The sequence below is a fragment of the Ascaphus truei genome, chromosome 1 (assembly GCF_040206685.1).
Source record: "Ascaphus truei isolate aAscTru1 chromosome 1, aAscTru1.hap1, whole genome shotgun sequence".
NCBI classification, from domain to species: domain Eukaryota; kingdom Metazoa; phylum Chordata; class Amphibia; order Anura; family Ascaphidae; genus Ascaphus; species Ascaphus truei.
Window position 1 is genome coordinate 488,224,852 of NC_134483.1, and position 144,179 is coordinate 488,369,030.

Here is a 144,179-nt window from a genome sequence, read left to right on the forward strand (position 1 = left end):
ACAGCAGGAGGTTGCAGTAATCGAGACGTGAGAGAATGAGGGCCTGAGTCAGAGTTTTGGCAGTTGAGTAACAGAGGAAAGGGCGTATCTTTGTGATATTGCGGAGGAAAAAGCGACAAGTTTTAGAAACGTTTTGAATATGAGAGGAGAATGAGAGAGAGGAATCAAGTGTGATCCCTAGGCAGCGTGCTTGGGCTACTGGGTGAATGATCGTATTTCCAATAGCAATGTGGAAGGATGTAGTAGGGCCAGGTTTGGGAGGTAGTATAAGGAGCTCTGTTTTTGCCATGTTAAGTTTCAGTCGGCGGATGGCCATCCAGGATGATATTCCAGAGAGGCATTCAGAAACTTTGGTCTGTATAGCAGGTGTAAGGTCAGGGGTTGAAAGGTAAATTTGTGTGTCGTCAGCATAGAGGTGATATTTAAACCCAAAAGATGTGATTAGGTCACCTAGAGAGAGTGTGTAGAGAGAAAAGAGAAGGGGTCCCAGGACAGAGCCCTGGGGTACCCCCACAGAGAGATCAATAGAGGAGGAGGAGTTAGCAAAAGAGACACTGAAGGTACGATGGGAGAGGTAAGAGGAGATCCAGGATAGGCTTTGTTCCGAATACCAAGAGTATGGAGAATGTGAAGGAGAAGAGGGTGGTCCACGGTGTCGAATGCTGCAGAGAGGTCGAGTAATATGAGCAGAGTGTAATGACCTCTGTCTTTGGCAGCGTGGAGGTCGTCAGTTATTTTAGTGAGGGCTGTTTCAGTAGAGTGAGCAGTGCGGAAGCCAGATTGTAGAGGGTCTAGGACAGAATAGGTGTTGAGAAAGTGTAGCAATCGAGAGAATACAAGACGTTCAAGGAGTTTGGAGGCAAAAGGCAGGAGGGAGACAGGTCGGTAGTTAGAAGGACAGGTAGGGTCAAGCTTGTTGTTTTTGAGTAATGGTATAACGGTTGCATGCTTGAAGGATGAAGGAAAGGTACCAGAGTAGAGGGAAGAGTTAAAGATCTGTGTGAGCATAGGGATTATAGAAGGAGCAAGAGGTTTTAGGAGATGGGAGGGAATGGGATCAAGAGGGCAAGTGGTAGAGGGAGAAGAGGAGATCAGCAGTGATACATCCTCCTCCGAGATAGCAGAAAAAGAGTCAAGAAAGACAGGAGGAGAGTTGGGAAGCATTGTGGGATGGGAGGAGGTAACAGATGGGATGTTCTGCCGTATGGACTCCACCTTTTTCTTAAAAAAGTCAGCAAAGTCCTGAGGTGAGATGGAGGAAGAAGAGGAGGCAGCTGAGGGTGGTCTGAGTAGAGAGTCAAAGACAGAAAAGAGACGGCGTGGGTTAGACTTGTGTGTGTTGATTAGTGATGAAAAGTAGGTTTGTTTAGCCTGAAAGAGGGCAGAGTTGAAACAGGATAGCATAAATTTGTAGTGAATGAAGTCTGCGAGTGTATGAGATTTCCTCCAGAGGCGTTCAGAGGAACGAGTGGAGGAACGCAGCATGCATGTGTGGGAGTTTAGCCAGGGTCTGGGGTTAGAAGGGCGAGGACGACAGAGAGAAAGTGGGGCATGAAGATCAAGAGAGGAAGATAAGGCAGAGTTGTAGTTCCTGACCAGGTTGTCAGGGTCTGAAGCAGAACTGAGAGAGGAGAGGGAGGAGCGTAAAGTGGAATTAAGAGCTGGGAGGTTAATAGAGCGCAGGTTTCTGCAAAAACGAGGGCGAGATCGAGATGTAGATGGAGAGAAGCGAGAGAGAGAAAATGAGATGAGGTGATGATCAGAGAGAGGAAAAGGGGAAATGGAGAAATCAGAGAGAGAGAAGTTTTTTTAGTGAAAACCAGGTCTAAGTAGTGGCCATCCTTGTGGGTGCTGGCTGCAGTCCACTGTTGAAGGCCAAAAGAAGAGGTTAGAGAAAGAAAGCGGGAAGCCCAAGGGAGAGAGGGGTCATCAATGTGGCAATTGAAGTCCCCAAGGAGAAGAACAGGGGAATCTGAGGAGAGAAAGAAAGAGAGCCAGGATTCAAAGTGAGAGAGAAAGGCAGAAGGGGGATGAGTAGAGGAAGGTGGGCGATAGATGACCGCCACATGGACCGGGAGAGGAGAGAAGATCTGGACTGTGTGAGCCTCGAAGGAGGGAAAAGCAAGAGAGGGGGGAATAGAAACTGTTCTGTAACGGCAGAGAGAGGAGAGCAGGAGCCCCACGCCTCCACCCCTGCCACCAGGGCGTGGAGTGTGGGAGAAGGAAAGGCCACCATAGGAGAGGGCAGCTTCCAGAGCAGAGTCAGACTGAGTGAGCCAGGTCTCAGTTATAGCAAAGAGAAGCAGGGAGTGAGAGAGAAAGAAGTCATGCACAGAGAGGAACTTGTTAGAGAGGGAGCGAGCATTCCAAAGGGCACAGGAGAAAGGGAGAGAGGAGGGAGGGTGGCAGGGGATGGGTATGAGGTTGGAGGTGTTGACACCAGAAGGAGTAGAAGTTGCATGTTGAAGGCGAGGACGAGAGCAAGTAGAAATAAGGCAGGGACCAGGATTGGGAGAGATATCCCCAGAAGCAAGGAGGCGAAGCATGGATAGAAAGAGGATGTGTGAGGATGATTTGTAGGGGTGTGTTTTAGTGCAGGCGGCATAACTGTGTGGTGACAGAGGGCGCAGGTAAGAGAGGAGTTCATGTGAACTGAGAAGTGGTGAAGTAAGGAGAGATGGCGAAATATGAATAGAGTTAGAGACATGATGAGGCTGGTGGAAGGAAGTGCATAATTTGAAAATAAGTGAGGTTACAGTAAATATAAAAAGTAAAGGTGGCATCACAGCAATAGCAATGTGTTGAGATGTGCAGTGTGGGATGATAACCTCCTTTCCAGCGTAGTTCAAATGCAGGAATCAGAAGCAGTAGATTGTGTCCACTTTTTCCACTTCTTTTTGAACTTCCTTTTTAAACTTCCATACTACTTGAAAGATTTCTACTTAAAAGCATTTCTGCTTAAGAGCAAAGGCTGCAAGCAGCAATGGCTGTTGTAAGTTTACTTATATACATTTAGAAAGTCACCTGAGAAAAGACAAGAGATGAGATGAGATGAGAAGCAGATCAATGGTTCCAACTTCCTTTTTAAACTTCCATACTACTTGAAAGATTTCTACTTAAAAGCATTTCTGCTTAAGAGCAAAGGCTGCAAGCAGCAATGGCTGTTGTAAGTAGTTAGTGTCTCCTCTAAAGAGGGACACCTGTTGATATATATGCATAAGTACGGTTGCTACAGTAAAGTTATTGGTTGTTTTACATGCTGTGTGTGTGATATATATTTAAAACCAGAGACAGAACATAAAACACAGACAGAGCTCAGTTTTAGCACATCCAGTGAAACTCATACACGGTACAGTGCCTAAATATATATGTATAAATATCTATTAAGTAAAATGGTCTTTTAGTTTAACATTTTTGGCCAAAATTGTTGTAAGCCCCTGAGCCAACTGCACGGCAGACCACAATTCAGGGGTCCCTAACACTAATATAAATTCTTAATAACCTGTGTAATAACAGGAAGAATGATTTATAGTAAATCTGTCAATATTAGTTGCAAAGTTCTAAGTCTGATTGAAGCTTTTATTAACCTGTACATTACCAGGAAAAGCACTCTGTATTAGAGTTGTCACAACCATACTGCAAGCAGGCAAGTTCCCCTGAGTGGAAGATGCTATGGAGTGAGCCCTTCACCATTTAAATGAGGGAGTGGGTGAGCTACAATTAGGTAGGAGGTTGCCACCCTCCAATCAGCCAAGACTAGCTGAACAACAATTGTAAAACATACTGGACACCTAACAAGCTCCTATTGAACCCCCAAAATAACCACAACATATATAAGCATATGAGTGTCACAGAGGAGTGCTATTGCCATGCTCAGTAGCACTCTTCTGTGACACTCATATGCTTATATATATGTTGTGGTTATTTTGGGGGTTCAATAGGAGCTTGTTAGGTGTCCAGTATGTTTTACAATTGTTGTTCAGCTAGTCTTGGCTGATTGGAGGGTGGCAACCTCCTACCTAATTGTAGCTCACCCCCTCCCTCATTTAAATGGTTAAGGGCTCACTCCATAGCATCTTCCACTCAGGGGAACTTGCGTGCTTGCAGTATGGTTGGTTGTGACAACTCTAATACAGAGTGCTTTTCCTGGTAATGTACAGGTTAATAAAAGCTTCAATCAGACTTAGAACTTTGCAACTAATATTGACAGATTTACTATAAATCATTCTTCCTGTTATTACACAGGTTATTAAGAATTTATATTAGCGTTAGGGACCCCTGAATTGTGGTTTGCCGTGCAGTTGGCTCAGGGGCTTACAACAATTTTGGCCAAAAATGTTAAACTAAAAGACCATTTTACTTAATAGATATTTATACATATATATTTAGGCACTGTACCGTGTATGAGTTTCACTGGATGTGCTAAAACTGAGCTCTGTCTGTGTTTTATGTTCTGTCTCTGGTTTTAAATATATATTGCCATGCTCAGTAGCAATCCTCTGTGACACTCATATGCTTATATATATATGTTGTGGTTATTTTGGGGGTTCAATAGGAGCTTGTTAGGTGTCCAGTATTTTTGTGTGTGATATATTTATATATTGTCCTGCGACGAACCACTCCCCCCTCCGGTGGGAGCCATCGCAGGTGGAGGCGCTGCACCGAGTGCGAGGTTACTCCTATTATTTGTACGTGCCCCAGGCTCCCCGAGGCGGAGGTTTAGGCCCCCTGCGAGCCTAACAGGTAAAGCACCACACCTGGTAACATTAAGTTCCCGCACACACATACTATATACTATTGGGTGGGGGAATACCTGTTACACTAGTATAAGAGGTCAGGGGGTACTCCAGCTAGGTGATAAAGCTGAGAGGTATTTATTAAAATGTTGGTCAGGTTTAGCAGAGTGTAAGGTGAATTGCAACATATGCTTGTGCATTGTACCAAGCTGCTGCCACTCTGTCTCACTCAGAGGCCTGGACTTGTAAGGCTAGGGGTGCGAGAGCCATTTGTTCAGGATGGCTCAGTAGTGGCCACATCCTCAGATCAAGGGACCTGATTCACACCTCAAGCTGGGTAGACAGGCCAGAGACCTGTCACCACTGTGGCCGGAATGGAACAGAGGGCAGAAGGACCATATGTCACCTACCCCTGTGGACAGTCAGAGGTTTAAGAAACCCTGTTTAGTAATCTCAGATTGGTTGCTAGGGAAATCTCTTAGGTTCCTGATAGGGAGAGGGACTTTTTGAGAGGTTTTAAAAACCCTTACGCAGCTCAAATCTGGCAGTTCTTTAAGTCCTCCGAGAGCTCTCTAAGCCTCTCTAAAGTGGTTTTAAAGTGTTTCCAGCGAGAAATAGGCAGGGCTCTGCTTCAGCACAGTCTGCCTGGAATCTTTGCAGTTACAAGACTATCGGGGGTAAACGTCTGGATGTGAAGTCCCTGTTCATAGGAAAGAATAGGTTAGTTACCCCAGTCCCAAGTAAGAGTTGTTTTCTCTGTATCTTGTGTAACAATGTGTGTTTGCCTATTTTAAGGGAATAAATCACAATTTATTTAATCAACTCGTTTACTCAATGAAATGATCCTGGTTATAAAGGTGTAATTACCTGGTCTCCCGTGACAATAGCAGCCTGATTCAAAGTCCTCCATACTGATGGACTGCACGCTGCTCTGCTCTCGTGCTACGGCTATAAAAATTACCTAATAATATATTGCAGCACATGCTGGACTCTGTTCTTTGTGAACTTCATTAGGATAATTACGGGCTTTATATATACTGCTTTAATACAGTCTATTACTCCAGCTGCCTACCTTATTAGATCTAATATATTATTAGTCTCCTGAACACCTACCAAAAATCTATGGAAGATCACAGCCTGTGCAGGACCAATTACTGCTTATATCTTCCACGGATGATCTCTACACTAGAAGTCTACCTATTTTTTTAACACTGCTTACCTGTACTATACAGATTTATCCTTCCACGTGATCCAAAGGGTGATAATATCTATGCCTCCGGATCAGAGGACAGAGACCCTATCTTCTTTACACTGTTCCTAATAGAGCGGAGATTTATCTGTAGCCACATGTGGGCTTGATCCACAATATACCAGGAGTGGGCTTGATCCACAATACTAGTGGTTAATATTTTGAGTCAAAATTATCTATACTGTTATATTTTTGGTGTTTATACATCAATGAACACCATACCCAAGACACTTTTTTACTTTAGCCCTTGGATTTTGTACACCGTTTTTATCTAGTTTGCTTTACTGTATATATTCAATCACCGTCGAGTTTTTGTTCTCTAATTTAACAATATTTTAACTTTGTGTATTAAAAGTTAATTTTTATATTCCTAAAAGTAATCCAATGTTACATCTGAGTGCAACATACAGAGACTTTCCCTTCTTGTGACAATCTCTCATACTTATCCTGTTTATGCACCTTTTGTATATTATAGTCCCATACACTAGATGAGTAAGGAGCTTTTCTCTTACTTTATTCTCAACTAGTAATAATAAGATCAAGTAGCTGATTAATTAATAAATACAAATATTGTAAATAGGTAATTCAATAAAATCCACCAATAACAGTATAAAACCAAGCCTCAGCTCAGGGCGCTCTATAACCTATGTGGTAAGTACAGTAGGAAGTGCAAGTGTACAATAATAATTAATACTACATATCACATGCATACAAAATGTACATATATAAATAAAAACCATAGAGTGTAAAGTCCAATCCTAAGGGTGCTCCTATCTTCAAAACAGGAGGCAACCCAAGCGTTCTACAGTGGCACTAAGTAAAGATAAAAAAGAAGAGCGCAAACCTCATAGTATATTATTATTTCCTTTACTTGCAAAATATCTGTGCATTAAGAGCAATGAACAGATATGCTGTTGGGGTCTCTGTAGTCCAGGAACTGTTAGGCAGGGATTCTCTCAATCTTGATGGCGCGTCCTAGACCGAGATGCAGGAGAATCCAGTGGAGCCTGTGGTGCTTACTCCAGCTCAGACACACCCCTTGCTCGTTCTTGTGACAGACGTCTGGGTTACGATAACGTAGTGAGGTGGTGGCGCATCTCTCACGTGGTGTGGAAGCACCGGGACAGCAGAGAGGTTGCTACCGGACGGACCAGTCTGGTGGATGCGCCATCAAGATTGAGAGAATCCCTGCCTCACAGTTCCTGGACTAGCATTTCTGTTCATTGCTCTTAATGCACAGATATTTTTTAAGTGCATTTTTATTCTTTGTGCCAAGTAAAGGAAATAATACTATACTATGAGGTGTGCGCTTCTCTCCTTTTTTTATCTTTATTCTCAACTAGGCCTGATCTTTGAAGCTCACATTATCCAGCTTTTTTCTCCTCTCCCTGTCCAAGTTATGGTCATCTATCGCCCCCCTTCCTACCTGTACTCATCCCCCTTCTGTCTTTCTCTCTCACTTAGAATCCTTGCTCTCCTTTCTCTCCGACTTCCCTGTTCTCCTTAGGGACTTTAACTGCCATATTGATCACCCCTCTCTCCCTTGGGCTTCCTGCTTTACCTCTTCTTTTGGCCTTCAACAGTGGACTGCAGCCAGCACCCACAAGAATGGCCACTACCTAGACCTGGTTTTCACTAAAAACTTTTCTCTATCTGATTTCTCCATTTTTCCTTTTTCTGACCATCATCTTATCTCCTCTCTCTCACTTCTCCACCTCCATCTACCCCTCATTTCTGCAGAGTCCTCTATTAACCTACTGCACCGACACACTTTATTCGAGCAAATACCCGGTATGTACCTGGCAGATACCTGGAATGCGCCGCTCCTCACCTCTGACAAGCTCCGTTGCGTTTGCCTTCCCAGCCTGGGTTCATGCCTGGCTGACGGGCGGCTGATCTGTTAAATGATAATGATTAGGATTTAATAGGCTGCAATGCTTCGCGTGTCTACCAGATGGCATAAATTCATGAATTGTAATGCAGTATATATATATATACTGTGCAGTATTGCAGCCAGCGGGAATAAAATGCTTCAATCCCTGCCTGGAAAATACCTCAATGCACTCGGGCAGAAAACAGTCACAAACCTTAATACACCCGGGTATACCCGAATTCGTGGGACTAGCCGAGCTCAAATAAAGTGTGTCGCCAGTGTACCAGCTCTTGATTCCACTTTTCACTCCTCCCTCTCCTCTGCTCCAGACCCTGACAACCTGGTCAGGAAATACAACTTTGCCCTATCCACTTCTCTTGATCTACATGCCCCACTTTCTCTCTGCCGTTCTCACCCTTCTAGCCCCAGACCCTGGATACATTTCCACATGTGCATGCTGCATTCCTGCACTTGTTCCTCTGAAGGAAATCTCACACTCTCGCCGACTTCCTTCACTACAAATTTATGCAATCCTGTTTCAACTCTGCCCGCTCTCAGGCGCTAAACAAATCTAATCAACACACACGTTTAACCCACACCAACTCTTCTCTGTCTTTGACTCCATACTCAGACCATCCTCTGCTGCCTGTTTTTCTTCCTCCATCTCTCCTTAGGACTTTGCCGACTATTTCAAGGAAAAGGTGGAATCCATACATCAGGACATCCCCTTTGTATCCTCCTCTAAACCTACATCTCTTCCTAACTATCCTCCTGCATTCCTCAACTCCTTTTTAGCGGTCGCAGAGGAATATGTATCGTTGCTGATCTCTTCTCCCTCTACCACCTGCCCTTCCTGCCCATCCCCTTAAACCTCTTGCTCCTACTATAATCCCTACGCTCACACACATTTTGTAACTCCTCCCTTTACTCTAGTACCTTTCCCTCCTCCTTCAAACATGCATCAGTCATACCATTACTCAAAAACAGCAAGGTTGACCCTACCTGTCTTTCTAACTATCAACCTGTCTCCTTTCTGCCTTTTGTCTCTAAACTCCTTGAACATCTTTTATTCTCACTTGCTCCATTTTCTTACCACCTATTCTCTCCTAGACCCTATACTATCTATCTTCCGCACTGCTCACTCCACTGAAACATGCCTCGCTAAAATAACTAATGACCTCCATGCTGCCAAAGTAAAAGTCATTACACTCTGCTCATATTACTTGACCTCTCTACAGCATTTGATACTGTGGACCATACTCTTCTCCTTCACATTCTCCATACTCTTGGCATTCATAACAAAGCTCTATCCTGGATCTCCTCTTCCATCGTACTTTCAGTGTCTCTTTTGCGAACACTTCCTCCATCGATCTCTCTGTGGGGGTACCCCAGGGCTGTACTGGGATCTCTCCTCTTTTCTCTTTACACTCTCTCTAGCTGATCTAATCACATCTCTTGGGTTCAAATATCACCTCTATGCCAATGACACAAATGTACTTTTGAACCCCTGACCTTACACCTGCTGTACAGATGAAAGTTTCTGAATGTCTTTCCTCTATATCATCCTGGATGGACCTCCGCCGACTTAAACTTAACATGTCAAAAATGGAGCTCCTCCTATTTCATCCCAAACCTGGCCCAACATTACTACATTACTGTTGGAAGTACTATTATACACCCAGTAGTGCAAGCACGCTGCCTAAGGGTCACACTCGACTCCTCTCTCACATTCAAAAGGTAGCTAAAACCTGTTGTTTTTTTCCTCCGGAAGATTACAAAGATTCACCCTTTGAGTGTGTAAGAAACCCCATATCAGTATGAAGTCCTTTTTTTTAGTGTCAGACCATTAACATTGAGTTCAAATGTTGCCAGTTTGAGTACATTTAAACATTTCTGAGGATTTTTATTTTTTTGATCATTTATGGAATGATCTGGCTGCGAGATGTGGTGTCTCACTGAATCTCCCTTCTTCGTGGTGTAGGTTCATTCTGGTATGAAGTTTCTGGCTGGTTTCACCACTGTAGCCTTTTTGGTCACGTGCTACAGTGAATCATATACAGTATACCACATTCCTGGATGTTGAGCAGTATAGTCATTTAACATTGAATGTTCTGTTTGTGAAGGTCTGTGGGATCCTGGCATATGTTTGTAAAGTTTGCAGCATATTATGTCCCATGGTCTTGTGCCATTCCCAGTGTCCATGAGTTTGTTATGAAGTTTTCTGTTGACTAATTTCTGTGCGAGGTTTGGTTGCCATGCAACATCACATACTGCAAACTTTGCAAACATATTTTGGGGATTTTCTAAATTTGCGGATTTTCAGAAGTAGAAAACTGGAAGATTCGCTTTATCTTATGAAATCATATCTTTTTGTTTTGTAATGATACCCGAATAAACTTGATCTAAAATCTGAATACATTTTTGAAAAATTATTAGTGGTATCATCCCTCATTTTCTGGTAACGGTCAGTGTAACAAAATAGGCCGATATCTTATCGATATTAAGATGTGTCCAAAATCACAATCCCTTTTTAGCTGCGTGTATAATTATGTTAGTTTTCCATCAATTCTTTAACGCAGCGGTGCTCAAACAGGGGGGACGCGAGATTGTCTGCAGGGATGCGGGGTTTACAGAGGCCCAACGCGCTTAAATTAAGTGCTGGGGAAGCGGCGAAGGCCTCTGTAAATCCTCACTTACCTTGCTCCTGGAGACGCGTCGCCATAGCAAACGCAGCATCAAATGATACCAAGTAAAGAGGGGGGGCGGAGGGGAACAGCCGGCTGGGGGCGCAGGGGAAAAAAAAGTATTGCTCTCCAATGCTCTAACAGACTCGTTTTATTTTTTCATAAAATTCCTTCTATTTTTCCATTGGCTTCAGTCTCGTTTTTTTTTTAAAGATCTTCCACCAAGAAGAAAGGTATCAATAAGACCTCCTTTGATGTACAGTGTATTGGATAAAAAGTGAACGTGTTTATGTACATATCTTCTTTGCATGTTATTTTGAGAAGTGTTCCTAAAAATCTGACCATCTTGTTGGGTTCAAGTTTGTTTTCTATAGTTCTTTTTGTTTTTCGATGACATCTCACATACTTGTGCAAAACAATATTGGAATAACATTTATTTAAGCCATTGATTTGGGGAAGGGGAATGACTGGCCTTAACTTACTCTACCAGTATTGTCTTCACATTGAATTGCAATATGACATGGGATACGTCAAAGTCTTTTAAATAAAAGATAGAGGCTCACAATGAACTACAATTGTTCAAGAACCAGCTTAGTTGCTATAAAGTTATGATAATGGGAAAATTAAATACATCATACAAAGTAAATGTCCAACCCAGCGTGTTCCCCTTTACAACTTGATATTTTGTAATTAGTCTTGAACAATGGAGACTGGTGTCAAAACTCATTTCAGGAATATACTTTCAAAATAGTTACCAACCGTTGATAAAAGGAATATAATACACTTATGTGGAAATAAAGTGTTAACAAAATTTAATATGTCAAATTGTCAAGGTAAGAAATATATACACAAATAAACATACACGATTAGACAAAATTGTTTAAAATGTTACCTTACTACCACGGTTTATATGGAGAAAGAGTGCAGCTAGATATTCAAGACTAGACATGGCTCTTATTATGCAGTGATATTTATTGCAAGTTGTTAAGAAATGTATTAGTCATTCTGTCCTACTTGGCTGTGCTTTATGGAATATACGGTTAGACGGGGTTACGAACAAGTACAAGTAAAAACACTCTTAAAATGTTTTGCATTTCACTTTTTATTTTATTTATTGAAACTGCCCATATTGCAGGATATTCGTCTTTCTTGATGAAAATGGAGCCGAGCAGATTTTCTAAGAAAAAATGATGGTAAAAAGTTGCTGAAATCACTATTTTATTGCTAAGAAACCAGGTGCACAGTTGTACAACATAACCCTTTAAGGACTGAAAATAAAAAACTGGCTTTATTACAAAAAAGAAAAAAAAAAGCACAAACTAATAGTAGGAATCCCTAAAACATCCGATTTCATTAATAACGTCTAGAACAGGGGTAGCCAACTCCAGGATATCCCCGCTTCCGCACAAGTGGCTCAGTCACTGATTGAGACACCTGTGCTGAAGCAGGGATATCCTGAAAACCTGACCTGCTGGTAGCTCTTGAGGACTGGAGTTTGCCACCCCTGGTCTAGAAATACCAACCCATTCTGTATGTATGACAGGAGAACAAACTGCAAGAGATTGATTCAGTTCTTAAAGGGTTACCCAGCAACCCAATTAATATACCTAACAAAGCTGCCACTCAATCCCACATAGCAGTGCTTAAAACAAAGTTAACCCCTGGAACAAAAAGGCATGTACATTTGTTCAATAGTTGACATATACACAGCTGCATTCAAAAGAAAGTCAATAACTGGGATAACATTTTTTTTCTTTAAACCTGTTTTTCCTCAACAAAAATCTTTGCGGAGTTATTTGGTATGAACAGTTTGTCCTAGATCAGGTTTGCAGTATACACTTACATGAATTGATTATTTGGGATATGTTCTTTTAAAATGACTGTATATTATAGCCCCACTCTGGGCTAATAAACTGTGAAGTTTAATTAGTGTCTCTAGTATATAGGGACAGATATCGGGGTTCTTCTCCTAAAAAAACAACAACAAAAAAACAGGAAACTCCAGCAGCGGTGTAAACAAAAAAAAAACAAGTGTTAAAATACAATAAAGCAAATATAACTTGTCCATGTAACTTTCTCCTCTTACATACAGTTCGAAAAAACAGATTTAATTTGATGACAAAGTTTAACCTTCACATACGCAACACAGAAAAGACCGCACATTTTTATAGTAAACTATTGAAGTAGACCATCCAGACGAGTTTAACATTGTTCTCATACGGACATTTGCAAAGACAATGTTTAGAAAAAGAGTACTGTATTACATTTGATGGACAGAGTGAGAATGACCGCAATGATCCAAAGTGTAACGTTGGCAGACACGACATTAATTACATGTTGAATTCTTGTAGTGTAGGAGCCAAAAAATAAGGTACATTGAAGAAATAGATCTGCTGGTGAAACGAGACAATGTTTGTGATATGAATAGCGTGCCTCACAAGAGATGAAGCAGTATTTTTGAACGCAATTGGTACCCTATAAAACTAGTTTGACCCTCTGAGCCTAAGTGGTAAATGAGGTGGGACCTCCAGCACCAGAGAGTACAATTGTTTCACTGGCCACATGTATATCCTTAAATGATAACATACTTTGGTAATTGTGATAATTCTGTTGCCACAAAACAAAATTTATGAGCACGGTGTGGAGTTTCAGAACAGTGAAACGGCACGGTCAAGACGCTAAGATATTCGGACAACCTACTGACATCACATAAATCACTGATGTTACACGCACGTTTTAGAGACAGACTGACACAAGGTAACAGATTGCGAGTAAATTCCAGTAAACAATTTACAGCAAGGAAAAACCAAGAGATAAGGCCACAATGAATTCTGTTCTTGGTCACTGACACAGATGAGGCAAGGCAGCTTGTTTCTAGAGCTAAAAACTGCTTCTGTTTTTATACAAATGGTATATAAAAATACAAGACATTAGAAAGGCAAAAAGCAAAACCAAAAACACCTTTTTGGCGGGAGTTGGGGGGGAGAAAGTTTCAGTTTTCCCAATTTTTTTTCTTCTGATTTTTCTTTTACCATGATTTTTTTTGTTGTTCTTTTCACAGTAGTAGGCAAGTGATAGGATAGTGTCTTGGCTGGGATACACAGAAATAGCATATCAATTAGAAACAGACAAGGAAAGATGAAACAGTGATTCAGTTAATAAGTGTATGTTATTATTATTATTATTTTTAAAACCACTTTCACAATGCTCAGAAAAATAATACATTCTCCTCAAGCTGTGAAAACATTTGATGGTGATATTGTCTGCTGGTTAATGGTTCAAAAGGAGAAAACCTGGAAGGCACATGATGCTATGCGGGTTAGCAATACAGTATTTCAGGCTCAGATTCACATGAACTGAACTACCTTTTTAAAAAAAAAAAAGCTTCTTGTGATTAGAACGGGGAAAGGGAAGAGAGGGATATGAAAAGGAATTAAAAACCACTCAACAAAAACTGTTGGCATTGAGATATGGCATTGGTGCAGTCATTAACTGCCTCATCTGAGAAAGAGAGACATGCAGGAAAAGGCAAATTGTGAAATAATGTCAGGCTCAGAATGATAGGTCTGAAACTCACTCAGACTTGACCGGACTAGTCTACGGTATCTCAGCACGGTCACTGAAAAGGTATTAAACCCGTTTTCTACTTTCGTTACATGCCATTCTCCTCGGGTCATTTTCTTTCCAGAATGTTGTATTATCTTACAGTTATCGGTCATCATAAATGTCACTGCAATTAAGCACCATTTCTAAGAGCTACTCCAAGCTTTCTGGGATAGATATCTGCACAACAGAAGTATGCTTTCCTTTCAGGATTACACCATTTTTTCTACTTGGTCTCACCAGCTGAAAGGTGTACCACAAAAAGCATGCTTCTGTTCTGTTTCACGCAAAGAAGCAACGCCACCTGCTGTGCCACTTACGAGTATATCGTTGGGTGGAGAGCTCCTTTGAAAGCTATGAGATCCATGATATTCTGAGCCCCTCTATGTACCTGGTAGGCAAAACATGGTCAAAAACTGTATAAAAAAAAAAAGTAATGAGCCAAACTATTAAGAAGTATAGCGCTGGTTGATGTATTGAGGGTGTAATAGCAACACAGTATATCCTTCCCAAACGATTAACATATTAGTATGTCATTCTCTACAAAAGATCTGCTGGTTCACCAACCTAAAACTGGGCAGGCAGGTGGCAGTGCTGTTTAATGTAACTTCTCCCACAATAAGCATATAATTTCATTCATTTTAAACCCTGTGCCAATAAGGCAGAAAAACTGTGACAAAACAAGTCATTGGGAACAATTCACCTTAGAATTAAAAAAAAGTAATAAAAACACTTAACTTACACTTAATACAAGTTATGTACAAGATTAAAAAACCTGAACAGAACCCAAAATTCTAAAATTATGATTTTTGACAAAAAAAAAAAAAAAAAAGAATTAAATAAAATATCCATATTTGTCGCCAACATGGAGTAGCAAGATATGAACGTGATTGTTTAAATGCCATGTATATTTGCATGTATGTTTTTCAGGTATATGAGGACCACGAGTAGTCTCTATAAATACATTAACTTCTTCATTGTAAGGAGCCTGCCAATCATTGCTGGCTTCTGTCAGTGAAGATGTCAAAAAATAAGAAGAACACATATATAAAACTACATAACTCAAAACCAGACGAGGACTGAAAACAGAGCACTATTAACATACATTGTCTGTATTGCAGGCAAGGTAGAGGCATATTTTTTAAACATTTTTTCTTTTTAAAGCTTTTGCACAGGCTTCATATAAATGAATCTTAAAAAAAAATATGCTGGCCTTTAAAAGGTTCTACTTGCTGAAATTAATATTAGTTTATTTAAAAAAAACAAAAAAAAGAGCGAACAGTTCCAGCCATTGACTGACACACACGGATTTTAAGCAAAAGGTGGCACTGTGTGCTAATTTGCATGTCATTTCCCAGAATCCCTTACTACAGTGGAAGCACTGTATGATGGGTGATAATGGTGAAAGGTGGGGTTGCAGACCTGTAAGACATGCAAATGAGCACATAGTAATATTTTCATTTGCTATATATATATATATATATAATATATATATATATATATATATATATATATATTTATATATATATATATATATATATATACACACACACACACACACACACACACACACAGTCAAATTACATCACAGGTGGGATAGAATACTGGCACAACACTCGGATAAAATTCATTTAGCATGTCCAAAATGCACGCAGGACTAAAACACCAGGCCTATGTGCATTTTGGAGATCATACATTACATTTTTTTGCTATATCTGAGTGCTGTAGCGGTATTATAGATGACTTGTGATCTAATTTGACCATTCCTCGTCTCCTTTACCGTGCACCACGATATATAATTATTTTTAACCTGGAAGAGTACGGTAATTAGATTATACAAGTACGTTTCAGGCTTTTAACCTGGACATACTTCAGAGCAAAAGCTCAGAGGAAAACGAAAACTAAACTATTTGGTAACAAAAGTGTACTTATATGTTGTGATACAAAAAGGTAGGATGAAAAATGTACCTCTTACTAAAGCTTATACAAGTTCCTTGGTCCGTAAAAACTAAGTTATGTTCATGCTTTCTAGATTGCAGATTCTAGATTGAAGGTTTTACCCAAGCCACATTTCTATTTCTTGCCAATTTTTTTAAAATAAAAACACAGCTAAAAATAGTTTTTTTTTTTTCAGTGGAGTTTGTACATTTACATGTTTTTTTTTTTTTTTAATTATATTATTGTGGCTTCTACTTTTTGCCCAGCACCTGCAGGTCACAAGGTTCAGGTAATATGAACTAGAATGGAGAAATGTTTTTCCATGAAAGCACAAAATAAAAAAATAAAAAACAGAATGTTCGTCTTCCATGTCCTTGCATGTGCAACTTAAAGTCAGCTAGCGTCCGAGCACAAGAGTCAGTGGTTAGGACACTACTGCTGCCGTTGATGATGTGACATTGGTTGCATTTGTGCTGACGTTTGTGTAACTTCCCTCGCTGTTTGTGTTGGATTCATTGGAGGCCAGGATGCTGGCGTTGGCTCGTAGGATCGCTCCCGCTGCGCTACAATGTGGCCGAGGTCCAGGCTCTGGCGTGTATGTGAACGTAAGGCTGGTCGAGTAGATTATGCCGTCATTACGGACCAACGTAACTGGCACCTGGACTGGCTGCCGGACCCATCTCCAGCCCTCTCGGAAAGCGGAAATATCGGGGACGACACACAACATGCTCTCTGCACACCTGAGAGGGAATTAAAAAGAAAAGCATACAATGGGTTTTTATTTGATCACTGGTCATTCCGTGCATCAAACGGTTACGTTTCTATAATAACAACAGAACTGCATTGTAAATACATGATATAAATAAGGAGGCGTAAGGTTGTTTAAGTACACATCTCCTCAATAGACATGTACATTTCTCTTCAATAGAATGTGGACACTGTCAAAACTGAAGCCAGAGCCTGGTGACTTGGCGTTTTTTTTAAGTATATTTTCAAAGGATGATATCTATGGACATGAACAGAATATGGTTCTGAATTGCAGGTGCCTCCTCTTCAGTTTCTACAAGTGAGAACCAGGGTGAGGTTATTTCTTGAGGTAATGATGGACAGGAGCGTACAAAACCCATAAGGAGAGCACAGTGAACCCGGGTCGCAAATTTGTAACATGATTGTCGGAGTGATTCTGAGCGATATTTTATGAAGTATTACTTCTTTAAAGCAAAATAGACTTAGCAGTTTCTTTTTTTTTTTTGTCCCGGAGCAACCTGCCAGGCTCTGGAAAAAAACGTTTTTTTTTTTTTAATGTGTTTTGTTTTTTTATAGAAAGATTGGATGTATACGTTTGTTAAAAAGTAGTCCAGCTATTAACATTAGGAAGTCAAAAGGCGTGAACTTTGTGCATGTCTTAATCTCCGGGATTGATCATTACTTAGAAAATTGATGAGGACATCTACACAAAGAGCAAGTCATCACAAGCACCAAATCAATTGGCAAGACAATACCAGTTTACACGTAGAACTGTACCTGTACATGGTCTCCGCTTCCACATCCCCAAACCAGACACGCAAATTTGGAGTGAAGTTCTGTCCTGTAAGCTCCAACATTGCTACATCCCCTCCACCATTCAGCTGCAAAATATGTTGAAAAACAATCATAAAGCCACACTGTTTTATAATACATGTGTAGCACTAAGAGTTCCAATCTTCTACTGTACACCAGAAGAAAAAAGTTTTTCTAAAATAAATATTGCAAATGAAAATATCACATTCAGATGTCTCAAGCAGGTCTGCTTTTCACCATTAGTCCCCCAAGCATACAGCACTTCCACTGCAGCTGGGAATTCTGGGAAATGACATGCAAATGAGCAGTGTCATCTTTTGCTTCAAATCCATTTTGACATGGACCCCTACAAGCTTGTGCCTCTAACATATCAGTGCTTACTAGGGTAAAGGTGAATTCCTTTTTTGCCATTACGAGATTTAAAAAAAACCCAATAAAAATGTAAGCACCACATACTGTACTTAACTTTAGGGAATAGTGATGTAAAAATATTTAGTGTGCAAACTGTTGGAAATAGCTGCCAACTGACATTGTAGGAAATACCAACATTGTAATTGGTGATGTTACTGTGTTAGTATGAGCTATTAATTTACCCTAAAATTTCTTTAAAATGTTGAATATTGTTAGGCAGTTAAGCTTTTTACACTTGGGCTTTCAGGGCTAAATGTGCAAGTCTGTGACACCCATCTTAAAGCAGCAATATCCCCAGGTTTGTTCTTTTTTTTTACAGAAGCAAGGGATCCCATGTAGGCGAGTCATACTAATCCTAGGTTGGGACGCCCCCTGGCTGCCGGGGTTATCCAATATCATGTCCTGATGACATTGCGGTTTCCTATTGGCCCATGAGAGTGAAGCTTGTATGGGAGCCATATTGATTCCCCCCCCCAAAAAGGGGACCAGAAACACCAGGACATAAAAAGTGAATGTTGCAGAAATTGGGGAAAAAGTGGGATTCAGCTCCAAGAGACCCCTCCCCAGTGCTGCTTCTATAATAAAACACTCACAAAACATTAAAATGCTGGTAACATATATAATTCTAGAACTACATATTTTTATTATGATGTAAAAGCATATGTATACAAATAAGGATCCATGGGAGTATGTGTCTTTTCGGGTGTTTGATCGGATTACTGATTAATGACTGAGTGAGAGATTTGGCAGTAATTGTGTTGTGAGGGAAAGTCTCACATACACGGTCTGTTACACCTATAGTAAAGAGATATCCCTCTGTGCAGCAAGGCTTATGATTGTACTCCAAACATTGTCAGACACTGCTACCCCCCTGCAGCTGTGTCCTTGTAACAGTTCCTGTAGCTCACCAAGAACGCTCTCCCAGACGGGAGTCTCAAAGATTACACCTGCGCCTATATTTCTCGAGATGAATGTGAAATTATTTGTTCTTTTATTTTGTATCAGTTTATTTTGTGCTTTGAACATGTATGTTATTTTGCTTCATTACATTTTGAATTCATAAATAAAAAATATTTTTGTATATAAACAATTTAAGATGACCAATATGATTTAGTCCTTAATCAAATATCTTGTTTTGTAAAATTTTTATTGTGTAAAAAAAAAAAAAAAAAAAAATATCAAACAAAAAACAAAACATAAAAGTGCAGAGTATTATACATAGTTCTAATGTTTTCCCTTTATTGTTAACTCAATATGTTAAGTGGAAGTGAACCATTACATCGATACTGGAGACCCACACATCCTGCTGAAGGTTTTTTGCAGAACTCTCCTTTACAGTCCTAATGATACCAACTTGGGAGCTAGTTTTCATCCAACAGATAATGAGTTCGGATGTACAGTATATGTCAATGCTGTACCAATACAAACCCAACATGGGAAATCCATTGTAATAATATGAGAGGGAAATAAAATGTTGTTACAAGTAAATGATGTAAAGACATCAATAATGCTTTGCAGGAGCAGATATGAACTATACACCCCAATGCAGCAGCCAGAAAGTAAACTGAGCAGAAAGTTAAAATGAGTATGAACCATATCTAGCACTTTGCAGTTTTATTTATGCCAGGAAGCAAATATACTTTACCTGGAGGCTTTCTACAACAGGCACAGGAGTCACTGGCGCGTGGACTGGTCCCATGCCTTCATAAAATGTGTATTCTGCTTTATCTGTGCTAATGATTGTCCAAGAGGCGCCGTCATTAATCATCTCTTTATTTGGTTCTTTGGGGCATGGAGTGGCCTTAAACACAGAAAAGCATGTGAACAAAACATATTCAGACGTTACACCACAACAGGAGAAAATGAAAGATACATTCAAAATCATTATTTCACATAAATGCTGCCAAGTGAATTTACACACAAAATCGTCAAATTATGATAGGGATTTTAAGTCAATTGCCCCCCCCCCCCCCCCAAAGTATTACATATTTCAGGTATTCGAATGTTGTGGACAGGATGCTGCACTGACATACATGAGCCCTGCGCTTTACAGGCCCAGCAACAGTTCACATGATCCAAATAACAATAATTGAACGGGCCACCTATCTATACAAAGTAAGGCTGCGAATATAGCGCGTGCGCGTGACGTCACGCACAAAACATGCCCTAGGCTGGAGGCGATACGCGGCTGGTCTGCCCACACGACATGGCCGTGACATGAAGAAAAAATCCGATCCGAATGGTATTTTCAAAATTTGCGCGTGCGGTCGCTGTGCACACTCGCACTATGAGTGGCCTCATTCAGGAACACACGTGTACCGTACTTAGTTGGCTGACAGTGCAAAGTTTTACAGGTGTACAATTATTTAACCAATTCATTACTATCCCATGTCTTCACATACTAGGGCAGGGGTGGCCAACTCCAATCCTCAAGGGCCACCAACAGTTCAGGTTATTAGGACATCCCTGCTTCAGCACAGGTGGCTAAATCAGTGGCTCAGCCAACGAAAAGTAGTAGGAGGCTGACCTAGTAATCAGCGATAAGAAACAGAAAGCGGCGAGCAATAGATAAATTCCCCAAATCTTTAACCCCGAAAGGCTATGAAGTTATTTCTGCGGCTTTGTTTTCTAATGTGGCCATGGCAGTGCCTGGCTGGGAAAGCAACTCACTTGAAACTGGATGATTCTTTCCTGAGAAAGGCACAAGTACATTCTTTCTGTATCCTTAAGGTAGAATGCACACTTATGGAGCTGGGACACTGGATCATCTGCATCTAGTAAGGCCGTCTGTTTATCCACCTTTCGAATAATCTACAACAAAATTAAGCAGAATCGATACAACACGGGTAACGAAATAATATTCTATTAAAAATGTTGCAGACATGCAGAGTTTTAAAAGAGTCCATTGAACATCAGGATACATTACCACAGCTTGTTCTGCAAAATAATGGGTTTAAGGAAACTTGCCTTTTAGCATCATGAAATAATTGCAGGTCTCTTATACTTTTGAACTTTTTGAAAATCACTTCGACAAATAATATTAATCAATTTCATTCATATAGTGCATTTCTCCCAATAGGGCTCAAAGTGCTTCACAATTCATTTAAACTGGTCTCATCAGCTGCTAAGTTGCAGCAGGAGATCAATGGGACAGTTGGTTCACCACATGCTGTTGGCAATTACAAGAGCTCCAAAGATTAATTTAAAGTGAATTTTGCAAGTATGGGAATAGTCTTATTCACTCCTACAGTACATCTCCGGGCCCACTGACCCTAGGACACGGCTACACATTTGATCTCTTAATCCCTCGTAACCTGAGTTTGCTGCCATACTGCTGCATATATAGAAGAAAAATAATAATGTTACCAATTCCCTATGGTACAGTTCCAAAGTGCGGGGAAATAGTTTCAGGCGAAGAGAATCCTGCTTGTGCAGCCAACACAAAGTAGGCAAATTCTTCAAAATGTAGGTCCCCTCTAGGAGAGAGGTAAAAAGTGCGTCTCTACTCAAGTTCACACTGCAATTCATTCAGGAACAACGTTTCAGGTCCCCTATGGACCTTTCCTCAGGTGATGAAACGTTGTTCCTCCTCTGTTCTTGGCTGTCACAATAAATGAAGTTTATCATGAACTTGTGAGTAGTGATGTACTTTGTACCTCTGTCCTAGAGGAGACCAATTCCCTATGTACATTATGCACCAGGATTTTTGCTTAGTTCACGGAAATAATGCAAACTGGGACAAATAATGCACTGCATAGTCACGCCATAAAATAAGTTGCTAAGGGTTTTCAAATGTAGAAAGGAAACTGTACAGTACCAGTCTTGGTAGTGCCATGCCCGTTACTGAACACACAAGTTTAACGGTCTGTCCATAGTGAATGTAGCCATCGCGCACTGTGAATTCTTCGCCCTCTGACTCTTCATCATCCACTATAAAAAAAATAATGTAATTAAAATGGTTCTTATCCAAAGAATTTAAAATATTATACTCATAGCACATTATGAGCCTCAAGCAACATTTGGTAAAATGTCATTTATAAAAATGCAGATTGAACTGAACATATATTGGTTAACAAGGAATACATGAAATACAGCTCCATACAATGCCTACTTACATAGATGAATGAAAAATGCTCCCCATTGTTGCGAACTGGCGTGAAAGTTTCCACCTTCTACGTGCAAATATCTTGTACTAACAGTCTGCGATCGCAGCCGGTTAAATAGTGCCACTTTTGTCCCTGATGCAATACATACTGAAAGAGAAAGGGGTTTTTTGTTGTTTTTTTAATGTGTAAATTTCTTTTGCAAAAAAAAAAAAAAATGTTTCAACTGAAATGCGAATACATTGTAAGTCACATCAAACGGTCATTTTATTATGGGCTTTGTATCTTAGCATGGACAGTTGTAATATTGTTCCCGTTTTACTAAAAGCTCTTACAGGTGCTGCTCCCTGTGCATGTTACTTTTGAAAGATTTCTCACTTTGATGTACACAGACATATTATGTCCCTGCTACCCAGTAATTGAAACGATTTATTTTTTGCCTAAAAAGAAAAAATCCCCAAACCTAAATTGATTGCTAAATCCACTCTGTCTTCCTGACATTAGGCGGTTTCAAAGAACTTTATCTAAGAAGATTAAGGTAACATGAAGTATGAATGTATGTATGCATATCTTTATTTATATAGCACCATTTATGTACATAGCGCTTCACAGCAGTAATACTCATGACATAATGATATAACACAATGTGAATAAGCGCTTCAGACATGACAGTAACAATAGGAAAGATAGTCCCTGCCCTGAGGAGCTTACAATCTAAGTGGTAAGTGGGAGAACTTACAGAGACAGTAGGAGGGTGTTAAGGTAAGTGCGTCTGCAGGGGGTCAAGGTCAGTGCATCCGAGATGTATAATATCAGCCAGCGATGCTACCCATGAAGAATGAGAACAGCAGGAGTTTCCATGTGAACCCAAATGCAGACTTTTGGCCTTTTTTTATTTTTTAAGTCAGGGGAAACAAACCCACGGTTGGTAGTTTATTTTAACGAGCGTCACATTTAGCTCACTTTCAAGATAGGTATTTTTTGGGCAGATTTGCCTTTTTTGGTAGTGGAATGCAGCCAGAACACGCAGAACTTTCCTAACAGTTCAAAGCCGCTGTCCCAATGAACATCTGCTTGGAGTGCCCATAGAAGCGATGAGTGGTGAATGGTGATCAAACATGTATGCTCTATTTTCTTTTTTTTTTTAACCTCAAATGTCCAGAGTGTTTACTTAAGTGTCCATAATAGCTGCATCCATATAGAAAATTCAGGCGAGATAAGGACCTAGTGGTGTCCACCTGACAACCACATTAATTGGTCACTATATTATACTTCCCACATAATGAATGAATGAATGCATAACAGGCACTGGTTTAGGTAAATATTACAGGGCTATTGTCCATTAACCTGCCAGTGAAAAACTGAAATAAACATTTGCAAAACACAAATGGAAACAATGTAAATAAGCATTAAGCAATGAAAATGAATATTAGTAACAAGCAAAACAATAACCAATATAATTATCCAAATAAATAATAAAACAATATAATTAAGGACTATATTATATATAATTATTGCTAGAGCAAATGCACATTGATAGAACCACCTGTGGTACAGTGAAACCCTATCTTACACACAAACATAGGGTAAACGTTAACATTTGATGATACAAAGTCTTGGATGAAAACCCAGGACAATTTATCTAACAAAAAGTATAGTGTAAAAGTGTCATTTGCATGTCATTTCCCAGAATCTCTTGCTGCAGTGGAAGCGCTGTATGCTGGGTGATAATGGTGAAAGGCAGGGTTGCAGTACTGCCTAAGGCTGAGGCCCAGTACCTCCGCTGCACACGCGCCCGCGAGACTGGAGGCGCATGCAGCCGATTCCCCGGTCTGCAGTGAGCTGCAGGAAGAGAGACCGGGGGGGGAGGGGGCTCCATGTAACAATGGATATTCAGACAAAAGGTGACACAATCTGTGCTCATTTGTATGTCATTTCCCAGAATCCCTTGCTGCAGTGGAAGCGCTGTATGCTGGGTGATAATGGTGAAAGGCAGGGTTGCAGTACTGCCTAAGGCTGGGGCCCCAGTACCTCCGCTGCACACGCGCCCGCGAGACTGGAGGCGCGTGCAGCTGATTCCCCGATCTGCAGTGAGCTGCAGGAAGAGAGACCGGTGGGGGGGGGGGGGGGTGTATATCATCATCATATACATTATTTATATTTATATGTACACTGCACTCAACATTCAAACGGACACATATTGTAAGCCTAACTCACGCAACACCTTTTTACGAGCTACTGCCACCCCAAAACCCTCATTAGGGGTATACCTAAGGGACAACTAATGTGTTTACGTCGCAATTGTTCCACTGAACAAGATTACAACCTTCAGGTTAAAGATCTCTATGACAGATTTTTTAAAACGAGGTTACAATCAAAATGATCTTATTAGATCTATCCAGGAGGTCTCAACTATGGATAGAGGTGAATTATTGAAGCGGTCTCCTAAGAAGTCACTGCTTAATGAATCACCTTTAGTCATAACTTCATATAGTGCTCAAGCGGAGCAAATTAAGTTTATCTTAAGAAAGCATTGGCCAGTACTCTCTTTGGATCCAGTCCTTAAGCCCATTGTATCCTCAGGTCCCAATGTTGTCTTTAGGAGAGCCAGAACAGTGGCCAATTCCTTAACCCATGTCTTTTTAGGTGAGAGGTTGATATTAGATCCAATCTCCCTAAGGGGTCACACAAGTGTAATAATTGTAAAGTCTGCACTAGAATGAACTCCACTACTACATTAAGTTCCATAGTAACCAGAGCAGTCCATAAAGTTACTAGATTCATTAACTGTAATTCTTCTCATTATTTACCTAATCACCTTTGGCTGCCAATATGTGGGTCAGACCACCAGGTGTTTAAAGATCAGGATGATGGAACATCTTAGACTTATAACAAAGGGGGATCTTATTAATTCGGTCCATAAGCATTTTTCTGGTTGCTCAAGAGATGGTATAGAGAATTTAAGTTTCAGGGTATAGACTCTGTTCCACCGTTACCCAGGGAGGGTAATAGAACTAAAATGTTGGATAGACATGAGGCTTTCTGGCTCTTCACGTCGAGGACCAGAATGCCCCATGGGATGAATATAGACTGGGATCTCAACCATGTCAGTTGATACCACTAACCAATCGGAGGAGCGCTACGTCAGTGCGACCCATTTTTAGGACGCTTGATGATGACGTCTTTCCTATTGGTTAGTGGCACAAATGTATTCTCTTTAAAACGCTTGCATTTTTACTGTGTGCTCACAACTTTATAAAGTCCCACTGGACGGAACGCGTAGGTGCGTTTCTACACTGCCATTGTGAGCTGCTTCAGCAATAAATAATTTTTCTGCAATCTGGAGTTGCCCTGGAATATTTATTCTTCTTGGATTTTGGCTGTGCTCCTGCTTTCTACTACACTTATGGAGTGCCCATAGGACTGCATGGAGTGCCCATAGGACTGCAGATTGACCTCACTCGGAAGAGGACAAAAAAAATTACAATCGTAGTATGATATATAATGAGCTAGGAGGAAGTCACCCAATAATTATATGAAATAAGCTAACATTTTGTACCATTCTGTAGCAAACAGATGTTCATATGTTTATGAAAATTGCGGATTCTCATTGGCTAAAGTGCACTGGTGTTGTGAACCACTCAGAATGTAGACACAACACATCTCTGACACCAGATATCCTTAAAATCTATTACAAACATTATACGGACTGATTTCGTTTTTGATTATCAGGAATGATAGCGATAATGAAATGGAACAGGAAAAGTCTGACGATTTAATGGATTTTGCTCAATATTCCTAACTAAAGCCAATGCTCTGATGCTGCAGCAGAAATCAATTACCCTGCCACAAAGGCCCGCTTCAGTGACATCATCCGTTAATGAAATGTAAACATTTGATACTTACAGTCTGCATTTTTCAGTGACTGTTTCTTTTTTGATGGCTTGGAGATGACCTTGATCCGTTTGCTTAGAAACACACCAATGTCGTCACTATTGCCATAGAACATTTTTACTGATAACATGAAGTGCTTTCTCTTGTCGGAGTCGGATATGTACAATGTTTTGGCAGTGCAATAGTTCTGTGGAAAGAGATACATTTGTCATCCATAGATGGACATGCAACTTGTACTGTATATGCTATAGTTAAACATCTGCATGTTCGATTCCCGGTATGAAGGTTTTCTTTCACAAAAGCAATTTATAGGCATTTTTATGTATTCTAATAATTCACATTAATTTGGGTACCAAAATCCCATACCTGGAACCTGAAAACCAAAAGCTTGGCTTGTTAGTGTGTCTGTGTCGATATTATGCAATATCAAGTAGGCCCTTCTAACAGAGTGGGATAAAGCATTTGGGAGATTTTCAAGTTTCTAACAAAGTGCAGAAACAAATAAACGATACTTTTTTTCACCAGACACTATTTTATTTATTTAAAATTTTCTCTAATGCGCTACTCGCCAAGAAACGCGGTACTAGAGCCCGTGTAGGAACTTTGGGAAGACGCCCATCCCATACCTACAAGCCAGCAGCTCTTACCGCAAGGTGATGGTTTAGTAAAACAGGTGGTGTATTAAGTGAATACAGATGTAGTAATAGCTACTTTGTGTTACATTAACCCCTTATTTCTCGCATTGAACATTAGTTTGCAATAAGCTTTCTACACATGGTACTTTTCATAAAGTCTAAATAAAGAAAAAAAGGAAATAAAGAGTTTATGTGAAAATACTCAGGACAACTGGTCCTCGTTTATCCGACGGAATGCGTCCCGCAAACCGCCGTCTGATAACGGACCGTCGGATTGCGGGTCCATGTTAATCCACGGCGGTGAGCGTTGGATAAGCGGCTCCGACATCGGACAATGCGTCCAGCGGACTGCATTATGCGCGTCGAATAAAGCATTCGACAGAAAGCGGACCGTTGGAAACAGAAAACACTTTACACAATGTACAGGTGAACCTCTATTTGTAGCAAAATTTTTTTTACACCAATGAACAAGATGCATATCTTTATTAATATAGCGCCATTAATGTACATAGCGCTTCACAGCAGTAATACACGTGACATAACAATACAAATAACACAACGGGAATAAGCGAGATGGAACCAATTCTTGAATGCACCTAAAATCAATACATTTTCAGCGGTGAGCATTCTGCCAACTTAAATGTACAGAGGTCAGATATTTGGGCACATGTCTGGCCTCCTCACTGGGACTAGATCTGAGCTGTGGAGTAGCGACTGAAAGAGGAAGAAGCTTCTCCCACAGCCTTATTTGGTGGCCCAGGCAAAGTGTAATCAAAGTTTGCATCGTGACTAATTCCAGTGACTGTTTAAGGGGTCTCATCTGTGGGACTTTTTTCACCCAAATACTATAAATATTTCTCATTAACATTCATAAAGTTAGACTTGGGAAGGGTTTCATTTACTCTGGCCATTCCCTTTGTCTGATGTCATGGTGTGTTCAAAAAATGTTTGTACCGCCAGAGCACCCCCTCCCCACTTCCCCTTTATTGGTTCTCTGGTGAGGACAGGGTGGGATAAGGGTAACGAAAACACTTGATTGACAAACACTTCCCTATTCAAAGGCCCCTAAGAAATTCAACTGATCGACTATGCAGAATTGCACCTTCGTGTGCTTTATTTGAGGTGGCCTGTTCTAGAACTATAAGTACAGTAGATAGTGTTAGGAATACAGTGTATATCTCACCTTTCCTTCTAAGTTCAGTTGCTGCATTTCTTGGTCGCTGTTGCCGATGCCAATAAATGCACAGGGCTGGGACTCCTGTTCTGAGCAGCCATCGCGCTCCATCTGTTCTTTCTTTTTCTTCCATCCACTACCCATGAGATACACACAGGGAGGAGGACAAAAGAACCTGGAAGACCAAGCAATGTCTAGTAAACAGAAGGGACCAGCTAGTTACTAAAGTGTACAGCATGCGTGGAGGCAAAAGTAGGATGTCAGAGCCTCTTTAATCTGTATACTACAGGGGTGGGCCCCCAACAGGCCAGGTTTTCAGTATATCCCTGTCTGGAGTTGCCCACCTCTGGTATAGAACGGTTATGATGTTGAAATGCAGTATGATACTGTACAGCAGTGATTTTCATCCGGGGTTACGCGCGCACCACTCTGGGTTCCACGGCCGCTTGGGGGGGGAGGGTGAGGAGCTGGGACAACTTTCCCAGATGTCCCAGGCCCGGCAGCCCCCCACGTAGCAGTGACCCGGCGGCGCCCGAGCTCAGCAACAGCAGCAGCTGCCCAGTCACTGCTACCCTTCCTCTCACTGCCTGCTCCTGTCAAAGCAGGAAGTCGGGTAAACTTCAGGCTGCAAGGAGGGAGAGGAAAGGTCAGGTAAGAGCACGGGCTCTCAGTGGCAGCATCTCCCTTAAAGTATGTGTGAGTGAGGAAGAGTGTAAGTGTGTGTGTAAGTGAGAAGGGGGGAGTGTGTGTGTGTGTGTATAGAAGAGAGAGTGGGAGAGGGAGCGTAAGGGTGAGTGTGTGACAGGGGAGAGACGGGGGGCGAGGGTTAGGGTTCCCCAGAATTTCAAACTAATCCTGGGGTTCCTTAACCAAAAAAAGGGTTGAAAACCACTGTTGTACAGCACGTGATTAATGCAAGCGATACACACCATGACACTGCAGAAGAGCTTGCAGCATTATTCTGTAAATCATGTAATCCAAAAAAACTAAAGCAAGATTCCCAAGCACTCAATAATAAAACACCTTTATGAAGGGTTAGGGCAGGCACCCATAGTGTTCAAATAGCAGTTACCCATATTATGCATGAACAAAAAAACTACGGTTCTGCATAAAACATTTTTTTCTGCAACTTCCCCAGTACCTGAATATGCCAGATGGACATTCTTCATAAGGCCACATTAAATATCACATTATGCACATATGGGGAACGGAGGTGTCTTCTATTTTAATTTATTTTATTTGTAAATAAGAATTGGATAATCTTGATTTGTTCTCCAGATTACGGTTTCTAAAGTTAGTACATAAGCAGCTTTTCTACGTGCTCCAAAATTTTCCATAGAAAATGATGTAATTTAGAGTACTTTTCTTGTGATTTGGTAATCCTTATGGCTAGTATTAGATGTATACATGGTTGCAATGATTTGGCATGACTGGCAGTCTACAAATGTTTTCAGAGGAGACAGATCACAACAAAGCTATACTTGTACTGAGAAAACAAACAGTCACATTTGTCTCTTGACGCTGAATGTTAGGGCTGTTATACAGTGCCGGGCGCGTGGAATTTTAGTTGGCTGACGTCAGTCAGCCTTTCTATAATGGCGCGGCGCGCGCTCACGGCAGAGAGCGGGGAGCCGACAGACAGCGGCGAAGACGGGGGAAATCATCTTTCACGCCGCTACTGGCGCTGAATGTATGTGTGTGTGTATATATATGTATGCATGTGTATGTACTTGTGTGTGTATTTGTGTGTCTATTAACATTTGAATGATCACGTGATAAAGTCACACGAACATTCACAGAAGTACATTTGGGGTGCACATCACAATAAACATTTTTAATTTTAACATTGCTATAGTGAAAACCACTTTTTCACCTTGGTTTTCACTATAGCAATGTTAAAATTTAAAATGTTTATTGTGATGTGCACCCCAAATGTACTTCTGTGAATGTTCGTGTGACTTTATCACGTGATCATTCACATGTTAATAGTATTGACTTCAGTACATAGGTAGCACTCACTTAGTGTTATTTAACACTTGTCAATTGTACTAAACTATTAGTGAGCAGTGTGCAATACTTTGTGTTGTATTTGTGTGTCTACACAAATGTAATAAATATATTATTTTTACCAATGTTTTTTTAAAAATTAATAATAAATTACACACACGCACGCACGCACGCACGCACACACGCGCACACGCTACCTTCACAGCTCTCACAGTATACATACAAAAAGCATGCGGCACGTGCATGCGCGTTCGCATAGGCACGTGCGGCCGCACACAGTATAGAACGGGCCTTATTAGAAACCGAACATGTTAAGTTGCTTTGAGGGTTAATCATTGGTTATTGTGTTCTCGGTCTTCTTGTGTTGAGCTGTATTTTGTCATCACATAGTAGTTATGCCAAGGTGGAACGTACCCCACTACATGATTGTAATGCCAACCTGTGCTCAGTACCTAATATTTACAACCATGAAAATGTTAACAAATGAGGATAGATTGATGCTTACAATAGTATTAAGCGCGCTGCATGATGTCTTGCTACGAGAGTGGGCATTTGCTGTCCTTTTGAATAAATCTCTCTTTTTTTAGACACTATGGAGTGTGCACTTTTCCCTTCTGTGTGTGTATATGGGTGTGTGTGTATATGGGTGTGTGTGTGTATATGTATATGTGTGTGTCTGTGTGTGTCTGTGTGTGTGTGTATATATATATATATATATATATATATATATATATATATATATATATATATATATATATATATATATATATATATATATATATATATATATATATATATATATATATATATATATATATATATATATATATATATATATATATATATATATATATATATATATATATATATATATATATATATATATATATATATATATATATATATATATATATATATATATATATATATATATATATATATATATATATATATATATACAGTGCTCGACAAACCCGGTCGCCAAGATCGGAAATTGGCTCGTGGCCAGTAACATTTCCCCTGCACTGCAAAAAAAAATAAAAAATCCCCTGCTCGGAAAAAATAAATAAAAAAATTCCTCTAGCTGATTGGCTGTGACGCGGGATGGAGCTGCCAGGACTTAAAACTGCCCTTACTTCTCTGCACGGGGGGGAGGTGTGTGCGTGCGTCTGCTCCTCCTCCTTTATACTGAATATCCTCCTGTATAATTGTGTCAGCTCCTGCACTGATCCGGTCATGGAGGATTTTGGACAGATGTGGAGGTGGGTGGAATGAAATGCAATTTAAATACACTGTTTCTCCTTCCCCCACTGCTCCCGCTGCCCGCGCGGGCTGCAAGGTAATGGCGCGGGTGTTTTTCCTTCCCCCCCCCCTCTCCCGCTGCCCGCGCGGGCTGGAAGGTAACGGCGCTGGTGATTTTCCTTCCGCTGCCCGCGCGGGCTGGAAGGTAACGGCGCTGGTGATTTTCCTTCCCCCCCCTCTCCCACTGCCCGCGCGGGCTGGAAGGTAATGGCGCTGGTGATTTTCCTTCCCCCCCTCTCCCGCTGCCCGCGCGGGCTGGAAGGTAATGGCGCTGGTGATTTTCCTTCCCCCACTGCTCCCGCTGCCCGCGCGGTCTGGAAGGTAATGGCGCTGGTGATTTTCCTTCCCCCACTGCTCCCGCTGCCCGCGCGGTCTGGAAGGTAATGGCGCTGGTGATTTTCCTTCCCCCCCCTCTCCCGCTGCCCGCGCGGTCTGGAAGGTAATGGCGCTGGTGATTTTCCTTCCCCCACTGCTCCCGCTGCCCGCGCGGTCTGGAAGGTAATGGCGCTGGTGATTTTCCTTCCCCCACTGCTCCCGCTGCCCGCGCGGGCTTGAAGGTAATGGCGCTGGTGATTTTCCTTCCCCCGCTGCCCGCGCGGGTCGGGAGGTAGTAGTGCGTGTGTTTCTCCTCCCCGCTCCTGCTGCCCACACGGGTCGGGAGATACTGTAGTTGCGGGGGTGTTTCTCCCCTCCCTCCTGTGTGTGTTCCCCCCCTGTGTGTGTGTGTGAGAACGTGTATATGCAGGACACCAGAGGTACCCCCCCAGTTTGTCACCCCTCCACCCAGTCACCCATCCCACCAGTCACCCATCCCACCAGTCACACAGTCACCCATCCCACCAGTCAACCAGTCACCCATCCCACCAGTCACCCAGTCATTAATCCCACCCAGTCACCCAGTCAGTAATCCCACCCAGTCACCAATCCCACCCAGTCAGTAACCCAGTCAGTAACTCCCCCCACAGTCACCCATCCCACTCCCCACCCAGTCACCCATCCCACCCCCCACCCAGTCAGTAATCCCACCCCTCACCCCCCACCCAGTCACCCAGTCAGTAATCCCACCCAGTCAGTAATCCCACCCAGTCACCCAGTCAGTAATCCCACCCAGTCACCCAGTCAGTAATCCCACCCAGTCACCCAGTCAGTAATCCCACCCAGTCACCCAGTCAGTAATCCCACCTAACACCCAGTCAGTAATCCCACCCAGTCACCCAGTCAGTAATCCCACCCAGTCACCCAGTCAGTAATCCTACCCCACCCAGTCACCCAGTCAGTAATCCCACCCAACACCCAGTCAATAATCCCACCCAGTCACCCAGTCAGTAATCCCACCCAGTCACCCAGTCAGTAATCCCACCCAGTCACCCAGTCAGTAATCCCACCCCCACCCAGTCACCCAGTCAGTAATCCCACCCCCACCCAGTCACCCAGTCAGTAATCCCACCCAGTCACCCAGTCAGTAATCCCACCCAGTCAGTAATGTCACCCAGTCAGTAATCCCACCCAGTCAGTAATGTCACCCAGTCAGTAATCCCACCCAGTCACCCAGTCAGTAATCCCACCCAGTCACCCAGTCAGTAATCCCACCCAGTCACCCAGTCAGTAATCCCACCCAGTCACCCAGTCAGTAATACCACCCAGTCAGTAATACCACCCAGTCACCCAGTCAGTAATACCACCCAGTCAGTAATACCACCCAGTCAGTAATACCACCCAGTCAGTAATCCCACACAGTCAGTAATACCACCCAGTCACCCAGTCAGTAATCCCACCAAGTCACACAGTCAGTAATCCCACCCAATCAGTAATCCCAAGCAGTCACACAGTCAGTAATACCACCCAGTCACACAGTCCGTAATACCACCCAGTCACACAGTCAGTAATACCACCCCGCAGTCAGTCACCTCCACGTCAATCAATCACCCCCTCTCTGTCTCTCTCCTTCTCCCTCCCCCTCTCTGTCTCTCCCCCTCTCCCCCTCTCCGTCTCTCCCCCTCTCCGTCTCTCCCCCTCTCTGCCTGTGTCTTTCTCCCTCTCTGCCAGTGTCTCTCTCCCTGTCTGTGTCTCTCTCCCTCTCTGTCTGTGTCTCTCTCCCTCTCTGCCTGTGTCTATCTCCCTCTGTCTCTCTCCCTCTCTCCCTCCCTGTCCCTCTCTCTCCCTCCCTGTCCCTCTCCCTCCCTGTCCCTCTCCCTCCCTGTCCCTCTGTCTCTGTTCCTCTGTGTCTCTGTGTCTCTCTGTCCCTCTCTCCCTGTCCCTCTCTCTCTGTCCCTCTGTCCCTCTCTCTCTGTCCCTCTGTCCCTCTCTCTCTGTCCCTCTGTCCCTCTCTCTCTGTCCCTCTGTCCCTCTCTCTCTGTCCCTCTGTCCCTCTCTCTCTGTCCCTCTGTCCCTCTCTCTCTGTCCCTCTGTCCCTCTCTCTCTGTCCCTCTGTCCCTCTCTCTCCCTCTCCCAGACTCTGGATCTGGATATATTATTTACCTTATACTGCTTTCTTCCAGATCTGATTCAAGTGTCACACGGAAGACATCGGAATCCCCCCTAACCCAGAAAACAGGTAGGGAACACATCCCCTCCAATGTATAACATTGCGGGAATGCGGGTACCTGGACATTTAGGGACTGCGGATCAGGTAAGATCCCAGGCAGGATTGCTGCTTTAGATATTGTGAAGAGGGGGCATCCAGACACTGGTTAATGGGTGCAGGAAACTAGTCACACACACACGTAACAAGGACTAATTGTAGTAAAGTATAAATTTACTACAATAAATATAAACTTATGTCAAAAACGAATGTTGTTCTTACTAGAAATTTATTACATTTCTTTTTTTTTTAAAACGGGGTTGGGGCGTGGCTATGGGCGGGACTGGGGGCGGGGCTAGGTGGCGAGTAGATTTTTTGGTTTGGCGAGTAGATTTTTGGGTGATTTGTCAAGCACTGTATATATATATATATATATATATATATATATAGTCAGGTATGGAGATTAGCACTCACGGTTTTGTTGCAGGAGGCAGATGCTTGTCCCATAGAGAGTATGTAGACATATGGAGACCAGGGGATCCTGATAGCCAAAAAGAGACAGCACACTGCAGGTATGGTATCAAAAAAGTGTATTCAGTAACACAAGGCCGCCAACGTTTCGGTCCTCCCAACGGGACCTTTCTCAGGGCAGTGCACTCTCTTTTTGGCTATCAGGATCCCCTGGTATATATATATATATATATGTGTCTGTGTGTGTGTCTGTGTGTGTGTCTGTGTGTGTGTCTGTGCGTGTGTCTGTGCGTGTGTCTGTGCGTGTGTCTGTGCGTGTGTCTGTGCGTGTGTCTGCGCGTGTCTGCGCGTGTCTGCGCGTGTCTGCGCGTGTCTGCGCGTGTCTGCGCGTGTCTGCTGTGTGTGCGTGTCTGCTGTGTGTGCGTGTCTGCTGTGTGTGCGTGTCTGCTGTGTGTGCGTGTCTGCTGTGTGCGCGTGTCTGCGTGAGTGCGCGTGTCTGCGTGCGTGCGCGTGTCTGCGTGCGTGCGCGTGTCTGCGTGCGTGCGCGTGTCTGCGTGCGTGCGCGTGTCTGCGTGCGTGCGCGTGTCTGCGTGCGTCTGCGTGCGTCTGCGTGCGTGCGCGCGTCTGCGTGCGTGCGCGTGCCTGCACGCGTGCCCGTGTCTGCACGCGTGCCCGTGTCTGCACGCGTGCCCGTGTCTGCACGCGTGTCCGTGTCTGCACGCGTGTCCGTGTCTGCACGCGTGTCCGTGTCTGCACGCGTGTCCGTGTCTGCACGCGTGTCCGTGTCTGTATGTGTCTGTATGTGTGTCTGTGTCTGTATGTGTCTGTATGTGTGTCTGTGTCTGTATGTGTATCTGTGTGTGTATCTGTGTGTGTGTATCTGTGTGTGTGTATCTGTGTGTGTGTGTGCGCGCATACATACACAATTGCCGGATAATTTTTGTCCCTGACAGTAACACACATTAGGAAGAAAAATATTATCCTAATTATTAATTCTATTTGTACAAGTACAAAGATAAAAATTACGCTCACTTCTCACTTGAAAACAAATAAACCACTGCCACTAGATGGCGAAATTGTTTAGAAAATGCGGTCTATGGGGTTTAGCACTTAGTCATTTAGAAATTCTGTCACACTTATAATTACAGACCCCCGCTGATAGGAAATGAAAACGATTTAAACAAACACAAAAGTGAATATCTATATGATTATATCTAAATTGGAGACACAAAGAAGGCTTAATCTAGAATGTTTGATTATGTGATCAAAGCAGCAAACATCAAGCACACGGCAAAATTGGAGATTTACGCTTTTCAGCAGTAAAATAAAATCTATTCACTCAAATAAAATATTGATGTCATTATTTCAACAGATCTCAATTCTTACGTTTTAATTCAATCTGCTTTTTTTTCTGGGTGGCAAAAATGGCTGCCGTTTCTTTTTCCAGGAATTAATGGTTTTGCTGTGAAATGACTTCACACGCAGCATGTGACTTCTAAAAATACATTAAAGGAAATATTCTGCACTATTTTAAGTGAAACTTTGCTTTCGTCTCTTCGGCGTTACTGACCCTTAACTGACCTGTTAACCGTGCACAGCCATTATTAGGAAATCAGCCGTTTTCAAAAGAACCGATACACCATAGTGAGCCATTCTGGCAAGAGAAACTACAGCAGCCATTCTTTTCTACCGCACAATTAAATAGCTTTTAAAAAAAAGTTGCAGCGGTGTCAATACCTCATGGGGGCTACAAGAGTAAATGGTTTTGAGTGTAACCAGTTTATTTTAATTTGCACTTAAAAATATGAAAAGAAAATCAGGGGGCGCATGCGTGGCGCTGAGCAACATGGCTGCCTGAGAAGCAAGCTCCGCCAGTGCCATTATAAAACAGAAATAAAACCTGGAAAAAAGCTCAGTAAAAGCCATAAAAAGGAGAGGTGCATTAACGCTCAGAGAAGCCTCCGAAACGATATAAAAAAAGACCCCACAGTCTAAGATGGCTGATTTCTTTCACTATATCACATATTACTATAGCAAACGTATATGCGCCAAACAAAAATAGCTTTCTTTTTTGAGGATTTTTGTTTTTAACCCTAAGCCGTGTAAGCAGAGGAAGAGTGATTCTGGTGGAGATTTCAACGTGGCCCTTGATGCCTCCATTGATAAGACGCCCCTGAGAGCCTACATCCCAACATTATCGAAAACATGACAGCACGACCCTACTTAGGTGCCTACAAAATGTAAACCTCGTGGACATATGGAGAGAAGTACACCCACAGACACAAGACTATATATTCTATTCAGGGACACAAGTCATTCACAAATCGATTTTATTTTCACGGAAGCATCTACAGTCCCCAAAACATATGCAAAAATACATGAAATATCCTGGTCTGAACGTGCCTCAGTAGAGAGATTACAATTGACAATTGAACTTCATACAATAAACACTTTTCCTGAAGGATAATTAAATTGTTACTTAAAATTCCCGAAATCCTATCAGAGGTAGGCTTGGAGCCAACACATTTCTTTCAGAACAACCAAAGTAGCTTCCCCTGCCTGACCGCAATTTGGAAAGCCCATAAGACTGTCATGAGAGGAAAATTGCATCCTATAGAAAACGGATCAGAGCAGAGAGAATCAAACAACTCAAAAAGGCTCTAGTAGAGGCTGAGCAGGAACATTAACACACACTAAATGCTACCACTCTCAAAAACGAACAAACCTCCGTGGCGAGTTGAATCTGTTTAACCTCAGAGGCTGAAAAGTCCCTAATCTGGACTAAAATAAAGTTTTTAGAAAAGGCTAACAAAGCCGACTCTACTGGCAGCCATATAACCAAGCTAAATCTATAAGACATAAATCTAGCACTCTCACTTCAAATCTAGTTCTATCAATACTATACTCAACTATACGACGGCAAGAACACTGGGCCACCAAACAACATCCAGAGTCCCTACTAAAGTACTTATTGGCCCTAGGCCCCCCTAGGCTTAAAGAGCACAATAACGCTTCTCTTAATAAACCAATCTCAGGTGTGGAGATCGCCTGAGATTGAGCAATAGAGCAACAGACATCATAGCCCACTCAAAAAACATAGCATACCCATGATGATTCTAGCTCTTGGTGCATAAAAAGCATCCAACAGAATTGACTGGGCCTACAGGAGATCTTGGTGGCATTTGGTATTAGCGGCACATTTCTCTCAGCAATATAACAATATACAACTCCAAGAATAACATGCCTCAAAATGGCATCGGACACAATCAACATCAGAGGCGGTACGAGGCAGAGCTGTCCACTCGCCTCCCCTCTTGTTTGCGCTGTCATTGGAGCCACTGGCAGACAGAATTAGCGCTAACACAAATATTAGTGGGATCAACATAGAGAATTCTGTATACAAACTATCTTTGCGGATTACATCCTCCTAGCTATATCCAGGCCCTTGATATCCCTGCGCTCCATAACCAAAGAACTAGGAACATTTAACACATTTTCAGGGTTCAAAACAAAAAATAATAAATTAGAAGCGCTAAATGTTAAACTCTCACCCTACCAAGCTTATTGCACTTAATTTAGATTATAAATGGAAACCACATAACATCAGATACCTAGGGGTAAACATAACAGATTTATGAGACTTTATACAAGGCAAATTATTGGGGAAATAATTCAAACAATAGAGAGACCTGAACAGTTGGTCAAACTTCAAGATTTCCAGGGTTGGCAGGATCCAGTCCATCAAAATGAATATACTCCCATGTCTTTTGTAACTATTTCAGACTCTCCCTATACCCCTAGTGACTAAAGACTTAATCGACCCCCAAAGAAAAATCACCAGCTTTGTATGGTCAGAAAAAAAGACGCAGAGTTAAAAAAAAAAAACAGACTATGACACGAACGTCTACCCCAGCCGTATTTATTTTCGAATTACGGAGCGGCACAAGTAAGTCATGTGGTCAATCGGCATTAGTACACAGACCTTAGATGATGGGTGCAGCTAGAATCTGACCTAATAAGCCCATTAAGCACTCAAACCATACTAAGGCTACTGCTATCTGCATGAAAGTAACGTGTAGGCATACTCCCAACTATAAACACCTTCCCAGAAATGTTGGGAGCCACACGGCCTTATTAAAGGCTTCGCACACTCTGATTCTCCAATGACATCATTATACAACAATTCTGAATTTACCCCTGAATTGTCGAGATCCGAATCCCAACACTGGCATGCAGCTGGAGAGATCCATTTGAGAGACTTGGGGATTAGGGGTGGATTTAGGTCAATGGAAACAATTTTCCCAGATAAAACAAAAATCGGGATAGGAGAAGCATTTCGCTTTATGCAGCTAAGAGGGTTCTTTTAGCATAAAGAAACCCAGAGTTTCTCTAACCCTAGTTGAAAACGTATTCCTGGAAACAGGAAACCAAAGGTTTAATCTCAACACTCTACGATACACTTGCTAGCACCATTATGAATACCAACCCTACATTTATCAAACAATGGCAACAAGATCTTGGATCTGTGCTAGAAATGGACGAACGGGAGGACATATTTGAGGTGAGGGCTAAAAGTTAAATTTGCACCACAATAAAAGAAAAGAAAATGCTTATAAAGACTTATATCGTTGGTACTATACTCCAATCAGACTGTCAAAAATATCCCCCGGCACATCTTACATCCACTATGCAGTAGTAAATGGTGTAGTAATCAGGGCACTTATCTCCATATGTGGTGGGAATGCCCCCAAAGTGAAACGAATATGGATCCAGAGAATGACTTCCCAATCATGCGTCCTTGACCCATGGATGTTTTTATTGAATAGACCCTTCAGAGATGCTCAACAGAAGTGAGAATAAGCGTGTAGCGCAAATAGCCACGGACGCCAGATCGCGTGATTGCGTCTCATTGGGTGAAACAAACCGTTCCATCCTGTCTCAGACCAGAGACAAAATAAGGTTTGGGTGCCAGATGAGTAATCTTATCAGTCTGGTCAATGATAATTACTATAAATACAAGCAGCCTTGGCTTAATTTTTATAGAGACACAGGAAGACCACCCCTAATTACATATTAATCCTATAAATCAAGCAAAAACAAAACCACAACAAATAAAGGCGTAAACAAAGAGAAATTCTTAGAAGCTTTATCCGCACCATAACATATGTAGCGAAATGTCTAACACTAAAAAACAATGGAACTCGAAGCTCACAGGGAGACTCTAAAGAATATCTTATATACAGGCATACCCCGCTTTAACATACGCAATGGGACCGGAGCATGTATGTAAAGTGAAAATGTACTTAAAGTGAAGCACTACTTTTTTTCCACTTTACGATGCATGTACTGTACTGCAATCGTCATATATGTGCATAACTGATGTAAATAAGGCATTTGTAACCAAAATAAATACAATAGGCTTTATTCAAATAAAATGAATGGGAGCAAGCAAATAGGTGAGAGGCGCGCACGCAGGTCAGTACTGTATAGCAGCTCTCTCCTTCTCGCAGTCTCTCTCTCCTTCTCGCAGTCTCTCTCTCCTTCTCGCAGTCTCTCTCTCCTTCTCGCAGTCTCTCTCTCCTTCTCGCAGTCTCTCTCTCCTTCTCGCAGTCTCTCTCTCCTTCTCGCAGTCTCTCTCTCCTTCTCGCAGTCTCTCTCTCCTTCTCGCAGTCTCTCTCTCCTTCTCGCAGTCTCTCTCTCCTTCTCGCAGTCTCTCTCTCCTTCTCGCAGTCTCTCTCTCCTTCTCGCAGTCTCTCTCTCCTTCTCGCAGTCTCTCTCTCCTTCTCGCAGTCTCTCTCTCCTTCTCGCAGTCTCTCTCTCCTTCTCGCAGTCTCTCTCTCCTTCTCGCAGTCTCTCTCTCCTTCTCGCAGTCTCTCTCTCCTTCTCGCAGTCTCTCTCTCCTTCTCGCAGTCTCTCTCTCCTTCTCGCAGTCTCTCTCTCCTTCTCGCAGTCTCTCTCTCCTTCTCGCAGTCTCTGTCTCCTTCTCGCAGTCTCTGTCTCCTTCTCGCAGTCTCTGTCTCCTTCTCGCAGTCTCTCTCTCCTTCTCGCAGTCTCTCTCTCCTTCTCGCAGTCTCTCTCTCCTTCTCGCAGTCTCTCTCTCCTTCTCGCAGTCTCTCTCTCCTTCTCGCAGTCTCTCTCTCCTTCTCGCAGTCTCTCTCTCCTTCTCGCAGTCTCTCTCTCCTTCTCGCAGTCTCTCTCTCCTTCTCGCAGTCTCTCTCTCCTTCTCGCAGTCTCTCTCTCCTTCTCGCAGTCTCTCTCTCCTTCTCGCAGTCTCTCTCTCCTTCTCGCAGTCTCTCTCTCCTTCTCGCAGTCTCTCTCTCCTTCTCGCAGTCTCTCTCTCCTTCTCGCAGTCTCTCTCTCCTTCTCGCAGTCTCTCTCTCCTTCTCGCAGTCTCTCTCTCCTTCTCGCAGTCTCTCTCTCTCACTCAGTCAGTCTCTCAGTCAGTCTCTCTCTCTCACACTCTCTCTCACTCAGTCACACACTCACTCACTCAGTCACACACTCACTCGCTCAGTCACACACTCACTCACTCAGTCACACACTCACTCACTCAGTCACACACTCACTCACTCAGTCACACACTCACTCACTCAGTCACACACTCACTCACTCAGTCACACACTCACTCACTCAGTCACACACTCACTCACTCAGTCACACACTCACTCACTCAGTCACACACTCACTCACTCAGTCACACACTCACTCAGTCACACACTCACTCACTCAGTCACACACTCACTCACTCAGTCACACACTCACTCACTCAGTCACACACTCACTCACTCAGTCACACACTCACACACACTGTCACTCAGTCACACACACACACATTGTCACTCAGTCACACACACATACATTGTCACTCAGTCACACACACACACACACACACACACACACACACACACACACACACACACACACAGTCACACACAGTCACACACACACACACACACACACACACACACACACACACACACATACATTGTCACTCAGTCACACACACATACATTGTCACTCAGTCACACACACATACATTGTCACTCAGTCACACACAGATACATTGTCACTCAGTCACACACACATACATTGTCACTCAGTCACACACACACACACACACACACACACACACACACACACACACACACACACACACAGTCACTCACTCAGTCACACACACATACATTGTCACTCAGTCACACACACATACATTGTCACTCAGTCACACACAGATACATTGTCAGTCAGTCACACACACACACACACACACACACACACACACACACACACACACACACACACACACAGTCACACACACACACACACACACAGTCACACACACACACAGTCACACACAGTCACACACAGTCACACACAGTCACACACTGTCACACACTGTCACACACTGTCACTCAGTCACACACACTGTCACTCAGTCACACACACTGTCACTCAGTCACACACACTGTCACTCAGTCACACACACTGTCACTCAGTCACACACACTGTCACTCAGTCACACACACTGTCACTCAGTCACACACACTGTCACTCAGTCACACACACTGTCACTCAGACACACACACTGTCACTCAGACACACACACTGTCACTCAGACACACACACACACACACACACACACACACACACAAGCAAGCAAGCAAGCAAAGATTGCAGCAGACGATCTTCTCCTCCCCCTCACAGCAGACAGGAGCGAGCTCTGAGGAGGGAGGAGGGGGGAGGAGCGGGGGATCGGAGGAAGCAGAATCACGGGCTGCAGTAAGTGCGGGCAGAATTGCTGGTTAAGCTGCAGATTTATGGAGCTTGGGTGCAGGAGGAACGGAGACAGATGGGAGGGGGAACAGAGACAGATGGGAGGGGGAACAGAGACAGATCGGAGGGCAGAGGGAACAGGGAGATAGAGCATGAAGGAGGTTGCAGGAGTGTTGAGGTGCGCACACCGCCCCCTGGTGTCCGTACTCGCGAAGCACGCGTACGTACACAGGGGGTAAGGTGCAAAAAAAAAAAATGTACGTACTAGTGAGTGTACGTAAAGCGAGTGTATGTAAAACGGGGTATGCCTGTAATGGAAAGCAATTTTATCACGCAGTATAACTCTGTACATCCAGTCCTCGCTTACCTGACGGAATGCGTCCCGCAAACCGCCGTCGGATAACAAACCATCGGATTGAGGGGCCATGTTAATCCGGGGCTGTGAGCGTTGGATAAGCGGTTCTGACGTCAGATAACGCATCCTGCATTATGCAGCGTCGGATAAGGCGTTCAACAGAAAGCGGACCGTCAGATACCAAGGACCGTCTGTACTGCAATTTGTAGTCCAAATACCAGGGCTATTTCTGCTCCCCAGGCTTCTACATTCTGTACCCCCCACCCCCCCCACAATTATATTTTCTGCAGCCCTTTCAACTTTTGAAAAACAAATACAACTGGCTGGAATATAAAATTTAAAAAAATCTGAATTTTTTTTACTGGAGATTTGGGGGTATTTTTACGATAAACTGGGAATGAGTGACCCAGGAGGGGGTGGGGGTGAGAAAGGGGCCCTCGTTACAGAAAAATAGGCGTATCATTGTGGGTGGTGCTTCAAAAGGAAGTAAAAAAAAACCCAAATAAAAGCGAGAGTTCTTAGTATATGAAGCATTCAATTCCCAACAGTGTTGGATGGTAGGTGGTACTGATAAAGAAATATATCTTTATTACTATACTGGGGTAAAATAAAGTCTCAAATGAATGCCTACAATTGAATAATGCGTTGAATAATAAAAATGAGTTACCCTATAGATCTCAGCCAAAGTAGACACTGCTTAGGGTAATAAGCAGCAGTGCATCTATTGTTACATAGGACACTAGGACACGAAGCTCACCGGAGAAAGTGTGTCCTGGCTGTGTCTTATCAAACCACTAAACCAGCGTCAGCAGTATTGTTACAGTAGCACTTAAAGGAACAGTAGTTCCTATATCAGATGCAGGCACTCCGGTACATTGAGTTGTCTTGCTCCTGTGTCCAAATCACTGCTTAGATTAATAAAATGAAAGTAAATCTATTATTAAGCAGGTTGCTAATAATAAGTGTGTGGATGTAAATAAATGACATAATACTGTTATGAATAAAAGCAGAATTACTCTATATAGCAGAGCACCAGTGTTAATTAACATCAGTGACTTCGCAATTGTGTCGAATTATCTGCAAGAAAAATGGAAAATAAAGTCTACAATGTGCAGATACATTGCGTCATCAAAATAATATATTTTTATTTCATGTGTAATTTAATTTAGATATTTTAATATCACTTTTTTAAAAAAAGTTTCAGAGCTAGAGAACTATAATTCATTAAATGATATTTCCTAAATCTCAGTCCAGATTACATTAAACACTATTCCTTACTGTACACTAAAGGGGAGTTTGTTAAATCAAACTGATATTTTACACGGAACAGTTAACCTGACATTTAAATTCTACAAATCGCAGCATAGATCAGACAAATTAACAAATAGAGGCTTTAGTTGCATATGTTCTGAGTAGTTTAGACAGCACTACAAGATTATACAATAGTATAGTCCCTAGCACTCAAAAAGCACATGAAAACACAAAGATGTTGTTATGTCAGATATAATTAGAAATAGAGTAGTGTATACAAATTACTATCTCTCTACACACAAATATCTATGTACAGAACTCACAACTGGGTATATAGTGCAATAATAACCCTGTTCTATCCGGAAAGGTGGAGAGGAAAAAAATACTTATCCACTGGTAAATCATGAGCGGAGGAATTGCTAAAAAAGCATATCCAAAGATATGGAAAGTATTAGCAGGATTACCAAGAAAGTGTTTAACATTGAAGTAGGATTATTAAAACAATCCGGACAAGTGAATAACCGAGATTCAAACTGCTCTCCACTGAGCACATCGCTGCTAGATGCACATGAAACCAATGTCCAGTAACCCGAGTCGATTAGGTGGGCAGAATATCAAATGTTAGTTGTACAATAATAGCAAAGGAAGGGGAGCGACTGAGAATGTTTAACAAGGGGAAAGAACTACATTAGAAGGGAAAGAGGTGGCATGGAGGCGTTGGGGAGAGCAGATGTGTATATAGCTGGGTCAAGGATTAGGAAATATATCCCTAGCAGGGAGGACTATTTAATGTGGTAGTTCTGATTGATCAACAGGTAATTCAATGGTCCGAAGGATGCAGTGAGAAAAAAAATCCACATCAACAAAAATATAGGAGGGGGGGAGAGGGAGAGAGGGAGAAGGTGAATAGAGGATTTGTGGGGGTGCTTTATATTTTAGGGTGTAGAAGTTGTTGGGAAAGAGGTGTGTAAATAGTGGTGCAGTGTATGGGCACATGCATAGGTGGAGGAGAGGAGTAATGAAGAAATGTGGATAGGAGGGGAGTGGGGAAGTTGGTGAGAAGAGAAAAGTTTACAAAAGGAGTGAGAAAACAGCAAATAGGGAGGGCATAATGAGATGCAGGGAGAGCGGTAGGAGAAGAGAATTCCCAGGTACAGTATTGAAGGGTAAGAGTAGGAGTTGAAAGAGAAGGAGTATAAATCAGGCCTGGCAGGGCAGCACTTTAGATTAAGTAGCAGCTTAGGAGCAGAGTCTATAAATGTGTACAAATTGTCAGAGCATTAGAAAGCCAAGCTATCACCGTTGCAGGGTTGTTGATGAAGTGCAGTCAAGTTCTTCTTGTGTTCTTCACCGCCAAGTCCACTTCAATATTAACTCCACAGACACTTCATATGGGACACTTAAGATATTACACAGCCAATATAGACTGACTTAAATACTCTAAACACATTCACTTGACTAATAATTAAGGGAGGGGGTTGCCTATTCCAGGGGGGCGCAAATTTTTTTCCCCGTGCCCCCCCCTCACTGGTATCGGACGTCACATGACCTTGCAGCATTGCCATGGCGACGTGTGTGGAGCCAAGGTAAGTAAAGGTTTACAGAGCCCCTGCAGCCCCGCCTGCACTTAATTTAAGTGCCTTTGGGAAGCGCGCGGGGCCTCTGTACACCGTGCGCCTCCCAGTTTGCTCACCGCTGGCCTATTCAACTCCCAACAAACCAAGGAGTTGTTAATTAGATATAAGTTCTGTTGCAACTGGGGTTAAATTGATAGAAGAATTCAACAGACATACCAATCACTCAAAATCTCTCACTGAGCAAGTGGGGCAAATTTGGCGTAAAGCACATCGATACATTGGCGCAAATTCTATTAATTCCTCTTGCGCAAATTCTATTAATTCCAATTCGCATGACCATTAATACAAATGCCTGAAAATGTTTTGGTTGTCTTGCAGCAGTTCCCTTCCCTCCACCTTTTCTAACAAATACCGTTTTCTGTTTGCAAGTGCACTAGTTTGTGCAAAACCTCAAACACTTTATTAAGAGATACACCGCTACAGGATGTGGTAGCTTGTAAGGTAAAGGTCAAAAAAGGTCTGTGAAACATCAAAGTCATCAATACCTCTGGGCTAATCTGCAGCCACAATCTGACAAATAACAGATATTCTAATGGTGGGCATTTCAAACTGGTGCAGCTAGTGGCACATTTCTTACCATGTCATTTTTTATTTTTTTTTAAATAAAGCATTGGATTTGTTGGCTATCCACATTTTAATAGATGCCCATCAGAATACTCCGATATGATACAAGCATCAACTTTTTCGATCAGCGCTTGCTTTGTTAATGCTGTGTTTTAACAAGATTATTATGCTTTCTAAAGTAATTCTCAACCTTGCTGACAATTAATGTGCAGACAACACTTTGCATTTGTACAGCACAAACCATTTTGCTGCCCAAGACATTCGAAACGTTCTTTTTTCACAGTGCTTCTATATAGTGTAATGCTTTACAAAAGATTCAGACATTGGAGACTGCTTTTTCACTGTGTTGGTAATACATTTGTGCAAAACAAATGTTGCCTGCATAGCATTGTTCATACTGCAGTATTTACTGGCATTGGTAGAGATATTAAATAACATGTTGAATGTATTTAAATTCTCTTTTGCATGTAGTACTGGGCAATAAAGGTTATATTGTGTTAGAACTATTTGGATAACATGTAGATATAACAAACCAATGGAAGAATTAGGATGTACTCTCACTTGGTCTTTTTCCACCCTGATCACATTTTCATAGTGAAAAGACTCAGTTTCCAACTACTGTCAATGTTAATGTCAATAAAAAGTAATCACTCCAAAAATCGCCTCCCCGTATGAGTTTTATAAAAAAGGGTTTTCTAGTCCTAATCAATTGCACTGACCAAACTGTACACAATGTAGGCACAGGTACACACCATAGAGTTTATACTAATGTATAATCATGGTATCATCATGCCTATCAAACCGTGCTACATGGACTGATCACGAGCGCCACGTCTTGCGCAAGTGGTGGGGGTCCCACTTCTGTTGCGATCAGGCTGACAGCTCTATAGGAGCGGTTATTCCGACCATCCCCATGAAAATAAACATTTGTACCACAACAGAACAGGTCCGTTTTTGGGGCTTCTGGCGTTTCAGGGCCCATGGCGTACCAGGCACATAACAAGGGTCCGCTAACAGTTCATCACATACTAATCACAAGCACGACACCTTAAAGATTGTATACAAAACAGAAAATGCAGGAAAAGTTAGATTTGGACATACCTTTTCTCATTGCCATAGGATTTCTGTGCAACTTTAGCATGGAGGATGAGCACGGTCTGATCGCCCCTCTCTTTTAAATAATTCCGCATCGCTTCCCTAAAGCAAATGGGGAAAAAAGGAAGGTCAACCATTTAAACCTGAATTGTATAAGGGAGCTGCTAGAAGAATAATACCAGTTACCTGAAAGTCTGAATAATACAGCAATTGTAGAATTATATTTAAATAGCACTGCCACCTCACGCTGTGTTATTTATTGAAGAACACAATCTGTCCCCAAACCGAATCCATAGTATCTAAGGCACAGAGACTCCGTGAGATACCGTGAGAGTCTCACACACTTTATAGACAAGTGTCCTCAAGGAGAAGAACCGACTAGGGCCAAATTGAACTAATGGCAGTGGTGGGTGGGTTGCCATTTTTCATAAAAAAACATACGTATTCTACTGCTATATGAATGTCAACTTTGCTTTCCAAACTATCTTTCCCCTCCCCTTAATAAAAAAATGGTGATATTTTACAGAGAGTTCATCATGCTTGGGAATGCATAAAAATGCGACATCTACGCCAGAATTACACAAAATGATGCAACTCTCCCTAGAATTCTGCACAAATGCCGTATATATTGGGTTATGTGACCTCAGGTAACATGGCCCTAATTCTACGGGTGTCTTTAAATCTGCTTAGTAACATTTTTCACCAACATATATTGGTAATATTTTGCCTGGCTTGAGAACATCAGTGGAATCACACGTCTCTAATATGCGCTTTTTACAATCAATTTTAACATGTTTCCATGGTAACCAAATGCGAGACTTTTCAATCTTTATCTAATTTAATTACGGCGCCTCCAGGTCATTTGACAAACAATTGTTTTTATTTTGTTCTTTCTGAAGTATAATGTAATAATTATACAATTAATAGTAGATCACAGTGCCTGATCAAGATGAATGACATCAGATACAGACAAAATAAATACATCATTTTTCAGAAGTCAGCTTTTTTGTAGCTACTACGTGATAGGATCTGGAACTCCCCACTCCAGGGGCCCCGTGATGGGATCTGGAACTCCCCACTCCAGGGGCCCCGTGATGGGATCTGGCACGCCCCACTCCAGGGGCCCCGTGATGAGATCTGGCACGCCCCACTCCAGGGGCCCCGTGATGGGATCTGGAACTCCCCACTCCAGGGGCCCCGTGATGGGATCTGGAACTCCCCACTCCAGGGGCCCCGTGATGGGATCTGGAACTCCCCACTCCAGGGGCCCCGTGATGGGATCTGGCACGCCCCACTCCAGGGGCCCCGTGATGGGATCTGGCACGCCCCACTCCAGGGGCCCCGTGATGGGATTTGGCACGCCCCACTCCAGGGGCCCCGTGATGGGATCTGGCATTCCCCACTCCAGGGGCCCCGTGATGTGATCTGGCATTCCCCACTCCAGGGGCCCTGTGATGGGATCTGGCATTCCACACTCCAGGGGCCCCGTGATGGGATCTGGCATTCCACACTTCAGGGGCCCCGTGATGGGATCTGGCATTCCACACTCCAGGGGCCCCGTGATGGGATCTGGCATTCCACACTCCAGGGGCCCCGTGATGCGATCTGGCATTCCACACTCCAGGGGCCCCGTGATGGGATCTGGCATTCCACACTCCAGGGGCCCCGTGATGGGATCTGGCATTCCACACTCCAGGGGCCCCGTGACGCAGTGGCTATGGGATGGGATCCGGCACTCCACACTCGAGGGGCCCGTGATGGGATCTCACACTCCAGGGGCCCGTGATGGGATCTGACACTCCCGGGGCCCGTGATGGGATCTGACACTCCCGGGGCCCATGATGGGATCTGACACTCCCGGGGCCCGTGATGGGATCTGAGACTCCCGGGGCCCGTGATGGGATCTGACACTCCAGGGGCCCGTGATGGGATCTGACACTCCAGGGGCCCTTGATGGGATCTGACACTCCAGGGGCCCTTGATGGGATCTGACACTCCAGGGGGCCCGTGACGCAGCGGCTACGTGAATTTTCCTGCTCATTTTTCTCGGGGAGATCGAGTTCTGTGCTCCTGTGAATGTATCAGTGGGACGGGAGGACTCTGCCCCTTTCCAGCATCAATGACAGAGTGGGGTTAAAATGCAGCAATCCCCCACACCCCAGTGCTGTCTAAAGGTTACCATGGTAACCTCAACGGCTGGAGATTGATAAAAGCAAACGCTTTAACATAGGGGATTGCCACTTTAATAAAAACCCGCTGACCATCAAGTCCCAGTTCTCCCAGATCAGTCGCTGCCACCGTTGGAAAGAAAATATTTCTATTTAATAGTTATTTTCTAGCATCTGAGATATATTCAGCTCTTCCATGCCAGTAGCCCAATAATGCACTGCAACAGGTCACTGGCCCCCTGGGCACTCTAGGAGTTAACTGTGGTTAAAGGATACACGCTAATTGTGTTCAGTAGATATGATCTGCACAGCATTTCCGTGGTTTGTGCCACCACCACCTGCCGCTGAATCACAGAAGAGATGTCCAATTCCGGGCGCAACATTGCATCTCTTCTTGAGAGTGCCTTGTGGTTTGGACGGTTTCTGGCTTTGTTAACAGGTCTTGTCACATCAACTACCACAAGAATACCTGGTGATTCAGTCATACAGTGCCTTGGTGTTGCTTGCAGCACTTGTTGACATTACACGTTGTGCTATTCTTCCTCCCTTTGTAGAGGCATCTAAAATGGATTTGCATCTGTTTGCGCAGGTTTGTCCTTGTTTGGTATATAACTCTGTTTATGTCATTTACATATCTCTGTACCCCCTTGTACCGCACTGCGGAATAGGTATTTATTATGTAATCAATGTGTCACTGTTGGGCTTCAGTCATGTTATATAGGGTTAAAAGAACAGCAAACACAAAAAAAAAAAAAACCTGTTCGTTTTTTCCTCAACCCACCTGCTGTTAAACTGCAGATTAAATCTGTGGCTGTGGATATGCAATTGAGCACATTTTAGCTTCCATTCTGTTTTATACAGTTTTCTCTAGTGAGGGTATATGCCTTGCTATGCACTTTAAAAGAGGATATTGTTATGTTTAAACATTTCTTTTGGCCTCATTATAGGCATAAAAACATTGATATGATTTGTGATTTAATGCCACGTAAAAGCTGGGTTTATGGGACAATTCTGTATTTCCAAATATTTGCCACAGAGTCAACGATTTTGTTTTTAACGCATTCCTTGGGTTTTAGTATGAATATACTACATGTATATCAAACTGAATTAAGCTAATATACCAAGCCCAGGTTTAGAAGATACTTTGACAATGTTTAGTCCTATAGATTAATTTTTTCTGTATAATGAAAATTGTTTAAAAAAAAAAAACATACAAAGTGCAGCACCGCCAACCTAACCCGGTGCCATGAGATTTGACTCCAGTCCTGGTTCTCCAAGTCCCCATTGCAAGACTAATGAGAAGAATGCACTGGAGTTAGAGAACATGGACCCCATCATCTCATGACGGCATGAAGCAGTGTCCATAATTTACCTGTACTACATGAATTAATGTCTCTGTTCATGAATGCAAGATGCACAATTTGAATTAATAACTTTTTTTCATGAATGCCCATACATACGTTTGCCAATTTTGTTTTGCTACCAAATCAGCTCATTGAGGTGCTAAGGGGCTTTATTAAACATACTATTTTTCGTGAGCAAAGTAGGAAACTGTTTAAAGGAAAACAACTCAAAGCTTGCTTACCTTGTGAGACGTTTGGGTTGAGGCCGCTCCCCAAACTTCCTGTGAACACACAAAAATTAGACATATGAAAGGAAAAAACACAAAAACAAATCAGCAATTTTGCCATCTACTGAAAATTAAGAGTTACAAAAAAGCTTGTGTTTTTCTGTGCTATTGCATTTCAATTAAGGGGCGGGCGGCTTTATTTTAGCAATTTGAACATTTTATCGCATTAACCCTTTCCTAAACAAAGGGAAAAGTGACGGTTTAAAGCAGCCGTCCAAGCTAACTCCCTCCCCCCCCCCCCCCATAATATTTGCATCTATACAATCACACAATGATTAGCTAAGTTGCTAAGATCGATCTATTCTCCTGTGATTGATCAGTGAGATTCAGCTCAGGGGTTCACTAAATGGCTGTCAGTGCAGCAGAAGAGGACCAAAGATGCAAAGTTCTGTTGGGAAACTCATATCACTAGATACAATTGGTGCACTGCTAGAGAGAGAGCATGGCTCAAAAAGGGGTGTTTCAGAAGAGGAAGGGGATGTGACTTTGTAAATGATTGCTACAGAAACAAAAAATGCTTGTTACATTATAATATATAAAAAAATTAATTCAGAGGTTTTTTTTTTAATGCTACAGTACAAGTATTTTCTCATAGTACAGAACTGATTTAAAAAAAAAAAAACACACGTAGGATATTGCTTGGTCTGCAGCTTTAAGTGCCTCAAATGTCAAAAATAACCATTTTCAACATACAGTACTTGTGAACATAAATGCCTTCTACATTGTGTCCAGCACATTTATGGGAGATTATGTCCACTCAAAATGTGCCAGGTGAAAAGAGAAAAAGCTAAAATTATAGGCACAAGATGGGGAAGCAAGAAACACTACAACAAAGACTCGTGTGGTGCAAAACATGTTGCATTATGACACAGCAATCCAAAAAAGCAATCACAACAGGCAAACACTAAGAGAGGCACAGGATATTTATCACATGGGCCACACGGCCCATGGGCAAGAACAGAGAAAGTAGCACACCAAACTAATACAAACCCCATGTCATGTGGACAAGAGCATTTTGTTAGCTACATTTTAAGTGGCTTTTAGTCAACTGTTCTACTAGTATTCTCGATTAGGACCAAGCATCCCTCATTAAACACTTTTTGGTGAATTCTAGTTTTGAGTTAAATGGTACAATTTTACTAGTTATATACAGGCAGTCCTCGGTATCAGACGTTCCGCTTACCGACCGACGCATTATCCGACGCCGCACAATGCAGTCTTCGAACGCATTGTCCGACGCAGAATTTGCGTATCTGTCTGTCACGGCTGCCGATTAACATTATACGCGTTCCATGGGATTACCGAGAACCCGCTGTAGTAATCTAACTGTGCGAACATACGATGCTACACATTGCACCTTGAAGCAAATGTGAATAAACTCAGTGTGTGTGTCTCAACGACTCAGCCACCGATTCAGCCACCTATGCTGAAGCACGGATATCCTTAAAACCTGACCTGTTGGTGGCCCTTGAGGACTGGAGTTGGCCACCCCAGTCTAGAGTGCTTTTTAACCCCTTCCGTGGGACACCCCTGGCAGATTTTCAAAACCAATGGGATCTCCTGAGGACAGTGTTGAGAAGCATTGGGCCGAGGTAAAAGTCAGTTCAAGTGAACTTTACAGAAAATTATAACCGCATTCAGAATGCAGAAAACAATATTAGGAAAAGACTGAATAACCAGAACAAAGGGCACAATCATCTTTCACCAGCGGGGAATTTTGCACACAAATTAGCATATATGTAATGTAGTACAATAGGATTAATTTCTCCACTGAGAGGGTATTCACCACAAAGCACAGAGATGGTAATAACATTTAAGTATCAAGGGCAGAAATTTACAGAAACACATTAATACACTATACAGGGAGTGTAAATACCTTAACATCTCATACCCTACAGTTTCAGTTTCTCCATGAAACCCCCAACCGCCCTTTATCAGGCCAAAACAGGAAATGGACAGCTGCATGTTTGTATCTGTCACCATCTAATGTCTATCTTTGACTTCAACCATATTTCTTGAGCTTATCTCACTTAACCATCTCATCTAACACCTTAAGCTTTTGCCCCTCCAATAATAACACTTCCATTTGAAACCCACTGCTATCATGCAGCACTTATCACCTGAGATCAGACTCCAAAAGACTGTTAATGGTCCCAAGGCTCAACAAAGTATCCGGCCGTTCCTCCTTCTCTTACCGTGCACCCCAAAACTGGAACACCCTACCAGAGACTCTCACATCCACCACCAGTTTAAGTTCTTTCAAATCTAAGGCTGTCTCACATTTTAATCTGGTCTGTAACTGTTTCATACGCCCATAATATATATTTTCTTTAACTGTGCATGAAATGTCTTGTATATAATGTATACCCTGTTAATTTATGTAACTGTATTTGTAACCATGTAATATTTGTCTTAACTCTGTGCCCAGGACATACTTGAAAACGAGAGGTAACTCTCAATGTATTACTTCCTGGTAAAATATTTTATAAATAAATAAATAAATCTTCTCAGTCAGCCCATTTCCTTGGTCTTGTCGCTATTATGACAGCAAAGATAAGCTGAAGTAAAGATACTCACACAGATGCACAATTTTACAGGAGTGTGGTTGAGATTCTTCACTAGTTGTGTCAGTGACAATGCTATAACTAACCAACAAACATCTTAGACACTTTCTGTACCTCCGAAGAGATGTGTGTGCGGATTTAACACCAAAGTGGGCCACCTCTCGTCCTCAAGGGCCACAAACAGGTCAGGTTTTCAGGATATCCATACTTCGTTGACTGAGCCACTGATTGAGCCACCTGTGCTGAAGCAGGTTTATTCTAAAAACCTGACCTGGTTTAACAGGTTAACTTTAAACCACTTACTAATTTTGTCTTTAGGACATTAACTTAAGGCATTGGACATAGTGCAGGCGTGCGCACGACAGAGCGCAAGGAGTCGCGCGCGCCTGTCGCCTGAGCGATCTGTGGACTAAGATGTGCTCGCACGGGGAGGTGTGGCCGTGACGTCACCAGGTTGGTTCACCCTCATTGGCTTAACCACGCACATGATGCCATTGTGCGAAAAAACAAAATTTGTCTCTTCAAAATCCTGCCGCGTCTCCTTGCGCGCACTATGGCCAGCCTGAAAGAGCCACTGTATTTTGTCCGCGCCGTGCGCTATGGCCCCAGCCTAATATACCAATCTGAATGCCATAGCAGGTGATGGGCCTCATTGTAATGTTGCAATTTACAACTATGCACACTGCAGTCCCTCCTGTAGGTCCTGATTGGGCTAACGATAGTGAAACATTTATTGAGTTATTAGATGACTGATGTACAAGTATTTTAGTCATTTCTCAAAGTTTGTCCTGACCATGCTTGTAAACATTGCAATCTGTTGGATGCAACACACTGACCATCACTAACTATCCTCTGAAGTCACCTTCCCCCTTCAGCTAGGAAGATGTAACTTCCATGCATGTAATAAATAAGTAGGTTCCAGGGAGTGATCTCCCATAAATAAAATGGTGTAATCAAATGACAAATCACACCCCTCACACCTTTCATTCAAAGTCTGAAAACAAAGTAACAAGTACAGACTTTTATGGACCTTTTAAAAATACTAATTTTAGTCAACCCAAGGTGACAACCACTTCTTAATCGTTTAAACATAGAGGGTGTTCATTTTGGTCGCATAACGCACTGCACCCTTAACAAGCAGGGAGAAGGGACAGCTAACATCTCGTATTGGAAATAGAATAGTTTAAGCTTTTTTTTTTTGTTTTAGCTCAAAGCGCAATTATCAGGAGATCAGGTTCCCTTTTGGGCAACTATTGCGAAGTGACACGATCATGTCACTGTCCCAGGTATTAACAAAAAGTTTTATTTGAGTCAAACATTAAAAGAGACGCTTCAGAAAAACATCCCCCGCATTTGCAGGATATTTGGAGAAGCAAGTTTAAATACCAATGATTACCCAAGTTTTCAATTATTTTATCATTATAAAATGTCTGACGTAGCCGGAGACTATGGTGGGTGGGTGTATTGTATGTACAGTGGTGCGAAACAATTTGTGAGCCTGAATGATAATTACGGAAATTCCATAGTTTTCCCCTGATAACCTGATTGAATCAAAACCAGTCTTTTCGTTAATATCCAATAGGGTTTACGTTAACCAATTCCATGTATTTTGAAACAAAATTATGTATGAATTAGACAAACAAACAAGTAATTAAGATTCAGGGTGTGTGAAAAAGTAAGAATGTGACGAAGGATTGGTTGAACAGCAAACCCAGGAAGAAGCACTTATCAACTCACCGGGTAAGTATAAAAATAAAAAACATACATACATACACATAATAAACATGTTAAAAAACAAAGGACATATTAAGGACAAAACAGGGGAATTCTCCTGTATTGTCCTTAGTATGTCCTTTGTTTAACATGTAGTCCAATACAGTTTTGTATTTTTATACTTACCCGGTGAGTTGATCAGTGCTTCTTCCTGGGTTTGCTGTTCAACCAATCCTTCGTCACATTCTTGCATCTTACCTTCCGATTGGAGTGACGCTCGGCAGCTCTGCAGGCTTCGGTATACAGGATTTCCATTATCCGGTTACAGGGAGACGGCGTTTCACTACGAGCAGCTCCACGCTTAATTGTGACATCAGAGCGACGGACAAAGAACTTTCAAATAGATCGGGGCTCCAGAGGTAATTCACTTCTCCTCTGCAGTGCATACCCCCACCAGTTCATCTACATTACGGTTTTTCAAAAGCTGTTGGTCTTAATCTCCAGTATTAACCGTTGGACTTGTTCCGAATCACTCACTACACCTGCACTCAACAGCTGCTGAATATACCCAGACTTTACAAATATACACTGTGGAAACACACTACGGGACCATCTGAAGTTCAAGCATTTTTTGTGCTATTTCTTTTGACCTATAAGTAGTTGAATTTTGTTTGTTTGTGAAAAAATGTGAACCCCGGATTTTATCAGCTAAATTAATTAAAGATGATAATTATACATCGGGTGTTTAAATAATTAGATACATCTTCAGGTGTCAGTATGGGAGGCCGCACCCTATATAAAGATCAGAAACTTTGTGCGTTTGGTTTTCATCATATAGGTGTGTGGAAACACGTCATGCCACAATAAAAAGAAATATCTGAGGACCTCATAAAAGCAGTTATTGATTCTCAGCAGTCGAGAAAGGGTTACAAAACCATTTCTAAGGATTTGGGGCACCGCCAATCCACTGTCACTCTATCCAGGAGTGGTCGTCCTACCAAAATCTCTTCAAGAACAAACCGTCAAGTCATCCAGCATGTCACAAAGAACCCCAGAGTAACATCCAAGGATCTGCAGGCCACGATCGCCCTGGATAAAAGGAGTGCTCATGACTCAACTATCAGAAAAAGACTGAACAAGAATGGTGTTCATAGAAGGATAGCCAGGAGGAAACCACTGCTCTCGAAAAATAACATTGCTGCCCATCTGAAGTTTGCCGAAGAGCACATAGATGATCAACAAGACTTCTCGAACAATGTTGTAGAACTTTTTGGCCTCAATAAGAAACGTTATGTTTGGCAAAAAACAAAACTGCGTTATAACAGAAAAACCTCATCCAAACCGTCAATCATGGTGGTGGGAAAGTGATTGTTTGGGGCTGTTTTGCATGAATGTATGTATACACACATTGCTCTACTTTATAATCATATGATCTCTGGGCTCACTTAACTGGACTGGTTTCTACCAAAATATATTCCTCATAAGTATCTACAAAATGTTCTTGAGTTGGCAGAAAATCAAACAAACTGCTGCACAAACCGGTCCCTGTCCTATTAGAACCTGGTCCCTGGTCTGTACCAATCAGCCCCCCTTCCATCAGAGTGCTACTCTTCCAACACTTGCACATGAGATTTCCATGCATCCATTGTGCCACCTGGTAAATGTGGTGTTCAATCTCCTCGCCACAGCCTGATGACTAGATTTATACCTGCGTTATTTATTTGTGTGAATGTATTCTACCCTATTTAATTTGCTACAGGCACACAACAAAAACATGAGGCTTGTAGACACCTTTCTATTCTACAATAATATGCATCATTCACAAAACGTTGCGCACAAGTAAAACTTTGTGACTTAGTCTTAAACACACTCCTTTTTGTTTACAACAAGAGCCTTATACTCCGCTCCCAGGTATAAAATGAGGGATTGCTCACTAGACTACATGACTTCAGTAATCACTCACGGCCATTACATTGAATGCCTATGAACAAATCACTAAAGGCCACCGTACCGGCAATACGTCCCAAGACCAAAGTGAACCAATGACCGTGACATGTTTAAAGGGCCATTAATGTCTCTTTTTTTACCCATTGCTCTAAAAAGCGGTCATATGATCGCGATGTGCGAATGGAGCTGTGGCATGGTACCTCCAGAGCACAAAGGGTTAAATAAAGCTAATTGGACTGTTACTTTATTTACCTTTAAATAATATACCCCATTGACCACATACAGGACACAGATGCTCTGAACCATACCACTCTTTAAACACGTTTCAACCAAACACAAAATCAGAGGAAGCCTTTCACTGGTACGTCCAAAGTTGACCATCATGTTGCACATTATCTTTCTTCAGCATCTATTTCAGGGGTGAGCAAACTTTTTATGCCGAGCCCCTCTATTTTATCCATGACATTTCTCGGGCCCCCCCTGCATGATGTAATCAAAATCACATGAAAAAAAAAACCTTTATTAAACGGTATACAATGTAAATACAAATATGTCTAAGGCCGCGCATATAGTGCCTGCGACGGAGACGCGTGACGTCACCCGTCGCCGCTAGCAAAAGTTGTATTTCGCTTTGTGGCGGCGCGGGTGACCAGGCCATTGATTGGTTCAGGGGCTGTCACATGCGGCGACAGCCCCTGAAAAATCAAATATTGCCGGCTTCAAAAAATCACGTTGCCCCGTCGCACTTACTATAAGAGCACACGGCGGCGACAATGCATTTGTTTTCAGGCGACGTCGCGTCGCCGGCACTATAAGCGCAGTCTAAATACTTGCGTACTTCAACAGCGCGCTCTGGCAAAATTAGGCTGCGTCCACGCGGCCGCTGAAAGCGGTGACATCACCAACTCTCCAAGCATGAGCACAGGGTGTCCTGCATCATTTTGCAAGCACGAGCGGGGAAGTGTTACACTTTTTTTTAAAATTATTTTTGTACATTCATAGTATGATTGATATAGTGGCAGCCTACCCTCTCACTTGCAGAGGATCACAGCGAAGCAGGTTGCCAGCGGAGGAGAGCAGGAACACAGCGCTATTGTAGGGCAGACACCGTAAGGAGGGGCGTTTGAATCACAGCGCTCGCGCGTGCTCCTCCCCCGTACCTCCGAATCACGTGGCCGCTACCTGCACTATCCTTTTTTTGGCCGCCAGCACGCACACATCTTCTTGGCCGCCTTCACACATCTTTTTCGCATCCAGGTTTTGCCGCACGCGCCCCCCAGTTTCTGCAGACAACATACACACACTCAACCCACACACACACAGACACACACACACACACACAACCCCCCCCTCCACACACACACTCAACCCCCCCCCACACACACTCAACCCCCCCACCCACCCACACACACATTCAACCCCCCCCCCCACACACACACACACACACACACACACACTCAACCCCGCCCCACCCCACACATACTCAACCCCCCCACACACACTCAACCCCCACACCACACACACACTCAACCCCCCCCCCACACACACACACACATACTCAACCCCCCCCCACCCCACACACACTCAACCCCCCCACCCCACACACACTCAACCCCCCCACCCCCCACACACACACTCACCCCACTCACACTCCCCCCCCTCCCCACACACACTCCCCCCCTCCCCACACACACTCACCCCCCCTCCCCATACACCCTCAAACACACCCCCACACACCCTCAAACACCCCCCACACACCCTCAAACACCCCCCCCACACACACACACACTCAACCCCCCCCCCACCCTACACACACTCAACCCCCCACCCCACACACACTCAACCCCCCACCCCCCACACACAGACTCACCCCCTCACACACAAACTCACCCCCCCCCACACACACACTCACCCCCCACACACACTCACCCCCCCACACACACACTCACCCCCCCTCCCCACACACACTCCCCCCCCTCCCCACACACACTCCCCCCCTCCCCACACACCCTCAAACACACCCCCACACACTCAAACACACACTGGGTGGGGGGAGGGAGTAACTAAGCCTGCTCAGGTCCCCCCATGTGCTGATAAAAACAGGCGGCTAACAGACAGGAGGAGGAGGGCTTGTCTGTGTGCAGGGACGGCCCCGCAGCAAGGCCCCGCCCCCTCTGCAAGACAGAGCAGAGAATCAGCAGCCTCAGCACGGAGCTTCTGGCCGCCCGTGCACAGCCCCCAGGTTTCCCTGCACACAACCTGCGCCCCCCCTAAACAATCATGCGCCCCCCAGTTTGCGCACCGCTGATCTATTTAATCTACAGCAAGTATCTCTTTAGTTGCTCAAAAGCTTCATTATACTATTTGCACTTGCACAAAATATCAATTTGTTTCCCCTTACAACGTTTGAAGCACGTTGGTTCCCCCAAAGGCATTTACCACTTAGGCTTGGTCCCCGCTGGCTACGGGGACAAGAGCCATCCCTCAATGGGGCCGGGCGGCCAGTTTTTCAGGCAGACATAAAAATTGTGAGTAGAACTAGCGACGGAGCGCTAGGCCACCCCCCCCCCCCCCCAGGCGGTTCAGCCAATGAGGGCAAACCTGCCGGGTGACATCTTGGCCGCGCCCCCGTCTTTTCCCCTGCAGCTCACTGCAGACCGGGGAACTCGGCTGCATGCACCGCCAGCCTGGCAGCCAAGCGTGCAGTGCAGACAGCGGGGCCGTAGCCTTACCCATGTATATTGTACAGCAGAGTCTGGAGGGGGGGGGGGGCGGTTACAGAGGTCCGGCACTCTTCCCCAAAGCATTTTAATTAAATGCCGTGGGAGCGCACGGAAGGCCTCTGTAACTCACTTACCTGGTCTCCGGCGGTTTCTGGCAACCCCTCGCCATGGCACCGCGGCGTCATCTCACATGACGTCATGATGTCAGAAGACGCCGGAGAAGAGGTAAGGGGGGGGTAGGGCGCGAGCACTGGGGGAGAACAGACAGGGGGGCACATAATGAAACGTTTGCTCACCCCAGATTAACCTATGGGTGGTCAACCGAGTTGAATTACTAGCTAAACCAGATAACAGCAAAATGAAACATTGATAATAAAAACATTCACATTTTAGACATTTTTTTAGTGACAAGAGAAGAAAACTTGAAATGCTATTAAATGTATAAAAAAAATGAATTTCAAATGTTTCAGTGTGACTTCAGAACTATCATTTTAAGTAACAGTTTCTCAATATTAGGATTTATTTTTGAGGTTGATAACAGAAGCAGACGCCGCCCACATGAGCGTCTGTCAATACAGATCTGTGCTTATATTTAACAAAGTGCATTGCCGAAAACGTCTGCTCACAAAACAAATTTGGGGAACAACTTGAATGTCATTTTAAAACCATTATTTAAATTGGTTTGATTTATTTGGTGTTTTTAATAGTTAAAGTTCTTGGAATTTTCTTTTTCAAAATATATGTTAATATTCATAAGTTTCCAGTCATGTTTTTCTAATTAAGGATTTCGTACTGTTCCTTTCATTAATCAATGGTTTCTTTTTGAGTCGCTCATCACGGGGGGCCTTTCCCTGATCTAACGGATACATGTATCTCTAGCAAACCTTTACTCGACTAGAGGAGCCAGTTTCGCAATGCGAGTGACTGCGGTCTTATAGCCTAGGAGCAAATATTGGCCGAGCGCTCAATGCGGTGCAATCCCATAAAACACATTCCTGTGCCGGAATACCATGGTATCAACTGGCTGCGGGTCGTCTTACGGAATAGCACCGCTTAGTAAATATAGCCCTTTATCTTCAACGAATAACCTTAAAGTAGCTCAAGCTCAGAGTGGATTGCTTTCCGAAATCAAGTTTGTGTGGCACCAAAACACACTGGAATCTAACCCACTATATTATATAATAGATTCAATGCCAATATTTTGCATTACTGGCAGTTGGGAATGCAACTGTAATTATTAATGGAATCCAATGTATTTTGGGGGGGGGGGGGGGTCATTGTTTAAACAGATTACAGTTGTGAAACTCGGATATATGTCTAGGCATACTTGGTATTTAGGTTATATTGCGGTTTTACTTGTGGCATCAATATGGCAAAAGGTTTATTTGTACCCTTGTTGTTCTTAGGGTACATATGCATCAAGCTTCATAAAATTAGAGGACTGTATATTCGGTCAGCATCTAAAGTGTTTCACAAAGGTTCACCGCTGCTGGGGTGCCTCTAACAAGGAAAGTACAACCCATTCATTGAGAGAATGGCTACATTGAAGAAAATGCAAACCTGCTCTTTGCCAATAGGAAAAAAAAAGGAAGCATTTCTCAATGTTATTTTTATCTTCTCGCTATTTTGTACAAGGATTTCCTTTCCAGCTAAAAGTCATGTGCGTCTTGCAGGGTCCATCATTTAGAAAACGTTTGCTTTCCTTTTGCACTGTAAATTATAAAACAAATAGTCTACAGCTATATAAAACACAAAACATGGGTAATTCCCATCTATATCCAACATATGGGAAGCAGTAGTTACACTTTACGTTGCCACATGCATAGATCGTTCAGCATCAAATGCGAGAGAGTAAGGGAGTGTTTACCAGTCAAGTTTTAATTAGATTGCCATTAACAGTACAGTACGACGAGAAGCAAAGGAAGATAAAGTTGTTGTTTCTTAGAGGGGGAGATGGACAGAATTAGAAAAATATCATCCGTTTCAACTGTGAAAACGTTAAAAGTGGGATCAGTACAGATTTCAGGTGCAGCTCTTACACATATTCCCTAAAAGGCTCGTCAAATGAATGCTGGGAGTAACTATCCATCACCGAGTTACTGTCAATGTAAAATTGGAAGCAGAACAGCTCTAGGTGAAGGTAAATTTGCTGAAAGAGGGGAATGCAGAAACGTGCACGGTGATTGCTCACAGCATGATCACAGTGTATAGCAGTTACATGCTAGACAAAAACACAAACATTTTATTACATGTACAGTACTTTGTATTAAAGGCAAACGGAACATGTCCAGTACCCTTCAACAGTGGATAAAAGACTAGAAACACACCAAAACCTGTGATCTTTGCAATACGTGCTGGCAGTGACCTCCTTGACAGATGAGTGCAGTAACTTATCACATGTGCACAAATAAGTCCTATTTAAAACAGGCAGACGTGCAAAATGTAGTGAGACGAGGTAGACTACAAACAGTCGTCAGTTTTGAATTCTACATACTTTGCAGACACTGCCACTAGGACATGCAATAAAGAGAAGGAAATAACGGTCTCTGAAAAGGGTTAACAAACATTGTAGTAAGAGACTTTCCTACCTGAAACCATTTCTCACCAAGCTTTGCAGCCTCCAGTCCATTACAACTAGCTGGCAGTCCTGCCTCCAACTAAATTGTGAAGGTCAGATTTCAAATGAGATTTTGCAGCATTTGTGAAGCAAGACATCTAACCACATATTGTAGGTGGATGCATTTCCTCTTTACTGAGAACCCAGGCTACTAAATAGACAAGAAGGAGAGATGAAAGCAAACAGGTCAAAAACTGTAGATTTGGAAAGGGATGAGGAGACATCAGTTTGCACTTGGGGTTTGGCAATAATAACAGTTGTCACGATAATGATCTTAAGAAAGTGATCATAATGATATTTATTGTGATCAAGATCTATAGAAATGGGGGGGGGAAACATTCATTCACTTTTTGAATTCATATTTAAAAATACATAATTTGGAAGGTATTTACTTTTATTTTTATTAGTTACGGGTGTTTTTAAATGACATTATATTTAAAAATATATAAAACATCCTTCTGCCTATAAAAACACAACAAATAGCGCGCATAGAGACAATCAATAAAAATATCGGTGCTTTATGTAAAAAAATAGACACGTTAAAAACTTGCATATGTGATAGTAAATGATCCACCCCACATGGGGATATACAAGCACAGCCGGAACCTCTAGTAGAAAAAGGTGTTCAAATGTCCCAATAGAATGCTGTCCCGAAAGAGAGTCCTAGTTCTTTGGCAAAACTGCACCTCGTATGCAGTAGCTGTGCTGCCGGTGTGAACGTTCTCGTGGGTGGGGGATGACGCCACAGAGTCTGCCGTATTCATGGAACGTGATGACCAAGACGTTCCATGATATGTCAGACGCTGTGATGACAGACGCCTGACATCATCCCCCCACCCACGAGGACGTTAACAGTGGCAGCACAGCTACTGCATAACGAGGTGCAGTTTTGCTAAATAAGAACTAGAACTCTTTTCGGGATACTATTCTTTTGGGACATTTAAACACCTTTTTCCTGTAGAGGTTCCGGCTGTGCTCGTATATCCCCATTTGGGGTGGATCATTTACGATCGTATACAGGGCTCGATAAATGCACTCGATTGGGGCGAGTGCATTTTTCCCGCTGTCGAGCGGTACCTTTGGCGGGGTGCGGCGTCTCCCACCATTCTCCTGCAACTTCGAAAGTCTCCCCTGCAGCTCGTGTGAAAATGGCTGCGCGGCGTCAAATGTCACCACGTTGCCATGACAGCGGGATGCTGCAGGATGCTACGCGAGGTCACGAGATCACGGGGTGGCACGTTGCCATGACAACTGTACACAGCGTGACGTCTTGACGTCACGTAGCGTCCCGATGTCATGGCAAAGCGGCGGCAGCCATTTTCACACGAGCTGCAGGGGAGACACTCAAAATTGCAGGAGAATGGTGGGAGTCGGCGCATCACGCCGCCGCAGGTAACACTCGCAAGCGGGTAAAGTTAGGGCGTGGGGTGAGCGTTTTGGGGGGGCAAGTTTTTTTTTTGTTTTATGAATTTGTCGAGCCCATACCATATATGTAAGTTTTTAGCTTGTTTATTTTTTGTTACATAAAGCACCGATATTTGTATTGATTGCGTCTCTCTATACGCTCTGTTTTCTGTGTTTTGGCTGCTGTCGTTGACTCTGTTGATGACGGGAGAATATTGAGCAGCAGGAGGACACACATTTCTTGCAATATCCGAAGTCTTTGGGCCCAGCGCGCACCTGTTTCTTTCATCCTCCTGCCTATCGCTGTACAATCAGAGATGGTGGAAGGGATTAAGAGGAAGGGGACAGATAGATACCCTGGGGAAGGAGGGGGCTGTTCTAATTGAGGGGTGCATGAATCTCCCTTTACATTGGCAGATACACCTTCTATGAGGTTGCTGCATCAAACTGCACATCATCAACTGTCCCTAAAATGTCAATGACTCCCGTGTGGGACTGACTGTAGTAATACAATCTTTTTTTAAATAGACATTACTTTTATTGAGATATTGAAATCATATTGGTATTTTCCCAACTATACTCTATACCATCTTGACCTAGTGGCAGATTTGTAGGAGTGGACAAATCATGTCACAGCCGGATAGCAGCACCTCTTGCACGAGTGTTTATTTCATTATCTAGACCAGTGGTTCCCAACCTTCTTCACATTGTGCACTCATTTCTAGAAGATATTTGTTCCGCAAAGCCCCAATTCATTTGCCTATTCAGACTATTGCTAACAAAACAGTTTGACTGATTCCAGGCAGTATATTGTCCAGAATTTATGGGGGGAACACAAGCTTAATAAAGCCCCTAACTGCACCTCAGTGTGTGCACAGCCCAGGTGGTATAGCTGTCAATCACTGTAGTAGCATCCAAAGTCACGCCCCACAATGCCTTGCTGATGTGGATTCAAAGCATTGTGGGGAGCAATTTGTTAAGCTCCTGCTGTAGGTGACAGCTTTACCACCCTACAAGGGCTCAGGAACCCATTATACAGCCTGGGATTCGCCATTACAGATTGTTTTGGCGAACTCTTTGGAGACCCCTCCCGAACCCCTTGTCGCGAATCACTTGTCTAGACATAAGGAAAGAAAGGAATCTTTTAGAGAAGATGAATGTTTATCTGTGGATCTCGGTGACAATGTTTAACCAAGTAATAATTTAAAGTAACACCCACGGCGGCGGTAATGCTTCACAGGCTGGTGGTTATGGTTTCCATTTGAAGCGGACCAAATGCTTCTCTTGAACTGAAATCAAATAGCATCTGAGGAGTATACTAGTGCGGCCACACAACATGTGCACTGCAATATCTGAAGAACTATAATGCTGAAAAGGTAGAATTGTATTTTTGTTTGACAGAAATGTCTAAGATATTTTTTTAGCAGGCAATTCAGCTGTTTAATGCAGTATACAGTGAGAATGGCAATGGCAGCTGCCCCCACACTATTGCCAAATGTAACACTATATTAAGCGGATAAACAAATATTTGCAGTACAAGGTGGGCACAGGAAACAAATTGTAAACGACAAACAGTACAGTATGATATCTAACATCCTAATTAAAGTGCCTATACAGGGTTCACTGCTTTATACTTTTATTGCAAAGCAGGCTTAATAAAATTAGTGTTTGTCTTCACGGTGCTTTTAAAGTACACTTTGGTGATGACGCGAGTTTATGCTGGATGTGCTCCCCGGACTATAACTGACCGTCTGAAAACCTGCTGTAAGAATAAGAGGGTTTTAAAGAGCCACTGAAGGTCCCATGGCAATTAATGATGGAGCTAGTCAAGGTATGAATGTACATGTGCAAACATCTTGAATAATAAAGAGCTTGTACAAAACATCCATGCAGAACCATCTGTATGAGAGTGGTCCAAAATGGTCCAAAATGGAAAATACACTATTTTTTTTTTTTTTTTACTGTATGTCAAGACTGCGGTTTGCTGTATGGCCAAAAGCTGCACACTAGTGTTTCTAGCAAATAAAAAGGGAGTAAATCCCCATATTTGCTTATGTCCCAGTTTCTATGGACTAGTCACCCAATGACGCCCGGCTACGACGTCAGTGCATGTTTATCAGAGACAAATAAGGGGTCTTGACTACCAGCCCAACAATAGAACGGACATAGAATACACAAAAATGAAAACGGACGCCCTTGAACAGACAACGAGCAAACACTTATCGGGCCGCTGCATGCCACCAATCCTGTGCAATCGGCACAATAAAGACAATAAATCAATGAAGAAAAGGGATGGCAACTGTTGCTTAACTGTCTTTTAATCAAAGATGCCACTCCTTATCTTGAAAAACACAGCATTACGCAGTCTTCTCCTGTTTGTGAAATAAGGAAATTGGACAAGGAAAGGCAAGAACATGATCGCAGAATAAATCTCGGGCGGGCCTGATAGATTTGAGACAACAATGACTGTAGGAGATGCCGTGTTTACTTAGTTGGAAAGGAAGGCCAGGTAATAAGTGTGTTTGGGCCCGATTCCTCCCGAGGAAAGTCCCGATCCAGTACAGTGACCCAGACGATGAGCAAATGATTCTGTCATTTGTACAGTATGTGCCCTTTCCCATCAGCCCACAGAGAAGTGGAAGTGATGTGCCTGGGTTTGTATATGCATGATACTCGGGGAGTTATTTTTCTCTTCCTCCTACACAGACTGATAAATTATGCCGGGGTTTGCAAAGAAAGTTTCAGGTCCCTTTATTGCAAACCTGCTTGCGATGCTGCTATTTGACCAGCCAGTGTCTCTGTAAGTGCAGCGAAACCATAGTTGCTCCAAGTACATTCAACCAAGGCCCCGCTCACACCGCACACTACACGCCGTGCGCGATCATCACAGATGCCTGGCGGCCAATGGCAGCGTTCAGTCTTGAAACTACTCTTGGCTGCAAAGTGCGGCGTCGACGCTGCTGCCTTCGCGGGAGTCTTTTCAATCTGTGATCTCCGGCTGCAGCAGCGTGACGTAAATTTCAGCAGCCAATCAATGCCCAGACGTTTTACATTGATTGGCTGCTGAAATTGACCCGAGACTCGGCAGCTCCCTGCTCAAGCCCAGTGTGTAATGGAAGATGACAGGCTCATTAGACACACAAGCTCATAGAGACACACACACACGATTTATGCTTTTCTTTTATGTTTTATAGGTAATGATAAACCAGTACATTTTCAATTACCCTTCTAGAATTGTTCAAACACGTTTGTGATTTTCTGTGACATTCAGTCCTACAATGCATCGCAAAGCCACCCTGCACCCGTGACACAACCCACCCCCCCCCTGCGCCCGTCACACAGCTCACCCGCCCCTGCGCCTGTGACACAGCCCCCACCGCGCCCGTGACACAGCCCCCTCCTGCGCCCGTGACACAGCCCTCCCCCCCCCCTGGCGCCCGTGACAGAGCCCACACTCCCTGCGCCCGTGACACAGCCCCCCACCCCCTCCCCCCCCCGCTCTCACACACTTCCTGGATGTCGGATCATTCCGTCTGCTGGGGATGATCACACATCGCCCAGCAGACGGAGGCATGCGAGCACAGCGTCGCAAAGCCCCCTGTGTGAACGCGGCCTAAAGCAGCAGGGTTAATCTCCGAGGTCAGAGTTTAAGAGACAGGTTGCCATTCATAATCCTGGTATCTCGAGCTGTTGGCATGTAAACAGCTAACCTGGAATATCTATAACATTGCTCTTCAACTAGGTATCCAAAGGGGCTGGATTGGGAAACAAAAAGTACGAAAAGTAGTGCCACAAAAACAATGTCATTTAAAATATAATTTACAAAAGAAAAATATTATTCTTACATCTTGCAAACATCTGCAACATATATATTTATATTTACCACGCTCAGTATAAAAAAAATGGTACCTACCTGCAATGAAATTAGCAAAAGCTGATAGTCCAAAGGCCACTCCAAGACACAGATCCAAGATCGCTCCTCCACAGCCCCATATATTTCTAACCAATCCAATCACAACACAAGCAGGGTAGCAGCATAGAGGATATCTCAGCACACTCCCACATACCTGCCACCTAAATAAATTGAACCCCATCCATGCCACAGGGGACAGTAACGCATTGCAGGACCCTCCTACACCGAAAAAGCTACTAGCTGTATCACAAAATAAATGCATAGGGAACAAATGCTGCTGTAAGAAGCTACAAAAGACTTAATATTAATTAATATTTATACTGTATGCTAGGGAAATGAAAACATCTCGCAGTGTACCTTTTTGAGGTGCTAGCTGACCTCCAGATCTTCCCAAAAACTAGCACACCATAGAATGGTTTGGTTTTTAAACTAGAACATGTAAAAGCTTAAACTGGCTGAACCTGTCCTTGGAACCACTAAACATGGGACACCTCAGCCAAATTATTTTTCTACAAACCAAGCAATAGATAAACCTGGGTAGACTGGATCTGTGGTAGTGACCTGAACCCAGTTATATCTCTAATCTCCCAACATAATGAACCACAGGAAGTGCAACTGTCTGTTCATATCTGTGGCCAGTAAATATGCTGGTCAAGCAACGCCAACTGGCTGCCAACTGGCCAATTGTCCTCCTGATTTTCTCTTTCAGGACGGAGAGTGAAGTTTGACAGGTTTTCCTTCTCCTGGCAAAGACAAAACGGAGTAACAAAATGCTATGCCATACACAGGTGATATTAGGGATGCAAATAGGAAGAGATACACTTATTTTATCGCAACACAAGGAGGGTACGATTGCACTTAAGAAAATAAGTTTATATACTGTGCTGGAAAACGATTACTTTAGAGATATACGCATATCTATATCATAGAGATATTGTCGATACGCATATATATATACACACACACACACACACACACACACCTATAAGAAAAAGCCACTGGAAACAATAGCAGTAAATGGCTGATGAAAAGCATTTCTGTTTAGGATTACTAATCACTGGCGGTTACAGCAAGTGCCACTTTCAAATCAATTTGTTAAATAGCTGTGCTGAGAAGTCATCTGTGCTGAGAAGTCCTATGTGATGTATAACAGATCAAGTCAAACAAATTCTTACATTATATTCTTAATTGCATGTCCATGCTCAACATCCATTGTGTCTACGTTTTATCTGGCACAGTCTGATGTTTAGTGATCCGTGTGTATTATACAGGCAAATGATGGATACAGCAAATTTGCATTATATTAGTAAGAATTCAGCCTAGAGACTGCTATGCATAGTGTCACAATAAAGGCAAAATACATTGTATCTGGAGTAATATTTGATGTACAGGGACAGACCCTTCCAGTACTAAAGGAGAGCCGCTTTATCACAACCTAGTTGTGAGCAGCATTGTTCTTTTATAGTTGTGAGCAGCATTGCTCTTTTATAGTTGTGAGCAGCATTGCTCTTTTATAGTTGTGAGCAGCATTGCTCTTTTATAGTTGTGAGCAGCATTGCTCTTTTATAGTTGTGAGCAGCATTGTTCTTTTATAGTTGTGAGCAGCATTGCTCTTTTATAGTTGTGAGCAGCATTGTTCTTTTATAGTTGTGAGCAGCATTGCTCTTTTATAGTTGTGAGCAGCATTGTTCTTTTATAGTTGTGAGCAGCATTGCTCTTTTATAGTTGTGAGCAGCATTGCTTTTATAGTTGTGAGCAGCATTGCTCTTTTATAGTTGTGAGCAGCATTGCTCTTTTATAGTTGTGAGCAGCATTGTTCTTTTATAGTTGTGAGCAGTATTGCTCTTGTATAGTTGTGAGCAGCATTGTTCTTTTATAGTTGTGAGCAGCATTGTTCTTTTATAGTTGTGAGCAGCATTGTTCTTTTATAGTTGTGAGCAGCATTGTTCTTTTATAGTTGTGAGCAGCATTGTTCTTTTATAGTTGTGAGCAGCATTGTTCTTTTATAGTTGTGAGCAGCATTGCTCTTTTATACATATTTAAGTCTGCAGCCAAACTTAACAATACACAAAATTGGACTTCAAATACATTTTCCTAGAAACGTTGCCTCACGTACCTTTCCTTCTTTGTCAGTACTCTTACTTTTAGTTCACTTGCTTAGGACCACGCTTAAAGCAGTAATCCCCCTATCTAATCTATAATTCATATTAATTTTAACAGCATTGGGGGGAACAGGAGAGCTGAATGTTTCCCCCCAGCTGTCCGGCCCAGCTTCCGGAGATACTTACCGGTGAAGTTACGGTATTACTTCCCAATTTCTCCTCGGAATTTAAATTGCTGGCCAATAGGAAGCCACAACAAATGGCTATCAGCTTCAAGACCCCAATTTTGATGGCCATTTTTTTCCCCGCTGGACGGAGATTAATAAAAAAATAAATATGCCAACTTCACTGGTATCACAGGAAGCAGGGGGTTATCAAAAGCTGAAAACAATACGGATTAGCTACGGAAGAAAATTAAAGAGCATCTGGGATTGCCACGTTCATTCACAGCTACAAAACAGAGCCGCCAATAAAATTAAACATTTTGTTAACAATTTAACAATCTAATTGTTTTTCTTAAACTAATCTAACTGTGCTAAAAAACAAATATTTTGCGGTGTTGGCTTCATTTGAAATAAGTTACAAATTGTATTTGTTAGTGGTCTCTGAACGAGGTAGAGTATTTTCTTTATCCTGTCCTTAGAGAGCCAATAAAGATAAGGGAAGGGGAGGAAGAGAGGGGACAGCAGACAAAAGGGAGCAGCCAGAGGAAATCAAGTCCTCCCAAGTCTCAGCTCATCGCGTTTACAAAACAACTTTTAAAAAAAAGGATTTCAAAATACTTATAGGTGTCCGATTGTAGTCAAAAAGCCAATCGCATATATGTAACGCCTTCAACATGTCACTGCCATTAGGAGGGATAAACATAATAATAATAATATATATATTAGAAAAAGAAGAGGAAAAGCGCCTGATCCTTGTGTAAAATCCAATAACAAAGTTTTAATATCATTAACACGACAAATGCACACTCACACTTTGTCAATGCAAATTAAGCATTGTATGGGTAAGCCCACGTGCCAACGTGTAGCCTGATCGCCGACTACTTAGGGACGTTCTATACAGCATGCGGGCCTATGCGAAAGCACGTGCACGTGCCGCATGCTGTTCGTGTATATACTGTGTGAGTATACTGTGTTTATGTGTGTTTGTGTGTGTCTATGCGTATATGGGTATATGGGTGTGCGTGCGTGTTTATGTGCAATTTATTAAAAAAAAAAATAACCATTAATAACATTTTTACTTTTACCACACTTGTGTAGAGACACACACACACACACACACACACACACACACACACACACACACACACACACACACACACACACACACACACACACACACACACACACACACACACACACACACACACACACACACACACACACACACAACTGTATGCTCATCTGCATGTCTTAGGCAGGTCTGCAACCCCGCCTTTCCCCATTATCACCCAGCATACAGCACTACCACTGCAGCAAGGGATTCTGGGAAATGACATGCAAATGAGCACACAATATCATGCTCATTTGCATATTTGCTTTCCTGTAGAGGGTTTTTGTCACTTTTTTTACTCACCATAACTTAACTCAGTATTATGTTTTATATATATATATATATATATATATATATTGAATGTATAATATTAGACAGCGCCTGTGATAGTGACCAGCCACACAGCAGTCTCCCAGTAAACAACCAAATATATATATATAAATAAATAAAAAGAAAAAACATTTATTGGATTGTGCAGCCAATGTTTTATGAAAAATGGACGTTGAAACTTCTACCTTCTGTTCCCTAATCTTGATATATATCTTGTGTGCATGTGCCCCTCTTCCCCAGCTGATTCTGACAGAGAGGAGAAGTGCATACATGTGTTTTATCATTGGGATTTAGGACACAAAGACAAAAATCAGGTGACATAGCCACACCAGCCATCCTTGATCTGCATGACTCATAGCCAAGCTACCCAACTGGTAGGCTACCAGGGCACTTATCTGGATCATGGCATAGATGTGAGAAAGTAGGAGCAAAGAAAATCTATATAATGTACTAAAAAGAGGTACAGTACAAGGTAAGAGAAGACTGGATTGATGCAAAAACAAGGGAGCTCAAAAAAAGCCAAAGCAACTATTATAGACTGATATCCCTGTGAGTTTTCCATAGCAAACATAAATACAAGCAGTCCTCAGTGACACAACTGGTAAAAATATTTGATATGGGCAGGAGGCAGAAAAACCTAATGGCAATCTGCTGCCAGGCAATTTGTCCCATCCACAATGAAGGGATTGAATTAGTTGAATCTGGGATGAAAAAACACTTGACTCTCCTGTTTCCACCAAAACAAAAAATGAATAAAAGAAAGATGTGGTTGAACCCAATTATGTACATTGCATGAATTAGGAGCTAGCAGACAGGTCACGATCTCTACTGACCACTATCACAAAATGTATCTAGTTACTATAGTGAAACCCCCACACACAGTTATTTATGTGAAAAGGGGCTGACTAGGAAAGACAAGAGGACACACACAGACACACACACAGACACACACACTAATTATGATGCCATAAGTAGCCAAGTTACATTGTACTACTGACTAGTATCTAACATGTATTTATCATCCTTTCACTAACAGATGTATATTGAACAAGAATACAAATACTTCAGGAAAGTCTCCGCTTGCAGTTACTGACGTTCTTTCATCACATTACAGGGAACAGTAATTTGGTGCTTTATCTGCCTTAACGAAATTACGGTTGTCAAATAACCCAAAGACACTTTCCACCAGCATTATGACCTGGACAAGAATCATCAGGCTGAAGGCGTTATTAACAATTTCAATTCCGCGCAAGACTACAAATATCTGTACACCCAAAACAAAAAAATAGGTATCACTACTTCTGTGTTTAGAAAAGCAATGGCGGACTGATAAATATACATAATGCACTTAAAACGTACATTTCTCTTCATTAACATGTGAAGTAAAATGTTCTGTTATTTGTTATGGTTATATCTCTGCTTCCCTTCTATTCTTTCCAGGTTTTAATCTTCTAAGTGCTGGCAGGAGGAATTCAACAGCTTCTCTGACCTTATTTATAGAGGTTACGTAGCAAGATACAAAAAGGATGGGAAGGTTATTCTAGGTTCTCCAGAACAACAAAGTAATCTCAGTCAAGAAGTGGATACAGAGCAATATCTAAGTTTTAAAAGCCATGGGGCTGGCACTTCGCAAATGGAATAATTTGCCGAGGTTAGGTCTTAAAAATACTGTGGAGCCCCCTATCCATAATATTATTTTACCTTTGCTCACTGTTTGAGGACACACTCCGGGGATTAAAATAAAAAAACTCATGTATATAATTCAGTCTTTGGCATACCTCTACATCCTGTCAATATATATCAAATTCAATTGTTAACCCCAATCGTAATATTTTTCTGCCCTGCAATAGGCTTATTTAAATTGCAAGTCAATCCAAGCAAAGTTATATTAAAAAAAAAAAAATGATCCAAAACAATAGTTCTGGAAATGTTCTTCACGATTTCATTTGACTTTAGCAGTAGCAAAAACGAAGGATTGTATATATGTATATATAAGTTAAAAGCGGTTTATATAACCTACCATAGAGATAAATCTGACAGCCTGCCAAGAACGGTTATTGGTGATTTCTTGCAGGTTGTTCTACCTTTTAGGGGACCAACAGGTGAGTTCTTGAAAGCTCATTACACTGTAAAGGGCTTTGGAAGCCTATCCGGTCACTTATACACGTGTTTACTTGAACAAGAATCTGTGGGCACTGCAAAATCCATTGCATCATCCTCTATGCATCTAATAAATATTGAAATATTATTTAGCATGCCCGGAGATCTTCATTCTTACTTTGCAATAACAATCACCTGAATATCTTTTTTACATATCTGTAAAGCGTAAGTAAATGATGATTTGTTCACCAATCTACTGCTAGAGGGGCCTAAAACACCCTGCAAAGAAAACATGTCTTCTAGGTTCTAAAGAGTAGGAAAGTTTTAAAAGCTGAGCCCCCCTCCCAACAAAAATACTTCTGTGCCTTTGCAGTATTTACAGTTGTTGGCTCCAGTCACAACTCCCTCCCGGGAATGGGACATTTGGTTGCAGCCGTTTTACCGCAGACAGACCCTCTGCCGCAGCCGATTTGCCGCTGGAATCCCCGCTGCTGGCCACTTCTAAGGTACGTTTTATACTGGTAAATAGGGGATTAATGTAAGGTTTTTAGCAGTTAGGGTAAGGGATTCATTTAAGGGTTTTAGCGGTTAGGGTAGCGGGTTAATTTAAGGGTTCTAGCAGTTAGGGTATGGCGTTTTAGGGCAAGGTCTTAGGGTAGGGGGTTTTCTTACCTTAGTAGCCGGCGGCGGTGGAAGCTTCCGGCGGCAGTGTTAGTTCAGCCAAGTACCAGTGGCCATTTGGTCCCGGCAAAAACGGCTGTGACCAAATGTCCTAGACCGCCCACTCCCGTACCACCAAACCTCCTCCAAAGCATAGATTCACGAAAAGGACAAAGAGCTTCCCACTTTACTACCACACATAAAATAAGTAATGGCGAGTAAAAAAGTGACAAAAAACCTCCACCGTACAGTGTACAGAAAATACAAATATCACTTGTGAGCACATTCACATGTCTGCGACAGGTCTGCAACCCTGCTTTGCACCATCATCTCTTGGTATACAGTGCTTGCACTGCAGCTAGGGATTCTGGGAAATGACATGCAAATGATCACACAGTATCACCTGCTTCTTAACCATTTAAACATGGACCCCTATCTTAACCCCGTCTTACAAAGCTTTTCAGCACAGCCTGGGTTAAAGACGTGCACAGCCAGGAAACCTACTCAAAGAGAGCAGTTTCAACCTTTTGGGTCTCATCAGCCCCTCGCTGGTTATACTGGCTTTACTACAACATGTATTTCTTTACTCCAGGATTTGAGCACTCATTCTAAACCAAAGTGAACAGAGATCATCTGGGTATAAAGTAGAAGACTTGATTACTAAAGCAACATGGCAAATATTCACACACAAAGGGTTTGCAGCCACTGGTTTCTGTGCAATAAATCAAATGTTGTGTTACTCATCAAGGAAGTCTGATATATTTCACTGTTATTTTTTTAATGCAAATAATGTCTTTGATCAGCCTCCATAAGTCTGGTTTCAGATGCCACCCATCACGTATTAATGAGCAGCGTGTCTATTTGTGACAGGCATGCAAACACTGTACTTGACACAGGAGGATGCTCTTGACGTTTTTTCTCTCTCTTGTATGTCAGGTTATTAAAGGGGACAGTCTTGCCAAGGGAGAAAGTGAGTTAAGGACAGTAGCGTGTTCAATAGGTTCAATGTAGCTGAACATTTCCATGGTAAACCAATGTTCTGCCGAGTTAGTACAATCTTTACCCAACGTCTGCTGGTCCGTCCTCAAAGCTCTGTATGAAACCATCATTATTCAAACAGATAAACATAAGAAGCTGATGCTTGAACCCAGTGTTCCTAGAGAAATTCAAAGCAAATTAGTAAAAATTTACTTTAAGTGTGATTGAATCTTTCTAAAGGAGCCAGTTAAACCCAGGGGTGGACAAAAATAAAAAAATACTTTAGGTGCCCACGCCTCAGCTGTGTGTCAGTGTGCATCTGTGACAGACACACATCGCTCCTCCCCCATGGTCTGAAATGAGAGGAAGGGTGGGCAGAGTTCTGGAGCGCTCCACCTCACTCACTTCCCCACCACTCGCCTTGCTTCCCCCCCCCTCCCCCCACAGACGTCACATTAACCGGCGCAGTGCTGACTGACCGGTCAGTTACTGCTGCAGCAGGTAACAGTGCGCCCTATCCTGCTTTGCACACGCAGAGTATGCTGGGTAGCCCCAGGACAGGCGCCACATTTTAGGACCCCGGGATTTTACCATCCCTTGTTTAAATTGGGGTGATTTTTACCCGCTACATTGAACTACCCCATTAAGTCTTACTACACAGAATTGTACATGCCAGGTTCTTTCTAGCCGCATACAGGCATGCGATAAGATCTTCAGGACAGGGCCCCCCTTTGCCTTATGTTGTCATTTACCGGTCGCGCTCATCTCCATTATGGGTACTGTGTTTACCGTGTATTGTAATTTTGTAAAGCGCTGCGTAAACTGTGGCGCCACATAAATAAAATGAAACATAAAATGCCCTGGAAACTATTTTTATACCTTGACAATATGGACACGGTGACCTTCCCCACATCACAGAGCAGGCCCAGAGAGTCTCACCTCAGAGCAGTTCTCTAACTCCTCGAGCAACCACTTCTAGTCTCTCTCCAATAATCTGCAGTTTAAATGCCTAAGGCCATGCCTATAGTGCCGTTGTTAGCGACACGGCGAGTGACATCACCCGTCGCCACCGGCGAAAGTTATGTTTCACCGGGCGGCGGGGTCGCGGGATTACCGCAATTTGATATGTTCAAGGGACGTCACGTGACGGCCCTTGAAAAATCAAATTTTGCCGGCTTCAGATCTTCGCGAAGGCGCAGTAGCGTGCACTATAAGCGCACGCGGCGGTGGCAATGTATGTTTTCGGGCGACGGCGCGTCGCCGGCACTATAAGCGCGGCCTAAAACTAGGACTCTAAAACAGAATTAATAAATAATCCATCTATTCAAAACCAGGGGAGTGCAGCAAAAATATGACCGGATAGAAGATGCTTAGGATGAGAAAATAAGCAGTTTTAAATAAATGAAAACAAAAAAAGAATAACGCTCTCCTCTGCCATTTACCAGGTTATATAGTCGGATAAATCACTTGGCTGAATAAATCTATGGAAAAAGTTAAAAAAAAAACAGAAATACTGGCAGCAGATGCTGGAAAACTATATTTCCTTACTTATCTGCACAAAACGTGTGTATTAACACCGGCGGTCTGATCCACTGCAAGTTGTTTTCAAGAAGCATTCCCCTAGCCTCTTTGCAATTGGAAAGGCCCGTCGCCCTGACGGCCTCTAAGGTACAAGAGGGGTTAACTTCACTACACTGTGCAAATATCATTTAGATCTTTATAAACCCTCATCTCCCTCCAAACTCTATTTATAGCTACATTTATATTGTATGGCAGTCTTGTTCTTCAAGCATAAACCTGTTTTTTTAACCATTTGAGTGTCGGAAGGAGCCCATTGCGACCGCTCCTTGGGAGGGATCACATGATGGCGACCTCACTAGCGACACGAACGTTAGAGGAGCAATCTCCACAGCGACGCAGAACGCGATCTCCCCTACATAATGAGCTGAGCCCATGGATGTAGCTACGTGGTCATGGGGCACCAGGAATGCTGGACCTCAGGACTTTGTAGCTACAAACATGGGACAACCAAGGGGTTAGACAAAAAAAAAAAACAGACTATGGTGTTAATATGTTTCTTTGTTTGGCTACCAATTCCATGGCGCCTGGTAATTTATCCCTGGGACCAAGTTGTACTGGAATTAACAGCTCAGGAGTGGAAAGAGAGTCAAATGCACCGAAACCAGCGCTCAGGAGAGCGACACTGACATGATCAAATACACAACAACAACATTTGCATTGAGTACTGTAAATTGCTGTTGATTAAACTTATGTTGAGTGAGAATGTTGAGTGAGTCAATGCAAGCAACGTGTAAAGGCTTAAATAACACACCAGTGACCCATAAATATATAGGTTTTTGCTACACGGTGTTTTGATGGTGGACAAAATCAGCACTTCCGACCGGCTCGCTTTTGAAAATCTTTTAGCTTACCTGAACCGAGGGCTCCCCCGGAGCTCATTAGTGGTCCCACAACATCTAGGGACCCCATAGTCCATGAGCGAGGGCCTGACTTTCCACAGGGCGCACTGGTGGACACAAAATGGCTGCGAGGTGAGGGCTCTCTCCAGCAGCCAAAAGAAAGTCTGTGACTTGAACAGGAAATTACATCATAGCTTTCTATTGCTGACCATAACTGTAGTTTGTGGTGAATATTTGTAGTTTGTGTCAAAACCAGCAGACAAAAAAAAAAAATACAAATATCTCGACAATGGTGATGTGTGGGGGGGAGGGGGGCTGCGGATTAGCTCCGGTTCAGGTAGACTTGGGGGCGGGACTGCTCCTTTAAAATGTTACCTAATCCCTTTCATGAGAGGATTATCTGTCTGTAAATAAGTTGTCAGTTCTGTGTGTGTATAGTAATTATGTTATCTTTAGTTAAACCGTTAAACGTATAGCAAAATAAATATCTGACTGTATAAACTACACAGGACCCTAAGAAAATAAAAATATATTTTTCAAAGGGAAGGAAAAATATCAATACAAAACAGCTTGGGAGTAATCAAACGTCCTTAGAAATATTTATTACATGGGACCCTTCACGTATTCGATGGGAATCTGAAATTCTCCAATGGATGATCCCTCTAAAGCCAAGAGTCACAAAACGGATCCAAAGCTTGCTTTGTAATGTACAATTAGGGTGAGCAATCAACACCATAAATCTAGCACAATCCTTGTTTGGGGGACACCAGAACTTAACAATACTATGCAGCTGTGTTCTAGACGTGCCAGACATCGCTTGCTTTATGATTCGGAAAGTAAAACCTATTTTAGGAAGAATGGATGGGCTCGATCATTAACAGTATGTACTAAGCCCCAAGGGGAACAGCGAGCTGAAATGGTTCCCAGCTTTGTGGAGCAGGCAGCTAAAAGAGCAGGAGGGGGAAGAAATTATATTTCAACTCAAGTTGAACTTGGAGGGCACTGTAGCTTTAGTACATAAGATTCCTTCCACAATAAAGGGAAAGCACTTTTGCATGCAGCAACTACTCCATCCTGTCCTGTTATGCCATGAAGGCTTTCTACTCTCGTAGTGTGTGAGTGTGTATGCAATCTATATTTTTTGATACTGGGAAAAATCTTGAGCAAAGTCACTTGGAGAATTGTGGCTCAGGTTTCAGAGGACCCAACGGGATCCAATAATGGTTATTGGGGGGGGGGGGGGGAAGTTGCTGCTTAAAGTAACTAACTAAGACACCAAATAAACACCATCACCCTCTTTGTGTTGTCTCATTTCTATTTCATTTCCAAGCTGAAGTAGGTGTTCAGTGCTCACACAGCAAATCTGGTTGCCATACTACAAAAAGCATATAACTAGAAAAAGGCAAGAAACCCCAAGTTGGCAACAGGAAAGTGTCGTAGTTATGGGGAAAAAATATATCTAAATGAGTATTGTTCACTTGAGAGTGCAATATGTGCATGAGGAGAGATATGATGCAATAATACAAAGTACTCACAAGCATAGAGATAGTGGCACACCGCTATTTATATTAAAAAAAAAAGGTTAATAAATGATTCCCTCACTGGTGCTCATCCTCCGTCCATCCTGGCGTCTCAAAGCTGGATCCAGAGTAATGTGAAATGATTGTAATGGAGGTAGCACACAGGATCATTATACAAAGCTCCTGTGTGCTTCCTCCATTACAATCATTTCCCAGAACTCACCAGCTAGGAAGTGCAATTCAAGGGAATTTACATGTCTTAGAGGTATGCAAAACCTCTGCATTGTCAAGTCCTACAGGCATTAAACTGCAGCTAAGGATTCTGGGTAAAGAGCAAAACAACCTTGCCTTGATCATACCGTCCATTCCACTGCAATTGCACAGCAAAGCAACTTGTTCGCATCCACCATCTCCCACATCCTGCTTCACCCCACTGCCACATCATACAGCGATGTAAACCCTGCTTCACCCCACTGCCACATCATACAGCGATGTAAACCCTGCTTCACCCCACTGCCACATCATACAGCGATGTAAACCCTGCTTCACCCCACTGCCACATCATACAGCGATGTAAACCCTGCTTCACCCCACTGCCACATCATACAGCGATGTAAACGCCAACAAGGTGTTAACTTACTGAAAATAAACTTTTACCTGGTGCAAAAGAATCTACTTTTGACAGCAGAGACAGACATCGTGGGTGCATAGTAGGATATTGGATACTACCTTTTAAAGTAAAGAGAACAAATGCTTACATAGAACTGGGTAAGGTAGATTATTGATTTTACTGCTAAATGCCAGAGTAAATGTAATTATTTTTTACCACTATTTTTAAATATACCTTCATACCGCATGATCAGAATACACTGAACTTCATTGCTATGTCTAATAATAAAATGCAACAAAAACCTAAATACCTACATACTGTGTGTACACACACACACACACACACACACACACACACACACACACACACACACACACACACACACACAGTTAACTCCCCGTCCCTGTCTGGCACCACACTGAGGATCACTTAGCCTCTGCAAACAGTACAACTGTCTTGTATTAATGACTGTGGATGAGAAGGGATTTGACTAGTGTACGGCAAAGTCCTCAGTGTTTACGGGCTGCCTCACCATTTCAGAAGTTGTTAGTAGTTTTAAGCAGCCATCCTGCATTCATTTTTTTGTAGAGTTCACTTCTGGTCTGGGGACCCCCTGCTTCCCGAGATACTGACCGTATGGGGTGATGGTATCTCTCTGCAGATTTAAATGTCGTACCGGCAACCCCTACGGAGGTATCTCGGTAAGCGGGGGGTCCACGGAGGGGAAATTAATGCAGTTCAGCTGCTTCAAACCTATAACTCTGGAGAAAAAAATAAAATAAAGGAGAGCAGGATTGCCTATTAAAGAAATAAATACATTTGCTGACAGAGGTCACTTTTTGGCCTCATCATTAGGGCTCATTTATCATTTTGCTTTCTCCACTAATGATAAAGTGGCTCAATCTTAGACATTGCAGATACAAGTTGAAGATCAGGAAGAGCTCTGTATGACCTTTTGGGAGCATAACTGCTACTATAGTCCTACAGAAGCATGCAACACGCAGGTCACATTACTCAACAGAGGCTAAAGGAATGAAAAGCAGCAGCGCTTGAAAAAAGCTGGCACAATGTATAGTGAAATCTGCCATCATAACATTCATCAATCCCAGTGTGGCCTTATGCTCGCAAAGCACGCACACACAAAGATGTGTTGTGAACCACTATCTGGACCAGGGGTGGGTAACTCCAGTCCTCAAGGGCCACCAAACAGGTCAGGGTTTCAGGATATCCCTGCTTCAGCGCAGGTGGCTCAGATAAAGACAGAGTCACTGATTGAGCCACCTGTGCTGGAGCAGGGATATCCTGAAACTCCGATCTGTTGTCCACCCTTGGTTCGGACAATTCTTTTAGTATTCATCTAGTAAGTGAACATCGTTGACAAATAATAACGTTCCCCTGATGTAGACACTACAAACACCATAAAGCTACTACTAAGCAAATACACAGTCTAAATCTAACCTAGTGACAAATGGGAGAATCCTGCCCCACAACAGAGGTTTCCTTATTGGTGTTACAGGGGGGCGGTATTAAACACAAAACGGAAAGCGGTGGAAAGAGCACGGGATACCTAATAAAAGTATAAATAAAAGACCATTACAAAACAAAACAACTCAGGTTCTTGCTAGTAAACACTCTTCCATATCCCCAATAGGGAAGCTATTACCATGCCCAAACCCACCTTAGCAAACTTGATACCCTCTACAATTCAATATGCAGTTTTGTCCTCCAATGCAACAACAACAACACACATCACTGCGAAATGCTCAAAGAACTAGATTGATCATCACTCGAGTCTAGGCGCAAAGTTCACCTTTCCTGTCTTGCCTTCAAATACTTTCTGGGCAAACTACCCATCTATCTGAACAAGCGCCTCACCCCTACCACATGCAGCACTTATCATCTGAGATCTGACTCCAAAAGACTGTCCATGGTCCCAAGGTTCAACGAAGTATCCGTCCGCTCCTCCTTTTCTTACTGTGCCCCCCAAAACTGGAACAACTTACCGGAGACTCTCACATCCACCCCCAGTTTAAGTTCTTTCAGAACTAAAGCCGTCTCACATTTTAATCTGGTCTGTAACTGTTACATAGGCCTATAATATATTTGATCTCTAACTGTGCATGCAATGTCTTGTATATAATGTATAACCTTGCTCACTTATTGTAACTATGTATTTGTAAACATATATTTATCATCATAACTCGGTGTCCAGGACATATTGGAAAACAAGAGGTAACTTCCTGGGAAAACATTTTTAGAAATAAATAAAATGTGGCTGCTGAATAAAGTGACATACTTTTAGGTATATCTTTATTTATATAGCACCCACAATGTACTCAGCGCTTAACAAATGAGACAATACAGTACAGTAACATAAGTGCAACAAACACGATCAGACAACAGGAATGGAAATCCCTGCCCCGGACAGCATACAACCCAAATGGTATGTTGTTAGGAGACTTACAGAGGGGATAAGTGTAGTAGACGGCAGTGCTTGGCTACAATGGTTGCTAGGAGCGACTGTGGGTGTGGGACAATAACCATGAGTCTAGGTTATTGAAATGCTTCATTTAGGAGGTTACGATTCCAAGGTGGGGAGAGAAGGTGCTCTTGGTATTCACACATCAATAAATACAAATATGGCAGATCTGTGATTCTGAAATACAGGCTTCAGTTTTGGGGTGGAAAGAGATGTACGAAAAAAATATTGATCTTTCAACAAGACAAGCCGAGCCGGCGGGTTTTTTGGCGAATTATATATTTTTTATATATAGTGTTGAAGCAGGGGGTCTCCGGAGCTGAACCGAAGCAGGGGGTCTCCGGAGCTGAACCCGTGTTACTTTCAGCTCAGGGGACCCAGTGCTTCCGGGTGATACTTGTCGCTCTCTTCGGCTACCAAGGTTCACGATATGTCTTCTGTTCAAAGATTTCACACTCTGCGGACCAATAGGAAGCCGTGACGTCATCGATGTGGCTTCCTATTGGCCCATGTGACGCGGGAGCTTTCAACTTTAAAGCCCTGCTTGCTGAGCTACAGCAGCTAGCTGCACCTACTTCAGGAGGTAAGTATCTCCAGAAGCAGGGGGTCCACGGAGATTAAATGAATGGGGTTCAGCCTCTGAGACCTACTGTTTCAATTATATATTAAACAAAAAAAACACGTCAAAGAAATTTGCCAGCTTGGATTGCTCCTTTAAGCATGTACCCAATTTAAGCATGTACCCAACCTGTGGCAGGGAGAGTAGTCATCATGTTTGGTGTAGAATTCCAAGCACTGTACATAAAACAAAAAGCCCCCACACATACACCAAAACACATTTATTCTGGTAGCAGTCTTCATGTACCTCAGAAGCGGGTAACGCAGAGTTCCTTTTATATGCCATCACCAAGTGTGTGTGTGTGGGGGCGGGGGGGGGTCACGACTAGAAATGAAACCAAGAAATAAAAAAGAGAATATTTTTAGCATTTAAGAAAGGCGTAGCATAACCTCTTCAGAGATGGGACGGATTACAAGGCACGAGTTTAAAATGCTTTTCCTGTAACCAATTCTGTGATCCTTGAAATAGGTCCTTAACTTCTATACTTAAATAGGATTTTTTTTTTTAACTTCCAAAAACAATGGAGCCAAGTTGAATTGGCGTTTTCTGTATACATACGCTGTAATTAAGTGTTAATAGCTTGCGGGTGTGTGTGGGTTTTATTTTAATTTTTTAAGAAAGACGCAGATCTGTCTTGGGCTTCCCTCTGTGAATATAAACATATTGGAATGTGTAGAGGTATTAAGTACTTACATACAAGCTTCTACACCATTACACTACTACTATATACTAAATTAAAAAAAATTAAAAAGCTCTTGGATTTCAACACAGCATATAAATCTAAAAAATATATTTGGTGGTTAGAATGACAATTTTATCCTTTTTTTAAGCTTTTTCTAAAAAGTAGAGATCTTAGTTAAAAAGTATACATTTCACCGTGTACCAATTTCGCTCTTTTTTTTAAATGCAAGTAATTAACCAGGGAACACCGCCACTATTTTCAATAGCCGTTTTAGAATGATGCGTTTCACAGATCTGCAAGTGTACGGGAAACTAGGCCCTACTCCTTTAATTATCCGACAGCTGGTATTCAAATAAAACGGGTAGCAGAATAAAAAACATGGAGTGACCAGTGGCAGGTTGTAAAACGGTTAACCACGATATAAAATGTTTTTACAGCAAGATTTCTCCAGAGCAGAATTTTATAACAAGTATGTAATCAGCATGACATATCCAAATATAAAGGCAATTTGTATTCAAAATGTTTTGGCCGCAGGCCTATGTAATGTTACAACCGCATTGAAAAGGGACTAAAAGTGAGAGTGAGTGATGCTTTCAATTAAAAAGAAATGCAATACAATCAGTGTCTTTTCATAGCGTTCTGGGAAACCATGTTTTGTGCACGAGTTGCAAGCGGTTGCTAGATAATAATCCCCATGATGCTCTGTTGGGAGAGTAATGGGACGCGCTTCTAAACTTAGACCATTGAACTCGTATGTGCTGAAAAGTTAGTTTTTGTAGATAGTCAATACATATTAAGGTGCCAAAAACAAACAGCGCAGCAGAGAACCATGGTGAGAACCAAGCAAGTGGCCAGAGCAGGGCAGGGCTATTGATCATCCCATATCTAGAGTTACTGATAAACTGAAAGCTGCATTCACTCTCACAAACACCAGGTTTAAAAAAAAAAAAAAAACAGTACCACTTTTATAAGTTTATCCTACCTTATCACTCAATCTCCAACTATTTACCCTCTTCGTATATTGCCCAGTCTTCAATTTTGTTTACGGCACATTTTCCAGAAAACAGAAATATTGTATGTATGTATCTTTATGTATATAGCGCTTCACAGCAGTAATACACGTGGCATAATAATGGGTATAACACATAATGGGAATAAGTGCTTCCGGCATAAACATGACATTTAGGAAAAGGAGTCCCTGCCCCGAAGAGCTTACAATCTAATTGGTAAGTAGGAAGAACATATAGAGACAGTAGGAAGGTGTTCAGGTAAGTGCGTCTGCAAGGGGCCACGGTCGATGTACAGTATCAGCCACGGAGCTACTCATATACTTCATTAAGGAGGTGGGTTTTAAGATCAGTCTTAAAAGTGGAGAGAGTGGGTGCTAGAGAGAAAACATCCTTGAACAGAACGCAAGAGTCGGGATGGTGTATAGCGAGAAATTAGGGTTGAGATGCAAGAAGGAGAATTAAGTGTGTGATCCAGGATTTGATAGGAAGCCAGGAGAGTGATTTCAGCAGGGGAGACACTGAGACAGATTTAGTAGAGTGATTCTGGCAGCAGCATTAAGGATAGGATTGTAGGGGAGACAGGTGAGAGGCAGGAAGGCTGGACAGCAGGAGCTTGCAGTAGTCGAGATGGGAGAGAATGAGGGCCCGTGTAAGAGTTTTAGTAGTAAGCAACAAAGGAAAGGGTGTATCTTTGTAATATTACAGAGGAAAAAAACAACAGGTTTTAGCTACATTTGGAATGAGAGAGGAGAATGTGAGAGAGGAGTCGAGTGTGATCCCTAGCAGCGTGCATGTGTTACTGGGTGTATGATATTGCTGCCAACAGTAACGTAGAAGGGGGCAGTAGGGCCAGGTTTTGCTCGTCAAATTATTGGCTATTCTAACAAATTGTGGCTTAAAAAGGTGAAAGGCATTTAAAAAGGTTTCTGAACCCGAAAGAATACAGCAAAATAGTCTTAAAAATTATTCAGTACCGTTTCATTTCTCTGTAGAAATCGATAAATCCATAAGGCAATACAAACAGTACTTTCTGTAACTATAAATGGCAACCTTTTATCCGTAATCAAAACCTAAAAATGATCTGCAATAATTTCAGGAGATCCACTTTAGGCTGAGCTTATACTCCGTGCTATTGTGCTCGCGGGCAAAATCAAATTGCAGACTCGCTATGAGGCTGCCCCTATTGCTCGCGCGCGCACACGACGGAGCGCGATGGCGGGACTGCGTTTTCAAAAGACAAGGATATTTTTACTTTTGTCGCGGCGGCCGAGCGATGGCCATGTCACAGCTAGAGCCGCGCTGCACGGGATGCGCTAGAGCTTCGCTGCACGGGATGCGCTCGCACTCTCGCAAGCAAGAGGAGTGTATAATCCCAGCCTTAAACTGCATCAAAAAGTTTACTAAAAAAATAAATAATAAAAGTAAAAAAAGGTGACATTAAGAAAATTTGGGTATTTCAAAAATAAAACAGCATCGACAAAATGTCAATTTACACAACACATTAACTAGACCAGCGATGGCCAACTCCAGTGCAGTCTTCGACAGCCACCTGTGCTGAAGCAGGGATATCCTGAAAACCTGACCTGTTGGCTCTTGAGAACTGGAGTTGGCCACCCCTGAGACCAGGGGGGTGTGAGATTTTTTTGAGGGGGCATGGCGGTTACAGAGGCCCCACGCTCCTCAGCGCGAGGCCTTGGTAACTCACTTACCTGAATTTAGCCGGCATCACCATGGCAATGTGGCGTCAAATGACACCACCGTGGTCATTTGACACCGGATTAAAAGGTAAGGGGGGGCGCGTCACTGGGGGAGAGCAGGCATGGGGCGCAGTGCAGAAAGTTTACACGCCCCTGGTCTACACAATAAGTGAGGCTACAGAGATGCAGGACCCTCTTACAGGTGTTTGACGTAATGATACAATGACAGCCCTCATCCAAAATGACACCTTGTACACCATTCATTTGATCCACAATTTCTACTTGGAGCAGTTGAATGTGCAAAAGTGGCCAAATCACAAATACCACAAAAAGATACAACTTGCTTTTATCAGGGGCTAGTTAAAGGCTCATATGTTACCGAGTGAGGTTTAGACCACCACAAATTGTTTTTACTTCTCAGGCTTTTACAATGAACTGCTAATGCAGTCAAAAAAGGGCAATAAAGGTCATTTTATAGGGAACAAACACATAAGCAATGCTCTGTGGGATCATTTAGCCCTTTACATAGCAGGCGCTGCTTACCTCCAAACTTGGAGATATGACACAAGCTAGACAGTTTTACCCCACGCCTCATATAGCCAATGAATGCAATTAAGCAGAACCTCATTTGGCAGAAGTGTGCCGAGGACTGGGTTTGGGAACCACTGTCCTAGAGGAGGACACCCTGGCCTTCAGTTAAATAGGCTGCCTGCTCCTTCACTGATCCGGAGACAACACCAACATGCTCTATGTGCTCATCACACCAGCTAAACAAACTTGACCCCCCCCAAAACATTACACCTTGGCAGAGGCAGGTGTGCCTGTGGGAACAGTTATACCTTTACGATCTGTGTGTCAAATCTCACATGCCTGAACCGCAAAACGACCATTGTTTTTGAAACCGCTCTTTTGGCTGCAGGCCCTTCTTTAATTAAAAAAAACACATATTAACCTCTCACTTGCTGGAGGGATTAATTGCTGCAGGCAGATGTCAAAGTGACTACGAAAAAGTAGTGGTCTGTGCCCAACTTCAATAACATCATGTATTTGTCAAATATTGGGGATAAAGCGATCTGAATCATATATTAGAAGTATATCAAAAAATGTCTACCCGCACTCAAAGAAGATATATGCAGAATTGGTTAAAAAGTAATGATTTTACTTAATAATTTTACTGATATCAAAAGATACACAATATATAAACAGGTATAAAATGGTATGATGCAGTACACAGAAGTCAGAATAACCAGAACTCAGTGCAAAAAAACAAAACAGGGAAGACAAACATACAATTAACAAAAAATAAATAAAAAGTGGGGGAAAAAAAAGGAAAAATGCAAAAATGCAAAAACAAAATGCACAAAGCAGTCCAAAGTATACGTTTCAGGCTACCAGCCATCACTGCATGACTTCAGAATCCGAAACCTTAGGAATTAGCAGCATAAACCTGAGCTCCAGAAGGGACTTTTTTTAAAACCTTTTGATGGTCTTTGTCAACATAACTCAATGCTGAGGACATATTTGAAAACGAGATGTAACTCAATGTTTACTTCCTGGTAAAACATTTGATAAATAAATAAATTGACGGTCGGAATGAGGTTCTTCTGTTCAAATGCAGTTTTGTTTTTTGCCAAATATAACGTTTCTCAGTGAGGCGAAAAAGTTCTGCCTTTGACCAATCTGTCCAGAGAACCCGTTGTTTCAGAAGTCTTGTGGATCATCTATGTGCTTTTGGCCGAACTTCCAACGGTAGCAATGTTCTTTTTAGAGAGCAGTGGCTATCCTTCCATGAACACCGTTCTTGATCACTCTTTTTCTGATAGTTGAGTCATGAACACTGACATTAACCAAGGTGAGAGTGGCCTGCAGATCGCTGGATGTTATTTCTGGGTTCTTTGTCACTTCCTGGGTGATTTACCGGTTTGTTCTTGGAAAGAATTGAGTAGGGCGGCTGCTCCTGAGTAGCGACTGTGGTCTTGAACTTTCTCCATTTGTCTGACAGTGGATTGGTGGAGCCCCAAGTCCTTAGAAATAGTGTTGTATACCTTTCTAGACTGGTGAGTATCAATAACCGCTTTTCTGAGTTCCTCAGATATTTCTTTTGATCGTGGCATGACGTGTTTCCACACACCTGTATTGTGAAGACCAAACTCAATGTTTCTGATCCTTATATAGGGTGGGGTCTCCCAAAGTCAGCCCTGAACTAATTATTGTACCACCTGATTCTAATTATCCCCTATAATTTAGCTGATAAAGTGAGTGGAACAGTGGCTTTTTCACATACAGACTCAAATTACTCCGTTTGTCTAATACATACATCATTTTGTTTTACGAGACATGGAATTGGCTAATATTAACCGTATAGAATATTTAAGTAAAGACTGGTTTGATTCAAGAAGGTTATCATGGAAAAACGATGGAATTTACGGTTCACACACGTGTGCGTGCATGTGTATTCATTTAGATTGTGTTAAGTGTCTTAGAAATGCTAATATAATAAATACGTGATCTATCTATATAAATGACACAAACAAGAAGTAGCTCTATTAAGTGTAATTTAGTTGCAAAAGGAGTGCATACGTTCACTATGATAATTGCAGTGAAAGCAACTAAATCATAAGAGCAAAAACATAAAATGCCTTCAGAAATTGCTTACCGGTCAATTAATCTATTACGAGCACTTGTGGATAAGTAGTGTTGGTAGAACATATATACGGATACCCATAAACATTATTTCAATGGGTCAGCAGACGTTCTTGTGCAATGTACCACCAACGTCTCAATTCTTCTTTGTGGAGATTGCTTCCAGCTGGTAATATGTCAATTCCTTCACATGCTTACCCCTTGGCTCTCTGGGTTTTTATGACCCCAAATGTGTGTCACTGAAACGTTAGTAGCATACTGTAGTGACAGAGCTCCCCAACTCATGATCCTTTCTGCAGCCTGTTAAAAACACATCGCATCACACCCCCGTCACAAATGAAATGCATGTAAAACTAAAGTGATACTTGGACTTCACAGAACCGCACTGTGTCGCTGAATCTCACAGCCCCAGCAGTATTGCTGCATCTGATATTGCTACAGTAGCTTTTGAACACTGGTGGGGTTTGGGTACCATCAGATATTTAAAGTATGAGGAGCCACGCTGGTGACAGGGCGGTAAGAAACCTCCTACATTGCACAAAGTGTTGCTGGTATTACACAAGATGCATCAACAACCTAAGAAAGGCCTTAGTTTTCCTTTGAGACGTGAAACCTATCAGGCTCACCCAGGTAAGAGCTTGGACACAAGATAGGAGCTGTGTGTGGAAAATTGATAATGTCAACACTGCTCCTACAAGCGCTATTTATCCACGTTTATTCCAAGCACTTCAAACATTTTGCTTATATAAATAGACACCTGTTAAACCAATGATGGCCTCGCTGCCATTCTCCCTTATATAGGGCACTGCCTGAATTATTATTACTTAGCAAATTCGTTCTTTCTAAATTAGCCGAAAAATACACAGGTAGACGTCGCTGAAAACTAACCTGTGTAAGAATTTTTGCTCAGAAATTACATGTGTTTACTGTTGTTAAGGAAGCAATCCATGGCGTTTTGTTTTTCATTTCTTAATACAGGAATGAAGCAGGGGGTCTCCGGAGCTGTTAATTTCAGCCCTGGGGACCCCCTGCTTCCAGAGATACTTGGCTCAGAGGGGGGGGTGCCAGTATCTCTCTGCCCATTTAAAGCCCACGGCTACATGGGCCAATAGGAAGCTGCACTGGGTGACGTTATGGCTTCCGATTGGCCCACAAGCTTTGAAAAATGGCAATAATGTGAACCCTAGAGTAGCTACCGGCACCCACTATGTAGGGAAGTATCTCAGGAACTTAAGGAGGTTCAGCTCTAGAGACCCCCTGCTTCAATCCTGTATAAAAAAAGGGTGTGTGCTGAGCACGTGCATTTTAAGTGAAACTTGTTTGTTTTTCGTCACAGAAATTGTATTTGTAATGATGTTTGTAATTCCATGAAAGATTTGAGAGTAGAATTTATTTTATTTGTGTTGAAATTTCCATACAAATCACTTGGAATACATTATACAATTGACTTATGATAACTAAAGTAAGATACATATATTTTCGATTGAAAAGTATCTAAATGCAGTTACTCTCAAAAGTCTTTAATTTAATGTAAATCAGAAAAATCAAAAACACAATTTCAGTGACAAAACGCAAAGAAGTTTGATTTAGAACGTGTGTGCTCGGCATGCACCCCGTTTTATTTATTTTTTATAATCATTACAGTTACTATATATCAGAAATTAGTCAACAGAAAACGCCATAACGAACTTAAAGACACTGATAATGGCACAAGACCGTGCACCAAAATACGATGCAAATTCTGCAAACATATATGCCAAGATCCCACAGCCAGTTACAACCATGGAACACTCAATGTTAAAGGATCATACTGCTGCACAAACAGGAATGTTGTATATACGATTCCGCTATATCGGAATAGGTTGCGTCACTGCTGATCTCCTCTTCTCCCTCTACCACCTGCCTTCTTGACCCTATTCCCTCCCATTTCTTAAAACCTCTTGCTCTTGCTATAATCCCTACGCTCACACACATTTTTTACTCCTCCCTCTACTCTGGTACCTTTCCCTCCTCCTTCAAAACATGCATCAGTCATGCCATTACTCAAAAACAGCAAGGTTGACCCTACCTGTCTTTCTAATTATCGACCTGTCTCCCTCCTGCCTTTTGCCTCTAAACTCCTTGAACATCTTGTATTGTCTCGCTTGCTCCATTTTCTCAACACCTATTCCCTCCTAGACCCTCTACAATCTGACTTCCGCACTGCTCACTCCACTGAAACAGCCCTCACTAAAAATAACTAATGACCTCCATGCTGCCACAGACAGAGGTCATTACACTCAGTTCATATTACTCGACCTCTGTAGCACCTGACACCGTGGACCACCCTCATCTCCTTCACATTCTCCATACTCTTGGTATTCGTAACAAAGCTCTATCGTGGACCTACCTCTCCCATCGTGCTCAGTGTCTCTTTTGCCAACGCCTCCTCCATCGACCTCTATGGGGGTAGCCCCAGGGCTGTCCTGGAACCTCTTCTCTTTTCTCTGTACACACTTTCTCTAGGTGACCTAATCACATCTCTTGGGTTTAAATATCACCTCTATGCTGACGACACACAAATTTACTTTTCAACACATGACCTTACACCTGCTGTACAGACCAAAGTTTCAGAATGCCTCTCTGCGATATCATCCTGGATGGCCCTCCGCCGACTTAAACTTAACATGGCAAAAACAGAGCTCCTCATACTTCCTCCCAAACCGGACCCTACTACCTCCTTCCATATTACTGTTGGAAGTAATATTCACCCAGTAGCCCAAGCACGCTGACTAGGGGTCACACTCTACTCCTCTCTCATATTTTCCCCCACATTTAAAACTTATCTAAACCTGTCGCTTTTTTGTCCGCAATATTACAAAGATACGCCCTTTCTTCTGTTACTCAACTGCTAAAACTTTGACTCAGGTCTTCATTCTCTCCCGTCCCGATTACTGTAACCTCCTGCTGTCTGGCCTTCCTGCCTCTCACCTATCTCCCCCACAATCTATCCTAAACGCTGCTGCCAGAATCACTCTACTCTTTCCTAAATCTCTCACAGCGTCTCCCCTGCTGAAATCACTCTCCTGGCTTCCCATCAAATCACGCATCTCGCACTCAATTCTCCTCCTCACTTTTAAAGCTTTACACTCTTCTGACCCTTGTTACATTTTAGCCCTAATTTCTTGTTATGCACCATCCCGACTCTTGCGTTCTGCTAAAGGATGTCTTCTCTCTACCCCCTTTGTATCTAAAGCCCTCTGCCGCCTTAAACCTCTCACTGTTCATTCTGATAGACACACAAACCTAATTGTGACAAAGAGCCGACAAGGCAAAAGGGAGGAGAGTGGCGGGCAGCCGGAACACCTCTTTCACTCAAAATGCTGGCTTCTAAGTATGTTATATTTTTGCCTTCCCTTGGCAGATGCATCTCATCTATAGTTGAGGGCTTACTACATGTATGTGCCTGATTCTATGGTCAGTAAACATTTGCATGTATATATTATTTATGGTTATTAACAGAATTACAGCAAGGTAGTGTGTTTATGTTTTCACAATTAATCTGGATGCCAAAGTACTCTGTTTATTTAAACAGATATACATGCAAACCTTGTATTTAAACATAGCAAAGTATATTGGTCATAATCAAATAATAGTTCTGCTTTCTCTTCGAGCAGGTTTTTTTGTACTTTGTGCCTTGTATCCTTTTTAGTCGGGGGGGCCACGTTTTCTACTGTAGCACTCAATTTAGGAAACCTATCTACAAATGCTTTTTCCATGAGAAAGTGCGAAAGCCAAACAAACCTATCTCGGATTCTGAAATTGGTAATAAAAACACAGGAGTCAAGGTGTAACAAAGAAGCTCTCACTTTATAACAACTCTAATATATGTTGGCAAGTTGGACTGTACCTTTATTGCTCCTGGGGAATAGCCCAGCTGATGAACTTTCATTGTGTTGTATCTGGTCATAGTAAATGTGTTCATGATAATGGACAAAGGAAATTGTGACACTGCACTTGGAGAGTGGTGGGAACTTGCCATCATCTGTTTTTTGTTCTCAAAAACATTAGATGTTTTTTCAAGAAATCCCTTTACCTTTCAATTAATATCGGAACTACCTTCAAACTGTTTTGCCAACCAAAATACCCTGCGCATGCAGGAGGGATAAACACGTGTGATCTGCTTGAAAGCCGGTTTCAGAAGAAAAAAATGTTCAATATTATTTTCTCAACTTGTTGTAAATGGTTTGAAAGTACAGTTGGACATTTTGCTTTAAAATGTATAGCTCAAGCTGGCGGCAGTATTTCACTTGTCTTGTTGCTATGTAAGTGGTTCAGCTTTTCACGTCTAAGTGCCAGTCCCTCTTATTAAAATGAAGATAGTTTTTGTGTTGCAATAAACTCAGAGCAGTCGTCTGCATTGGCCTCTTCCCTGTTTTAATGCTGTCTAATAATTACATGTTTTTTGGCCTTTTCCATTTATATCTCCAAACATCATCATGACAAATACCACTGAATGTACTGTATGGAAAACTTGTGTTAACACTGTCAGTGCCAAGAGCCAACTGGGACAGGAGTGTCGTTAACAAATACTTGAGTATTGTGATAAGGATCAGAAATGCACGTACGCACATACAATGTATATTTATCTAAAAATGTGATATATTTATATAAAAGATAGTTATATAGATATCAATATATAATGCTTGTGATTCAGTTATAACTGCTGTGCTCACACACAAGTTAGAGGACATCAGCAGTCCTGTAAGGCCATGTGGCTGTTATGGGAAAAACAAGTGCAAATCCCCAGAGATGGGGGGAGCGAGCGCAGGACCAATTATGAGATGCCTGGTGATTTCTTCCACACTCATGCAGGTAAGATACAGCAGCCACGCACCACAACCTGTTACCGCTCAAGAGCAGCATTAGGACAGGACAGGAAATAACAGGCCACAAAGAGGGGAGTAGAAACATCTAAGCAAGGAATGATCGGAGAGACAAATATCACTCTCCCGTGTGACATAACTCATAAACAATCAAATATGCAGCTGGTGTCGTGCCCATGTGAAAAGACCAACAAAATGCAAAACAGCAAAGACATTGGTACATAAACATTTCTGTACGCACAGACACAGACGTAGTGTGTGACATCATTCCCCCACAGAACATCTCAGGATAACTCGGATCATCGCAGTTTGCAAAGGATTCAATGTTACTGCAGAATATCGCCTCGGAGAAAAATGATCCTGCAACCACTCTATGCACAGATTCAATTATAAATATGTCCACACGAAAAACATTTCCTCTTTTTACCATGGATTGTGTGTACACATACATACATACGCATTTTGGGTGCCAAACTCAGGACCACTAGTAACAAAGACTAAAGGGCAGGAAAAAACATTGCGGCACCAAAATGAAATTGTAAGCGCCATGATGGATTTATTTGATGGAATGTTTTGGTTCTCACAATGTGCATATTTCTACCCTATTTCTTGGTGCCTTTTTGGAACAAATTTTGTATTCTCTCGCTTTTGACCGGTTGCACGTCAGGAGAACATTTAGATGAGGAGGAAGACTACGAATGAAAGACGATATGTATGCATTGGGCTGTGTGGTAAAGTTAGAGGAAGCTCCAACACAATCCCTGATCCAATCAAAATATTCTCAGACAGAAAAGGTGCAATAATCCTCACAAAGAAATTAGGGACCACTGGATGTTGGGCTCAGTTATTGTGTGGAACATGGATACTGCCTGCAAGCAACAATTGCTTAGCCAAGCGCGTCTACACACTTTCCAATCTGCTGCAAAACCGCACACTGTATTAGAACCTTGACTGCCTTCCAAATGTATTACATTAACGGAGAAGCTTCTACACTATAATGTGCATACAGGATTTATGTAGAGTACTGATATGAAGATCCGCTTTAATACAAAGCAGATGCAGTGCTTTGAGCACCCATTATACAGGTGGGAACTGCGAAGTAGTTCACTGTTCTTTTATATTTATCTCCAAAAGGTTAGTCAGTTGGAGGCTTCACTGAACCTTTTCAAGACCAAGGCGAGAGTTGCTTAATGCAGCCAGTGCACAGTGATCTTAAGCAATCACCCACATGTATAAAGATGAGAACTACTGACCCACAATGCCTTGCACTAAAGCTATAGAAAGAGACCTGAAAGTAAAGAACAGAGATGCACACAAGGAGGTACAAGGGAAAGACAGACATACAGATATAGGTCCATAAAGGAGGGGGAAGCATAATGGTAACATTCAGTTACATAGTAGATGAGGTTGAAAAAGACATACGTCCATCAAGTTCAACCTATGCTACATTTAGACAACAGATACTTTATCCTATATCTATACCTACTTATTGATTCAGAGGGAGGCAAACAAAAAACCCTAGTGTCATATCATCCAATTATATCTCATAAGGGGAAAAATAAATTCCTTCCTGACTCCAAGAATTGGCAATCGGATTAATCCCTGGATCAACATCCTTCCCATGTTTACTTATTTGGTATATCCTTGTATACCTTTCCCATCTAAAAAGATGTCCAACCTTTTTTTGAACAAATCTATTGTATCTGCCATCACAGTCTCCATGGGTAATGAATTCCCCATTTTAATTGCCCTTACTGTAAAGAACCCTTTCCTTTGTTGCTGGTGAAATTTCCTTTCCTCCAACCTTAAGGGATGGCCCCGAGTCCTTTGTACTGTCCTTGGGATAGTTATTTTGAAAGTTCCTTGAACTGTCCCAGATTATATTTGTATATAGTTATCATATCCCCTCTTAGACGCCTCTTTTCTAATGTAAATAAATCTAATTTAGTTAGCTTCTCCTCATAAATTAGATTGTCCATCCCCTTTATTAATTTGGTGTCTTCTCTGCACTCTCTCTAGTCCCATAATGTATTTTCTAAGGAGTGGCGCCCAAAATATTCAAGGTGTGGTCTTACTAATGCTTTATAAAGGGGCATAATGATGTTTACTTCCCTTCCATCCATTGCCAGTTTAATGTTAGGTAAGATCGTGTTTGCCTTTGCAGCTTGATCCGATGCTGAGCTACTTTCCCACAAGAGAAATATGCAACCTTGTGTGATGGTGTTTGTTTTATCAGCATTGGGTATTGAAACGATCAGTTGAGTTACAACGTATGCATTGATTAGAGCAGCGGTGCGCAAACTGGGGGCGCAAAATTATTCAAGGGGGGTGCGGGCGTTTGCAGGGGTCCCGCGCTCTTCCCCCAAGCATTTAAATGAATGCCGGGGGATCGCGTGAGGCCTCTGCAACCAACTTACCTTCTCTTCGGAGACACGTCAAATGACGCCGAGGGGTCATGTGACGTCACGTTGGCATGGCATGTGACCCCACAATATCATTTGACGTCGGGAGCCAGAGAGGAGGTAAGGGAGGGAGGGCGCGAGCAGGAAGGGAAGCAGAAGGGGGGGCGCGAGCAGGAAAGATTGCGCAGCGCTGGATTAGAGCAAGCACAAGCCATCTCTTATTGCAGGGGAGCGCAATCTTTTCCCCCTGTGTTCCTCTGCCGGCTGTACCCCACTCCTCGCGCCCCCCACCCCCCTGCTTACCTTGACTCAGACGCCCTGGCGTCACAATGCCATGGCAATGTGATATCACCACTCGACGTTGCCATGGCGACGCGTCACAAGGAGCCGCCTGAATCAAGGTAAGGCCATTAATTTAAATGCCTTCTGGAAACGCGCGGGGCCTCTGTAAACCCCGCGCCCCCCGCAGCAAGTCTCACGCCCCCACTTTGAGCACCGCTGCCTTAGTGCTACCAGTCAGTGTATTCCGCATGTGACTAGTGCTCTTTCTTGTGGCATTTATTCAAATGGTAAAGAAAAATCCTACCCATGAAGTTTGCAAATGGTAGCGAACAGTCAGGCAAGTGTGATAGATAGGAGCGAGTTGGGAAAAATAACCGTAAGGTGAGAGAAGAAAAGTAGAAGCAGAGAGATTAGATGAGAGGAATAAACAGGGGAAATAGAAAGTGATGGGCAAGGAGTGTATCCCAGGAAATCACAGGGGTCACGGTGACCACTGTTCCCAGAGCATCACAAACATAGATGAAGGTTCCTAGATGTCTCACACACGATCCTAGAGGGATACACACACAGACGAGGGACCCCAGAGTATGGTACATATACACACACACACACACACACACACACACACACAGACGAGGGACCCCAGAGTCTTGTACATATACACACACACATACACACACACACACACACACACACACACAAGGAATCCCAGAGTCTAGTACACACACACACACACACACACACACACACGAGGGATCCCAGAGGGTCACACACACTACACAAGGAATCCCAGAGGGACACAAACACACACACACACACCACACAAGGAATCCCAGAGGGACACACACACACACACCACACAAGGAATCCCAGAGGGACACACACACACACCACACAAGGAATCCCAGAGGGACACACACACCACACAAGGAATCCCAGAGGGACACACACACCACACAAGGAATCCCAGAGGGACCCACACACACACCACACAAGGAATCCCAGAGGGACCCACACACACACCACACAAGGAATCCCAGAGGGACCCACACACACACCACACAAGGAATCCCAGAGGGACCCACACACACACACCACACAAGGAATCCCAGAGGGACCCACACACAAGGAATCCCAGAGGGACCCACACACCACACACACACAAGGAATCCCAGAGGATCACACACACACACAAGGAATCCCAGAGGGTCACACACACACACACACACACACGGAATCCCAGAGGGTCACACACACACACACACACACGGAATCCCAGAGGGTCACACACACACACGGAATCCCAGAGGGTCACACACACACATACACACACGGAATCCCAGAGGGTCACACACACAAACACACACAAGGAATCCCAGAGGGTCTCACACACACACACACACCACACAAGAAATCCCAGAGGGTCACACACACACCACACACGGAATCCCAGAGGGTCACACACACACCACACAAGGAATCCCAGAGGGTCCCAGACACACACACACACCACACAAGGAATCCCAGAGTGTCACACAAACACGGAATCCCAGAGGGTCACACACACACACACACACACACACACACACACAAGGAATCCCAGAGGGCAACACACACACACCACACAAGGAATCCCAGAGGGTGTCACACACACACACAAACACAAGGAATCCCAGAGGGTGTCACACACACACACAAACACAAGGAATCCCAGAGGGTCACACACACACACACAAGGAATCCCAGAGGGTCACACACACAAGGAATCCCAGAGGGTCACACACACACACACACACACCACACAAGGAATCCCAGAGGGTCACACACACACACACACCACACCACACAAGGAATCCCAGAGGGTCACACACACACACACGGGATCCCAGAGGGTCACACAAAGACGAGGGATCCCAGAGGGTCACACAAAGACGAGGGATCCCAGAGGGTCACACAAAGACGAGGGATCCCAGACGGTCACACAAAGACGAGGGATCCCAGGGGGTCACACACACACACACACACACACACACACAAAGACAATGGATCACAGAGGGAGTCTCTCCCACACAGAGGGAGTCTCTCCCACACAGAGGGAGTCTCTCCCACACAGAGGGAGTCTCTCCCACACAGAGGGAGTCTCTCCTACACAACGGATCCCAGAGGGTCATACACACACACACACAAAGACAAGGGATCCCAGAGAGTCTCTCTCACACAGAGGGAGTCTCTCTCACACAGAGGGAGTCTCTCTCACACAGAGGGAGTCTCTCTCACACAGAGGGAGTCTCTCTCACACAGAGGGAGTCTCTCTCACACAGAGGGAGTCTCTCTCACACAGAGGGAGTCTCTCTCACACAGAGGGAGTCTCTCTCACACAGAGGAGGGGTCCCAGAGGGGGTCACACAAACACACACACAATCCCAGAGGGATATAGATATATATACACACAAACAGCACGAGAGCGCAGGGCTCAGCTAAAGAGCCAGACAGAGAGAAGGAGCCAGACAGAGAGAAGGAGCCGGGCACACTGCCCGCCACTCCCACCCGCACCGAGTCAGGGTAACCCCCAAACACCAAACCCCTGCGCCTCGCCCCCTCCTCCCCTCACAGCAGCCGTGAGTCCCACACTTACCCTGTCACAACAGGCGCCATCTTCCACAAACTCTCGCCAAAACTCCAAACCTCGCGAGAGAGCGCTGGGAACAGGACCCCGCCCACCCGCTCCTAAAGCCACGCCCACCCGCTCACAAAGCCACGACCATCAACAAGACCTATTCCCGCCCACCTCTGAGTTATGAGCGTGAGACAGTCTGTGTGATTTTATATATATATATATATATATATATATATATATATATATATATATATATATATATATATATATATATATATATATATATATATATATATATATATATATATATATATATATATATATATATATATATATATATATATATATATATATATATATATATCACTGTGTATTATACATCTGTGTGATTATACATATTTGTGTGATTATATATTGTGTATATATATTATTTTTTTGGTATATATAGTATAACATCACTGTCATACATCTGTTTGTGCTACATATGGGATAGTAAAATGTGTGATGTGTACGTGTGTGTGTGTGTTGTATGATATATAAAAATACTGTAGACATCCACATATATAATAGGAGAGTGTGTGTACATGTGAAATATAAACATGACACTGTGACTGTGTATTATGGCACCAGATCGGCTCGACCAGGGCACCACACACTTCATTGTGGTACACGATATATTCCGGATTCACTAGACCCACAGCCACACAGACTGGATAATAAGGGTTATAGAGGAGCAGAGAATAAGCAGAGGATAAGGTGTGTAAGGGCATGGTGCTGGCAGAGTATGAGCAGTGCAGGAGTGGGCAGGCAGGCATACAGTGCAGCCTGCAGGAAGCAGAGGATAAGGTGTGTAAGGGCATGGTGCTGGCAGAGTATGAGCAGTGCAGGAGTGGGCAGGTATACAGTGCAGCCTGCAGGAAGCAGAGGATAAGGTGTGTAAGGGCATGGTGCTGGCAGAGTATGAGCAGTGCAGGAGTGGGCAGGCATACAGTGCAGCCTCCAGGAAGCAGAGGATAAGGTGTGTAAGGGCATGGTGCTGGCAGAGTATGAGCAGTGCAGGAGTGGGCAGGTATACAGTGCAGCCTGCAGGAAGCAGAGGATAAGATGTGTAAGGGCATGGTGCTGGCAGAGTATGAGCAGTGCAGGAGTGGGCAGGTATACAGTGCAGCCTGCAGGAAGCAGAGGATAAGGTGTGTAAGGGCATGGTGCTGGCAGAGTATGAGCAGTGCAGGAGTGGGCAGGCAGGCACAGTGCAGCCTGCAGGAAGCAGAGGATAAGGTGTGTAAGGGCATGGTGCTGGCAGAGTATGAGCAGTGCAGGAGTGGGCAGGTATACAGTGCAGCCTGCAGGAAGCAGAGGATAAGGTGTGTAAGGGCATGGTGCTGGCAGCGTATGAGCAGTGCAGGAGTGGGCAGGCATACAGTGCAGCCTGCAGGAAGCAGAGGATAAGGTGTGTAAGGGCATGGTGCTGGCAGAGTATGAGCAGTGGGCAGGCATACAGAGCAGCCTGCAGGAAGCAGAGGATAAGGTCTGTAAGGGCATGGTGCTGGCAGAGTATGAGCAGTGCAGGAGTGGGCAGGCAGGCACAGTGCAGCCTGCAGGAAGCAGAGGATAAGGTGTGTAAGGGCATGGTGCTGGCAGAGTATGAGCAGTGGGCAGGCATACAGAGCAGCCTGCAGGAAGCAGAGGATAAGGTGTGTAAGGGCATGGTGCTGGCAGCGTATGAGCAGTGCAGGAGTGGGCAGGCATACAGTGCAGCCTGCAGGAAGCAGAGGATAAGGTGTGTAAGGGCATGGTGCTGGCAGAGTATGAGCAGTGGGCAGGCATACAGAGCAGCCTGCAGGAAGCAGAGGATAAGGTCTGTAAGGGCATGGTGCTGGCAGCGTATGAGCAGTGGGCAGGCATACAGTGCAGCCTGCAGGAAGCAGAGGATAAGGTGTGTAAGGGCATGGTGCTGGCAGGCACAGTGCAGCCTGCAGGAAGCTCTCCAGAGTTGGAGGGAGGGTGGAGGGGGAGCTGCAGGATTCTCTGTCTCACCCTCTCAGACACAACAGGCGTGGGAACTTTGTGAAGTCTCGCGAGAACTGCTGCACGGGTCACACTACAGGGGGAGTCTCGCGTGACTAGGCTCAGACAATGAGGCTTGTTCTTAATGGAGAGGGGTAGGAAGAGGCGACAGGGAGATAGTGATCTTCTCATCTCTCACCGAGATGTAATATGTTTACTCCTAGTGTTTGCCTATTGTTATTTGTCCCTATTTTTATTTTATTCAATAACATTTTTTATTTTTTTTAAACTTAAATCATTGATGAACACACAATCCCAGAAAGCTCCAACCCCAGAACCCACCACATCATATATATCTATCTGCAGGCCATATCCCTAAGGGTGGGAAAACTGCGAGACTTGTCCCAATCTTCAAAAGTGGGGACAAAAACATTGTAACCAAAAGAGAGACCATACCACTCAGCCTAAGGCCTGGGACATGGTGATATGAAGAGCGCTGGGCAGCGCTGACGCTCATGCTCTCCTGCTCAAGCAGGAGATTTTTCGTGTCCCTGCATGGGCGTCAGCGAGCGCGCTTGTGTGCTGGGTGGGAGGCGGGGCTTGGGCGCCACGTCACGGCACCGACGTCACGGACTGCCATTGGCTTCAATGGCGAGAAAAGTAAAATTGATCTGTCGGCTGAAATTCCACACGCCTCCGGAAGCGCCGTCTAAAGCCGCGCTAATAGGGATAATGTTTCCCCTCAGCGCGCCTCAGCACGGTCTTTTTGACCATGTCCGAAGCCTAAGGCTGAGTCCATAGATACTGCAGCCGTGCGGAGGCGCGCTGAGGCTGAGGGAAAGCGAGTGCTTTCCCTGGCCGTAGTTCGAGAGCCGTCAGGGGGCGGGCCAGTGACGTCACGGAGTTGGTACGCCCTCATTGGGCGAACTGCTCACGTGACCGGCCCTGCGCTCCCGTGAGCGCGAAAAACAAAAAAATTGTATAAGACCTACGCCTCCGCACGCCTGCGGGCGCGTGCGCGAGCCGCTCTCATTGCGGCTGCAGGGGCTCACTGACAATCGTCAGCGTGCCTCAGCATGGGCGCTGACCCTAGACTCAGCTAATGCTGCGTCGCCCCTAGCGCTGAGCGGGCAGCACTTGGCGAGGTGACTTGCATATATATATATATATATATATATATATGTATATATATATATATATATATATATATATATATATATATATATATATATATGAAAGTACCCACTCACGTGATATGCGCGGGCACACACTCACCGGAGCATAGGTAAACAAATTTTTGTAACTTTCTAGCGTGCTCAGCTTTCCTGCTGCGTCCCCCCCGCACGAGCGCTTGTGAAAATTTTAAGGACACCCGGTGCTCATGCTTGGAAAGCTCCCCGGTGCTCATGCTTGGAAAGCTCTCCAAGCATGAGCGCGCTCAGCGCCAGCGGGGACAAAGCCTTATACTAATTACAATTACTGAATAGTAACAGGGTGCTACAGGGAAAACTAAAGCTTATTGATAAGGTGGGTCCCAAGAGAACCCGAAAAAGTTCCTATATCTAACCCTCGCTGTGGCAGAATAGTAGGTGAGTAATTACTCCATGGGGTATAGATATCCCCAACAAAATGGTGAGGCTAACCATCAGCTGACATATAAAACATATGTCCACATATGACTAAAAGTAAAAAAAATAATAAAGTTTTAATAAACATATGAAAATAACTCATGAACATATAATGTGTGGTGTACTAAAATCCTCATGGGAAGTGGGCGTCACCTATAAGATAGTTGGCATACATAACATGTAACCAAATATGTAGTCCCCTACAGGGCCGCCAACAGGGGGGCACAAAGGGTACTGGTGTCCCGGGCCCCGTGAGTCAGGGGCCCCCTGCTCGGCCGGGCGCCAGTTAATTAAATTTCTAAAAAAAATGGCGGCGATTCCTGTGGTCCCAGCGCGCATGCGCTGGCCAAGCAGGCAGCCTGTGGGCCCGCAAGCCCCCTCCCCCCAGCCCTTCTCGCCCCCCCTGCCGCCCACCATCCGCGCCCCCGAGCCCCCCTCCCGCCCGTGGCAGCTGCTGGGGATATCGGGGGCAGGTGAGGGAAGCGTCTGGCTGCAAGAAAGCAGCACCCACCGGTAAAGGTAAGTCAACCAACATTGCCACCCAGTCACCCACCCAGTCACTCACTCATCTACTCACCCAGTCACTCACCCAGTCACTCACTAACCCAGTCACTCAGCCACTCATCCACCCACGCTGTCACCCAGTCACTCACTCATCCACTCACCCAGTCACTCACTCATCCACTCACTCATCCAGTCACTCAGCCACCCACTCAGCCACTCACCCACCCACGCTGTCACGCAGTCACCCATCTTTTTTTGAAATTATAAAAATTATCAGGTTGCATTGTAATGTTTTTTTCTGTATCACAATAAGAAAACAGTTAAGTAAAAGTTGCACGCTAAAAAATATTTTTTCGTGTTAGGTGTGCTATGGGTTCGGGGGGACGGGTGCGCTATGGGGGCGGGGGGAAGGCCCTGCTCCTTTCATTTGTCCCGGGCCCAATGCATTGGGATTTTTTTTATATGTATTTGGGTGGGTTTTATATGTATTGTTTTTTTAATGTGTATTGTGTGCATTTATATATGTATGTGTATTTATATATGTATGTATGGGGCGTTATATGTATTGGTTTTTTTTCATATGTATTGGGTAGGTGGGTTTTTTGTATGTATTTGGGGGTTGTAAGTTTTTTGCATTGGGGTGGGAAGTTTTTTGGTATAGCTTGTGTGGTAATTGTGTGAGGGGGGAAGGAATGAGTGAGCGTGGGGGAATTGTGTGAGGGGGGAAGGAATGAGTGAGTGTGGGGTAATTGTGTGAGGGGGGAAGGAATGAGTGAGCGTGGGGTAATTGTGTGAGTGTGAAGGAATGAGTGAGCCTGGGGTAATTATGTGAGGGGGGAAGGAATGAGTGAGCGTGGGGGAATTGTGTGAGGGGGAAGGAATGAGTGAGCGTGGGGGAATTGTGTGAGGGGGGAAGGAATGAGTGAGCGTGGGGGAATTGTGTGAGGGGGGAAGGAATGAGTGAGCGTGGGGGAATTGTGTGAGGGGGGAAGGAATGAGTGAGCCTGGGGTAATTGTGTGAGGGGGAAGGAATGAGTGAGCCTGGGGTAATTGTGTGAGGGGGAAGGAATGAGTGAGCCTGGGGTAATTGTGTGAGGGGGAAGGAATGAGGGAGCCTGGGGTAATTGTGTGAGGGGGGAAGGAATGAGTGAGCCTGGGGTAATTGTGTGAGGGGGAAGGAATGAGTGAGCCTGGGGGAATTGTATGAGGGGGGAAGGAATGAGTGAGCGTGGGGGAATTGTGTGAGGGGGGAAGGAATGAGTGAGCCTGGGAGAATTGTGTGAGGGGGGAAGGAATGAGTGAGCCTGGGGGAATTGTGTGAGGGGGGAAGGAATGAGTGAGCGTGGGGGAATTGTGTGAGGGGGAAGGAATGAGTGAGCGTGGGGGAATTGTGTGAGGGGGGAAGGAATGAGTGAGCGTGGGGGAATTGTGTGAGGGGGGAAGGAATGAGTGAGCGTGGGGTAATTGTGTGAGGGGGGAAGGAATGAGTGAGCGTGGGGTAATTGTGTGAGGGGGAAGGAATGAGTGAGCCTGGGGTAATTGTGTGAGGGGGGAAGGAATGAGTGAGCCTGGGGGAATTGTGTGAGGGGGAAGGAATGAGTGAGCGTGGGGGAATTGTGTGAGGGGGGAAGGAATGAGTGAGCGTGGGGTAATTGTGTGAGGGGGGAAGGAATGAGTGAGCGTGGGGTAATTGTGTGAGGGGGAAGGAATGAGTGAGCGTGGGGGAATTGTGTGAGGGGGAAGGAATGAGTGAGCGTGGGGGAATTGTGTGAGGGGGAAGGAATGAGTGAGCGTGGGGTAATTGTGTGAGGGGGAAGGAATGAGTGAGCATGGGGTAATTGTGTGTGGGGGAAGGAATGAGTGAGCGTGGGGGAATTGTGTGAGGGGGGAAGGAATGAGTGAGCCTGGGGTAATTGTGTGAGGGGGAAGGAATGAGTGAGCCTGGGGTAATTGTGTGAGGGGGAAGGAATGAGTGAGCCTGGGGTAATTGTGTGAGGGGGAAGGAATGAGTGAGCCTGGGGTAATTGTGTGAGGGGGGAAGGAATGAGTGAGCCTGGGGGAATTGTGTGAAGGGGAAGGAATGAGTGAGCGTGGGGTAATTGTGTGAGGGGGGAAGGAATGAGTGAGCCTGGGGTAATTGTGTGAGGGGGAAGGAATGAGTGAGCGTGGGGGAATTGTGTGAGGGGGAAGGAATGAGTGAGCCTGGGGTAATTGTGTGAGGGGGGAAGGAATGAGTGAGCGTGGTGGAATTGTGTGAGGGGGGAAGGAATGAGTGAGCGTGGGGGAATTGTGTGAGGGGGAAGGAATGAGTGAGCGTGGGGGAATTGTGTGAGGGGGGAAGGAATGAGTGAGCCTGGGGGAATTGTGTGAGGGGGGAAGGAATGAGTGAGCGTGGGGGAATTGTGTGAGGGGGAAGGAATGAGTGAGCGTGGGGGAATTGTGTGAGGGGGGAAGGAATGAGTGAGCGTGGGGGAATTGTGTGAGGGGGAAGGAATGAGTGAGCCTGGGGTAATTGTGTGAGGGGGAAGGAATGAGTGAGCGTGGGGGAATTGTGTGAGGGGGAAGGAATGAGTGAGCGTGGGGGAATTGTGTGAGGGGGAAGGAATGAGTGAGCCTGGGGGAATTGTGTGAGGGGGGAAGGAATGAGTGAGCCTGGGGTTATTGTGTGAGGGGGAAGGAATGAGTGAGCCTGGGGCAATTGTGTGAGGGGGGAAGGAATGAGTGAGCGTGGGGGAATTGTGTGAGGGGGAAGGAATGAGTGAGCGTGGGGGAATTGTGTGAGGGGGAAGGAATGAGTGAGCGTGGGGGAATTGTGTGAGGGGGAAGGAATGAGTGAGCATGGGGTAATTGTGTGTGGGGGAAGGAATGAGTGAGCGTGGGGGAATTGTGTGAGGGGGGAAGGAATGAGTGAGCCTGGGGTAATTGTGTGAGGGGGAAGGAATGAGTGAGCCTGGGGTAATTGTGTGAGGGGGAAGGAATGAGTGAGCCTGGGGTAATTGTGTGAGGGGGAAGGAATGAGTGAGCCTGGGGTAATTGTGTGAGGGGGGAAGGAATGAGTGAGCCTGGGGGAATTGTGTGAAGGGGAAGGAATGAGTGAGCGTGGGGTAATTGTGTGAGGGGGGAAGGAATGAGTGAGCCTGGGGTAATTGTGTGAGGGGGAAGGAATGAGTGAGCGTGGGGGAATTGTGTGAGGGGGAAGGAATGAGTGAGCCTGGGGTAATTGTGTGAGGGGGGAAGGAATGAGTGAGCGTGGTGGAATTGTGTGAGGGGGGAAGGAATGAGTGAGCGTGGGGGAATTGTGTGAGGGGGAAGGAATGAGTGAGCGTGGGGGAATTGTGTGAGGGGGGAAGGAATGAGTGAGCCTGGGGGAATTGTGTGAGGGGGGAAGGAATGAGTGAGCGTGGGGGAATTGTGTGAGGGGGAAGGAATGAGTGAGCGTGGGGGAATTGTGTGAGGGGGAAGGAATGAGTGAGCCTGGGGTAATTGTGTGAGGGGGGAAGGAATGAGTGAGCGTGGGGGAATTGTGTGAGGGGGAAGGAATGAGTGAGCCTGGGGTAATTGTGTGAGGGGGAAGGAATGAGTGAGCGTGGGGGAATTGTGTGAGGGGGAAGGAATGAGTGAGCGTGGGGGAATTGTGTGAGGGGGGAAGGAATGAGTGAGCCTGGGGGAATTGTGTGAGGGGGGAAGGAATGAGTGAGCGTGGGGGAATTGTGTGAGGGGGAAGGAATGAGTGAGCGTGAGGGAATTGTGTAAGGGGGAAGGAATGAGTGAGCCTGGGGGAATTGTGTGAGGGGGGAAGGAATGAGTGAGCCTGGGGTTATTGTGTGAGGGGGAAGGAATGAGTGAGCCTGGGGCAATTGTGTGAGGGGGGAAGGAATGAGTGAGCGTGGGGGAATTGTGTGAGGGGGAAGGAATGAGTGAGCGTGGGGGAATTGTGTGAGGGGGACGGAATGAGTGAGCGTGGGGGAATTGTGTGAGGGGGAAGGAATGAGTGAGCATGGGGTAATTGTGTGAGGGGGGAAGGAATGAGTGAGCGTGGGGGAATTGTGTGAGGGGGGAAGGAATGAGTGAGCCTGGGGTAATTGTGTGAGGGGGAAGGAATGAGTGAGCCTGGGGTAATTGTGTGAGGGGGAAGGAATGAGTGAGCCTGGGGTAATTGTGTGAGGGGGAAGGAATGAGTGAGCCTGGGGTAATTGTGTGAGGGGGGAAGGAATGAGTGAGCCTGGGGGAATTGTGTGAAGGGGAAGGAATGAGTGAGCGTGGGGTAATTGTGTGAGGGGGGAAGGAATGAGTGAGCCTGGGGTAATTGTGTGAGGGGGAAGGAATGAGTGAGCGTGGGGGAATTGTGTGAGGGGGAAGGAATGAGTGAGCCTGGGGTAATTGTGTGAGGGGGGAAGGAATGAGTGAGCATGGTGGAATTGTGTGAGGGGGGAAGGAATGAGTGAGCGTGGGGGAATTGTGTGAGGGGGAAGGAATGAGTGAGCGTGGGGGAATTGTGTGAGGGGGGAAGGAATGAGTGAGCCTGGGGGAATTGTGTGAGGGGGGAAGGAATGAGTGAGCGTGGGGGAATTGTGTGAGGGGGAAGGAATGAGTGAGCGTGGGGGAATTGTGTGAGGGGGAAGGAATGAGTGAGCCTGGGGTAATTGTGTGAGGGGGGAAGGAATGAGTGAGCGTGGGGGAATTGTGTGAGGGGGAAGGAATGAGTGAGCCTGGGGTAATTGTGTGAGGGGGAAGGAATGAGTGAGCGTGGGGGAATTGTGTGAGGGGGAAGGAATGAGTGAGCGTGGGGGAATTGTGTGAGGGGGAAGGAATGAGTGAGCGTGGGGGAATTGTGTGAGGGGGGAAGGAATGAGTGAGCCTGGGGTTATTGTGTGAGGGGGAAGGAATGAGTGAGCCTGGGGCAATTGTGTGAGGGGGAAGGAATGAGTGAGCCTGGGGTAATTGTGTGAGGGGGAAGGAATGAGTGAGCCTGGGGCAATTGTGTGAGGGGGAAGGAATGAGTGAGCCTGGGGTAATTGTGTGAGGGGGAAGGAATGAGTGAGCCTGGGGGAATTGTGTGAGGGGGAAGGAATGAGTGAGCCTGGGGTAATTGTGTGAGGGGGGAAGGAATGAGTGAGCGTGGGGGAATTGTGTGAGGGGGAAGGAATGAGTGAGCCTGGGGGAATTGTGTGAGGGGGAAGGAATGAGTGAGCCTGGGGTAATTGTGTGAGGGGGGAAGGAATGAGTGAGCCTGGGGGAATTGTGTGAGGGGGGAAGGAATGAGTGAGCCTGGGGGAATTGTGTGAGGGGGGAAGGAATGAGTGAGCGTGGGGGAATTGTGTGAGGGGGAAGGAATGAGTGAGCCTGGGGTAATTGTGTGAGGGGGGAAGGAATGAGTGAGCGTGGGGGAATTGTGTGAGGGGGAAGGAATGAGTGAGCCTGGGGTAATTGTGTGAGGGGGGAAGGAATGAGTGAGCCTGGGGGAATTGTGTGAGGGGGGAAGGAATGAGTGAGCATGGGGGAATTGTGTGAGGGGGAAGGAATGAGTGAGCCTGGGGTAATTGTGTGAGGGGGAAGGAATGAGTGAGCGTGGGGGAATTGTGTGAGGGGGAAGGAATGAGTGAGCCTTGGGGTATTGTGTGAGGGGGGAAGGAATGAGTGAGCCTGGGGGAATTGTGTGAGGGGGGAAGGAATGAGTGAGCGTGGGGGAATTGTGTGAGGGGGAAGGAATGAGTGAGCCTGGGGTAATTGTGTGAGGGGGGAAGGAATGAGTGAGCCTGGGGTAATTGTGTGAGGGGGGAAGGAATGAGTGAGCCTGGGGGAATTGTGTGAGGGGGGAAGGAATGAGTGAGCGTGGGGGAATTGTGTGAGGGGGAAGGAATGAGTGAGCGTGGGGGAATTGTGTGAGGGGGAAGGAATGAGTGAGCGTGGGGGAATTGTGTGAGGGGGGAAGGAATGAGTGAGCCTGGGGTAATTGTGTGAGGGGGGAAGGAATGAGTGAGCGTGGGGGAATTGTGTGAGGGGGGAAGGAATGAGTGAGCCTGGGGTAATTGTGTGAGGGGGAAGGAATGAGTGAGCCTGGGGTAATTGTGTGAGGGGGAAGGAATGAGTGAGCCTGGGGTAATTGTGTGAGGGGGAAGGAATGAGTGAGCCTGGGGTAATTGTGTGAGGGGGGAAGGAATGAGTGAGCCTGGGGGAATTGTGTGAGGGGGAAGGAATGAGTGAGCGTGGGGTAATTGTGTGAGGGGGGAAGGAATGAGTGAGCCTGGGGTAATTGTGTGAGGGGGAAGGAATGAGTGAGCGTGGGGGAATTGTGTGAGGGGGAAGGAATGAGTGAGCCTGGGGTAATTGTGTGAGGGGGGAAGGAATGAGTGAGCGTGGTGGAATTGTGTGAGGGGGGAAGGAATGAGTGAGCGTGGGGGAATTGTGTGAGGGGGAAGGAATGAGTGAGCGTGGGGGAATTGTGTGAGGGGGAAGGAATGAGTGAGCCTGGGGTAATTGTGTGAGGGGGGAAGGAATGAGTGAGCGTGGGGGAATTGTGTGAGTGGGAAGGAATGAGTGAGCGTGGGGGAATTGTGTGAGGGGGAAGGAATGAGTGAGCCTGGGGTAATTGTGTGAGGGGGGAAGGAATGAGTGTGCGTGGGGGAATTGTGTGAGGGGGAAGGAATGAGTGAGCCTGGGGTAATTGTGTGAGGGGGAAGGAATGAGTGAGCGTGGGGGAATTGTGTGAGGGGGAAGGAATGAGTGAGCGTGGGGGAATTGTGTGAGGGGGAAGGAATGAGTGAGCCTGGGGGAATTGTGTGAGGGGGGAAGGAATGAGTGAGCCTGGGGTTATTGTGTGAGGGGGAAGGAATGAGTGAGCCTGGGGCAATTGTGTGAGGGGGAAGGAATGAGTGAGCCTGGGGTAATTGTGTGAGGGGGAAGGAATGAGTGAGCCTGGGGGAATTGTGTGAGGGGGAAGGAATGAGTGAGCCTGGGGGAATTGTGTGAGGGGGGAAGGAATGAGTGAGCGGGTGGGAATTGTGTGAGGAGGAAGGAATGAGTGAGCCTGGGGGAATTGTGTGAGGGGGAAGGAATGAGTGAGCCTGGGGTAATTGTGTGAGGGGGGAAGGAATGAGTGAGCCTGGGGGAATTGTGTGAGGGGGGAAGGAATGAGTGAGCCTGGGGGAATTGTGTGAGGGGGGAAGGAATGAGTGAGCGTGGGGGAATTGTGTGAGGGGGAAGGAATGAGTGAGCCTGGGGTAATTGTGTGAGGGGGGAAGGAATGAGTGAGCGTGGGGGAATTGTGTGAGGGGGAAGGAATGAGTGAGCCTGGGGTAATTGTGTGAGGGGGGAAGGAATGAGTGAGCCTGGGGTAATTGTGTGAGGGGGGAAGGAATGAGTGAGCCTGGGGGAATTGTGTGAGGGGGGAAGGAATGAGTGAGCATGGGGGAATTGTGTGAGGGGGAAGGAATGAGTGAGCCTGGGGTAATTGTGTGAGGGGGAAGGAATGAGTGAGCGTGGGGGAATTGTGTGAGGGGGAAGGAATGAGTGAGCCTTGGGGTATTGTGTGAGGGGGGAAGGAATGAGTGAGCCTGGGGGAATTGTGTGAGGGGGGAAGGAATGAGTGAGCGTGGGGGAATTGTGTGAGGGGGAAGGAATGAGTGAGCCTGGGGGAATTGTGTGAGGGGGAAGGAATGAGTGAGCCTGGGGTAATTGTGTGAGGGGGGAAGGAATGAGTGAGCCTGGGGGAATTGTGTGAGGGGGGAAGGAATGAGTGAGCCTGGGGGAATTGTGTGAGGGGGGAAGGAATGAGTGAGCGTGGGGGAATTGTGTGAGGGGGAAGGAATGAGTGAGCCTGGGGTAATTGTGTGAGGGGGGAAGGAATGAGTGAGCGTGGGGGAATTGTGTGAGGGGGAAGGAATGAGTGAGCCTGGGGTAATTGTGTGAGGGGGGAAGGAATGAGTGAGCCTGGGGGAATTGTGTGAGGGGGGAAGGAATGAGTGAGCATGGGGGAATTGTGTGAGGGGGAAGGAATGAGTGAGCATGGGGTAATTGTGTGTGGGGGAAGGAATGAGTGAGCGTGGGGGAATTGTGTGAGGGGGAAGGAATGAGTGAGCATGGGGTAATTGTGTGTGGGGGAAGGAATGAGTGAGCGTGGGGGAATTGTGTGAGGGGGGAAGGAATGAGTGAGCCTGGGGTAATTGTGTGAGGGGGAAGGAATGAGTGAGCCTGGGGTAATTGTGTGAGGGGGAAGGAATGAGTGAGCCTGGGGTAATTGTGTGAGGGGGAAGGAATGAGTGAGCCTGGGGTAATTGTGTGAGGGGGGAAGGAATGAGTGAGCCTGGGGGAATTGTGTGAAGGGGAAGGAATGAGTGAGCGTGGGGTAATTGTGTGAGGGGGGAAGGAATGAGTGAGCCTGGGGTAATTGTGTGAGGGGGAAGGAATGAGTGAGCGTGGGGGAATTGTGTGAGGGGGAAGGAATGAGTGAGCCTGGGGTAATTGTGTGAGGGGGGAAGGAATGAGTGAGCGTGGTGGAATTGTGTGAGGGGGGAAGGAATGAGTGAGCGTGGGGGAATTGTGTGAGGGGGAAGGAATGAGTGAGCGTGGGGGAATTGTGTGAGGGGGGAAGGAATGAGTGAGCCTGGGGGAATTGTGTGAGGGGGGAAGGAATGAGTGAGCGTGGGGGAATTGTGTGAGGGGGAAGGAATGAGTGAGCGTGGGGGAATTGTGTGAGGGGGAAGGAATGAGTGAGCCTGGGGTAATTGTGTGAGGGGGGAAGGAATGAGTGAGCGTGGGGGAATTGTGTGAGGGGGAAGGAATGAGTGAGCCTGGGGTAATTGTGTGAGGGGGAAGGAATGAGTGAGCGTGGGGGAATTGTGTGAGGGGGAAGGAATGAGTGAGCGTGGGGGAATTGTGTGAGGGGGGAAGGAATGAGTGAGCCTGGGGGAATTGTGTGAGGGGGGAAGGAATGAGTGAGCGTGGGGGAATTGTGTGAGGGGGAAGGAATGAGTGAGCGTGAGGGAATTGTGTAAGGGGGAAGGAATGAGTGAGCCTGGGGGAATTGTGTGAGGGGGGAAGGAATGAGTGAGCCTGGGGTTATTGTGTGAGGGGGAAGGAATGAGTGAGCCTGGGGCAATTGTGTGAGGGGGGAAGGAATGAGTGAGCGTGGGGGAATTGTGTGAGGGGGAAGGAATGAGTGAGCGTGGGGGAATTGTGTGAGGGGGACGGAATGAGTGAGCGTGGGGGAATTGTGTGAGGGGGAAGGAATGAGTGAGCATGGGGTAATTGTGTGAGGGGGGAAGGAATGAGTGAGCGTGGGGGAATTGTGTGAGGGGGGAAGGAATGAGTGAGCCTGGGGTAATTGTGTGAGGGGGAAGGAATGAGTGAGCCTGGGGTAATTGTGTGAGGGGGAAGGAATGAGTGAGCCTGGGGTAATTGTGTGAGGGGGAAGGAATGAGTGAGCCTGGGGTAATTGTGTGAGGGGGGAAGGAATGAGTGAGCCTGGGGGAATTGTGTGAAGGGGAAGGAATGAGTGAGCGTGGGGTAATTGTGTGAGGGGGGAAGGAATGAGTGAGCCTGGGGTAATTGTGTGAGGGGGAAGGAATGAGTGAGCGTGGGGGAATTGTGTGAGGGGGAAGGAATGAGTGAGCCTGGGGTAATTGTGTGAGGGGGGAAGGAATGAGTGAGCATGGTGGAATTGTGTGAGGGGGGAAGGAATGAGTGAGCGTGGGGGAATTGTGTGAGGGGGAAGGAATGAGTGAGCGTGGGGGAATTGTGTGAGGGGGGAAGGAATGAGTGAGCCTGGGGGAATTGTGTGAGGGGGGAAGGAATGAGTGAGCGTGGGGGAATTGTGTGAGGGGGAAGGAATGAGTGAGCGTGGGGGAATTGTGTGAGGGGGAAGGAATGAGTGAGCCTGGGGTAATTGTGTGAGGGGGGAAGGAATGAGTGAGCGTGGGGGAATTGTGTGAGGGGGAAGGAATGAGTGAGCCTGGGGTAATTGTGTGAGGGGGAAGGAATGAGTGAGCGTGGGGGAATTGTGTGAGGGGGAAGGAATGAGTGAGCGTGGGGGAATTGTGTGAGGGGGAAGGAATGAGTGAGCGTGGGGGAATTGTGTGAGGGGGGAAGGAATGAGTGAGCCTGGGGTTATTGTGTGAGGGGGAAGGAATGAGTGAGCCTGGGGCAATTGTGTGAGGGGGAAGGAATGAGTGAGCCTGGGGTAATTGTGTGAGGGGGAAGGAATGAGTGAGCCTGGGGCAATTGTGTGAGGGGGAAGGAATGAGTGAGCCTGGGGTAATTGTGTGAGGGGGAAGGAATGAGTGAGCCTGGGGGAATTGTGTGAGGGGGAAGGAATGAGTGAGCCTGGGGTAATTGTGTGAGGGGGGAAGGAATGAGTGAGCGTGGGGGAATTGTGTGAGGGGGAAGGAATGAGTGAGCCTGGGGGAATTGTGTGAGGGGGAAGGAATGAGTGAGCCTGGGGTAATTGTGTGAGGGGGGAAGGAATGAGTGAGCCTGGGGGAATTGTGTGAGGGGGGAAGGAATGAGTGAGCCTGGGGGAATTGTGTGAGGGGGGAAGGAATGAGTGAGCGTGGGGGAATTGTGTGAGGGGGAAGGAATGAGTGAGCCTGGGGTAATTGTGTGAGGGGGGAAGGAATGAGTGAGCGTGGGGGAATTGTGTGAGGGGGAAGGAATGAGTGAGCCTGGGGTAATTGTGTGAGGGGGGAAGGAATGAGTGAGCCTGGGGGAATTGTGTGAGGGGGGAAGGAATGAGTGAGCATGGGGGAATTGTGTGAGGGGGAAGGAATGAGTGAGCCTGGGGTAATTGTGTGAGGGGGAAGGAATGAGTGAGCGTGGGGGAATTGTGTGAGGGGGAAGGAATGAGTGAGCCTTGGGGTATTGTGTGAGGGGGGAAGGAATGAGTGAGCCTGGGGGAATTGTGTGAGGGGGGAAGGAATGAGTGAGCGTGGGGGAATTGTGTGAGGGGGAAGGAATGAGTGAGCCTGGGGTAATTGTGTGAGGGGGGAAGGAATGAGTGAGCCTGGGGTAATTGTGTGAGGGGGGAAGGAATGAGTGAGCCTGGGGGAATTGTGTGAGGGGGGAAGGAATGAGTGAGCGTGGGGGAATTGTGTGAGGGGGAAGGAATGAGTGAGCGTGGGGGAATTGTGTGAGGGGGAAGGAATGAGTGAGCGTGGGGGAATTGTGTGAGGGGGGAAGGAATGAGTGAGCCTGGGGTAATTGTGTGAGGGGGGAAGGAATGAGTGAGCGTGGGGGAATTGTGTGAGGGGGGAAGGAATGAGTGAGCCTGGGGTAATTGTGTGAGGGGGAAGGAATGAGTGAGCCTGGGGTAATTGTGTGAGGGGGAAGGAATGAGTGAGCCTGGGGTAATTGTGTGAGGGGGAAGGAATGAGTGAGCCTGGGGTAATTGTGTGAGGGGGGAAGGAATGAGTGAGCCTGGGGGAATTGTGTGAGGGGGAAGGAATGAGTGAGCGTGGGGTAATTGTGTGAGGGGGGAAGGAATGAGTGAGCCTGGGGTAATTGTGTGAGGGGGAAGGAATGAGTGAGCGTGGGGGAATTGTGTGAGGGGGAAGGAATGAGTGAGCCTGGGGTAATTGTGTGAGGGGGGAAGGAATGAGTGAGCGTGGTGGAATTGTGTGAGGGGGGAAGGAATGAGTGAGCGTGGGGGAATTGTGTGAGGGGGAAGGAATGAGTGAGCGTGGGGGAATTGTGTGAGGGGGAAGGAATGAGTGAGCCTGGGGTAATTGTGTGAGGGGGGAAGGAATGAGTGAGCGTGGGGGAATTGTGTGAGTGGGAAGGAATGAGTGAGCGTGGGGGAATTGTGTGAGGGGGAAGGAATGAGTGAGCCTGGGGTAATTGTGTGAGGGGGGAAGGAATGAGTGTGCGTGGGGGAATTGTGTGAGGGGGAAGGAATGAGTGAGCCTGGGGTAATTGTGTGAGGGGGAAGGAATGAGTGAGCGTGGGGGAATTGTGTGAGGGGGAAGGAATGAGTGAGCGTGGGGGAATTGTGTGAGGGGGAAGGAATGAGTGAGCCTGGGGGAATTGTGTGAGGGGGGAAGGAATGAGTGAGCCTGGGGTTATTGTGTGAGGGGGAAGGAATGAGTGAGCCTGGGGCAATTGTGTGAGGGGGAAGGAATGAGTGAGCCTGGGGTAATTGTGTGAGGGGGAAGGAATGAGTGAGCCTGGGGGAATTGTGTGAGGGGGAAGGAATGAGTGAGCCTGGGGGAATTGTGTGAGGGGGGAAGGAATGAGTGAGCGGGTGGGAATTGTGTGAGGAGGAAGGAATGAGTGAGCCTGGGGGAATTGTGTGAGGGGGAAGGAATGAGTGAGCCTGGGGTAATTGTGTGAGGGGGGAAGGAATGAGTGAGCCTGGGGGAATTGTGTGAGGGGGGAAGGAATGAGTGAGCCTGGGGGAATTGTGTGAGGGGGGAAGGAATGAGTGAGCGTGGGGGAATTGTGTGAGGGGGAAGGAATGAGTGAGCCTGGGGTAATTGTGTGAGGGGGGAAGGAATGAGTGAGCGTGGGGGAATTGTGTGAGGGGGAAGGAATGAGTGAGCCTGGGGTAATTGTGTGAGGGGGGAAGGAATGAGTGAGCCTGGGGGAATTGTGTGAGGGGGGAAGGAATGAGTGAGCATGGGGGAATTGTGTGAGGGGGAAGGAATGAGTGAGCCTGGGGTAATTGTGTGAGGGGGAAGGAATGAGTGAGCGTGGGGGAATTGTGTGAGGGGGAAGGAATGAGTGAGCCTTGGGGTATTGTGTGAGGGGGGAAGGAATGAGTGAGCCTGGGGGAATTGTGTGAGGGGGGAAGGAATGAGTGAGCGTGGGGGAATTGTGTGAGGGGGAAGGAATGAGTGAGCCTGGGGGAATTGTGTGAGGGGGAAGGAATGAGTGAGCCTGGGGTAATTGTGTGAGGGGGGAAGGAATGAGTGAGCCTGGGGGAATTGTGTGAGGGGGGAAGGAATGAGTGAGCCTGGGGGAATTGTGTGAGGGGGGAAGGAATGAGTGAGCGTGGGGGAATTGTGTGAGGGGGAAGGAATGAGTGAGCCTGGGGTAATTGTGTGAGGGGGGAAGGAATGAGTGAGCGTGGGGGAATTGTGTGAGGGGGAAGGAATGAGTGAGCCTGGGGTAATTGTGTGAGGGGGGAAGGAATGAGTGAGCCTGGGGGAATTGTGTGAGGGGGGAAGGAATGAGTGAGCATGGGGGAATTGTGTGAGGGGGAAGGAATGAGTGAGCCTGGGGTAATTGTGTGAGGGGGAAGGAATGAGTGAGCGTGGGGGAATTGTGTGAGGGGGAAGGAATGAGTGAGCCTTGGGGTATTGTGTGAGGGGGGAAGGAATGAGTGAGCCTGGGGGAATTGTGTGAGGGGGGAAGGAATGAGTGAGCGTGGGGGAATTGTGTGAGGGGGAAGGAATGAGTGAGCCTGGGGTAATTGTGTGAGGGGGGAAGGAATGAGTGAGCCTGGGGTAATTGTGTGAGGGGGGAAGGAATGAGTGAGCCTGGGGGAATTGTGTGAGGGAGGAAGGAATGAGTGAGCGTGGGGGAATTGTGTGAGGGGGAAGGAATGAGTGAGCGTGGGGGAATTGTGTGAGGGGGAAGGAATGAGTGAGCGTGGGGGAATTGTGTGAGGGGGGAAGGAATGAGTGAGCCTGGGGTAATTGTGTGAGGGGGGAAGGAATGAGTGAGCGTGGGGGAATTGTGTGAGGGGGGAAGGAATGAGTGAGCCTGGGGTAATTGTGTGAGGGGGAAGGAATGAGTGAGCCTGGGGTAATTGTGTGAGGGGGAAGGAATGAGTGAGCCTGGGGTAATTGTGTGAGGGGGAAGGAATGAGTGAGCCTGGGGTAATTGTGTGAGGGGGGAAGGAATGAGTGAGCCTGGGGGAATTGTGTGAGGGGGAAGGAATGAGTGAGCGTGGGGTAATTGTGTGAGGGGGGAAGGAATGAGTGAGCCTGGGGTAATTGTGTGAGGGGGGAAGGAATGAGTGAGCGTGGTGGAATTGTGTGAGGGGGGAAGGAATGAGTGAGCGTGGGGGAATTGTGTGAGGGGGAAGGAATGAGTGAGCGTGGGGGAATTGTGTGAGGGGGAAGGAATGAGTGAGCCTGGGGTAATTGTGTGAGGGGGGAAGGAATGAGTGAGCGTGGTGGAATTGTGTGAGGGGGAAGGAATGAGTGAGCCTGGGGTAATTGTGTGAGGGGGGAAGGAATGAGTGAGCGTGGTGGAATTGTGTGAGGGGGGAAGGAATGAGTGAGCGTGGGGGAATTGTGTGAGGGGGAAGGAATGAGTGAGCGTGGGGGAATTGTGTGAGGGGGAAGGAATGAGTGAGCCTGGGGTAATTGTGTGAGGGGGGAAGGAATGAGTGAGCGTGGGGGAATTGTGTGAGTGGGAAGGAATGAGTGAGCGTGGGGGAATTGTGTGAGGGGGAAGGAATGAGTGAGCCTGGGGTAATTGTGTGAGGGGGGAAGGAATGAGTGTGCGTGGGGGAATTGTGTGAGGGGGAAGGAATGAGTGAGCCTGGGGTAATTGTGTGAGGGGGAAGGAATGAGTGAGCGTGGGGGAATTGTGTGAGGGAGAAGGAATGAGTGAGCGTGGGGGAATTGTGTGAGGGGGAAGGAATGAGTGAGCCTGGGGGAATTGTGTGAGGGGGGAAGGAATGAGTGAGCCTGGGGTTATTGTGTGAGGGGGAAGGAATGAGTGAGCCTGGGGCAATTGTGTGAGGGGGAAGGAATGAGTGAGCCTGGGGTAATTGTGTGAGGGGGAAGGAATGAGTGAGCCTGGGGGAATTGTGTGAGGGGGAAGGAATGAGTGAGCCTGGGGGAATTGTGTGAGGGGGGAAGGAATGAGTGAGCGGGTGGGAATTGTGTGAGGAGGAAGGAATGAGTGAGCCTGGGGGAATTGTGTGAGGGGGAAGGAATGAGTGAGCCTGGGGTAATTGTGTGAGGGGGGAAGGAATGAGTGAGCCTGGGGGAATTGTGTGAGGGGGGAAGGAATGAGTGAGCCTGGGGGAATTGTGTGAGGGGGGAAGGAATGAGTGAGCGTGGGGGAATTGTGTGAGGGGGAAGGAATGAGTGAGCCTGGGGTAATTGTGTGAGGGGGGAAGGAATGAGTGAGCGTGGGGGAATTGTGTGAGGGGGAAGGAATGAGTGAGCCTGGGGTAATTGTGTGAGGGGGGAAGGAATGAGTGAGCCTGGGGGAATTGTGTGAGGGGGGAAGGAATGAGTGAGCATGGGGGAATTGTGTGAGGGGGAAGGAATGAGTGAGCCTGGGGTAATTGTGTGAGGGGGAAGGAATGAGTGAGCGTGGGGGAATTGTGTGAGGGGGAAGGAATGAGTGAGCCTTGGGTATTGTGTGAGGGGGGAAGGAATGAGTGAGCCTGGGGGTATTGTGTGAGGGGGAAGGAATGAGTGAGCCTGGGGTAATTGTGTGAGGGGGGAAGGAATGAGTGAGCCTGGGGGTATTGTGTGAGGGGGAAGGAATGAGTGAGCCTGGGGTAATTGTGTGAGGGGGGAAGGAATGAGTGAGCGTGTGGGAATTGTGTGAGGGGGGAAGGAATGAGTGAGTGTGGGGGAATTGTGTGAGGGGGAAGGAATGAGTGAGCCTGGGGTAATTGTGTGAGGGGGGAAGGAATGAGTGAGCCTGGGGGAATTGTGTGAGGGGGAAGGAATGAGTGAGCCTGGGGTAATTGTGTGAGGGGGGAAGGAATGAGTGAGCGTGGGGGAATTGTGTGAGGGGGGAAGGAATGAGTGAGCGTGGGGGAATTGTCTGAGGGGGAAGGAATGATTGAGCGTGGGGGAATTGTGTGAGGGGGAAGGAATGAGTGAGCCTGGGGTAATTGTGTGAGGGGGGAAGGAATGAGTGAGCGTGGGGGAATTGTGTGAGGGGGAAGGAATGAGTGAGCGTGGGGGAATTGTGTGAGAGGGAAGGAATGAGTGAGCCTGGGGTAATTGTGTGAGGGGGGAAGGAATGAGTGAGCGTGGGGGAATTGTGTGAGGGGGAAGGAATGAGTGAGCCTGGGGTAATTGTGTGTGGGGGAAGGAATGAGTGAGCGTGGGGGAATTGTGTGAGGGGGAAGGAATGAGTGAGCGTGGGGGAATTGTGTGAGGGGGAAGGATTGAGTGAGCCTGGGGGAATTGTGTGAGGGGGGAAGGAATGAGTGAGCCTGGGGTTATTGTGTGAGGGGGAAGGAATGAGTGAGCCTGGGGCAATTGTGTGAGGGGGAAGGAATGAGTGAGCCTGGGGTAATTGTGTGAGGGGGAAGGAATGAGTGAGCCTGGGGGAATTGTGTGAGGGGGAAGGAATGAGTGAGCCTGGGGTAATTGTGTGAGGGGGAAGGAATGAGTGAGCGTGGGGGAATTGTGTGAGGGGGAAGGAATGAGTGAGCCTGGGGTAATTGTGTGACGGGGGAAGGAATGAGTGAGCGTGGGGGAATTGTGTGAGGGGGAAGGAATGAGTGAGCGTGGGGGAATTGTGTGAGGGGGAAGGAATGAGTGAGCCTGGGGTAATTGTGTGAGGGGGGAAGGAATGAGTGAGCGTGGGGGAATTGTGTGAGGGGGAAGGAATGAGTGAGCCTGGGGTAATTGTGTGAGGGGGAAGGAATGAGTGAGCGTGGGGGAATTGTGTGAGGGGGAAGGAATGAGTGAGCGTGGGGGAATTGTGTGAGGGGGAAGGAATGAGTGAGCCTGGGGGAATTGTGAGGGGGAAGGAATGAGTGAGCCTGGGGTTATTGTGTGAGGGGGAAGGAATGAGTGAGCCTGGGGCAATTGTGTGAGGGGGAAGGAATGAGTGAGCCTGGGGTAATTGTGTGAGGGGGAAGGAATGAGTGAGCCTGGGGTAATTGTGTGAGGGGGGAAGGAATGAGTGAGCCTGGGGGTATTGTGTGAGGGGGAAGGAATGAGTGAGCCTGGGGTAATTGTGTGAGGGGGGAAGGAATGAGTGAGCCTGGGGGAATTGTGTGAGGGGGAAGGAATGAGTGAGCCTGGGGTAATTGTGTGAGGGGGAAGGAATGAGTGAGCCTGGGGTAATTGTGTGAGGGGGGAGGAATGAGTGAGCCTGGGGTAATTGTGTGAGGGGGGAAGGAATGAGTGAGCCTGGGGGTATTGTGTGAGGGGGAAGGAATGAGTGAGCCTGGGGTAATTGTGTGAGGGGGGAAGGAATGAGTGAGCCTGGGGGTATTGTGTGAGGGGGAAGGAATGAGTGAGCCTGGGGTAATTGTGTGAGGGGGGAAGGAATGAGTGAGCGTGTGGGAATTGTGTGAGGGGGGAAGGAATGAGTGAGTGTGGGGGAATTGTGTGAGGGGGAAGGAATGAGTGAGCCTGGGGTAATTGTGTGAGGGGGGAAGGAATGAGTGAGCCTGGGGGAATTGTGTGAGGGGGAAGGAATGAGTGAGCCTGGGGTAATTGTGTGAGGGGGGAAGGAAAGAGTGAGCCTGGGGGAATTGTGTGAGGGGGAAGGAATGAGTGAGCCTGGGGTAATTGTGTGAGGGGGAAGGAATGAGTGAGCCTGTAGGTATTGTGTGAGGGGGAAGGAATGAGTGAGCCTGGGGTAATTGTGTGAGGGGGGAAGGAATGAGTGAGCCTGGGGTAATTGTGTGAGGGGGAAGGAATGAGTGAGCCTGGGGGAATTGTGTGAGGGGGGAAGGAATGAGTGACCCTGGGGTAATTGTGTGAGGGGGAAGGAATGAGTGAGCCTGGGGTAATTGTGTGAGGGGGGAAGGAATGAGTGAGCCTGGGGTAATTGTGTGAGGGGGGAAGGAATGAGTGAGCCTGGGGTAATTGTGTGAGGGGGGAAGGAATGAGTGAGCCTGGGGTAATTGTGTGAGGGGGAAGGAATGAGTGAGCCTGGGGTTATTGTGTGAGGGGGGAAGGAATGAGTGAGCCTTGGGGGAATTGTGTGAGGGGGAAGGAATGAGTGAGCCTGGGGGAATTGTGTGTGGGGGAAGGAATGAGTGAGCCTGGGGTAATTGTGTGAGGGGGGAAGGAATGAGTGAGCCTGGGGGAATTGTGTGAGGGGGAAGGAATGAGTGAGCCTGGGGTAATTGTGTGAGGGGGGAAGGAATGAGTGAGCCTGGGGTAATTGTGTGAGGGGGAAGGAATGAGTGAGCCTGGGGGAATTGTGTGAAGGGGGAAGGAATGAGTGAGCCTGGGGGAATTGTGTGAGGGGGGAAGGAATGAGTGAGCCTGGGGGAATTGTGTGAGGGGGAAGGAATGAGTGAGCCTGGGGGAATTGTGTGAGGGGGGCAGGAATGAGTGAGCGTGGGGGAATTGTGTGAGGGGGGAAGGAATGAGTGAGCCTGGGGGAATTGTGTGAGGGGGGAAGGAATGAGTGAGCGTGGGGGAATTGTGTGAGGGGGGAAGGAATGAGTGAGCGTGGGGGAATTGTGTGAGGGGGAAGGAATGAGTGAGCCTGGGGTAATTGTGTGAGGGGGGAAGGAATGAGTGAGCATGGGGGAATTGTGTGAGGGGGAAGGAATGAGTGAGCCTTGGGGTATTGTGTGAGGGGGGAAGGAATGAGTGAGCCTGGGGGAATTGTGTGAGGGGGGAAGGAATGAGTGAGCGTGGGGGAATTGTGTGAGGGGGAAGGAATGAGTGAGCCTGGGGTAATTGTGTGAGGGGGGAAGGAATGAGTGAGCCTGGGGTAATTGTGTGAGGGGGGATGGAATGAGTGAGCCTGGGGTAATTGTGTGAGGGGGAAGGAATGAGTGAGCCTGGGGGAATTGTGTGAGGGGGAAGGAATGAGTTAGTCTGGGGTAATTGTGTGAGGGGGGAAGGAATGAGTGAGCCTGGGGGAATTGTGTGAGGGGGGAAGGAATGAGTGAGCCTGGGGGAATTGTGTGAGGGGGAAGGAATGAGTGAGCGTGGGGGAATTGTGTGAGGGGGAAGGAATGAGTGAGCGTGGGGGAATTGTGTGAGGGGGAAGGAATGAGTGAGCCTGGGGTAATTGTGTGAGGGGGGAAGGAATGAGTGAGCATGGGGGAATTGTGTGAGGGGGAAGGAATGAGTGAGCCTTGGGGTATTGTGTGAGGGGGGAAGGAATGAGTGAGCCTGGGGGAATTGTGTGAGGGGGGAAGGAATGAGTGAGCGTGGGGGAATTGTGTGAGGGGGAAGGAATGAGTGAGCCTGGGATAATTGTGTGAGGGGGGAAGGAATGAGTGAGCCTGGGGGAATTGTGTGAGGGGGGAAGGAATGAGTGAGCGTGGGGGAATTGTGTGAGGGGGAAGGAATGAGTGAGCCTGGGGTAATTGTGTGAGGGGGGAAGGAATGAGTGAGCCTGGGGTAATTGTGTGAGGGGGGAAGGAATGAGTGAGCCTGGGGTAATTGTGTGAGGGGGAAGGAATGAGTGAGCCTGGGGTAATTGTGTGAGGGGGGAAGGAATGAGTGAGCCTGGGGGTATTGTGTGAGGGGGAAGGAATGAGTGAGCCTGGGGTAATTGTGTGAGGGGGGAAGGAATGAGTGAGCCTGGGGGTATTGTGTGAGTGGGAAGGAATGAGTGAGCCTGGGGTAATTGTGTGAGGGGGGAAGGAATGAGTGAGCGTGTGGGAATTGTGTGAGGGGGGAAGGAATGAGTGAGTGTGGGGCAATTGTGTGAGGGGGAAGGAATGAGTGAGCCTAGGGTAATTGTGTGAGGGGGGAAGGAATGAGTGAGCCTGGGGGAATTGTGTGAGGGGGAAGGAATGAGTGAGCCTGGGGTAATTGTGTGAGGGGGGAAGGAATGAGTGAGCCTGTAGGTATTGTGTGAGGGGGAAGGAATGAGTGAGCCTGGGGTAATTGTGTGAGGGGGAAGGAATGAGTGAGCCTGTAGGTATTGTGTGAGGGGGAAGGAATGAGTGAGCCTGGGGTAATTGTGTGAGGGGGGAAGGAATGAGTGAGCCTGGGGTAATTGTGTGAGGGGGAAGGAATGAGTGAGCGTGGGGTAATTGTGTGAGGGGGAAGGAATGAGTGAGCCTGGGGGAATTGTGTGAGGGGGGAAGGAATGAGTGAGCCTGGGGTAATTGTATGAGGGGGAAGGAATGAGTGAGCCTGGGGTAATTGTGTGAGCGGGGAAGGAATGAGTGAGCCTGGGGTAATTGTGTGAGGGGGGAAGGAATGAGTGAGCCTGGGGTAATTGTGTGAGGGGGAAGGAATGAGTGAGCCTGGGGTTATTGTGTGAGGGGGGAAGGAATGAGTGAGCCTGGGGGAATTGTGTGAGGGGGAAGGAATGAGTGAGCCTGGGGGAATTGTGTGAGGGGGAAGGAATGAGTGAGCGTGGTGTAATTGTGTGAGGGGGGAAGGAATGAGTGAGCCTGGGGGAATTGTGTGAGGGGGAAGGAATGAGTGAGCCTGGGGTAATTGTGTGAGGGGGGAAGGAATGAGTGAGCCTGGGGTAATTGTGTGAGGGGGAAGGAATGAGTGAGCCTGGGGGAATTGTGTGAGGGGGGAAGGAATGAGTGAGCCTGGGGGAATTGTGTGAGGGGGGAAGGAATGAGTGAGCCTGGGGGAATTGTGTGAGGGGGAAGGAATGAGTGAGCCTGGGGGAATTGTGTGAGGGGGGAAGGAATGAGTGAGCCTGGGGGAATTGTGTGAGGGGGGAAGGAATGAGTGAGCCTGGGGGAATTGTGTGAGGGGGGAAGGAATGAGTGAGCATGGGGGAATTGTGTGAGGGGGGAAGGAATGAGTGAGCGTGGGGGAATTGTGTGAGGGGGAAGGAATGAGTGAGCCTGGGGTAATTGTGTGAGGGGGGAAGGAATGAGTGAGCGTGTGGGAATTGTGTGAGGGGGAAGGAATGAGTGAGCCTGGGGTAATTGTGTGAGGGGGGAAGGAATGAGTGAGCCTGGGGGAATTGTGTGAGGGGGAAGGAATGAGTGAGCCTGGGGTAATTGTGTGAGGGGGGAAGGAATGAGTGAGCCTGTAGGTATTGTGTGAGGGGGAAGGAATGAGTGAGCCTGGGGTAATTGTGTGAGGGGGAAGGAATGAGTGAGCCTGTAGGTATTGTGTGAGTGGGAAGGAATGAGTGAGCCTGGGGTAATTGTGTGAGGGGGGAAGGAATGAGTGAGCCTGGGGTAATTGTGTGAGGGGGAAGGAATGAGTGAGCGTGGGGTAATTGTGTGAGGGGGAAGGAATGAGTGAGCCTGGGGGAATTGTGTGAGGGGGGAAGGAATGAGTGAGCCTGGGGGAATTGTGTGAGGGGGGAAGGAATGAGTGAGCGTGGGGGAATTGTGTGAGGGGGGAAGGAATGAGTGAGCGTGGGGGAATTGTGTGAGGGGGAAGGAATGAGTGAGCCTGGGGTAATTGTGTGAGGGGGGAAGGAATGAGTGAGCGTGTGGGAATTGTGTGAGGGGGAAGGAATGAGTGAGCGTGTGGGAATTGTGTGAGGGGGAAGGAATGAGTGAGCCTGGGGGAATTGTGTGAGGGGGAAGGAATGAGTGAGCCTGGGGGAATTGTGTGAGGGGGGAAGGAATGAGTGAGCCTGGGGGAATTGTGTGAGGGGGGAAGGAATGAGTGAGTGTGGGGGAATTGTGTGAGGGGGAAGGAATGAGTGAGCCTGGGGTAATTGTGTGAGGGGGGAAGGAATGAGTGAGCCTGGGAGAATTGTGTGAGGGGGAAGGAATGAGTGAGCCTGGGGTAATTGTGTGAGGGGGGAAGGAATGAATGAGCCTGGGGGAATTGTGTGAGGGGGAAGGAATGAGTGAGCCTGGGGTAATTGTGTGAGGGGGGAAGGAATGAGTGCGCCTGTAGGTATTGTGTGAGGGGGAAGGAATGAGTGAGCCTGGGGTAATTGTGTGAGGGGGAAGGAATGAGTGAGCCTGTAGGTATTGTGTGAGTGGGAAGGAATGAGTGAGCCTGGGGTAATTGTGTGAGGGGGGAAGGAATGAGTGAGCCTGGGGTAATTGTGTGAGGGGGAAGGAATGAGTGAGCGTGGGGTAATTGTGTGAGGGGGAAGGAATGAGTGAGCCTGGGGGAATTGTGTGAGGGGGGAAGGAATGAGTGAGCCTGGGGTAATTGTATGAGGGGGAAGGAATGAGTGAGCCTGGGGTAATTGTGTGAGCGGGGAAGGAATGAGTGAGCCTGGGGTAATTGTGTGAGGGGGGAAGGAATGAGTGAGCCTGGGGTAATTGTGTGAGGGGGGAAGGAATGAGTGAGCCTTGGGTAATTGTGTGAGGGGGAAGGAATGAGTGAGCCTGGGGTTATTGTGTGAGGGGGGAAGGAATGAGTGAGCCTGGGGGAATTGTGTGAGGGGGAAGGAATGAGTGAGCCTGGGGTAATTGTGTGAGGGGGGAAGGAATGAGTGAGCCTGGGGGAATTGTGTGAGGGGGAAGGAATGAGTGAGCCTGGGGTAATTGTGTGAGGGGGGAAGGAATGAGTGAGTCTGGGGTAATTGTGTGAGGGGGAAGGAATGAGTGAGCCTGGGGGAATTGTGTGAGGGGGGAAGGAATGAGTGAGCCTGGGGGAATTGTGTGAGGGGGGAAGGAATGAGTGAGCCTGGGGGAATTGTGTGAGGGGGAAGGAATGAGTGAGCCTGGGGGAATTGTGTGAGGGGGGAAGGAATGAGTGAGCCTGGGGGAATTGTGTGAGGGGGGAAGGAATGAGTGAGCCTGGGGGAATTGTGTGAGGGGGGAAGGAATGAGTGAGCGTGGGGGAATTGTGTGAGGGGGGAAGGAATGAGTGAGCGTGGGGGAATTGTGTGAGGGGGAAGGAATGAGTGAGCCTGGGGTAATTGTGTGAGGGGGGAAGGAATGAGTGAGCCTGAGGGAATTGTGTGAGGGGGAAGGAATGAGTGAGCCTGGGGTAATTGTGTGAGGGGGGAAGGAATGAGTGAGCCTGGGGGAATTGTGTGAGGGGGAAGGAATGAGTGAGCCTGGGGGAATTGTGTGAGGGGGAAAGGAATGAGTGAGCCTTGGGGAATTGTGTGAGGGGGGAAGGAATGAGTGAGCCTGGGGGAATTGTGTGAGGGGGGAAGGAATGAGTGAGCCTGGGGTAATTGTGTGAGGGGGGAAGGAATGAGTGAGCCTGGGGTAATTGTGTGAGGGGGGAAGGAATGAGTGAGCCTGGGGGAATTGTGTGAGGGGGAAGGAATGAGTGAGCCTGGGGGAATTGTGTGAGGGGGAAGGAATGAGTGAGCCTGGGGGAATTGTGTGAGGGGGAAGGAATGAGTGAGCCTGGGGTAATTGTGTGAGGGGGAAGGAATGAGTGAGCCTGGGGGAATTGTGTGAGGGGGGAAGGAATGAGTGAGCCTGGGGGAATTGTGTGAGGGGGAAGGAATGAGTGAGCCTGGGGGAATTGTGTGAGGGGGGAAGGAATGACTGAGCCTGTGGTAATTGTGTGAGGGGGATTGAATGAGTGAGCCTGGGGGAATTGTGTGAGGGGGGAAGGAATGAGTGAGCCTTGGGGAATTGTGTGAGGGGGGAAGGAATGAGTGAGCCTGGGGGAATTGTGTGAGGGGGGAAGGAATGAGTGAGCCTGGGGTAATTGTGTGAGGGGGGAAGGAATGAGTGAGCCTGGGGTAATTGTGTGAGGGGGGAAGGAATGAGTGAGCCTGGGGGAATTGTGTGAGGGGGAAGGAATGAGTGAGCCTGGGGGAATTGTGTGAGGGGGAAGGAATGAGTGAGCCTGGGGGAATTGTGTGAGGGGGAAGAATGAGTGAGCCTGGGGTAATTGTGTGAGGGGGAAGGAATGAGTGAGCGTGGGGGAATTGTGTGAGGGGGAAGGAATGAGTGAGCGTGGGGGAATTGTGTGAGGGGGGAAGGAATGAGTGAGCGTGGGGGAATTGTGTGAGGGGGGAAGGAATGAGTGATCCTGGGGTAATTGTGTGAGGGGGGAAGGAATGTGTGAGCCTGGGGTAATTGTGTGAGGGGGGAAGGAATGAGTGAGCCTGGGGTGATTGTGTGAGGGGGGAAGGAATGAGTGAGCCTGGGGGAATTGTGTGAGGGGGAAGGAATGAGTGAGCGTGGGGGAATTGTGTGAGGGGGAAGGAATGAGTGAGCCTGGGGTAATTGTGTGAGGGGGGAAGGAATCAGTAAGCGTGGGGGAATTGTGTGAGGGGGGAAGGAATGAGTGAGCCTGGGGTAATTGTGTGAGGGGGGAAGGAATGAGTGAGCGTGGGGGAATTGTGTGAGGGGGGAAGGAATGAGTGATCCTGGGGTAATTGTGTGAGGGGGGAAGGAATGAGTGAGCCTGGGGTAATTGTGTGAGGGGGGAAGGAATGAGTGAGCCTGGGGTAATTGTGTGAGGGGGGAAGGAATGAGTGAGCGTGGGGTAATTGTGTGAGGGGGGAAGGAATGAGTGAGCCTGGGGTAATTGTGTGAGGGGGGAAGGAATGAGTGAGCGTGGGGTAATTCACTTGACTGAGGGAGAGAGGGGCTGAGTGAGAAAAAGAGGTGAGTGAGACGCAGGGGAGAGAAATACATGCGAGGCGTGAGACGGAAGGGAGAGAAATAAATAGGAAGAGGGGGGGAAGAGAAGGGGCTCGTGAGGTGTGAAATGGGGGGGGGCAGCGGGCAATACCGCCGACACGGGAGGGGAGGGGGGCCTGCTCAAAATGTGTGTCCCAGGCCCCACGATTTCTGTTGGCGGCCCTGGTCCCCTATACAGAGATAAATACAGATGAGATGGTGAACATACCAACTAAAACCAGCAATAGATGGTGCAGCAGTGTAAAATAGCTGTATATATCATATGAGAAACCTCACTACGTCTGGAGAAATAATAGGGAGAAATCTAGGCAAGGACCAAGCTATACAAGATGATACCACGCTGTATACAGTAGATATATATCTCAGAGATTCATACAGATAGAATTATCTCATATATGCACTAAAAGACAAAAGCAGAATCAGTAAACATATGAAAATATATAATGTATGCATAAACATACCATATGTCTCACAGTGCAGTGCTGTAATGTATAGTACTCAATTAAATAAACCTCAATAGCTAAATCTGTTAGAGTTGTCCCAATCTTCAAAAGTGGGGACAAAAACACTGTCTCAAACTACAGGCCAATCTCTCTTCTCCTAATACTACCCAAAGTCATGGAGAATGTGTTTACTCTCAATAAAGCGATTACTATACCAAGACAAATTTCCCTAGCCAATTCCAATCTGGCTTTCGCCCCAAACACTTCATGGTAACTACCCTGTTAAAAGTTTGCAATGAAATCCAGTGTGGAATGGAACGGGGACAACTCACTGGTGCAATTTTCCTAGATTTTGCAAAGGCTTTTGATACAGTTGATCATGCTATCCTGCTTAACAAACTCCAGTGCTCTGTAATAGGGAAGCATGCTTTAAACTGGTTTCAGTCCTACCTATCAGGTAGATCCCAACATGTGTCCATCTCAGGCTCTAACTCCAACCCCTTGGATATCGCCTGTGGTGTCCCTCAAGGCTCTGTTCTGGGGCCCCTTCTCTTCTCAATGCTCATCAATGATCTTCCCACAGCTTGTAAGGAAGCTTCAATACACATGCATGCAGATGACACAATCCTATATGCACACAGCCATAGCCTCTCCGACCTTGAACACATACTTCAGTCTGACTTTTTGAGACTCGAAAACTGGATTTCCCCAAACAAACTGTTTTTAAACACTGACAAGTCTGTAACAATTATATTTGGGACCAAGACTAAATTTTTAAAGCTTACAGTGACTGAGTCCATGGACATATGGTTTGACTCCCACTTAACATTCGAGATGCACATTGATATCCTGACATCCGAAACCTATGCCAAAATAGGTGTACTTTACAGGAACAAATCCTCCCTAAGTGCTGGTTAGAAAGCGTATCGCACTGCAGATGCTAACGCCAATAATCGACTATGGAGACATGGTATACGGCTCGGCACCCCAAACCCACATTAGCAAACTTGACACCCTCTCCAATTCAATATGCCATTTTGATCTCCAATGCAACTACAACACACATCACTGCGAAATGCTCAAAGAACTAGATTGGTCATCATTTGAGTCTAGGCGCAAAGTTCATCTTTCCTGTCTTGCCTTCAAATACTTTCTGGGCAAGCTACCCATCTATCTGAACAAGCTCCTCATCCCCACCACATGCAGCACTTATCATCTGAGATCTGACTCCAAAAGACTGTTCATGGTCCCAAGGCTCAACAAAGTATCCAGATGCTCCTCCTTCTCTTACCGTGCACCCCAAAACTGTAACACCCTACCAGAGACTCTCACATCCACCACCAGTTTAAGTTCTTTCAAAACTAAAGCTGGCTCACATTTTAATCTGGTCTGTAACTGTTACATACGCCTATAATATATATTATCTTTAACTGTGCATGCAATGTCTTGTATATAATGTATATACCCTGTTCACTTATTTGTCATCTTAACTCTATACCCAGGACATACTGTCGCGGCCAAGTTTATTCGAGCATTTGCCCGGTCTTGGCCGCGACAGTAACCGGGCGCGCGCCGGGGTGTCCCGGGCGCGCGCCGAAGCCTCGGAGGAGCGGCCCTCCGATCGGGGCTTCCCCCTCCCCTCTCCGGGTCCGCCGGGTCCCCCGGAACCCCCCACCGCCGTCCCCCACATCGCGGGACACCAGGGCTCCCTCGGAGAGCCCTGGGCACGCGCGCAGGGGGCGCAGGCACCCGATGAAGCGTGACCGCGCATCGGTCACGCGCGGCACGCCGAGGGGATTCGGCTAGCAAGCCGGGACATCTCCCGGCTTGCGGAACTAGCCGAGTTCAAATAAAATGTGTCGCCTCTGTACTTGAAAACGAGAGGTAACTCTCAATGTATTATTTCCTGGTAAAACATTTTATAAATAAATAAATCTGTGTGTCAAAAGGAGTGCTACTGAGCGTGGCCAAATGTATACAACAAAAGACAAAAATACCCACTGCTACATTCAATGTGACAGAATACATAGTTAAATACTTCAATATTAGTATTCTCATGAGTAAGGGTCCTTTAGTTAAACCCTTTGGCCAACGCGTTATAAGCCTGCAGCCACTTCACGGCATGACCAGTACGCAGGTCCTAACACTACCTGTGAAAATTCTCATTTACATCTGCAGTGGAGAGAGAATGGTCTCAGTGAACCCCACTTTATAATTAGCAGGTTTTTTTCATGTACATGTGCAGGACAGGCCCACTGAGACCATTCTCCACTGCATAGGTAAATGAGTGTAGCCCCCTTTCCCCATGTATAAGGGAAACTACTTGTGCTGCAGTTACCTGAGTGGCAAACAGGAGGCCTGATCCTCCACCACTGGGAGCCTGGGGTGAGGACGTTCGCTAACACACAGCGCCTCCACCTGAGAAGGATCCTAACACAGTATGATAGCCCCTCCCAGGACAATACAGCAGTAAATACACTCACAGGGTATGATAAGGAGTATTTACTGAACATGCAACTCTTACTTAACAGCTATGCAACACAATACACACAATAATAACACCAGAAAATATCCCCACAGTACTTAGGGTGCAGTGGCACCTGTATCCCAAGTGTCCTTCCCCCAATGTCAGTACCCACCCAATAGAGTAGGCAGTAGCCCTACCCCTGTGGACCATTGGTGCATGTTTACCTCCCTGGGCACTCCTGTACCCAGGTACCGCTGACTTTAACAGAAGGATCTGCCTGATCCCCCGACGTGAGCCCTCGTGGAATCCTTCCACTCCACGTGCGTCCAATCCACTGCGTGGGGTGAACTCCCGTTGGAGGGTCTCATCTTTTAGAGTCTCTGATATATATAGGCCAGGGTCTGGTCCCAGATCGCAGACCACGCGCACCGCGTGGCATCCTTTGCTGATGCTGCAGCTCTAACAGTACACTAAAGGGGTGTCCTTAACTGAAAGGGCCTTCCCTACACATGTACTGGTACCTACTGTGAGTCGGGGATTAGCTGGGGCCTACAGGGGAAAGCTGACCTAGTCCCAGGGCTACTGGCACCTGGGACACTACCTCTCTCTTCTGCGTCCTGCTCCCGACTGGCGTGGTCCCAGCAGCGCGTTAAATGTATCTTCTGCTTCACGCTGACATCCAGGCAGCCCTATTGACTCTGTGCCTACATGCGGTCTGCAGCCCCTAAGGCTGCTGGGAACTGTAGTCCCTTGGGGAGCAGTATCCCTACTGCGCATGCGCGAACTGTAATGGCATGCGCGAGGGCTTTAAGATGCCGGCCTCCTGACTGCCGCAACCCCGTGCAGCTCCAGAGTACCAGTGCACTCCCACTGAACCCGCAACTCCCTCTCTACCTAGCCGGGTCCGCCCGCGGCTCCGGCAGCACCCGGACAGTTGCAGCCTCCCCTGCACCGCTATGGAGGTAAGCGGGGACCCGGCTACATGAGAATTTTCACAGGTAGTGTTACGAGCTGCATACTGGTCATGCTGTGACGTGGTTTCTGGCTCCTAACGCTTTGGCCAAAGGGTTTAACCAAATGACCCTTATTCACGAGAATACTAACATTGAAGTATTTTACTATGTTTTCTGTCACATTGGATGTAGCATTGGGTATTTTTGTCTTTTGTTGTTGCTTAAATCATTGAAACAGGCACCAGGGTGTAATCCCTGTCACAAGATAAACATGTACATCACTCCTAGACTGATCGCGCTGACGGGACACGTATTGTTAACAGTTCTCTTACTTGAATCTGACGTGTTTTGGGGGTTGCTCCACATTCAATACATATGGAAGCCCTTGTGCCTTCCAGATAGCCTTAACAGTTTGTCTTGACCTTTACGGAGTATAGATATACTGACAGGTTGCCTCATTAGCAATTACTGGGAAACGCGTGTCTAGTCAGAGAACAGGCGCCTATGATTTTCTTTTGATACAGATAGAATGGTATGCTGCTTTAATGGCATTTGCTAGGTTCTCAGTGCCAAGCATACAGTACAGTATAACTATTTTCTCTAATGTGAGGTGGTGTGCACTCAGTGATATACTGTATATAGCCATGCATAATAATGGTATATTACTTTCCTCTCTGTTGGCAGTAAGTCCTGATAAATACAGGTGTGCCAGCAGTAGTTATGGAGATTTTCCCTCACACCCTGGTGAGGTGCCCTATGTATGGAGGGGAGTGGCTGTATGCTCTGAGTCCCTGGATAGTGACATCAGGGATGCGCCTGCCTCCTGAAGTATATAAGGCACAACACTGTCAGTTAGTAAAAGGGGGAGCAGTTGCGTGAAGTAGCTGGTAAATTGTATTCTCCTGCATAAGGGATTGTAGGAACACTTTTGTGACCCTAGTGCAGTAACTAGCGGTACCGGTGGACCAATCAAGTCTGTCTAAGCCACTCTGTGTCCAGGGACCTGGCACAGGGGTGATCTCTCTAGGAGAAGAGGGAATCCCACTTCAATACGGGAGGGCGTACCTGGCAAAGGGACAGCACGAAGAGATGTGCGGCTAGAGCCGGCAGCTGCATGGGGCAGTCTGCTACATCCCAAACGACAATAAAGATGGCCTTGTTAACGAAACCCCCACTGTGTGAGTGTGAGATTACTCCGCAGTGGCAGTCACCACCGAGAAGGAGTTCCTCACCAGGACCATCTCCCTGCGGAAGCATAGATCCTGATGAGGTGGAGGCGCTGCACATGATGTAAGTTGGACTCGCACTCACTACCTCAGCTACCTGTCCTGATGACATCCCCTAATACCATCAAGCGGGAGACTCAGGAGCCCTGTTGCCTACAGGTGCACCACCAGACACGAACATGTAATGGGGACTGTTTAGACCACACGGGCCAATGTGAGATTGGGTGGGGGAAAACCCATTACAATTGGAGGCGCTGCTGAGATGACCTGTCAACAGGACAGGCTTTTGCTAGGCACGCTAGGAAACAGGGAAAGTGTATGCTGCCACTTTGTGCTGTGTTGGGATGGAACCGCAGGGACGACCTAGGAACCTGAGAGGAGTTAGTGGGTCTGGAGAGGGGCTATAGCTGTCCGAGTCACCTTGAGGTAGCGCTAGGGGTAGGATGCCTGAAGGGATAGCCTGTTAACGAGGTCAGGAATTCTGGAGAGGATCTGCACTAGGCTAGCCAACAGTAGGTAGACGCCCAAGTACTGCATGGAAGAAATAGAGTACTCTAGTCCAGGGGGGCGCAAACTTTTTTCCCTGCGCCCCCCTGCCGGCTGTCCCCTCACTCCCGCGCCCCCCCCCCAACCCCAACTTACCCTCGCACCGGCGTAATGACGTCACGTTGCCATAGCAACGTGACGTCACATGACCTCGCAGCGTCATTTTGACGCCGCGTTGCCATGGCGACGCCGGGAGGAAGCCGCCGGAGCCACGGGTAAGTATGGTTTACAGAGGCCCTGCAGCTCCCCCGGCACTTAATTTAAGTGCCTTCGGGAAGCGCGCGGGGCCTCTGTAAACCCCGCGCCCCCCGTCGGCAGTCTCGCGCCCCCCCTGGGGGTCGCGCCCCACAGATTGCGCAACGCTGCTCTAGTCCATTCCAGATCACTTACCGAAGGGAGCGCAGACTGGGAGGAAGGAGTTACAGTAGACACAGAAAGAGTGAGCCTAGCCTGAGGTAGTGCAAACACGAGTCAGATCTACGTTAGGTACACAAGGTGGTGCACAAGGCATGTTTATTGTACTGATGTGGTAGCTGCCCCGCAGAGCGGAGCTCCATGTACAATAATCCGGTATACAGTGATCGAGAAACAACCGTCAGAATGGAGGATCTGCAAAGAGCAGAAGGTCCAGGATGCCAGACTGAGGAAGAAGAACAGGCTACAGAAGAGACTTTTGTGAGCTTGTTATGGAATGGCGTGAAAGCCGTGGCTGCGCCGTGTTTGTCCTGCCTATGTTCTCGGGAAAGTACCCTCGAGACTAGTGAGGACGACAGTCTTGCGAGATGGGAGGAACGAAATGGACTTTGTTGTATACCAATACACAAACAGCCAGATGCTACCTCAAATATGAAGAAAGACAGTACTAACCAAAATGGCGGTTCCCGCATTCCTGGGACACCGCGTGGGCCAGATGCAGAAAGTCTTGCAACTTTGCAGTTTGCTAATTGTTGGCCAGGATTGGCGGCAACGAGAAAACCCCACCCTGCTGGGGAGTTTGGAGCGAAAGCTGGAGCCGCGCCCTCATGGACTATGACTCACTCTGCACCTGTGCTGGGTCAGCCTACAAGTCTACGAGACATCCCCCTAGTTTCAACCAGGGGGATTGGTTTGCAGTTCCGCCGGATGCCGATGGAGAAAGTAGGAGGAGGGGTTGCTCAACCCACCCCTGCCCTTCAGTTGCGAAGAGCCATTGATCGATACAGACCTCTAAGACGAGTGCCTCCGTTGGTGACTATGGCTGAACATTCTGAGAAAGTGGAACAGAGTCCCTTGATCTCTACCCACCCCTATTCGGCTCCAGGAGGCTTCCTGATTATCCGCGTAGAGGGTGTGGAGACAGTGGTATGTCTTTGCTTGCAGTGCAGACTGCCGGGCGGAGCTGTGGGCTGCGAGGCTCGATGCCCTCACTGTGGACTGCAGTATATGTGGCCCATGACGACGTTTGTGCCAGTACAAGCCGTGGGAGTGAAAGATCCTATCCCGATGTCGGCAGCGGAGCTTCCGGGTGCACTACGGAGTGAGAGTGCAGGTCCCGCGGAGCAGGAATCGGGCCGGATTCTCAAGTCAGAGAAAACTAGCCATCTGAGGGGTGACCAGAAAGGAGCCCATCGGCGGTCCCCTACTGGAATGCCCCGCCCGAACTGTAAATTGGAGTCCTCGGACGAGGGGTGTGCCAGGCTGGCGGATACACAGGACTTATTGACAGAGTACCATACCAGTGGTACACCTTGGCGAGATGCTATCCCTCGTAGGGTGGAGACACGGAGTCGAGTGTCTGCAGTACCGCGACAACCCGATCGCCGGAGTCCCACTGGCGTGGTCACTAGCGGGTCGGAAGGAGGTCGATCCACCCCGACGCTGCGAAGCAGTAGGCTAGCCCAGTGCTCGTCGCAGACCCAGGGGGTGGAGGTGAAAGAGCGGATCCAGGGCCAGGCTGGACCGCGTAGCAGACGGGTGTTGCCGGATGTCCTTGTGGAGGAAGAGGTCTCGATTGGGGACCCAACCCAAGATGGCGTCACAGCACGTGCGTGTCCAGAGGAAGTTCCGGACGACCAGAGCGGCATCGAGTGGGAGATGATCGCGCCTCTGCGGTCGAGCAGTGGAAGTCGATCCCCTACTGACAGACGGAATGGGTGCTCGAGCCGGAGAGCGAGATGCCCAGCTGCCGGAGAAAAGAACGGACTTTGTGGCGGAAGCGAGTCAGGTATTGCTGAGGAGCAGGTCGTAACCCTGCCAATACCTACCGTCCGGCCCCGTCCCCCAACCCCGTCCACTCCCAAAGTTAGCCGCAAGGCCCTAGTTAAAACCCCTGTCCCTGTCACTTGTTCATTCGGGTCTACTTCTAGCCTGGGGATGTCAGGGGATTCCCGGGGTCCTACCGAGGATCGGACTGAAAGCCTGGACTGGGGAACTTCGGATGATGGATCGGAGGGTGGAGGGAGGATTTCCCGACAGGGGTCGGTACCCAGTAATTGTCCTAGTATGTTAAGCATTACAGGTGGGAACAGATCACAGCATCGGGGAAAGGTTACGCCATCTGAGGGTACTTCGGAGGTATCATCGGGTGTGCCTGAAGAGGAAGAGCCACTAGAATCCAACTCAGAGGAGAGACGGGAAACTAGATGGTGGGCGCCCCTGTACGAGGGATATGTCGCATGGATAGATCGCACCCGTTTCATTTTAGAAAGGGATGGGATAGTAGACCATTGGTGGGCTCCCGGGGAGTTCAGTGATGAGGCGTACCTCCAAGAGTTGAGAGTGAGGTGGAACCGAATTAAAGGGGGATTTATTAAACCAAAAGGGTCTGAAGGATTAGAGGATCCAGTGGAGTCAGATGAGCCCCTGTCATGGGTGTTGCCGGGGAGGGCTGGGCAAACTAAATTGACCCGGGCCTGTCGAGCGGAGCGAGCCATTACAGCGAAGTATAAGCGGTCGCATGGGCTTGAGTACCCGTATGTCCCCGAACCTCTGATGAGAGAGATAGAGGATAATCGAGAAAGGTGGCTCCGTACTGACATAGAGTACTACATTGTTAATAAGGGAGGGGCCATTAAGGGAACTCAGGCTGAGCAGAGGGTTTCCCAACTGATGAGGGTTTGGAAAATCGGGCGCAGTATTTACATGCACAAAGTGGTGTACTGTAATGAGCGAGGTCTGCCTCGAGAGTATAGTGTGACAGTCACCGTTGCAGCGGGACGGGAGGTGAAGAAACCAGACCCTCGACACTATTATTAGGTCCCGGAACAGAGTGGTCTGCCTTTTTCTTTAGCGCTCCCTGCTGGTCAGTGAGTGAAATGTTCTTGCATTATTATGAAACTGTGATGATGTTGGACATGTTATTTGTGTGTTCTTTTGCAGTGTTTCCTGGCGCAAGGTACACCAAATTTAGGCCCCAGCCGGGACGGTGGGGATTCACCAGGGGGAGTATATAGCCATGCATAATAATGGTATATTACTTTCCTCTCTGTTGGCAGTAAGTCCTGATAAATACAGGTGTGCCAGCAGTAGTTATGGAGGTTCTCCCTCACACCCTGGTGAGGTGCCCTATGTATGGAGGGGAGTGGCTGTATGCTCTGAGTCCCTGGATAGTGACATCAGGGATGCGCCTGCCTCCTGAAGTATATAAGGCACAACACTGTCAGTTAGTAAAAGGGGGAGCAGTTGCGTGAAGTAGCTGGTAAATTGTATTCTCCTGCATAAGGGATTGTAGGAACACTTTTGTGACCCTAGTGCAGTAACTAGCGGTACTGGTGGACCAATCAAGTCTGTCTAAGCCACTCTGTGTCCAGGGACCTGGCACAGGGGTGATCTCTCTAGGAGAAGAGGGAATCCCACTTCAATACGGGAGGGCGTACCTGGCAAAGGGACAGCACAAAGAGATGTGCGGCTAGAGCCGGCAGCTGCATGGGGCAGTCTGCTACATCCCAAACGACAATAAAGATGGCCTTGTTAACGAAACCCCCACTGTGTGAGTGTGAGATTACTCCGCAGTGGCAGTCACCACCGAGAAGGATTTCCTCACCAGGACCATCTCCCTGCGGAAGCATAGATCCTGATGAGGTGGAGGCGCTGCACATGATGTAAGTTGGTCTCGCACTCACTACCTCAGCTACCTGTCCTGATGACATCCCCTAATACCATCAAGCGGGAGACTCAGGAGCCCTGTTGCCTACAGGTGCACCACCAGACACGAACATGTAATGGGGACTGTTTAGACCACGGGCCAATGTGAGATTGGGTGGGGGAAAACCCGTTACATGTATAAGTCAGAGTAAATTGTCTTATTGACTGAGTCTATCCCATGATGCACTATTGATCTGACCCATAGTATATTGGTGTGTTGTTATTTGCTTTTAGTCAATTTGAGGGAGGACAGTGTGGTGAGGTTGTAGGGAAGTACCATAGTCCCATCTGGGACTGTGGGAATGTGTCTAGAGAAGGGTTTTACTGCCCCGAATCGTTGCCCTCCTCATCTTTCCGCATTTTTCCTTCCCCCAGTGGTTTTTCTTTTCTTCCCCCTTTTTTGTGCCCTGTTTGTGACACTCCCCTCCCTCTCACTTAGGCCAGGGCCATGGTCAAAAAGACCGCGCTGAGGGGAAACATCATCCCTAATGAGCATGGCTTTAGACTGCGCTTCCGCAGGCGTGCGGAGGCGTGTGGAATTGCAGCCGACAGCACAATTTAATTTTTCCCGCTGAGGGAAGCACAGGACCGGTCACGTGACCGCCAAAAGCCAATGGCAGCCCGTGACGTCGGCGCCGTAACGTGGCGCTCTAGCCCCGCCTCCTGCCCGGCTCACAAGCGCGCACGCTGATGCTCATGCAGGGACACAAAAAAGCTCCTGCTTGAGCAGGAGAGCATGAGCGTCAGCGCTGTTAATGACACCATGTCCGAAGCCCAAGGCTGCGTCCACAGAGATGGGAGCAGTGCTGAACCGTGCTGACGCTGAGGCTCGCCTGCTGAAGCCTGTGCGATTTCATGCGCCTGCAGACAAGCCAGCGGGCGCGATCGGAAGGCGGGGGGAGGCAGAGGCCGGTGGGGCAGTGACGTCGCTGGGCCAATCGCCCGCGACGCACCAACGTCACGGCGTCGGGTGTCGGCTGAAAAATCCAACTCGTCAGCACGCCTGCGGACGCTCGCATGAGCCCCCTCTAAAGACATCGGCTCAGCGTGGCTTCCCCTGCTATGGACGCAGCCTTAGGCTTCACCTCTTAGCTTGTACAGATATTTTTACTCCTGTTTACCACATTGTTGCTTTGTAGCACATGTTAAGTTTCAGAATACAATTTACCCTTTTTTGACACACAGTATACCAGCTGTGCGCAAACTGGGGGGGGTGTGCCCCCAGGGGGGGCGGGAGAATTTGTAGGGGGGCGCGGGCGCTTACAGGGGCCCCGCGCTCTTCCCCACGGCATTTCAATTAAATGCTGGGGAAGGCGTGAGGCCTCTATAAACCACTTACCTGCTGCCAGCCGTGTCAAATAACGCAGCGGGATCATGTGACGTCACGCATCGCCATGGCAACGCGCGTCTAATTACGTGACATTTGACGCCGAGCCATCGGGAGGGGGGGGCGCGAACGCTGCGGCTCCCTTGAAGGGGGCCGCAGCTGAAAAAGTTTGCGCACCGCTGCAGTATATCACATGTCTTCCAGTCATTGGTTTGTGTGCTTGCAACCCCTGTGTTGATTTGTGTTTATCTGTGTTGATTTGTATCTTGCAGAGGAGGGATTAGCATCCCATAAAAATTAGCCTTCATTTGGAAAAAATGCCTGATAACCCTACTCCTGGGTGTCTTCTTTAGAGCAGCAAGGAAATACTATATTATTTCCTTAAAGAACTCTTGATAGTGTACGCAGCTCTGTGCAAGGGATGTGGCAGGCACTGTGTGTCTCTGTCCCGAAGAGCTTGCAAGTTGATGCTAAATCCCTTTGCTACCACATATGCCTACAATGTTGCGTTGTAAACATAGTTGATGTGGTATTTAACTCCTTCGCTGCCAAACAAGGCCTACAATATATTTCCAATGCACAGCAGGGTTAGCAGGCAACACATTGGATGTGTGCTCATGCTACCCTGTCCCTTAAGACATTTTGTCCTGTCTGACAAAATTCCAAGGGATACCTTACTATAACATTAAGAGTATGTCTTAAATGACTAAGACATGCCTAGTAATACTAACTATTTCATATAGCGCTTTCCTCCCAATTGAACTCAAAGCGCTTCACAATTACAGTGTGCGGTGAGCAGCATTGTACAAAGGAATTTTACAGGCACTGCCCCGTAGAGCTCACAATCTATGTTTTTGTTGCCTGAGGCACAGGGAGATAAAGTGACTTGCGCGAGGTCACAAGAAGCTGACACTGGGAATTGAACCAGGTTCCCCCGCTCCAAACTCACTGTCACTGTTTTCAGAGTCAGTGTCTTTACTCACTCGGCCCCTCTGGCAATGGACAATGCCCACGTTTTTTGGGGGTCTTGTACAATGTTGCAGCCACTCGTGTTCTATCATTAACATGTGCAGAATATGTTAAATATTTCATGATCGTTTGGAATTGAACTTCAGGCTGCGTCCATGGTTATCAAGACTGTGCGCGCGGCGCGATCAAAAGGCAGTGCGTCTATGAGGCTGTCCTTAGAGCGCGTGACCGCGTGCGCGATGTGAAGTTCCGGCGCGCACGATCCCAGTAAAGTCAAATACATGTGTTTCTGCTGCACGGTGGCTGGGTCACATGAACGGTTCGCCCAATAAGGGCCACGGGACGCCCCGCGACACGCCTCCCCATCGCGTCTACCCAGGCCACAAATCGCTGCAGTTAAAGGGGCGCACTCGCCATGGACGCGGCCTCAGAAAACATTTTGCAGACATTTGAGTGCGGGGCTCAGACATTTGAGTGCGGGGCTCAGACATTTGAGTGCGGGGCTGAGACATTTGAGTGCGAGAACAAGTTGCCACTGTGGGGCTGAGCGGGGCTGGTGTTATTTGCAGCCAGGGTGCTAGAGGAAGGAGACACTGCTGGGTGTGAGGTGTTGTTACAGCTGAACAGTAGCAGAAACGCACAAAAGGGTTTCCGTGGTGACATTCACATAACAACAAAGCAAAACAAACACAAATACTTCCAGGGACTCAATCTCAGAGGTCACAGCAAGACAGCAGCGTGCTAGCACCTAAAGAGAGACATTTCTTATGTCTCAGGTTCTGAGAACAAGGGAGCAATCATTTCCTAGAAAGCAGAGATTTCTCTGTGTAGCCCCTTTATTTCTCTGATTTACAGGCTCGACAGCAATGCAGAATTTATAGTACAGGTTTTTTCTATATGCCTCTGTAACTGTGTTTCCCCCCCTCCAATCTCATATTGGCCCCTTACGTGAAGAAACTGCCCCATGTTACATGTACTGTAGTGTGGTGCACCTGCTGGCTTACAGAACTCCTGAGTCTTCCGCGGTGATATAGGGAAATACATCAGGACTGGCTCGTGAGGTAATGCTGAGAACTACTCAATTCTGGTACAGCGCCTCCATCTGTTCCAGGTCCCCACGACAGCAGGGAGGAGTCTCTGAAAGAGAACCTCTGGTTGCAACTTCTCCCTGAATGACTCCCCTCTCAGTCAAGAAGGTTCTTTCAAATTTGACATTCTTTATTGTCATCTTTACTGGCAGACTGCCCCTCATTGCGGCCGGTCTCTAGCCGCACATCATAAAGGTTGCCCACCTCAAGGAAGTCCCTGGACACCACTCCTAGTCAGGGCCCTAGAAGCTGTTTTTGCTCTTCCCTTACTCTCTAATAGAGTAAGGGGAATAGTCTGCCCACCTCTCCCCTAAGGGAGGGCCAGAATCCTTGCCAGAGCCCTGGCACTGTGTTGGGTCAGACAGTCTCATTCAAGTGGGATGAGACACTCACACACACACTCCAACACTAAATTCAGGAAGTGATGCATACTATATAGCTCCAGTAGGCACCACCCCTGTGTCACTGTAATTGGACACAGAGCATGATGTCACTTCCGTCACTACACAATGCACATCACAGGGGATGAGGGCAAACCTCATGATTACTCCTGGCAAACCTGCCCTTTTAACAGGGATTATTGCACAGGAGGAGAGAGGCATGTAACCCCAAAATTACACAGGGCTACAATCACCCTCTGGTGGATCCAATGGTCCCCACTTGGTCCTCAATTTGCAGGGCCTTCCTTCAAACAGGCAACTGCAAAACATACAGGAAACAACAGTATCATCAATACAAAAATACATTGGCACACACCATACATAATTCAACATAATGCCTAATCACCATAACTGCATTACTGTATTCAGAACCATCATATTACTACAGCTTAACCCCGTTATAACGCGAATCCGCTTATAACGCGAATCCGCTTATAACGCGGTTTTCACGTGGCACCCATTTAAAAAAAAAAAATGCACTGCACTGCACACACTCCCAGCACTCACTGCACACTGCACACTGCACACACTCCCAGCACTCACTGCACACACTGCACACTGCTCACAGCACAGACTCCCAGCACTCACTGCACACTGTTCACAGCACACCCTCTCACTGCACACTGCTCACAGCACACACTCTCACTGCACACTGCAGACGCTCCCAGCACTCACTCTCACTACACACACTCTCACTGCACACTGCACACACTCACTGCACACTGCACACTGCACACACTCTCACTGCACACTGCACACACTCCCAGCACTCACTGCCCACACACTCTCACTGCACACTGCACACACTCTCACAGCACACACTCTCACTGCACACTACACATACTCCCAGCACTCACTGCACACACTCTCACTGCACACTCTCACTGCACACACTGCACACACTCTCACTGCACACTGCACACACTCTCACTGCACACACTCCCAGCACTCACTGCACACTGCTCACAGCACACTCTCACAGCACACTCTCACAGCACACACTCACAGCACACTCTCACAGCACACAGCACTCACATACACTCTCACAGCACACAGCACTCACAGCAAACTCTCACAGCACACAGCACTCACAGCACACTCTCACAGCACACTCTCACAACACTCACAGCACACTGCACAGCACACCACACCTCCTACTCCCCCTCCCTACCTTTGGTGTCGGCTGCTGAGATCTGACCGGAGCTGGCATCAGGAGGAGGGGGGGGTGTCGGGAGGAGGGGGGGTGTCGGGAGGAGTGGGGGGGTGTCGGGAGGAGTGGAGGGGTGTCGGGAGGAATGTGGTGGTGTCGGGGGGGAGGAGGGGGGGTGGTGTGGATGCCGGTAGGGGGGGTGAGTGAGGAGCAGGCTGGGACTCGGAGGGCCGCGTGGGCTAGGCCCAAAACTGATTATGCCGCGGAGGGCCGGTAGGTGTGGGGGCCTTGGGGGGAGGAAGTGGATGCCGGTGGAGGGGGATGGATGCCGATGTTGGGAGGTAAGAAGCAGGTTGCGGCTGGACTCGGAGGGCCGCTGCTGGGGGACGTGTAGGGCTTCCGGCCACCTCTTCCTTCCTTCCCTCCTTACTCCCTCCCACCCGATCGGGCGCTCGGTGGCCATTTTTTTTAAAATTAGCGCGTCCCCGGTTCTAGCATGGTTGGATCGGGTGGCCCCCGAGGACCGCGCTACAACGGGGTTGAGCTGTACTTAGATTACTCCCTAGGAGAATCCAAACTTCAATAGTAAAGTCTGGGGTCAGGCTTCTTTACCTCTCGCCCGTTGTGATCAATTATTGTAATACTATATGATCTAGGCGGCCCATTTTCTGGTCTATACTCTATTTTATGCATGTAAATGTTGCGCCCAACACTCCAAATCCTCATCAAATAACATATCCTATCCTCTGTTCTGTGTTCAGAGTAACTAGACTTGGACTTGAAGTAGTCCTCCACTGATTCCCTTAGCCAGGTACCCCTATTGTCCTCTATCTCCTGCATTAGAGGCTCAGGAACATAAGGATACTCCAATCCATGAGATTGCTTATATCTCGCTACTATGGCCCTCTCAGCCCTGCTTATCCTCACTAGCTTCTTATTCCCTGCTTTGCCTGGCAGGACCCATGACAGTGGTTCTTCAGGAGCAATGAGATCATATAGTATAGATGATCCCTTTGGGATGACTATTCTCTTTTGGATTTCATCCCACCTCCTCACTAACTCCTCGTGGCTTTCCTCAGCCGAGTATTCACCCACATCCCACCAGTGATCAACTACATCTCCTCGCATTAAGATAAATCTGGTGCGGTCCAACCACTCAGAATACCCCTCATACAACGGAGCCCACCACTTGGTGCTATGCTCCGAGGACTGCTTCTTTACTGCTAACGCAGTCTCAGACTCCTCAGTCTCTCCACCAGAAGAGACACCAGATGTAGTATTTGAACGGTGGCAGTCCCATAACGTTTTGGCCTTCCCCTTACAATATGGGTATAATTTGTGGGATTCATTTTCGGGGGTGTCACAGCAGGTATTATTTCCCTCCCCGACCCCTCATCAGACATAAAACAGTCCCCCCAGTCCATGGTTGACCCAGGCCGTTCCTCCGAAGTGTCCCGTGACTCCCCAGACCACCCTTGGCTCGATCGGGACCCCGAGGGAGACGTGACAGGGGCAGGGATAGGGGCAGTGGCCTTGGGAAAAGGGAATGGGGAAGTGTTCTTACGTTGTGATATCGTAATTAACAGCTTGGCTATGCCGCGACCCATTGTGACGTTGGGCAGAGCAGGCTTACCACTCTTCTTGTTGCCCCGACTCTTCACCGCTTGCCGATACCTGTCCATTTCTTCCTGGGACAGACTGGTACTGATCAGCTGCGATCACGGATGCTTCCGGTCGGCTCCGCTGTGGCTACCGGAAGTGACGTCATCATTCCCTCGCGAGCGCGCCATCTTGGGTGGGGTCCCCCACCTGAATTTCCTCCTCCATCTCGACGTCCAGCGCCGGATATTCGATGTCGCCCCTCAGCTCCGCTTGGGCCTTGGTCGGTCCTTTCTCTTCGGCCGCCTCCATCGGAGCCTGTGGGTGGTAAGAGGGTATCTCACCACTCCGCTGGCTTGCGATGGGATCCTCTTCCTTCGACCTCACCTCAGGTGGCTCCTCCGACATGCTGGGAGTTGCCACGGCCGTGGGACTCTTCCGCTGCTCCGGTCGCACCAGCGCGTGCTGTTGGTGAATCTCTATACTCAACAGCTCGAGATCACTAGTAAGTAGCTTTTCCTTCTTTTCAGCACCGCTGTATTGGCCCGCCAG

General features: G+C 46.2%; 1 protein-coding gene across 4 annotated transcripts; it reads right to left on the reverse strand.

Moving 5' to 3' along the window:
- Positions 1-11,337: 11,337 nt before the first annotated feature.
- RBPJ (recombination signal binding protein for immunoglobulin kappa J region) lies at positions 11,338-98,885 on the reverse strand. 4 transcript variants are annotated; one of them, XM_075568263.1, is made up of 12 exons: positions 98,825-98,844; positions 62,170-62,349; positions 50,590-50,628; positions 46,843-46,938; positions 27,870-28,035; positions 26,064-26,238; positions 22,170-22,307; positions 21,872-21,984; positions 20,725-20,865; positions 19,700-19,855; positions 17,608-17,711; positions 11,338-16,823 (listed from the first exon to the last, which is right to left on the reverse strand). In XM_075568263.1, exons 2-12 carry the CDS (start codon positions 62,208-62,210, stop codon positions 16,508-16,510), a joined length of 1,485 nt encoding a protein of 494 aa, XP_075424378.1. In that variant the 5' UTR covers positions 62,211-62,349; positions 98,825-98,844; the 3' UTR covers positions 11,338-16,507. The 4 variants fall into 4 exon arrangements, with proteins under 4 accessions (XP_075424378.1, XP_075424388.1, XP_075424368.1 ...); XM_075568273.1 differs by lacking the exon at positions 62,170-62,349 and having other exon boundaries at positions 98,825-98,885; XM_075568253.1 differs by lacking the exons at positions 62,170-62,349; positions 98,825-98,844 and adding an exon at positions 96,211-96,298.
- Between the last annotated feature and the right edge of the window lie 45,294 nt (positions 98,886-144,179).

What these genes read in the sequence shown, in the direction of transcription:
- RBPJ (XM_075568253.1), bottom strand. Translation starts at nt 96,275, where the DNA reads ATGGCAACGTCGAGTGGTGATATCACATTGCCATGGCATTGTGACGCC. An exon ending in TCCTATGGCAATGAGAAAAG is followed by an intron (nt 28,036 to 46,842) that starts GTATGTCCAAAT and finishes TTGGTCTTCCAG; the next exon opens with GTTCTTTTGTCCTCCTCCCT. An exon ending in GAAGCGGAGACCATGTACAG is followed by an intron (nt 16,824 to 17,607) that starts GTACAGTTCTAC and finishes ATTCCCTCTCAG; the next exon opens with GTGTGCAGAGAGCATGTTGT.